The following is a 144179-nucleotide window of genomic DNA, read 5'->3' as shown; positions in this document are numbered from 1 at the left end:
GTATAGAAAGTGAGATGTAATTCTATGCTCATTTCCTAAAATATTTTTCAGTTTTCCCAGCAATTTTTGTCAGATAATGAGTTTTTAATACAGAAACTGGAGTTTGGGGGTTTATATAATATTAGATTACTATAGGCCTTGATTATCATGTCATATATATTTCAATTACTCCATTAATCCATCACCCTATTTCTTAGCCAGTACCATATGGTTTTGATGACTGCTGCTTTATAATAGATTTTATGTTTGTTCCTACTAATCCACCATGCTTTGTATTTTTTCATTAATCCCCTTAATTATTCTCAACCTTCTGATCTTGCAGATCAATTTTGTTATTATTTTTCAGTTCTTTTAAATAATTTTTTGGCAGTTTGATTTGTATGGCACTAAACAAGCAGAGTTGTCATTTTTTATCATATTAGGCCAGCCTACCCATGAGCAATTGATATTTTTCCAATTATTTAAATCTTACTTATTTACATGAAAAGTGCTTTATAATTATGTTCATTTAGTTCTTGAGTTAGTCTTCCTTGGTGGACACCCAAATATTTTATTTTGTTTGTAGTTCTTTCAAATGGATTTTCTCTTTCCAGTTGTTGCTGATGGACTTTGTCGGTAATATATACAGTGTGTGTGGGTTTATTTCATATCCTGGAACTTTGCTAAAGCATTGAATTATTTCCAGCAGGTTTTTGAATGACTTTCTAGAATTCTCTATGTATACCAATATATCATCTGCAAAGAGTGATAGTTTTATTTTTTTCATTGCCTATTCTAGTTCCTTTGATTTCTTTTTCTTTTCTTATTGCTAAAGATAACATTTTGAATAAAATGTTGAAAAATAGTGATGACAATGGGCATACTTGTTTCACCCCTAATCATGGTGAATGCATCCATCCTCTCTCCATTACAAACAATGTTTGCTTTTGGTTTTAGATAGATAATGCTTATTATTTTAAAGAAAGGTTTCTGTATCCCTATGCTCTGTAGTATTTTTCATAGGAATGAGTGCTATATTTTGTCAAAATTTTATTTTCTGGATCTATTGAGATTATTATATGATTTCTGTTTGGTTTTTTATTGATATGGTCAATTATGGTAATAATTTTCCTGATATTGAACAAGCCCTGCATTGCTGGTTAAATCCCACTTCATCCTAGTGTATTATCCTGCTGATAAATTGCTGTAATTTCTTTGCTAATGTTTATTTAAATTTTTTCCATCAATATTTGTTAGAAAGATTGATCTGTATTTTTTTCCCTCTTTTTGGCTCTTCCTGTTTAGGTATCAGTACCATATATTTGTCATAGAAGGAATTTGGCAGGACTCTACACATTTTTCCAAATAGTTTACATAGTATTGGGATTAATTATTCTTTAAATGTCTGGTAGAATTCACTTGTGAATCCATATGGGCCTGGAGAATTTTTTCTTAGAGAGTTCATTAATTATTTGATCAATATTTTGACATTTGACATTTAATAAAATGTGTTTATTTAAGTAATTTATTTCTTCTTTTGTTAATTTGAGCAATTTATGCTTTTGTAAATCTTCATCCATTCCAGTTGGACTATCCGACTTGCTGCCACAAAGTTGACCAAAATATCTTCTAATCATTACATTAATTCCTTTTTGATTGGTGTAAATTCACCCTTTTCATTTTAATTCATTTAATACTTTTTTCTTTCTTTTTTCTAATGAAATTAACCAAAAGTTTACCTGTGGTGTTTTTCTTCTTTAAAATATGAATGGTTCTCTCTGGGAGCAGGTTTCTTGGGAAGGTTTTCTGGAGACAGCTTAGTTTCAGTTAAAAGTAATAATTACCCAAATGCAGCCAGGTGCTAAAAGTTCAGATGTTTTATTGTGTCCTTCAATATAGCCCAGTTAGGTTTCTTAGAGGCCTCTCTCTCCTTAGTTCTAAGAGCTCTTGCAACTTGTCCTTTACCTCTGCTTTCTTCTGCCTCCAGCCAGCACAAAAATGGAATGATTCTGTCTTTGCCTCCAAGAGTGGGCTTGTGGGCTTCTGTATCTCCCAGAGTGCTCCTAGCTCTCAATCTCCCAGAGTGCTCCTCTCCGACTCTTGTTGATGTTTCAAAGTAACTAACTAACCAGAAGCTAAGAGCCTCTTTATATATGATCTCCCAAAGGTTGACTCCTCCCCTCTGAGGGAGGGATTAAGGGAGGTATGAATTCAGATATCTAATACTAAACTCTGAAATCTCCCAAACATGTGAACTCCAATGAGTACTTAAATACTTCTTGTTTATATGAGCTCTCTAAAGGTGTGAACACAAGCATTGTATCAATTCCATTGAGTTATCACTAGGATTCTAATATCTCCCTTAAGTTATCACCTTGTTTCAAGTTGAGTTAACGCTACAATTCCAACATTTACCTTTTGTTTTTTCCCATAAAACCAACTTCTAGTTTTAGTTATTACTTCAATAATTTTCTTAGTTTTAATTTTAATAATCAATCCTTTGAATTTTAGAATTTCTAATTTGGTATTTAATTGGAGGTTTAATTTTTTCTTTGTCTAGATTTTTTAGTTGCATATCCAATTCGTTGATCTCCTCTTTCTCCATTTTATTCATGTAGCTATTTAGAGATAGCTAAAAACTGCTTTGGCTGCATCCCATAGGTTTTGATATGTTGTCTCATTATTGTAGTTTCTTGGATGAAATTATGGATTGTTTCTGTGATTTGTTATTTGACCTACTAATTTTTTTTAGAATTAGATTATTTCATTTCCAATTGACTTTTATTCTATCTTTCTCTGGCCCTTTATGGAATATAATTTTTACTGCATTGTGATCTGAAATGGAAGCATTTGTTATTTCTGTGTTTCTGCATTTGATTGTGAGATTTGTATGTCCTAATACATGGTCATTTTTTGTGTAGGTTCCATATACTTCTGAGAAAAAAAAAAAGTATATTCCTGTCTCTATTCAACTTTCTCCAAAGGTCTATTATATCTAGGTGTTCTAGGATCTTATTACACTCCTTAGTTTCTTTCTTGTTTATTTTGTGGTTAGATTTATCTGAAGGGGGAAAGTTGAGGTACCCTGCTAATATAATTTTGCTGTTCTTTTCCTTATCTAACTGGCTTAATATATTCTCTAGGAATTTGCATCCCCTAACACTTTGTAAAGTACATTTAATATCATTACTACTTCATTTTTATGGTATCCTTTACCAATATGTATTTTCCTTCCTTAGCACTTTTAATTAGATTTATTTTTACTTTTACTTTATCTGAGATCAGAATTATTACCCTTGCTTTTTTTTTAATATCAGCTAAAACATAATAAATTTTGTTCCAGTTTTTTACCTTTACTCTGCATGTGTCTCTCTATATCAAATATGCTTCTTCTAAACAACATATTGTAGGATTCTATTTGTAATCCATCTTGCTATTTGCATCTGTTTTATGGGACAGTTCATCCCATTCATATTCATATTCATATTCACAGTTATGATTACTGGCTCTGTATTCCCTCCATCCTATTTTCTCCTTTCTATATACTTTTGTTCTCTCCTTCTACCTTGTTTTTTGTTAATGTTTTCCCCCATCCCACTCATTATCTTTTCTTCTATCATTCCTCTTCCTTTATCTTACCTTTTTTTCCTAATGTTTCTGCCCTCCCTTCTAATCTGTCCCTGCCTTTTCTTTCCTCTTTCTTCTCATACTTCTTTATAAGATTAGATAAATTTCTATACGCAAATGAATACCTTATTCCCTCTTAGAGTCAAAACTGATGAGGTTAAGTTTTACACAATATTCATCCCCATCCCTTCTTTTCCACAATAAATCTTTTGTGAATTTTCATGTGATCTAATTTGTCCCATTATATAGAACCTTTCCTTTTCCAATAAAGACCTTTTCCCATCTCTTAATGTCTTTTTTTTTATATCCTCGCATCAAAATCCATTCACAACCATATCTTCTATTCCTTTAATGCTCCTTTCTGTCTGCCATAGTAACAGATACATTTCTCAAGAGTTCCAGATATAATTTTCTAGGGATGGAATCCCTAGGGATATAAACAGTTTATATATATATATATATATATATATATATATATATATATATATATATATATATATATATTAATGTTATGGAATATTATTGTTCTGTAAGAAATGGCCAGCAGGATGAATACAGAGAGCCTTAGAGAGACTTACATGAATCGATGCTAAGTGCAATGAGCAGAACCAGGAGATCATTATATACTTCAACAATGATACTGTATGAGGAAGCATTCTGATGGAAGTGATGATATCTTTGACAAAGAGAAGATCTAACTCAGTTCTAATTGGTCAATGATGGACAGAAGCATCTACATCCAGAGAAGGAACACTGGGAAATCAATGTAAACTGTTTGCATTTTTGTTTTTCTTCCCAGATTATTTTTCCCTTCTGAATCCAATTCTCCATGTGCAACAAGAGAACTGTTCGGTTCTGCACACATATATTGTATCTAGGACATACTGTAACATATTTAACATGTATAAGACTGCTTGCCATCTAGGGGAGGGGGTGGAGAGAGGGAAGGGAAAAGTCGGAACAGAAGTGAGTACAAGGGATAATGTTGTAAAAAAAATTACCCAGGCATATGTTTTGTCAATAAAAAGTTATTAAAAAAATAAAATTGCCTTTACTATCATAAAAAAATAAAAATAAAAAATAGCTGCACAAAAAAAAGAAAGAAAAATACTATCCAGGCTCTTTTCTTAGTCATGGTCTTTATGCTGACAAATAATTTTTAAATTGTCTCTTTTGCATTTTTCCAGGTTGGTTATTTTTCTAATGAAGTAGTTCAAATTTTCTTATATTTTTTTCATCCTTTTTAGTTTGTTTGACTGATTATTGATGTCTCATAGATGATTAGCTTCCATTTGCCCAGTTCTTATTATTTTAATATGTGATTTTCTTCAGTTAGCTTTTGTATGTCTTTTCCCATTTGGTTAATTCTACTTTTTAAGGTGTTGTTTTCTTCAATCAATTTATTTTTTTGCACTTGGCCCATTGTATTTTTAAGGAATTCCCTTCCTTTTCCAAGTTGTTGATTCTCTCTTACATTCCTCTCATTTCTTTTCTCATTTTTTTTCTTTTACCTCTCTTATTTGCCTTTTCAAGTCTTTTATGATCATTCTAAGAACCCTCTTTGGGTTTGAGACTATTTGATCTCACTTTTGATATTTCTTCTGTGGACATTCTGTCTTCCTCTCAGTTTGTGTTTTGGTCTGCCCTGTGACTATATCTTTCTATGGTAAAGGTTCTTTTTTGTTGTTGTTGTTTCTTGTTCATTTTCTCTTGTTTTATTTTCTTTTTATTTTTTCTGGTGTAGCTCTGCTCCTGGGGTAAAGGTAGTGCTGTCTTAAGCTTTCTGTGCAACTCTGAGTTTTGGCTTGGAGCACAGGGGCCCCTTGTGTTTGCAGGAAGTAGCTTTGCCTGTTCTTTTCAGTGGTTTCCCAGAGTTTTCATTCTAAACTGGGACTGAAAGCTACCTCCCTGATTTGTTTCTCTACTGAGCCAGGACTGAAGGTCATAGATGTTGATTTGCTGTGACTGAGACTCTCTCACTGACTTTCCCAGAATCTATCTGACTTGGGCTGAACATCTTCTTCACTCCACTGCGACTGACCTTTCTTGAATTTTTTTTTCAGTCTATCTTGAGCTGGAGAGTGGTTTCATTCCATCAGATTCTCTTTAGAGGCTTAGTTTTATGTAGTTTTCTAGGGAAACTGTGAGAACTGGAGCAGTTTCCTGACTTTACTCAGCCATCTTGGCTCCACGCCTTAATAATTCTTATAATTAGTATTAGTCCATGAATTCTGAGCTTCAGTTCTATATCTTGTTTGATAATTCCCTAAGACTGACTGGAAAATTTTCCCTCCTAAGAATCCTTAGTGAAATCCAGTGCATTATGAATGTCACTATTTATGACCATATATTTAAAGGACCATTTCTATATATTTTAAATTAAACTTGGTCACCTGCCAGTATTTCTTTCATGTGTATGTGGGTGTGTGTGTCTGTGTATAATTTCAATTAAAAAATTATTTCTCTCAGCATTCATATCAATGAATTAGATTTCTCTCCCTATTTTGTCTTCATCACAATAATTTTGAGCTAGCAAAAGATTGATTCTTCCAACTAACTACCTGAAATATCTGTAAAATTGTTTTTACCACCTTATGTTAAAATTTCAAATTAATTTTATTTTATTAATTAGGTGTACTTTCAAAGTCTATGCTTGTAGAACATGAGCTCTGGAATATTTTATTAGAGTGAAAAGGCCTCCATTATAGTTTCAAAAACATATTATATTCAAAGAATCTCATCATAAGAATTGTGATTAGGTCATGAAATATTATACATTTTGTATCATTTAAAGACATCTGAGGAAATATGGATTATGTTCTTTATCTATTTTTCCTATCCCCACCCCCTCTCTTTCTTATCTCGCTTCTCACTTCTCCTTTGATTTTTTTTTTTTTTTTACTTTCTGAGAGGCAACTGGGCTTAAATAATTTGTCCAGGTTCACACAGCTAATAAGTGTTAAGTGTCTAAAACTGGGGGGAAGAGCCAAGATGGCCGAGAGTAGACAAGTTTTTATTTGGCTACTCCTGGTGTTCCTTAGTTTACTGTAATTAAGCCTCAGTACTGGTTTTGAAGTGACAGAACCCAAATTTCCAACAGAAAATATTTTGGAAGAACTTCCTTTTCCATCAGGCATGAGAGTAAGTGGCTGAGTGCACAGGTTCAGTGCAGGGAGCCAAGGTGGTGTAGCATCCACAAGTAAGTCTCTTAGACAAAATACAGCAGCACTGGCTGCTTTATCCTAGTTACAAGCCAATGAATCAGCAGATTAGCTATAAGACATGCAATGTAAATACAAAAGGCAAATAATGAGCCTCTGTACCTCAAAATAATGTGGGACCTAACCACTCCCATCCAGGACCAGAAGTCAGTCATCATCAGCCCAGGGTAACTTAAAGCCAATTTTACCTTTAGAGGAAGCTTGGAACAATTTCCACTTTGCATTAAGAGCAGAACTTAACCTTTAAAAAAAATTGAGCAAAAAAAAAAAAAAAAAAAAGCAAAAAATAACTCTGATCATAGATAGCTTTTATGGAGAAAGGCATGAACAGGCCTTGAACCCTGAGGATCCTAAAGGCAAATCATCTCAAGATGGGTGATATGAGTTTGTCCCCACCTCACAAGGTTCTCTTTTTTTTTTTTTTTTTTTTTTTATTTAATAGCCTTTTATTTACAGGTTATATGTATGGGTAACATTAACAATTGCCAAATCTCTTGTTCCAATTTTTCACCTTTTACCCCCCACTCCCTCCCCCAGATGGCAGGATGACCAGTAGATGTTAAATATATTAAAATATAAATTAGATACATAATAAGTATACATGACCAAACCATTATTTTGCTGTACAAAAAAGAATCAGACTCTGAAATATTGTACAATTAGCTTGTGAAGGAAATCAAAAATGCAGGTGGGCATAAATATAGGGATTGGGAATTCAATGTAATGGTTTTTAGTCATCACCCAGAAGTCTTTCTCTGGGCGTAGCTGGTTCAGTTCATTACTGCTCCATTGGAAATGATTTTGTTGATCTCATTGCTGAGGATGGCCAGGTCCATCAGAACTGGTCATCATATAGTATTGTTGTTGAAGTATATAATGATCTCCTGGTCCTGCTCATTTCACTCAGCATCAGTTTGTGTAATTCTCTCCAGGCCTTTCTGAAATTATCCTGTTGGTCATTTCTTACAGAACAATAATATTCCATAATATTCATATACCACAATTTATTCAGCCATTCTCCAACTGATGGGCATCCACTCAGTTTCCAGTTTCTAGCCACTACAAAGAGTGCTGCCACAAACATTCGTGCACATACAGGTCCCTTTCCACAAGGTTCTCTTTGAAGAATTCAAAAAGGATCTTGAAAGAGAGTTAAAAGAAAAATGAGGACAGGAAATGAGAAATTTTTACATAGAGTTTGGAACAGTAATTATCTGAAGAAAACTCCTTAAAAATAGATGTATTGGAAGGGGAAAGTCATATAACTCCTTACAAAATAGATATAATGAAATGGAAAAAGGAAAACAACTCTTTGAAGAACAACATCCTATAAGGGAAAAAAAAACAATCAATCAAACACCTCATTTTAAAATTTCAATTGGCCAAATGCAAAAAGAGATAAAAAAAGCTAACTGAAGAAAATAATTCACTAAAAATTAGAACTGAAAAATTGGAAGTGAATGACTCAAAGAGACTTCAAGGATAAGTAAAAAAAAAAAAAAAAAAAAAAAAAAAGTAAAAAGTAAAACTTATAGAAGAAAATGTAAAATACTTAATTGGAAAAAACTACTGACCTAGAAAAATAAATCTAGGAGAGACAATTTAATAATTAATTAACCACCTGAAAACCATGATGAAAAAGAAAGTCTAGACATCATCTTTCAGTAAATCATCAATGAAAATTGCCCTGAACCTAATGGGTTAAATAGTCATTGAAAAAATTCACCAATCACGTCCTGAAAGAGACTCCAAAATGAAAACTCCAAGGAACATCATAGCTAAATTTCAGTATTATCAGATCAAGCAGAAAATATTGCAAGCAGCCAGAATGAAACAATTAAAATATCAAGGAGCCACAATCAGGATACTGAGAATCTAGAAGTCTCTACTTTAAAGGATTAAAGGACCTAGAATATGATATTCCAAAAGAGAAAAAAATTGGATTACAGCCAAAAATCAATTACCCAGCAAAATTAAGCATCGTTCTTCAGGGGAAAAAAAAAGATGGGCATTCAAAGAAACAGGTGAATTTCATTCATTTCTGATGAAAAACCAGATCTGAACAAAAATTTTGATATCCAAATACAGAACTCAAGAGACACATAAAAAGATAAAAAGGAAAGGAAAAAAATTCTTTTAAAAGTTAAGCCTACTGTATCCCTATGTAGGAATATGTCATGTTTAACTCTTGAAATCTGTATCTCTGTTATGGGTATACTTAGAGGATGTAGGTATGATATAATTTTATGGTGATTATATTAAAAAAAACTAAAGGAGGAAAAGATATGCTACTGGAAGAAGAGAAAATATAGTTAAAATGAGTCAAATTATATCTCATGGAGAGTCAAAAAAAGACCTATTATAATTGAGGGAAAGAAGGAAATGTGATGAGCTTTGTGTGAAACTTACACTCACCAGATTTGCTTCAAAGAGAGAATATCAGACATTCATTTTATTGACCTACCCTATCGGGAATTTGTAATGGGCTGAAACTGAGTTGATGCACTGAGGTCAGAGCACTTAAGGCTAATTACCAATTGGACAATACTCTATTAGCATATGCTTGGAGAAAGAATGGCCCTGCCCACTACTCTGTGCAGGTTTGATTTGTTGGTGTATATACAGATTGAGGAGAATTTAGAGGGTGGAGTAGGACAAGTGAGGTGGGTCAGAGTGGGAGAAGAAAGAAGAGATTCCTGTGTCCAAGAGCTCTTCTCTCCCTCTGATAAAGAATAAAAATAAAGGACTTTCACTTATCCTGACTCCAGCTGATTTTAAAGTTTCCAGGGTGCTAATGCAGTCATACATTTGGTGCCCATCGTAGAACCAAGGACCCTACATTCACTGAAGAAGTCTCTCCTGACCAGGAAATTAGGTGAGTATTTTAATAGACAAACATGGAACTTACTTTGTTAAGGGCTAAAGTAGTAACTTTTTCTGGCTGAAATGGGCAGATGTTAGGAAAAGATTCTTCTCCATCCCCAGTTCCACCCCTAGCCCCACCCCAAAGGGGCACTATATAAAGCATGCTCAACTTGATCAAGGGGCAAAGTTTAATTATAACTTGGGGAACAGATCGCTAGACTCTTGGGTACATTAGAACACACATCCCCTTGGTTCTTAGAGGAAGAACAAATTACACCAGCTAATTGGAAACTGGTGGGACAACAACTATGTAGGTCCTCCTTCAATTTCCATCGAAGCATTTTATGTATACAACATAATACAGTTGGCCTTAAAGAATCCTGTAAGTTATAGAAAAAAGAAAAGTTCTAGGAACAGCCAGGTGAGGAAGTCTAAGGAAAAAGAGGAAGACAATGAAAAAAAAAAGAGACAGTCCAAATTGTCACTGAATTCCTTATCCAAGTACTTTCAATTATGGGTGTGCCACAAGGAATAAAAACACTTTCAATTATGGGTGTGCCACAAGAAATAAAAACAGATAATGGACCTGCATATACTTCTAAACATTTTGCACACTTTTGTGCACAGTATAAGATTTTACATACCACTGGCATACTTTTTAATCCTCAAGCACAGGCAATAGTAGAGATGAGAAACAGAGACACTCCTCCAAAAACAAAAGAAAGGGATAGCCACAGGTAACCCTAGAGAACTTCTAAATCTAGCCTTTTATACTATTAACTTCTTGATTTTTGACAAAGATGCACTGGCTCTGGTAGACAGGTTTTATAATCCACCAGAAGGGCAGTGTCCAGTGTAAGCAGCTCCACTATCTTTAAATAATCTTCAGATGATGTGGAGAGACCCAGAAAGTGGTGAATGGAAGGGACCAGATAGGTTAACTGCTTGGGGGAGAGATTTTGCTTGTATATAGATGGAGAAGGAATCAGATGGGTGGCAATGAGCCATATTTGCCTTGTCCATCGGAGAGAGATGGAGTAGACCCTTGAAATGAAGGAGCAGACCCACAAAATATCAAGTAGTTCTGTTGCTGACTGTGCCCACCACTGAAAGAGCATGAAAGTTATGGCATTTGAATCATGGACATCAAAAATTGTTGTACTTCAAAATCCTCAGGAATCATTGGATTCTCTGAGACATGATAAAACTGTTGAAGGACTTGAAAGCTCTGAGAAATCATTGGATTTTCTGAGAAATGATAAGACTGTTTCAAGACTTCAAAATCTGCTGGAATCATTGAATTCACTAACACATGAAAAGGCTGTTGCAGGACTTCAAAAACTTGTGGGGACCATTGGATTCCCTGACACGTGAAGCATTGGACAATAGATTGGTTTTGGACTATCGCTTGACTGCTGAACAAGCCATATGTGTGACTGTTGTTTATATGCCCTTCTTCTAGGACTTCTGGAAATTCTTTATAATACCATGTTGATTCATATTGTTTGTTATATCACTACTTGCATGTACAATTCATGTCTGTTACACCACCTTGAGCCTGCACTGACTGTGGGGAGAGTCATCACTAATAGACTGTGCATTATTGCTGTGTGCTTGTGTAATATTCCCCATGGATGTGTTTGTGCATACCTATTTCTAATAAGACTCTTCAGCCCAGAAACCCACTAGCAATCCCTGCTTCCCTTTGGTGCTTTTCATCTCCCTTCCTGAGAAGTCGGGGCGGGGGGGGGGGTGATCACCTCTCCTTGGGGGCTCTCACCTGCCTGAGAGGTCAGGGGTGGCATGACCACCTGTGTTCTAAAACAAAAGAAAGCGGGAGATGTAATAGGCTGAAACTGAGTTGATGCATTGAGGTCCAAGCACTTAAGGCCAAGTACCAATTGGACAATACTCTATTAGCATATGCTTGGAGAAAGAATGGGCCTGCCCACTATTCTGTGCAGGTTTGATCTGTTGGCATAAGAGAGATTGAAGAGGATTTAGAGGGTGGAATAAGACAAGTGAGGTGGCTCGGAGCGGGAGAAGAAAGAGAGATTCCTGTGTCCACATGCTCTCTTCTCCCTCTGATAAAGAATAGAAATCAAGGACTTTCACTTATCCTGACTCCAGCTGATTTTAAAGTATCCAGGGTGCTAACATGGTCATCATAGGATGTATGTGAGGAAAGGGGAAAAAAGAGGGAGGGATGTAAAAGGCGAGGACTGTTTGAGGGAGGCAGTAGTCAGAAGCAAAATACTGGGGAGGAGGGAAAGGAAAAAGAAAAATATAACTTGGGGAAAACAAAATAGCAGGAATTACAGAATTAGTATTTTTAACTATAAATGTGAATGGGATAAACTCCCCCATAAAATGGAAGCAGATAGCAGACTGGCTTAAAAGCCAGAATACTACAGTATGTTGTTTACAAGAAACACATTTAGAGCAGTGATATATTCACAGCAAAGGTAAAAAAAATGAACCAAAATCTATTATACTTCATTTAAAGGGGAAAAAAAGCAGGAGTAACAATCCTGATCTCTGATCAAACAAAAGCTAAAATAGATCTAATTAAAAGATACAAGGAAAGAAACTACATCTTGCTAAATGGTACCAGATAATGAAGTATTATCAATACTAAAAATATGTGCACCAAATGGTATAGCATCCAAATTCCTAGAGGAAAAGTTAAGAGTTGCAAAAATTAGACAGCAAAACTACTAATGGGGAATCTCAATTTTGTTCTTTCAACACAAGATAAATTGGACAAAAAATAAACTAGAAAGAAGTACAAGAAATGAATAGAATGTTATAAAAGTAAAGTATGATAGACCTTTGGAGAAAATTGAAGGGAGACAAAAAAAGAATATCCATTTTTTCTTAGCAGTACATGGAACCTATACAAACTCTGATCATGTACTAGGGCACAAAAACTGAAAATCAAATTCAGAATGGCAGAAATAGCAAAGGCATTTTTTTTCAGATCATGATGCAATAAAAATTACATGCATTAAAAGACCAGGGGAAAATGGATAAAAAAATAATTTGAAGGGACACCTAGATGGCACAGTGGATAGAGTCCTGACCCTGGAGTCAGAAGGATGTGAGTTCAAATCCAGCCTCAGACACTTAATACTTCCTACCTGTGTGACCCTAGGCAAGCCACTTCACCTCACTTGCCTCAGAAAAATAATAATAGTAATAATAATTGGAAACTTAATAAACTGATTCTAAAGAATGAGTGGGTAAAACAGCAAATCATTGACACAGTTGATAATTTCATGCAAGAGAATGATAATAATGAGATAACATACCAAAATCTATGGGATGCAGCCAAAGCTATATTAGAGGAAGTTTTATATTTCTAGATGCTTACTTGTATAACATAGAGAAACAGAAGATCCATGAACTGGGCTTACAACTAAAAAAGCTAGAAAAAAACAAATTAAAAACCCTCAAATAAATACCAAATTAAATTCTAAAAAATTAAAGGGGAGATCAATAACATTGAAAGTCAGAAAACTTTTGAATTAATAAATAAAACCAACAAAATGGACAAACATTTAGTTAATTTGATTAGAAAAAGGAAAGAAGAAAATCAAATTGTTAATATCAAAAATGAAAAGGGATAACTTTCTACCAATGAAGTTGGTAGATTAGAGCAATAATTAGGAGCCTGATAAATCTGATAATCTAATCACAAAAACACAAATTGCCCAGATTAATAGAAGAGGAAACTTAAACAAGCTATTAATCAACAACTTGTGAAAAAATCTCTAGGGCCAGATGATTTATATGTGAATTCTACCAAACATTTAAAGAGCAATTAAGTTTAATACTATGCAAACTATTTGCAAAAATAGAGAAAGAAGGAGCCTGTGTCTTTTATGACACAGATATGGCTCTGATATATGGACCAGGTAGGGTCAAAACAGAAAGAAACTTACAAACCAATTTCCCTAATGAATATTGATACAAACATCTTAAATAAAATATTGGTAAAAAAAAATTGCAGCTAGTTACCCCAAAATAATACACCATGACCAATTAGGATTTATATCAGGAATGCAGGACTGGCTCAATATTAAGAAAAGTATTAGAATAACTTACTATTTCAATAAACAACCTAAGAAAACATCATGATTATCTCAATAGATGAAGAAAAGATCATTTGACCAAAAACACTAGAGAGTACAGAAATAAATGGAGTTTTTTTTTTTTAAATCAGTAGCATCTATTTAAAGCTATCAGCAAGCATCATATATAATGGGGAGCCATTCCCAATAAGATCAGGGGTGAAACAAAGTTGTCTACTATCACCATTACTATTCAGTATTGTATTAGAAATGTTAGCTGTGACAATAAGATAAGAATAAGAGATCAATGTTAATAAGGAAACCAATTTTTCACTCTTTGCAGGTGATCCTAGAAAATCAATTTTAAAAACTGCTAGAAACAATTCACAACTTTAGCAAAGTTGCAAGATACAAAATAAATCCACATAAGGCATCACAATTTTTATATATTACCAACAAAGTCCAGCACCAACAGATACAAAGAGAAATTCCATTTAAATAATTGTAAATAATGTAAAATATTTGGGTGTCTACCTGCAAAGGCAATGTCAGGAATTATATGAAAACAATTAAAAAACACTTTCTACACAAATAAAGTCAGATCTAACCAATGGAAAAAATATAAAGTGCTCATGGGAAGGCTGAACGAATATAATAAGAATGACAATACTACCTAAATTTTTCTACTTATTCCATGCCTTAGTAGTCAAACTCCCAAGAAATGACAGATTAGGAAAAATAACAATAAAGTTCATCTGAAATAACAAAGGTCAAGAATTTCAAGGGAATTAATAAAAAATGCCAATGAAGATATCCTTCTTATACCAGACTTAAAACTAAATTACAAAGTAGCAGGCATCAAAAGTATTTGGTACTGGCTAAGAAAAAAAAGAGTTGATTAGTGAAATAAGTTAGGTTTATAGGACAAAATAATCAATGACTATAATAATTTAATGTTTGACAAACCCAAAGACCTCAGCTTCTGAAATTAGAATTCACTATTGGATAAAATCTTCAAGAAAAATTGGAAATTAATATGGCAAAAACTAGGTATTGACCCACACTTAACACCCTATACCAAGATCAGATGAATATAGATTCATGATTCAAACATAAAGAGTGATATTAAAAGCCAATTAAAAGAACAAAGGATAGTTTATCTTTTAGATCTGTGGAGAATAGAGGGACTTATGACCAAAGAAGAACTGGAAATCATATTGAATATTAAGTGGATAATTTTGATTTTATTAAGTTTAAATTTTTTGTAGAAACAAAACTAATGTAAAAAAGATTAGAAGGGAAGCAATAAACTGGGGAAAAATTACATTTAAGGAGTCTGATAAAGGCCTCATTTCTAAAATATATAGAGAAATCACTAAAATTTATAAGAATTCAAGACATTCTCCAACTGATAAATGGTCAAAGAACTTGAACCCACTATTTTCAGATGAAATTAAAACCATTTCTAATCATATGAATAGACATAAAGCTATAAATTCTGCCGATTCACACATAGCTTATGTGAATTTATCTTCAGTCTTTTTATTTCTTTTTCTAGATACAGATAGCATTTTTTGTCCAAAATCTATTGGGATTGCTTTGGATCACTGAACTACTGAGAAGAACTAAGCCTTTCACAGTTGATCATTAGACATTTTTACTGTTATTGAGCACAATGTATTCCTGGTTCATCATCAGTTCATGTAAATCTTTCTAGGTCTTTCTAAAATCAACTTGTTCAGCATTTTTCATGGGACAATAATATTCCATTTCCTTCTTGTACCACAACTTGTTCAGCCATTCCCCAATTGATGGCCATCCATTCCTTTTCCAATTCTTTGGTACCACAAAAAGAGCTTCTAATTTTTTTTTTTTTGCACATTTGAGTTCTTTACTCAATGTTATGATTTCGTTTGGAATATAGAACTAGTAATGGCACTGTTGGGTCAAAACATAGGCACAGTTTTATAGTCCTTTGAACATAGTTTCAGATTGCTCTCCAGAATGGCTGAATCATTTCACAATTCCACTAACAATACATTAGTGTCCAGATTTTCCCACATGCTCTGTAACATTGATCATTTTCTGTTCCAGTCATTATAACCAATCTGAGAGCTGTGAGGTGATACCTTAGAGTTGTTTTAATTTGTATTTCTCTAATTTACAGTGATGTAGAGCATTTTTTTCTTTTTTTATTATTATTATAAATTTTTATTTACAAAACATATGTATGGGTAATTTTTCAGCATTGAACTTTGCAAAAACCTTCTGTTCCAACTTTTCCTTTCATTCCTCCCACCCTCTCCCCCAGACAGCAGGTAGTCCAAAACATGTTAAATATGTTAAAGTATGTGTTAAATCCAATAGATGTATATATATATATATATATACATATATATGTATATATATATATATATACATATATATATATATATTTATATTTATACTGTTATCTTGCTATACAAGAAAAATCGGATCTAGAAAGAAAAAAAAAATCTGAGAAGGAAAACAAGAACATAAGCAAAAAATAATGGAAAGAGTGGAAATGCTATGTTGTGGTTCACACTCATTTCCCATAGTTCTCTCTTTGGGTGTAGCTGATTCTCTTCATTACTGAACAATTGGAAATGGTTTGAATCATCTCATTGTTGGAGAGAAACACATACATCAGAATTGATCATTATATAATCTTCTTGTTGCTGTGTATGATGATCTCCTGCTTCTGCTTATTTCACTTACCATGAGTTCATGTAAGTCTCTCCAAGCCTCTCTGAAATCATCCTGCTGGTCATTTCTTACAGAACAATAATGTCCCATAACACTCATATATCACAATTTATTCAGCCATTCTCCAATTGATGGACATCCATTCAATTCCAGTTTGTAGCCACTACAAAAAGGGCTGCCACAAACATTTTTTGCATACACATTCTTTTTCCTTCTTTAAGATCTCTTTAGGATATAAGTCTAGTAATAACACGACTGGATTAAAGGGTATGTACAGTTTGATAACTTTTTGAGCATAATTCCAAATTGCTCTCCAGAATGGTTGGATTCATTCACAATTCCACCAACAATGTATCAGTGTCCCAGTTTTCCCACATCCCCTTCAACATTTGTCATTATCTTTTCCTGTCATTTTGGCCAATCTGACATGTTTGTAGTGGTATCTCACAGTTGTCTTAATTTGCATTTCTCTGATCAATAATGATTTGAAGCACCTTTTCATATGATTGGAAATATTTTCAGTTTCTTCATATGAAAATTGTCTGACCATTTATCAATTGGAGAATGACTAGATTTCTTATAAATTTGATTGAATTCTCTATATATTTTGCATATGAGGCTTTTATCAGAACTTTTGGCTATAAAAATGTTTTCCCAGTTTATTGCTTCCCTTCTAAATTTATCTGCATTAGTTTTGTTTGTACAAAAACTTTTTAACTTAATATAATCAAAATTTTCTATTTTTTGATCAATAATGATCTCTAGAATTCTTTCTTGGTCACAAATTCCTTCCCCCTCCACAGGTCTGAAAGGTAAACTATCCTATGTTCTTCTAATTTATTCATAATCTCATTTTTTATATCTCACTCCTGATCTTATTGGGAATGGTTCCAGTTTATCCCCATTACATATAATACCGATGGTTTTAAATATATGCTATTGATTATTTTAAGGAAAAGTCCATTTATTCCTATATTCTCTAGTGTTTTTAATAGGTATGGATGTTGGATTTTATCAAATGCTTTTTCTGCATCTATTCAGATGAGCACATGGTTTTTCTTAATTTGGTTATTGATATAGTCAATTATGCTAATAGTTTTCTTAATATTGAACCAGCCTTGCATTCCTAGTATAAATCCTATTTGGCTGTGGCATTATTATCCTGGAGATGATTTTCTGTAATCTCTTTGCTAATATTTTATTTAAGATTTTTACATCAATATTCATTAGGGGGATTGGTTTATAATTTTCTTTCTCTGTTTTTGTCCTACTTAGTTTTGTCCTACTTAGTACCATGTCTGTGTCATAAAAGGAATTTCATAGGATTCCTTCATTTCCTATTTTTTCAAATGGTTTATATAGTATTGGGGTTAATTGTTATTTAAATATTTGGTAGAATTAACATGTAAATCCATTTGGTCCTGGGGATTTATTCTTAATGAGTTGATTAATAGCTTGTTCTATTTCTTTTTCTAAAATGAGACTATTTAAGAAATTTACTTCCTCCTCTGTTAATCTGGGCAACTTATATTTTTGTAGGTATTCATCCATTTCACTTAGATTATCAAATTTATTGGCATAAAATTGGGCAAAACAACTCCTAATTATTACTCTAATTTCCCCCTCATTGGTGGAAAGTTCTCCCTTTTCATTTTAAGCCTAACAATTTGATTTTCCTCTTTCCTTTTTCTAATCTAATTTACCAAAGATTTGTCTATTTTGTTGTTTTTTTCATGAAACCAACTTTTAGTTTTATTTACTAATTCAATAGTTTTTTCTTTCAATTTTATTAATCTCTCCTTTTATTTTTAGAATTTTAAGTTTAGTATTTGATGGCAGGTTTTTCTGCTTCTTTTATAGCTTTTTTTAAGTTGCAAGACTAATTCATCTTCTCTTTCTCTATTTTATGCAAATAAGGCTCTAGAGATATCAGATTTCCTCTTGTTATAGCTTTGGCTACATCCCACAAATTTTTGTATGTTGTCTCATTATTGTCATTCTCTTGCATGAAATTGTTAATTGTGTGTATGATTTGCTGTTTCACCCATTCATTCTTTAAGATGGCATTATTTAGTTTCCAATTACTTTTTGGTCTATTTTCCCCTGGCTTGTTATTGAATGTAGTTTTTATTGCATCATGATCTGAAAAGACTGCATTTACTATTTCTACCTTTCTGCATTTGATTGTGAGGTCTTTATGTCCTAAAATATGGTCAGTTTTTGTATAGGTTCCATGAACTGCCAAGAAGAAAGTGTATTCCTTTCTGTCTCCATTCAGTTTTTTCCAAAGATGTATCGTACCTAACTTTTCCAGCATTTTATTTACTTCTTTAACTTCTTTCTTATTTATTTTGTGATTTGATTTATCTTATTGTGTGTGCAAGATTGAGATTTCCCACTATTTTAATTTTGCTGCTTATTTTGTCTTGGAGATCTCAACTTCTCCATTAGATTTAGATGTTATACCACTTGGATCATATTTGTTTAGTATTGATATTTCTTCATTATCTATGGTACCCATTAGCAAGATGTAGTTTCCTTCCTTATCTCTTTTAATTAATCAATTTTTGCTTTTACTTGACCTGATATTAGGATGGCTACCTCTGCTTTTTTACTTCACCTGAAGCATAATAGATTCTGCTAAAGCCTTTTAATTTTACTCTGTATCACCCTGCTTTAAATATGTTTCCTGTAAACAAATTATAGTAGGATTTTGGCTTTTAATCCAGTCTTCCATCCACCTCTGATTTCATTTTTTTTTCTTTTTTGTTGGGTTTTTTTTGTTTGCTTGTTAATTTTTTTTTATTTTCAAAACATATACATGGATAATTTTTCAACATTGACCCTTGCAAAACCTTCTGTTCCAATTTCTCCCCTCCCCCATCTCACAAATATGTATGCATATATTTGATTCAACATATATTTTACCACTCTTTTCATATAACTATAAATGCCTTTAATTTCATCATCTGAAAATTGTTTGTTCATATCTTTGACCATTTATCAATTAGAGAATGACTTCTATTCTGAAAAAAATTGACACCGTTCTTTATTTATTTTAGAAATGAGACTATCAGAAATACTGGCTGTAAAGATTTTTCCCAGCTTTTTACTTCCCTTTTCATCTTGTTTCTGTTTGTTTTATTTGTGCAAAACCTTTGAAATTTAATGTAATCAAAGTTGTTCATCTTGCCTTTTATAATGTTCTCTAGTTCTTCTTTGGTCATAAATTCCTCCCTTCTCCAAAAATCTGAGAGGTAAATTATCCCTTGTTTTCTGAATTTGTTTATTGTTCCATCCTTTGTGCCTAAATCATGTATCTATTTTGATCTTATTTTTGTATGGGGTGTGAGATGTAGGTCTATGCAGAGTTTCTGACATATTATTTTCCAATTTTCCCTGCCATTTTAGTCCAATAGTGAATTCTTCTTTCAGAAACTGGATTTTGGGGGGTTATCAATACTAGATTGCTATAAGTTGTATTTATTGTGTCATATGTATTTAATTTATTACACTAATCCATCACTCCATTTCTTAGCCAGTACCAAATGGTTTTGGTGACTGCTGCCTTATAATATAGTTTTAGGTTTGATACTGCTGAGCCACAATTCTTTGTTTTTTCCCATTACTTCCCTTGATAGTCTTGACTTTTGGTTCTTCCAAATGAATTTTGTTGTTATTTTTTCTAGTTCTATAAAATATGTTTTGGAAGTTTGATTTATATGGCACTGAAAAAGTGGACTAATTTAGGCAGAATTGTGATTTTTCTTATATTAGCTTAACCCCTGCCATGAACAAATGATATTTTTACAATTGTTAGATGTGATTTTATCTGTGTGAGAAGTATTTAGTAATTGTGTTCACAGTCCTTGGGATGGTCTTGGCAGGTAGATGCCCAAGTATTTTATTTTGTCTGCAGTAATTTTAAATGGAATTTCTCTTTCTGTTTTTTTGTTTCTTGATGAGCTTTGTCAGTAATATATCGAAATGCTGATGATTTGTGTGCAACTTTTTGTGCAACAAATCCGGCAACTTTGCTAAAGCTGTGAATTGTTTCCAGTAGCTTTTTGAATGATTTTCTAGGATTCTCTAAGTATGTCATGATATCATTTGTGTTTAGCTTTATTATCTCATTGTCTATTATAGTTGCTTTAATTTCTTTTTCTTTTCTTATTGCTAAAGCCAACCTTTCTAGTACAATGTTGAATAATAGTGGTGATAATGAGCATCTTTGTTTCACCCTTGATTTTATTTGGAAAACTTCCAACTTCTCTCCATTACAAATAATGCTTGCTGTAGGTTTTAGAGAAATAATGCTTATTATTTTATCCCTATTTTCTCTACTATTTTTAATAGGAGTGAGTGCTGTGTTTTTTTTCAAAAGCTTTTTCTGCATCTATTGAGATTATAGTATGATTTCTGTTGGTTTTATTATTTAAATAGTTAATTTATGGTCATAAATTTCCTATTATTGAACCAGCTCTGCATTCCTAATATAAATCCCATTTGGTCATAGTGTTATCCTGCAGATAAGTTGGTGTAGTAATCTTTAGTAATTAGTAATATTTTATTTAAAATTTTTGCATCAATCTTCATTAAAGAGATTGGTCTGTATTTTTCTTTCTCTGTTTTGGCCTTTCCTGGTTTAGGTAGTAAGTGCCAACATAGAATTGCTTTTGAAATTGTCTACAAATTCTCAAAGTAAAGAACCCCATTCTTATTCACAGGAATGTGAAGGTGACTGTAACTTCTCCAAGATATGTCCTTCCTAAGTCTAAATGGTTTACATAATTGCTCTCATCTGTTGTCTAAGGACAAGTAAGCTAATTGCAATGAGGGTTACCACAAGAAATTTTACTCTAGGTAACAATTCTCATGAATTCAATTTGCCTGAATTAAACACATTAAATATCTAGTACACTACTAGAGGTAGTGAATATTTAAAGATAAAAAAGTCCTTGGAGGTTTTCTAGTCCAACAATCTCCCTCATTTTACAAATAAGGAAATGAGGTCCAAAAGGTTAAGAAATATATAACTACAAAGTAGGAGTAGAATTTGAAACCAGTGTCACTAGCTAAAATTAAAACAGCTTCTCCACTGTATTAATATGACTTTTTGAAACACAGTGATTAAGAAGCACAATATATTAAGGTGTTTGTGCATCGAAATTTTAAGACTATTGTATATATATTTTATGGGGTATCTAGGTAGTACAGTGGATAGAGTGCTAGATGTCATTAAGAAAACCTAAGTTCAAATCCTGCCTCAGGCACTTACTAACTGTAATCCTTGGGAAGTCACTTAACCCTTTCTGTCTCAATTTCCTCATCTATAAAACTAACTGGAGAAGGCAGTGGTAACTCATTTTTGCTAAGAGAACCTCGAATGCAATCATTAAGAAGCATATACCACTGAAATGACTGAACAACAAATATATTTTAGTGGAGGGACAGAGGAGGAATTGCCTGGAGAAATTTAGTGGAGGAATTGCCTGGGTTTACCCAGACAATCAAAATAAAAGCAACTTTTTTTTCTAACATAACTTTTTACTTCAATATGTAAAATATGGGATGACTGTAATCATCAGATATAACAATAGCTAGTGAGTAGTGGTCAGAATTGCAAATCATAAAAATTACTATTAATCCACTCTGAAATATAGCTTTTAACAATGTTACATGCGTGTGAAATCCTAGAAGGCTAGTTCAGTGAATCAGAGAATCTAAAGTGTAGCCAAAAAGGGTGATTTAGGCTATGTTTAACTAAGTCACAATCTACTTTAAGAATAGGAAGGGCAATGTCAGGATATCCTACTAAACAATCATATTCACAATCCAAAAAAGACTACCTAGTAAGATAAGGAAAAATTCTCATGGTACCATACTGCAGTGTAAAGTTTTCAAAAAGCAGATTGTGACCAGTGCAGTATTTCTAACACTATCTTTTATAATGAAACTAATTAAGAATTAATTGGTTTCCTTTTGTCTAATTTCAGTTTATCAGAAATCAAAAGATTGTCTAAAAGTTCTATGATTCTGTTGTATGCTACATAGTATAGGAAGACTGACTGATTTTTCACCTCTTCAGCAGTGCTTTCTCAGAATAAAAAGATCAACTATACATGCATAAATGCATTATATTTACATTTATAGTTATGTATTTTGTGTACATATAATTGTATATTTATATAATTTATATATAACAAAATTATATATTTAGTTATATTTGTTTAATTATGTATTTAGATGAACACATACATGTATATATACTTGAAAGAGATTTGCATTAATATGTAGTAAGGAAATTTAAAAACTTATGGAATTCATTGTTAATTAGGAAGGTAACTAGTTCCATGCATTTTAATTTCAAAGTCTATGTATTTAAAGTGTTCCTTTTTTATTATGTAGCAACTATTTAAAAAGTGTAGATCTTGATAATGTCTTTGGAATTTTCACTAACATTTGTAAACATGCATAGTTAAAGAAAATAGAATCTTCAAAGTATACTTTGTAACCAATTTGGAATCATTCTTCAAAATATATTACTCTGTCTGGAAGTTCAACCATTCTACCATTCCTTGAACAGCAAAAAGCATCTCATACCTCTCAGATTGGTTAAGATGAGAGGAAAAGATAATGATAATATATGTTGGAGGGGTTATAGGAAAACTGGGACATTAATGCATTGTTAGTGGAATTGTGAACTGATCCAACTATTTTGGAGAGCAATTTGTAACTAAGTCCAAAGGTCTATCAAACTGTGCACACCCTTGATTCAGCAGTGCTACTATTGGGTCTTCTAACACAAATAAGTCATAAAAGAAGGAAAAGGACCCACACATGCAAAAATGTTTGTAGAAGTTCTTTTCATGGTGGCAAAAATTGGAAAATGAGTAGATGCTCATCATCTGGTGAATGATTAAATAAATTATATTATATGAAAGTAATGAGATAGTAGTATTCTATTAAAAAAATGAACAGGTTGATTTTAGAAAGGCCTGAAAAGATTTATGTGAACTGATATTGAGCAAAACAAGTAGAACTAGGAAAACATTGTACATAGCAGCAGCAAGATTGTACAATGATTAACTATGGAAGAGTTGGTCTTCTCAGTGGTTCAGTGATCCAAGGCAATCTCACTAAACTTTGGATGGAATACACCATCTACATCCAAATGAATGTATATGAACACATGCTATGTTCACTTTTTTTCCCTTTTCTTTTACTTTTTCCCTCTCTTGTGGTTTTCCCCTTATGTTCTCTTCCAATGTGATTCATAAGGAAATATGTAAAAATAAATGTACATGCATAACCACAAAAATGTTGGGTTTTTTACATTTGAAAGAGAAAAACAAAATTTTTAAAAATAGCAAAAACCATGTGTCTCCTGAGAACATTAGTTTCTGTAGTTATTGAATTTTTTTTGTCACACCTCTTTTAAAGAATGTGAGACAGCTTAAAAGCTTGTGCATAATGCAAAGTAAAGGCAATTAGAGACAAAAACAGATTAGAGGCCCTCCAACAGGACCAGAAGGAAAAAATGTTACCAAATACCCCCAGATGAGCTGCTGATTGCTATAATTGGACACTGACTTTGGCACTAAGTTTTCTGGCAATTAAAACAAAAAGGGAAACGTTTTGGGATACATAGTTTTTATAACCTGTCAAAATAAATCATCCAAATTAGTCTACAGAGACAAACTTTCTTCCTGGAACTAAAATTACATAGGATTTTATTATGGAAGTCATTATGTAGCCTAGAGTCCAAGATCATTGTGATAAATTTAATCTTCCTAAAGCTATTGTGAACCATATCATTACCCTTCATGCAAACATTCAGTAACTCCTCATTACATACTAAATAATGTCAATCCATTTTCACAGCATCTAGTTCTATCTATGATTTTACCCTAACTGAAATTATCCCCAACTACTACAATTCATATAGCTCATAGTAGCAATGATGATTTGTATAGGATGATTATCTGTATTAAGGGAATCTCAAAAGAAAAGAGTCCCATGAGTGAATATGGAAAAGGAAGGATCGATACTTGGTTACAAGGAACAGTATTTTCTTTCTTTCTTTGTATCAAAAAAAAAAAAAAAAAAAAAAAAAACTTATGGGGCAGGTAGGTGATGAAGTGAATAGAGCACCAGCCCTGAAGTCAAGAATTCAAATCTGGCCTAAGACACTTAAAACTTCCTAGCTGTGTGACCCTGGGCAAATCACTTAACCCCAATTAATTCAGCAACAAACCAAAAAAAATGCTCTTTAAGTATCTGTTGAATGAATCTTTTCAAAGACAGTTTTGCAAGAGAAGCAGACATTCTATTTAAAAAGATAGATTTTAAAGGCTGAAGGCAAACATAAAATCATGCCTCACTTAATACCATATATGTATAGGTGTGTTCCTATGCTATAGAAAAATTGGGCTAGAATTCTTGAGGTAGTATAGTGCTGTAAATTACAAAAAAAAAAAAAAAAGGCATGGGTTCAAATCCTGCTTGAATACTTATTGACTCTGGGCAAGTCACTTTCTGGATCTATTTACTCATCTATAAAACAAGATTTCTGGATTCTATGACTTCTAAGGTATTTTTCCAAAAAAAATCTTTTATGCCAAGATTACTTCACAAAGTATAAATAAAAAATCATGAATATTCCATTTTATTTTTGCATGAAGTAACAGTACTTTGACATCACCTCCCTTGTGATATGATCAGGTCATGGAAAGCATGTGTTCAAAATGGGAAAATTATGGCCTTTTTAAAGTAGGAGATGGAAAACCACTACAGTATCTTTGTTAAGAAAACTGCAAATGGGGTGATGAAGAGTTAAACAATACTGAAACAACCACAAAACACCCTTGTGAGCAGGGTTGCATTTGAGGGACATGGAAGTGCTACATATACTCTGCAAATGCCTATCAGTACTGATATAATCCACTCTACCAATTATCTCAAATAAAGAGAATAGGCATCCCTGTCATAACTATGATAGTTATAGATTCCTGCCTTTTAAGATTTTCCCCAGTCATTGACAATAAGACTTTTTCCTCAGCTGTTAGTTTTGAGCAGAAGGATAGACACTCAATTCATCTAATAGATTTACCAATTTGTCCACATAACAATTAAAATGAATGGGAAAAATTGAGATCTGATATAGTTGGATGACATTTAAGACTGGGATTGTATCTGACATGAGATTGTACCCAAAAGTTTTAATTTTAGCAGTAAAATTTTGATGAATCTCCAAAGAAGCATTAACAGCCTTAGATCTATTTCCAGGATGTATAGTTTGGCCCATAAACAGTTCTTGTCTATTGAATAAAAGACTGATGATAGATCAATGAACCCTTTAAAGAGTTATTTTTAACTTCTCAATGATATGGAACAAAGGACAGCGATTGTTGGTAATGGAATAACTTCCTAAACCCTATTTGTTTCTTGTGGCAGATTTAGGGTGAATAGAAGGAAGAACTTTCTAAAATGCAAATTTTCCAGACTGAACATGCATATGATAGAAATATTAAGTCTAAGGGACTGATATTGAAGGAGATGCTACAATACTATAGATATCATTTCTATATGGTCTGGAAGGTGGATGACCTCTTAGGGATGTTAAAAGTCAAAGAATTTTTGCATATTTTGAAAGACCTGATCCTTTAATTTATTGAAGGGGAAGCTGACATAGGAGTACTTAACAAATAAAATTTTCTTTTAAAAAATGGCATGAGAAATTTTAAGGTATATCTTGAGGACACACAAATAGATTGTTGAACCAGATATTGGATTCTAATCCAAATAAATCATCCAACCATAAGATAGTAGTCAAGCCATCCTTCAGTATGTAAGCATTAGATAATCTCAAAATATTTTGTTTTTAAATCTGTGAAGTGGTAAAAAATGTGTCTAAATATATTTTTTTTCTTTTAAAGACCAAGTAACTCGATGACTGATCCTCAGCCATTTACTAAAATCTATATATGTAATTTTCCTACTTACCTATACTATATAAATGCTACTTTTCTTGGTGGTTGGGTAAAAAAGTGTGTAGATAGGGCTATTAACTAGGGGTTGGCAAACTAAAAGGAAACTTCTAGGCTATCTCTATTCACCCCTTTTATTTAACATATGATGAACTTGGACCCAGAAAGATAATTTGCCCAAGATCACATAAGTAAAAATTACCAACAATAAAATCCAAGTACTCTGATTTCATATCTGTCATTCATTTCATTGTGCTCTGGTTCTGTTTTGTTTAAATATTTTAGAATATAGAAGGGCAAAGTCTTCAACTGAGAATGAAATTGGGTCAGGGTTGAGAAATGTAATTACAAAGTAAATTAGAATGACATCTATGTGGCATTAGGCAATTCATTTAACCTCTATGAGCCTGTTTCCATTTCTGTAAAACTGACATCTGAGGTCCATTCTACTAAAAACTGTATGGTAGCATATATTTGATATCAAGCAAGTCAATGGGGCAAATTCCATAGTTTTGACAAATACCTATGGGGGATATGTGTGTGTACTCGTTGGATAATTATGTATAATGATTCAGAAATTTTCATAGAAAAAATATTGTTAGATGGGTTTTGATAAGAAAGTTGGTGTCAAGATAAAGTTTTGGTCAATCTGTTTTAAAAAACAGGATGCTTTTTGCTTGAGTTACTTCATATTGTTTCTTGTATAGTTTTAAAAGATAATTGCTGAGTATAGCTCAAAATTGTCCTATCAACAACCTAAAAAAAGTTTTCATTGAGGCCGAAATATTTTCCTAGAAACTGAAAATATTTAATAAATGTTTGTGTAGATGTCAAAACACAGCTATTGAAACCAAGTAAAGGAAACTTAATTGAGCATCTGGCATCAGATGCTTTTTATATGATATTAAACAGGTTAACCTTTCTCAACACAATTTCCACATCTGTAAAATGATATGATATTTTAAGTGTTTTGCAAACCTTAAAAACTTATGTAAATTGGTGCTACAGTTATTATTAGTACTTGGAATGGAATGGTTTGGTTTCAATAATAAGATATTATGTAAACTGAATTATCTATAGATTTCCTACAGATAAAACTTTGACATCATCTTTGGAAATCCTATCCAAATCCCCAGGAATTTTTATATCAGCTGATGGTGACTTTGAGAATATCATCTTTACCGACCATTTAATTTATTTGAATTTCCAAGACTTTTGTATACAAATCAATAAGTAGCAAGTATATATTAAGACATATGTAACAGATTTGTGTTTTTTGTTATTGTTTCACTATAGGATCATTGATTTAGAGAAATTAAGGATGCTTTAGACAATATAATATAACTCCTTACATTTTATAAACCAGAAGACTTACACTCATGTGCTGATTTATACAAGGTCACACAAGGTAGCAGTCATTTGAGATAGTGTCTGAAGTCAGCTGCCTGAATAAGTGTTCTTTGCTCTGCACTGATATATTCATTTAGAAACTGCAGAATTCTAGATTCTGTATCATCAGTGATATAGAAGTTCTGATCACTTTACACAGGATTTTTTTTTTTTGTTCTCCAGGAGGAATTGGACGTCTGAAACTCCTTACACTTACAGGAAAGAGGAGAGGGGGAGGGAGGAAGAGAGAGAGAGAGAGAGAGAGAGAGATTACACAGAAATCTAATAAACTCATCTGATTTGTCCTTTTTATGGGCCACAAATTAGGTTCCCCCTCCTTTAAAAGATGTTGTGATCTTCCCATATGAGTACTCTTTGAGGACTTCTTCTTTCTGATATTGCTCCATGTTTTTCAATGTATACTATACCAATGTTCTCCTTAAGATCCTTCCTCTAGTACTTTTTAGTATCCTTAAGGTATTGTTCAGTATATCATCACATTCTTTATACATGACTATCGAATATTATGTTTCTTCTTCTATGTTGTTCCCTGTACTATTACTTATATATAATAGTTATCACTGGTATTATCCTACAGCCTGCCTAGTTTCATGTAGCTTTTTATTACCCCTTGGTTCACCTGCAATATTGCTTCTTAACCATTATTAACCATAATTGTTTAGCATCTATTACAAGACGTCTGGAACAATTCTCATACTTAATAATGTAGTAGGCACATCCTCAGATTTCTATTTTTTAATGATATAATTCTTAGGTTTCTGCTCTCTCTGTCTCTTTGTCTCTCTCCATCTTTCTCTTTCTTTTTATCTCTCCCTATCTCTCTTTCTCTTTCATATATGTGTATATGCTTGGATTTAAGTGTGTGGTATGTGTTGAGTTTTTTTTCTGTCATATTTGACTCTTTAAGACTCCTATTGGGATTTTGGTAAAGATACTAGAGTGGTTTGCCATTTCCTTCTCCAGGTCATTTTACAAATGAGGTAATTGATAAAAAGGTTAAGGGGAGGCCTTAATAACTTACTTGTTTCTCTAACCCTGCTTTTTTTTTTGTGCTAGCATATTTGAAAACTGATTCTACTGTCTCTTTGAATGGAAAAAGAAGGAAAGACAGGAAAGAAAAACTTGACTCTTCCCTACCTAGCTTTTGTCAATGGAGGAATATTCTCCATTTATCAGATTTAAAGAGGCAACTTTCTATCATAGACATAAGATCTTTTGTTTTAATCTTATATGATTCCTTTAGAAGGAGATTGATCTGTCTACCTCTGGAGTATCAAACTATTTCTTATTATGAAATGATTTCTTTCTGGCAAAGTGTTTTATATAAATGAGTTTTATTATGTTTAAAGGTAGAACTGTGGAGAAATATCACTGAAGATATGACTGAGTTTGACCAGAAGTATTAGAGAAAATTTCTGGAGTCTTATTTAACCTTATCTTCTGCTTCTCTTTTACCTCTTGGCTGCCAAAAAAAAAAAATAGAAGTCTTCTTGTCTTTCTCTCTTGCCAGTCTGAGGACACTACTTCTACTTTCTTTGTCTTCTTTGTTCACTAATAATAAGAAAATAGCTGTGCCATCCTTCTAGGTAACTAAAAGAGAGAAGACCCTTGAATGTGGATTTTGCCCTCTCCAGTTCATGCAGAAAAAAAAAAAAAAACATCATTTGAGGCCAAATTCCTTCTGAGTAAGAATCTGGTAATTAACTTCCCAAGGTAACAAGTGGGAAAAGCCTAGATTTTTTTTTCTTCCCTAAGGTTATTCATATCGGTGGAATGGGATTGCAGGTTTCCCTAAGGACAGTACTAAAAGAAATTCATAACCTTACTTTATACTACCTTCCACTAGATGCTTAGCATAAATATATTCAAGAATAAATAAAAATCAAATGTAACATAACTTAGAGAGGGATCTGTTATTTTGAGGAGACTTGGCAGAAGCAGCACATAAAATACTACTTAAAATGAATCTTGATTAAAGAGAGGGAAGTGTAAATAAAAGAGGGCAAGCATATTCCAAGAATTGCCGATAAAAAGGCATGGAAAGGGGAGATAAGGCGTCATATACATATATATATATATATATATATATATATATATATATATATGAGCATAATCAGCGTGGCTTAAAAAAAAGAAGAATGAATTGAGAGAGTAATACAAAGTTATACTAAAACAATAGGTACTGAGCTGTTAAAAATTTTTTAAATCTAAAAAAAAAGATTACATTTTACTCTAGAGCCAATAAAGAAGTCAGTGAAATTTAATAAAAAGGGTAGTGACAGGATCAGACTATTTCAATGTAGAACATCTGTGTGTAAGGCTCATCTCCACTCAATGGAGCATTCCTGAAGCATTCATTTATGGAGTGACCCAAGCTGTTATTCATGATTTTCCTGGCACTGGTCTTTGACATATAAAATTTTGCTTGGATTTACTGACCATATGGTTCTGCCATTTCTCATCTTTCCTTCAAGAGCAGCCAGTGGGAATACTTCTATATTACTAAACTATGAGGAAAAAAATGAGTTAACAGCAATAAAAGAATACATATAGTCTGGATTTCTTGTTTACCTGCCAAGCAGAAAATATTCAATAAAATGACAGAGTGGTAAAGGTCTATTTAAGTAGGCTTTGTACTTTTGTGATATATTATTATTTTAGACTAATACCTAGAACTCAAAAGTTAGAATGCTGAAAAACTCCAATTTCTCCAGCAAAGTTAAGTAGGTCACATTGTACCTACAGAGGAGTATATTTTATGGTGGACATTTTAACAACATCATAATATCTATCTATGTCAAGGGATTTAACTGTAGTACCTAGGCTTCAAGGGAAGAGGGAAATTAATTTCCAGCTGCAATTGCATTTGAGCCAGGTAAACTAGCATGAAAGAGGACAAGGAGCAGGTCAAGAATGATTAGGAATTGTTGCATTACAGAATTCTTTAGCTATTTGCCACTTGGTTCTGGTGAAGACTTTATCATTTCCTCCAATCTAATTATATCCATATATTATATCTCAAGGTGAGTAAAGAAGCTCAAAGATTAAGACATTGGATATGGAAATAATTTAAATCTGGGAAGTGTTAAAACAGAAATTGGACACAAGCATAGAAGTAGGGAAAATCATTACATAGGTACAGCAAAATTATGGAATCTTTCACTTTCAATATTTGTGAAAATTTATTGTTTAAATTTGTATCTTAGATTTTTGACACATAATACCTCTATAGTATTTTTGTTTCTTTAATATATAAAAGAATCAAAATTGTGTAATAGATACAAGAAAATCTGAGTTTATTCACACAGTCCATATACTGAATAATACTGATTGCATGACCTTGGACAAGTCACTTACTTTCTCACTGTTTCAAGAAATCTCTAAGAATATAAATTATAGAACAGATGCTGATCTGAATAAGGATAAGGGGTTCTTCCATGGAGTCAATATGAATATAAAATTACAGTTCCTATAACAAAATAGCTAATAGCATTTATATAACACTTTAATATTTTCACACTACTTTACAAGTAATATCTTACTTGCTACAACCTTTCAAAAATAGATGGTGTTATTATTCCCATTTAATAGAAAAAAAAATGAGAAAGGCACAAGTTACTTAGGTTACCTAATATCATAGTCTTAGTGACTTAGGTCTTATTAACTACTAGGACATTGTTTTAATTACTATACTATATAGCTGCCTACAGCAACAACAGTGAAGTTGTTTAATTCTAATCGTAAAAGTATATTATTTTCTTGAAAGAAACTATTTCAATAACCTGAAGATTGCTTTAATCTAATACTTTTCTCCAAAATATACAATTATATCATTAGATTAAAAACTTTAAAAAATGAAAATTGTTATCTCTTTGACATCTTAAAGGTTCTCTAAAATGTCCTGAGGAATTCTCCTGGTAGGCAGTAATAATTCCTTCTAAATTTAGGGAATAAGTATACAATAGCTGTCTTTGTAGTTAGTGTCATGTTTTAATAACTTCATCTTTATCATACCTCCCAATAATCTCAATCTAATCCCACTCACACTAACTTTTCTGTGATGCAAAACTTTATGGCAGAATATAGTTCCTATTTTTCTGTCTAAGTACTGAGTAACAAAGAGGATGCCCTGAATGTAAGGCTCTTGAACTTAGTGACTATGTCTGTGAAGTTCTAGTTTCAATATCTCAAGAAGTTAAAGTTGAAAGTCTAAGAAATACAAAGGTGCAATTTCTCAGTTAGCATCTCAATGAAGATGGTATGTGTTAATGAATCTCCAAGAATCTATTAAGAAACATGTGAAAAGTGATTTTGTTATTGCTCTTGAAAAAAAGGCCTTAATAATCTCTCTTCTTTTAGAAGTTTGATATGTTGGCCCTTTAAAAAATCTTGCTTAACTAGCAATAGGACTAGGAATAAAGTGATTTAATCAGTGGCTAAGTTTGTTGATGTTATTAATGATTTTTAAGGTTGTTTCATTTGCATACATTGACTCTGGTTATATCTGTATTTAAAAAGGAAAGACTATCTAAAGTATAATAATGGGAAGAATGAAAGTATTTTTAATTTATTGATATCTACAATGTTTACTAAATTCCTTAATTTAACCAGAAAATAGAAGAAGTCAGTTTGTTTTGAAGAATAATGTGAAATTTCATGGAATGTAATATTTCCCTCTATCCTGGAAGAAAATTCAGAATTTGTAAAACTATATTTAATGATATAGGAATAAATACATAGAAATTTCTGTTAACATGGAAAAGAAAACAAAACTGAGTAAAATTGGAAAACTGAATAAATAATGAAGCATGTGGTTATTTAATGTAGGTCCAAAACTTAAATCCCTATAAGAAAGACAGGATCATGCAATATAGCAAATTGTTGGTGAATGTTTGTAATGTTCAGTAATTAGTGTAGAGTAGGAAGGAAGGGAAATAAAGATGAATAACATATAAACCCTACCTTCAAATGGCTCACCCTCTAGTTATAAAGAATAAGTAGACACATATATAATTCAACTCAGAACAAAAGTGCCATAAGTAGTAGGTGATCACCTAGCCATTGTCTTCATGATATGAATAAGAGTAGCTCTGAATTATTATTCTCTTAAAATATTCTGGACTGGCTGCTTCTGTTGCTTAGAATATTGCTAAGGGCACCAAGTCCTGAGTTTAAACCTATATGAAGCAATTAGTTTTGCAAAGAGTAAAATTATCCTACAACCACAAATGATACCATTTGCATCACTAAACGCTGCTAAGAAGCTCACAAATCCATGTTGGTAAGGAGGGACACAACCCTTTGCTCTTATTGGAAGAGCAAATAAAAGAAACACACACCATTCATAGTTTATCAGTACTGTCACCTTGATTTGTGAAGTATAGAATATCTGAAAAAGAAGGTAATGTGGAGCATTCTGTGGAGAAGTCTATGAATTCTGGCTAAAAAAGGCATAAGAGGCAATGAACATCAAGGATAGAAAGAACATATTAGAGTCAAGAAGACCTAGGTTCAAGTCAAGTTTCTAATATATATTGGCTATATGACTGTGTACAGGTTTTTTAAACTTGATATCCTAGGTACAGTAGAAGTTACAGTTAAATTATTGTTCTCTGATGGTAGGAATTTCTGCACCAAGAGATCTCTACACAGATGAAAAAAAAGGGAAAAAAAAAGAAGGGAAGGAAAAGGAAGCCAGGTGATTAGAAGACAGGGGAGAAAAGGAGCAGAGGGTATGGAAAGAGATGGAATAGAAGAGGAGATGAGAGAGGAGAGATGATTTTTTTAAAAAGATACAGAAAAAGATGCAAAAAAATTTGCATAGCACTTAGAAACATTACTGAAGATACTTTTGTACTCTCTGATCCAGTAAGTTATTACATCAATTTACCAGTGAGTATAACTAATAAATTCTTTTTTCAACCTAATTTTGCTTTGTTGCATGTAGTTTTACCTAAAACTAAAAATGTTCTTAATCAATCCTTGGGAGTTTTTTTATTATTCTTTATGCCCTTTATCATTATTGTTATTTTAATTTTGATATTTGAAAGGCATGTATAAAAATGCATCCCACAATACTTTGTCCTTTAATTTATTATAGTTATTCACATACTCAGTTCCAAAATACTTAGAAAATGCTTTTAAAAGAAAAACATCAATTGTAAATTTATAAAAACTTCAGTCCATCTATTAAAATATCATTTTATATATTTGTAGGTGGATTTCTGATTCAATTTAATTATCTCATAAGCCAAATTTTCAGAATGAAAACTTCAGGATATTTGTTTATCCTACCATATGACATGTGCCAATTTGGAGGACTAGTCAATTAAATGACAGATGGGGAAGCAAGATGAATCATTGGAGAGTTGATATAAAAAGTATAAGTAGACTTTAGAGAAACATTAAAAATAATCAACAAACAGAATGATACACAAACAATGCACTCCAGTGCAAAGATATTAACAGCTAGACATCAGTCTTTCTCACTATACACATCACCCAGAAGAAACACTAGAGAGCCATCTTTCAAAACTTATAGCAGTGATATAAATATCATTATGTAATATACATGTTATGTAATCTATAGAAATATATATATATATATATATATATATATATATATATATATATATATAGAATTGTTGAGGCAACCACGGACAGATCGTGAGGAGCAGTTTATAGTATATCTGTGGGAGGAAGAGAAGGATAAATATACAGAATGAATGGAAAGAAGAAAAGTACCTAGAAGTTAATATCAGAATAAATAGTGAAGTGCATAGCAGAATATAAATTTTGTTTAATTTGTTTGTATATGGTAAAGCTTTATATTCCATCTAGCCATCTACACAGGCTAATCATCAAAGTGGTCCAGACAACCTGCTCTTTTAGAGCTAGACAAACATTCTCCATGGTTGGTCTGAGCCCTGGGACCTTTCTATAACTGGAATTCCAGAATCTACCCCCAAATTACAGGGAAAGTTAATCTGTTCATCTCTTCATTTCCCACTCTATGGTTCTGGACATTGACCTGATGCTTACTTATATGCAGAATCTGCCTTAGATTAACAATCTATCTAGCCTTCCTTCTATGTACTTTTTTCCAACACCCAGAATAAAATAGCCCTATCTGGTCAGCCATGAGTGTGTAAATGTATGTGCATATATATGCAGAAAGAAAGATATAAATATAGAGATTAGAAATGATAGAGGTAGCAATAAAACATAAAATATAGAAATAGAAATATAGAGATGTAAATATATGTATATATTGTCTTCCTCTATTTTGTAAGATCCTTAATGGTAGGAATCATTTCTTAAAAATAAAAAAAGAATTATTTTACTGGAATTTACCAATGTCTGGCACAAATTTAAAACTATTGATTATATACTGACAAATCAGATGAATGGTAAATTGCCTAATAGATACACAATTCAATCTTAAAATAGAAGTTGTACACATTCTTCCAATGACATACAAAATATATAGAAATGATGAAAACCTATGTGGAAACAGATACATTGTTTTAAAAAAGGAAAAATGAGAATTAAAGGCAAAAAAAAAATCCTTTATTTTTGTTTTAATATTTCATGCTTGAAGAAATGAGTTTCAACAGCAACAGCAGCAAATATTCATTACATAGATAATTTGCATAGTTTAGCTGACATGGGAATGTCAAGGAATTTAGATTTTTTTAAAAAATAATTTAATATGGTTTGTTTTATAGACTATCTGACCAAAATTAATATTTTCATGAGTTTAAATCAGTGGAAATAAAGGAACCCAATTTTTCTAAGTTATACATTAGATAATTTAAATAGACAACAAATAAATAAATAAAAAACAAACAAATATATGGGTTTTTCTATTATATGGTATTTTTATCATTGTATAGTAAAATGAATTACTTTCAATAGACATTTTTTTTACTTCAGAATGTTTCGAATTCTCTGGTTTTAAAGATGAAAAAAAATATAATGAAGTACTTTTCCCAAGCCCAAGGATATACATCTAGTAAGTAAATAGTAGAAATAGGATTTTATTGCATTGGTTTTTCAGCACACAATATGATTTTTTCCCTTACAATGAATGTGTTGTCTTGAGACAACCAGTATTATTCTGGCTATTTCAGTTCTACTGCTTTTAGTACACACAAAATCTTAGCACTGACACAGAAATTAACATCAGTTCATAGTGTGACTTAAAAGAGAAGGGGTACAGGCTCTGAAGTTTTCCTTATCTGAAGAGAATTGAATTTTTTTAGTTTTTCCTAGGTAGACTTAAGGGTAATCATCATAATCAAAATAATAATTTATGTAGCCCTTTAATATTTGAAAATTACTTAAAATGTATTAGCTCTTCATTAGATTTTCACAACAAATATATAAGGTATATTTGCTATTACCCTCATTTTATAGAAGGGAAACAAGTTAAAAATATTAAGTGATTTTTTTCTAGGATAACATACTTAGTGACGAAAAATTATATGAACTGATATAAGCCAACTTAATAAAAAATGACAGATTAATATGCACAATCATTATAATGTCAATGGAAATGACATCAAAAAACAAACACCTGAATACAGGATAAATGCAAAGGCAAAGATTGTGCCTAGATCACAAATAAGTGAGTTTTTATTGTTGTTGTTGTTGTTTTTACTAAGGGCATAGAAAGTCACAGAAACTGCCAGATAGCAACCTTGTTTTACATTTTATTGATTTTTTTTTATTTGTAACATGGAAAAGTTGGAGGGGGGAAGAAAATATCAGGAAATACATGGCAGCAAGGAAGAATACAGCTATGTAAGCTCCGAGTTTTCTCTCAGAATTCATTTCATGACAAGCCTCTGAATTAATGCTTGACTGAAAAAAAAAAAACAAACCCACAAATAGTTAACAAGAGAAGACATCCTTGAGATTCGACAGGAAAGGTCTGTTTTTGCTTGAGGGCAGGGACGGTTTTAGATCTGGCACAGGCTGAGGGCAGGCAGCAGCAGCCAGAGCTCGGCAGGCAGCTCACAGCCAAGCAGACCAAAGAGGATTGGGGCATGATCTCAGCTGTCTCTGCAGGGAGAGTTTTGCTACAGGATTGGATACTTTGCTCTGGCAGCAAGTCAGTAGTCCAGCAAAGAAGCTAAAAACACCGGGGTGAAGAATATAACCCCAAACAGCTGGAGTCTCTCCAGACCTGGCCAACCTTCCCCCACAACGTCTCAGCACACTCTCAGAGTCTCAGAGCTCAGGCACAGCACAGTCCTGCTAGTGCCTCGCTGCTGCCCCCGCAGTCTGGAGAGGAAGCTCAGTAACACCACCCAGCCCCTCCCCCCAATAAAGCAGATTCCATTTGGTTTTTTTTGTTTGTTTGTTTGTTTGTTTTTTCCTATGCTAGTTTGTCTCTGATTCTTCTCTGACAAAATGAGCAAAAAATTGAAAAGGACATTAACGATTGACAGCTTTTATACAGATAGAGAGCAGACTCTAAACCCTGAGGAGACTAAAAACAGACTGTCTCCAGGTGAATCCCCACAGGAAGAGATCATTTGTTCCTCAGCACAGATGAATCTCATAGAAGAAATTAAAAAGGCTCTCACAAGAGAGCTAGAAGAAAAATGGAAAAAGGAGAGGGAGGTTTGGCAAGAGAGTCTGGAGAAGTCATCCCACTCACTTAAACACAGAATGGATAAAGAAATCAAATCCTTGAAAAATAGGATTAGTGAATTGGAAACAAAAAATAGCTTTCTAAAAAATAAAATTGGTGAAATGGAAAAAAATTCCATAGAACAAAACAACTCAATTGTACAATTAGAAAAAGATATAAAAAAAAAGGGAATGAAGAAAATGCTTCATTGAAAATCAGAATCGAACAAATGGAATTGAATGACTCGAGGAGACAACAAGAATCAGTCAAGCAAAACCAAAAAAATCAAACAATGGAGAAAAATGTGAAATACATTCTTGGGAAAACAACAGACCTGGGAAATAGGTCTAGGAGAGACAATCTGAGAATTATTGGACTCCCAGAAAAATATGATGAAAAAAAGAGCCTGGACACTATTTTCCAGGAAATTATCAAAGAGGACTGCCCAGAAGTCATTGAAACAGAGGGTAAAATAGACATTGAAAGAATTCATCGATCACCTACTGAAAGGGATCCTAAAATCAAAACACCAAGAAATATAGTGGCCAAATGCCAGAACCCTCAAATGAAGGAAAAAATACTACAAGCAGCTAGAAAAACCCAATCCAAATATAGAGGAGCCACAATAAGGATTACCCAGGATCTAGCAGCATCCACATTATAAAATCAAAGGACCTGGAATATGATATTCTGAAATGCTAAGGAACTTGGTAGGCAACCAAAAATAACTAACTTACCCAGGCAGAATGAGCATCTTTTTCCAGGGAAGAAGGTGGATATTCAACAACATAAGCGAATTTCCCCTATTTTTGATGAAAAAAACAAGAACTTAACAAAAATTTGATCTACAAATATAGAAGTCAAGAGAAACCTAAAAAGGTAAAAAGAAATCTTGGGAACTATATTTCCACTATAAAGATGTATAAAGAATATATGTATACCTTGTTCTAAAAATTAGAGGGGGAAAGGACATTGTACCTGGAAAAGGGTAAAGTGGGGATACTACATCTCACAAAGAGGCAAAGGAAACTAATTATATCTGAGAGAAAGAATGGAGGAAGATGAATATAATGGGTATCTTACTGCCATCAGAATTGGCTTTAAGAGAAAAATTTTAGACATATTCAATTTATGGTGAAACTTCTCCATCTCATTGAAAACTGGGAAGGGAAAAGTGAAAAGGGAAGAAATAAGCTAAGCGGAAGGGAATATGGAAACTGTGAGGAAAAGGAGTAAGATAGGGGGGGGAATTTTAAGGTGGGGGGAGGGATCTTAAAAAGGGAGGGCTGTGAGAAGCAAATGTTGCTCACAAGTTTAATACTGGGGAGGGGGGTAAGGGGCAAAGAGGGAAGAAAAGCATAAACAGAGTTTAACAAGAAATACAAGTAATACAGAATTGGTAATTTTAACCATAAATGTGAATGGGGTAAACTCCTCCATAAAAAGGAAGCGGTTTGCAGAATGAATTAAAAGCCAGAATCCTACAATATGTTGTTTACAGGAAACACACCTGAAGCAGGGAGATACATGCAGAGCAAAGGGAAAAGGTTGAAGCAGAATCTATTATGCTTCAGGTGAAGTAAAAAAAAAAAAAAAAAAAAAAAAAAAAGCAGGGATAGCCATCCTGATTTCAGATCAAGCAAAAGCAAAAATTGATCTAATTAAAAGAGATAAGGAAGGGCATATATCTTGCTAAAGGGTAGCATAGATAATGAAACAATATCAATATTAAACATATATGCACAAAGTGGTATAGCATCTAAATTCTTAAAAGAGAAATTAAGAGAGCTGCAAGAAGTAATAGACAGCAAAAATATAATAGTAGGAGATCTCAACCTTGCACTCACAATTAATTAGATAAATCAAACACAAAGTAAATAAGAAAGAAGTCAAAGAGGTAAATAGAATACTAGAAAAGTTAGATATGATAGATCTCTGGAGAAAACGAAATGGATACAGAAAGGAGTATACTTTCTTTTCAGCAGTTTATGGAACTTATAAAAAAAATGACCATATATTAGGATATAAAAACCTCACACTCAAATGCAGTTAGGGCAGAAATAGTAAATACATCCTTTTCAGACCACAATGCAATGAAAATTACATTCAACAAAAAGCCAGGGGAAAATAGACCAAAAAATAATTGGAAACTAAATAATCTCCTACTAAAGAATGATTGGGTGAAACAACATATCATAGACATAATTAATATTTTCACCCAAGACAATGACAATAATGAGACATCATTCCAAAATGTGTGGGATGCAGCCAAAGCGGTAATAAGGGGAAATTTCATATTTCTAGAGGCCTACTTGCACAAAATAGAGAAAGAGAAGGTCAATGAATTGGACTTGAAACTAAAAATGCTAGAAAAGGAACAAATTAAAAGCCCCCAGTCAAACACTAAACTTGAAATTCTAAAAATAAAAGGAGAGATCAATAAAATTGAAAGTAAAAAAAAAACTATTGAATTAATTAATAAAACTAAGAGTTGGTTCTATGAAAAAACCAACAAAATAGACAAGCGCTTAGTAAATCTGATTAAAAAAAGGAAAGAGGAAAATCAAATTGTTAGTCTTAAAAATGAAAAGGGAGAACTCGCCATTAGCGAAGAGGAAATTAGAGCAATAATTAGGAATTACTTTGCCCAACTTTATGCCAATAAATTCAACAACTTAAATGAAATAGAAGAATACCTTCAAAAATATAGCTTGCCCAGATTAACAGAGGAAGAAGTAAATATCCTAAACAGTCGTATCTTATAAAAAGAAATAGAACAAGCTATTAACCAACTCCCTAAGAAAAATTTCCAGGACTAGATGGATTTACATGTAAATTCTACCAAATGTTTAAAGAACAATTAACCCCAATGCTATATAAACTATTTGAAAAATAGGGACTAAAGGAGTCTTACCAAACTCCTTTTACGACACAGACATGGTCCTGATATCTAAACCAGGTAAGTTGAAAACAGAGAAAGAAAATTATAGACCAATCTCCCTAATGAATATTGATGCTAAAATCTTAAATACAATATTAGCAAAAAGATTACAGAAAATCATCCCCAGGATAATACACTATGACCAAGTAGGATTTATACCAGGAATGAAGGGCTGGTTCAATATTAGGAAAACTACTAGCATAATTGACTATATCAATAACCAAACTAACAAAAACCATATGATCATCTCAATAGATGCAGAAAAAGCATTTGATAAAATCCAACATCCATTTGATAAATTCCAACATCCACTTGAGAGTATAGGAATAAATGGACTTTTCCTTAAAATAGTCAGGAGCACATATTTAAAACTGTCAGTAAGCATCATATGCAATGGGGAAAAATTGGAATCTTTCCCAGTAAGATCTGGAGTGAAGCAAGGTTACCCACTATTACCATTATTATTCAATATTGTATGAGAAACACTAGCCTCAGCAATAAGAGTTGAGAAAGAGATTAAAGGAATTAGAGTAGGCAATGAGGAAACCAGACCATCACTCTTTACAGATGATATAATGGTATACTTAGAGAACCCAAAAGATTCCACTAAAAAAGCTATTAGAAATCATAACTTTAGCAAAGTTTCAGGATATAAAATAAATCCCCCAAAATCCTCAGCATTTTTATACATCACCAATAAAATCCAATAGCAAGAGATACAAAGAGAAATTCCATTCAAAATAACTGTCGACAGCATAAAATATTTGGGAATCTATATACCAAAGGAAAGTTAGGAATTATATGAGCAAAATTACAAAAAAAAAATTTCCACACAAATAAAGTCAGACTTAAATAATTGGAAAAAAATATTAAGTGCTCTTGGATAGGCCAAGCAAATACAATAAAGATGACTAATACTCCCTAAATTAATGTATTTATTTAGTGCTATAACAATCAGACTTCCAAGAAAGTATTTCAATGATCTAGAAAAAATAACAACAAAATTCATATGGAAGAAAAAAATATCAAGAATCTCAAGGGAATTAATGAAAAAAAAATCAAATGAAGGTGGCCTAGCTGTACCGAATCTAAAACTATATTATAAAGCAACAGTCACCAAAACCATTTGATATTGGCTAAGATATAGATTAGTTGATCAGTGGAATAGGTTAGGTTCACAAGACAAAATAGTCAACTATAGCAATCTAGTGTTTGACAAACCCAAAGATCCTAACTTTTGTGATAAGAATTCTTTATTTGACAAAAACTGCTGGGATAACTGGAAATTAGTATGGCAGAAATTAGGCATGGACCCACACTTAGCACAGTATACCAAGATAAGATCAAAATGGGTCCATGATTTAGGCATGAAGAACAAGATTATAAATAAATTAGAGGAACACAGAATAGTTTATCTCTCAGACTTGTGGAGGAGGAAGAAATTTGTGACCAAAGATGAACTAGAGACCATTACTAATCACAAAATAGAAAATTTTGATTACATCAAATTAAAAAGCCTTTGTACAAAAAAACTAATGCAAACAAGATTAGAAGGGAAGCAACAAAGGAAAAACATTTTCACAGTTAAAAATTCTGGTAAATGCCTCATTTCCAAACTATATAGAGAATTGAGTCTAATTTATAAAAAATCAAGCCATTCTCCAATTGATAAATGGTCAAAGGATATGAACAGGCAATTTTCAGGTGATGAAATTAAAACTATTTCCACTCATATGAAAGAGTGCTCCAAATCACTATTGATCAGAGAAATGCAAATTAAGACAACTCTGAGATACCACTACACACCTGTCAGATTGGCTAAGATGACAGGAAAAATAATGATGAATATTGGAGGGGATGAAAGAAAGCTGGGACACTGATGCATTGTTGGTGGAGTTGTGAATGAATCCCACCATTTTGGAGAGCAATCTAGAATTATGCCCAAAAAGTTATCAAATTGTGCATATTCTTTGATCCAGCAGTGCTACTACTGGGCTTATACCCCAAAGTGATACTAAAGAAGGGAAAGGGACCTGTATGTGCCAAAATGTTAGCAGCAATCCTGTTTGTAGTGACTACAAACTGGAAAATGAATGGATGTCCATCAATTGGAGAATGGTTGGATAAATTGTGGTATATGAATGTTATGGAATATTATTGTTCTGTAAGAAATGAATACAGAGAGGCTTGGAGAGACTTACATGAACTGATGCTAAGTGAAATGAGCAGAACCAGAAGATCATTATATACTTCAACAATGATAATGTATAAGGATGTATTCTGATGGAAGTGGATTTCTTCAACAAAGAGAAGATCTAACTCAGTTTCAATTGATCAATAATGGACAGAAGCAGCTACATCCAAAGAAAGAACACTGGGAAATTAATGTAATCTGTTTGCATTTTTGTTTTTCTTCCTGGGTTATTTCTACCTTCTGAATTCTTCTCCCTGTGCAACAAGAGAACTCTTTGGTTTTGCACATATATATTGTATCTAGGATATACTGTGACATATTTAACATATATAGGACTGCTTGCCATCTGGGGGAGGGGATAGAGGGAGGGAGGGGAAAAATAGGAACAGAAGTGAGTGCAAGGAATAATGTTGTAAAAATTTACCCTGGCATGGGTTCTGTCAATAAAAAGTTATTTAAAAATAAAAAAAGAATTGCAGGAATCATAAACTCCGCATGTAAGAAGATCCACCATACCTGATTCTCAAAGGTAACTAGGGTTCATAAGAGGTAATTAAGGAAGTGTTGTGCAATTTCTGAAAATAATATAAGCAAGATAGCAGAAGATGGGGTCTTTTGTGGAAAACAGTAAAAAATGATCCCTTAATGCAGAATATATAAAATAGCTAAAAATACACCTAAACATTATTATGAATAGAATTTTTCATTATTTTTATTTTATCACAGAAGCATAGCCAATAAAATATTTAGAGCAGGAGAATGACGCAGTCAATTGTTTACTACTAGGATAGCATTTTGTTTATAGATATTGGAAATAAAGACAGGAGAGACTGAAAACAGGATGACCAATTAGGAGGTCACTACAATAGAATATATGAGAGGATATGAGGGCCTGAACTTGAGAGGTGTGTATGTAAGTGAAGAAAAAGAGATAGATGCAAGAGGTGTTATATCACTAAAATTAGCAAAATTATGATTTTTAGTCATATATTTTTTATACTTTACTGTAAATGTAGCATTTCACTTCACAGGGATTACTTAAAATAATTATCAAATGATTAGATATGAAAAATGATGGAAATGATAAACTGAAGGATGACTCCAAGAGTGAAAACTTAGGTGACTAAAAGTACTGTGACATTCTTGGGTAAAAATAAACAGGGCTATTTGGAGGAGAGATTTGTCTAGGGAAAATATAATAAATTCTCATTTGGATCTATTGCGTATGATATGCCTGTAGAGCAATAATATATGACAGTAAATAATAATAAATAATAATACTATATGATAGTAGGAATTAGAGTTCAGGAGAGAAAGAAATGAATAAGAAATATATGAATTGATGAAGATTAACTGCTATATTATTTAGAGCTTCCATTTTTTTTTAAAGCACTACCTGTATAATTTATCATTTCCATTGTGCAAGTTAAGGAGTCATCTCCACAGCACTGATAAATTGACCCCTGGAAGTCAAAGATTAACCAATGGTGAAGGTATATAGAGAGAAGAAAATGAAATTTCGAACTGAGCCTTGATGACCATCCATAATTAGGGAGTAAAGCATGTCTACTCCATGTCATGAAGATGATTTATTTTTTAAGAAACTGAAAAGATGTCAGAAGGTTAAAAAGGAAAAAAAAGAAAAGAGAGGTGTGATAAAAAATCAAAGAAAAGAGAGTATCAGGAAGGAGGGTGGTCAACAGTGTCAAAAACTAAAAACAACTCAGGAAGTATGAAACACGAACAAAATTCATTAAAAGATTTTTTATTGACTTAGAGAAAAAAATTCAATCAGGTTTTTAGTCAAAATCCAAACTGCAAAAAGTAAGTTAATGGCAAATATGCAACTTGAGGTATTGATTGTAGATGACCTTCTCCAAAAATTTTATTTAGAAAGGAATTAAAAATATTAAATGATAACTAGAGGATACGGCAACATCAAATTACATTTTTCTAAGAATGACTAAAATGGACAAGAGAAAAGGAGTAGGTAGCTGAAAAGAGTTTATTCATAAAAGAGGATAAACATTGAAGGGATAAGTTTTGGGAGACAATGGCAATTAAAGACATAAGCAAAATATCCTCAGCACTGAGGAAAGGCAAGCAAAGAGGGAAAAAATAGAAAATTCAGTTGATGGAATGTATAGATTTTTACTTTTTTTTTTTCACAAAGAGATGGCTTGCCATTAATGGTTTATGTTTTCTTGCCTAAATGAAGTAAAAGTCCTCTGCTGAGAGATGTCATGTATATTGAGTTGCTAGAGAAAGAACTGAATAAATAAAGGAATCAATGAAGGAATGAATGGGAAAATCATTTAATAAGCACTAAATATGTAGAATACTAAGTCCTGGAAGTACAAATAAAAAGTCATAGACAATTCCTGACCAAGAGGAGCTTACATTCTAGCACAAATAGAAAAGCAGTAGGCTGTGAAGATTAGTTAGTTTGACACGTTATTGGAGCCATAGTAGAACAGATTGAAATATTCTATTCAGGACTTTAGAATTGTTTTGATTTTACTACCAGAGAAAGAAAGGTAGGACTGGGCCTAGATTATACCACTGAGGCTCTTGTGCGGGAAACATAAATACTATCCAAGACAGTTCTGGGAGTGAAAGTTTAAAGTCCTCTTGGACTTAGTTTCTGGTCCAAGTGACCAGGTCATCACAAAAATGTTCAGCCATTGTAGAAAATAAAATAGAGAAAATCAGAAAGGAATACAAATTTGCATATTTAGAAGGAGGTTCTAGTTTGTACTACCTAACAAATATTTTAGTAAATCTTGATCTAAGACCCAAACTGTTTGACCTTCTCTTGTGGAATTTAGCATTCCTAAAGTGAAGTATCAAAGGTGGATGGTGGAGAGTAATCACGAACTGATTAAATGCTTAAATTGAGATAGGACAAAGGAATACAACATTCACTAGTAGAAATCAATGTCAAGTTGAACTTCCAAAGTGAAAAAAAGTGAGACCCAATGAAATTTAATAAAATTAAAATAAAAAGGAATGGAGTAACTGGTGATGCCACTGATAATAGAGAATATTTTAAAGAGGAATAAGGCAGAGAAAAAATAGAATTAAAAGAAAATTTTACCTAATAGAGTAATATTAGTCTTTTGTCATAGAACCAGAATTATTAGGAGTGATTTTGAGATTAAGCATATGACTAATATGTGTATGTGGCAAAAGTAAAATGATAGCCCAAAGTAGCCACACACAAATTATCTCTCCCTACTTACATGGCTAAAATGCTAATTAAAGCTCTCATCACCTCTTTTTGTCAAAACTACAATGGCCTCTTAATTGGTCTCCCTGCCTTTAAACTCTTCCCTCCAATTCTTGTTTTCCATGTCTGCTCAAATGATTTTTCTAAAATAAAAATTTGTGTATTTAACATATATTTTAACATATTTAACATGTATGGGATTACCTGCAATCTAGAAGAAGGGTGGAGAGAAGGAGGGGAAAAGTTGAAACAGAAGTTTTTGCAGGAGTCAATGTTGAAAAATTACCCATTCATATGTTTGTCAGTAAAAAGCTATAATTTAAAAAAAATAAAGAAAATTTTGACCTTTTCACTACTTTGCTGAATCAAGTCCAGTGGCTCCCTATTACTTCTGGAATAATTTTCAAACTCCCGTGTTTTATATTTAAAGATACTCAGTCTAGCTTCAATTTTTCTAGCTTTATTATATACTATCCTGTCATGTAGTTTTTCCTAGGTGAACTAGGTTTGTTTGTTTGTTTGTTTGTTTTTTGCTATTTCTTGTATATGAAATGCTATTTTCCCATCACCCTCTTTTTGCCTGTGACCAGAAATCCCTCCTCACCTTCATTTCATAGAATACATGATTTCATTCAAAACTTAGTTCAAATACTACTACTACTACTACAACAACTAACCTCTCCCTTCAAAGTTTCCTTGTATTTATTAAATATATTTTGCCTTTGCTTATACATGAAAGCTCCTTAAAAATAGGCACTGTTTCATTTTTTAAAAAGAAATATCCAGTAATCATGGCATGATGCCTGGCACAAAGAAGGCATGTTCCAAGGAATATGCCAGGTAATTTATTATTTTTTTTCTTTTTTTCCTTCACTGGAGATGGATTTATTTACTTTTTAAACACGATAAACTATATCTTAAATACAATATATGTGTACATGTTTATACAGTTCTCATGTTGCACAAGAAAAATCGGATTTAGAAAGGTAAAAATAACCTGAGAAGAAAAACAAAAATGCAAGCAATCCACAATCATTTCCCAGTATTCTTTCTCTGAGTGTAGCTGCTTCTGTTCATCACTGATCAATTGGAACTGAATTGTATCTTCTCATTGCCGAAGATATCCACTTCCATCAGAACTGATCCTCATATAATATTGTTGCTGAAGTGTATAATGATCTTCTGGTTCTGCTCATTTCACTTACCATCAGTTCATGTGTCTCTCTAAGCCTCTCTGTATTCATCTTGCTGGTCATTTCTTAAAGAACAATAATATTCCATAACATTCATATACCACAATTTATCCATCCATTCTCCAATTGATGGGCATCCATTCAATTTCCGATTTCTAACCACTATGAAAAGGGCTGCCACTACCTTTTTTGCACATACAGGTCCCTTTCCCTTCTTTAATATCTCTTTGTCATAGAAGCCCAGTAGTAACACTGCTGGATGAAAGGATATGCACTATTTGATAACTTTTTGAGCATAGTCCCAAATTGCTTTCCAGAATGGTTGGATCAGGTAATTTATTATTTATTAGGACTTGAAAAAATTTGAAAAACTATAAAAGAAATGTCAGAACAATTTAGGAAACTTACTTCTCAGATTTTCCATAAAAATGGACCCTATTTTATTGTCATGCAAGGTCTACACACACAAAAGAGAAGTCACAAGAATAAGAGGAGACTCTTTGCAAAATGATGTGATGAAGCTTGGGTTTATTGCACTTCCTATATTTAGAAAAGTAGCTGCTTTAATATTTTTCGAACTTTTCCCCAAGACTGTAGGAGCAGGAAAGCCTTTAGATGACTACATTAAATCCAATGATCCACAGGGACTATTGCTACAGAAAAAATGTCAGCATGCCCAAAGCAATGCTGGAAATGACTATGATCCTTGGTTTGGCCCCAGGCAGTACCTACAAAACAATTTCAGTGATGTACCTGGTATGGAGGTAATGGTTCCAGACCAAGGCAATGTGACCTTTCAGATACTTTCACTCAGACAAATTGATGGAATTGAAAGAAAGGAGGAAGAAAGAAAGATGCTGCAGGTTAGCAAAAGAATATTGATTTTAGAAAATAGACAAGTTAGAGTTAAGTAGAAAGATATTGACTTTTTTAGACAAACCTTTAACAAATTGATTAAATAAGAAACAATTTTCCTTCTACCTACTAAAACCAGTCTTAGGATATTTGATCCAATACTCATTTTCCTTGCAGAGCTTACATCCAATGTTACCATTAAGTTAAGATTATATTTAAATCCCCACAAGGAGATTGCAGCCAGACAATGTAGGAAAAATCCAAAGTGAAGGTACAATAAACCATAAAATATAAAACATGGCTGTAGAACGACAACAGTCATTTAATATTATTGCTAATTGATTAGGTGCCATATTTCATATCAATTCTCCATCTATTTGTTAATTCAACTTTAAGTTTTGCATTAGATTAAGGTGTTTTATTTATTCAATGGGCCATCTAACCAGTACTATTTTCCATGAGTATACACTGTTTTGCTTAGAATTAAGAGAATTGATCATGATCTTAACCATTTTAATTCCTACATTTGGCACCAAATTGTATTTGTTTCAATGAATGGTTTGTGTAATATAAGCATCACTTCTGATAGAGCAAGAGAAGAAATATCACATACAAAATCTGCATATCCAAATGAGATTTATTGAAGGATATTCTTAAAACCCACCAAAACTTCAGGGTAGCTAGAGATGAGGTTTGTGCTATAAGTCTAAATCTGTGACTTAAGGTGAAGGACAGAAGAAACAAATCAGGCTTTTCCACATTCTCCTTTTTGTAGAGAAAATTTCATCTCTCATACATCAGTGATATTGCAAAACATTTCTCCAACTCTAAGGGGCAAAAAAGCAAAATGTTCTGTTACCACAACTTATAGACAACTTTTAGAGTCTTTGTAATTGGTTATGAACGAGAGGAAGAGAATAGAGACACACACAGAAATGGGGGGAGAGAAAGAGAAACAAAGATATTCTAAAACATATAGTTGCTAACCTTGACTTTTTCTTCTAGAAATAAGGAACATGCTTTCCACCTCTTGCCTTGGCTCTACATTACTAACTTAACCCCATCCCTATGTAGTTGGTTATGGACTTTTCAGGAGTTTATTTCAAAAATAAATAAGAAAGTGTTCAAAGTTTGTTCTTGACTTGAATGTGTGATTTAACTCTTACATTTCTTAATCTATCTCCAAACCCTTAAGCTTAATTTACATATAGAAAACAGGTTAACTTTTACTGAGCAGCAGTTCATAAACTGGGGTGTTTTAATAGTTATGAAGTAGGCTAATTACGGCAAGTATTTACTGACCTGTAGAAGAGTACCTAATATACTTCCTTATGATTAGTGATTTATTTGGAAAATAGGATTGACATGATACAGTATTCCATTTCTTTCTCAATCCAAGTTATAAACTTGGATGCTTGGGTGATGATGATTTGCATGTTCTTTTCTCCCAAGGACCACAGAAATTCATGCTATCTCTATATCCTGATACATGAGTCATCAGGATTCACATAGGAATGCCATGAAAATTTGAATATATTGATGAAGAATCTCGATCACTTGTAAGAGTTTATTCTTTGTGATAGTTTCTCTTGAGCTGAAATCATCTTGCCTCTCTCCCTTCTTACATGACTTTATTGAGAGTCAGTTAGGACTTTGGGGGTAGAACCAAAATGGTGGAGAGCAGACAGGTCTCTTTGCAATCTCCTCTGACCATCTCTCAAACCAACAGCAGATTAAGCCTCTAAACTGGTTTTGATGTCAAAGAACCCATAAATATTTGGAGTACAACATATTTCTAGAAGAAGGTACCTTGGAAGAACTTCAGAACAGGTATGTTTCAATAGGGCAGGGGGACAGTCTGTGAAGCCTAGACCATATCACAGGGAGACAGGGTAAAGGAGCTGGGGTGGCAAGTCAGAGTCAGAGCATTGCAGTTCCACGCACCTGGAAATCTTCTGTGAGCCTCTTAGGGATACTCTGTCCTGATTGCTAGCAGGTGGTTTGGTAGATTTGCCTTTTATAAAAGACATTATAAACCACTGAACCTTGTAAGAACACTGGACCTTGCCACCATTACCAGAAATTAATCAGAACTGCCCCAGGGCAAATTAAAGAAGCTGTGGTTCCTTTGCATTAAACAGACCTCAAGCCTTAAAAAATGAATAAAAAACAAAAAAGAACTCTCACCACAGGCAGCTTTTATGGAGACAAAAAATAACATACTTCAAATACTGAGGTTCCTAAGGGCAAAGTGACTCCAAATGAAACCCCAAAGAGAGACATGAGCTGGTCCACACATTTCACAAGGCTTTCTTCAAAGATTGCATAAAGGATCTTAAAAGAGCATTAAAAGAAACATTAGAAGAAAAATGGGGAAATGAAATGAGATCATTGCAAGAAGGAATGGAAAAAATGGAAAAAGAATGCAATGAACAAAAAAAAAAAATAATTGGCCAATTGCAAAAGGAGCTTAAAAAGGTTACTGAAGAAAATAATACACTAAAAATTAGAATTGAACAAATGGAAGTGAATTACTCAATAAGACTTCAAGAATCAGTCAAACAAAAACAAAAAAAATGAAAAAAGGAAGATAATATGCAATATCTCCTAGGAAAACAACTGACCTAGAAAATAGGTCTAGGAGAGACAATCTAAGGATTATTGGGCTTCCTGAAAGACATGATGAAAAAAAGAACCTAGACATTATCTTACAGGTAATCATAAAAGAAAATTGCCCTGATATTTTAGAATCAGAAGGTGAAATAGACATCAGAAGAATACACTGATCATCTCCTGAAAGAGACCTCAAAATTAGATCCCCAAGGAATAGAGTGACTAAATTTCAGAAATATTGCACCAAAAAAAAAAAAAAAAAACAGCCATAAAGAAACAATTTAAATATCCAGGAGCCACAATTAGATTACCCAGGATCTAGAAACTTCCACCTTTAAGGATTGAAGGATCTGAAATCTGATATTCTGAAAAGTAAAGGAATTGGGATTACAGCCAAGAATAAATTTTCCAGCTAAAATGAGCATTATCTTTCAGGGAAGAACATCGACATCCAATGAGATAGGTGAATTTCACCTATTTCTAATGAAATGACCAGAAGTAATCAAAAAATTTGATCTCCATATACAGAATTCAAGAGAAGCAAAAAAAAATAAAAAGGAAAGAACTCCTGAGAACTATATTTCTATTATGGGTATACTTAGAGAACGCAGGTATAATGTGATTTTATTATGATAATATGAGAAATAAACTAGAGGTGGAAAGGGAATCATACTGGAAGAAGAGGAAAAAGGAGGTAAAATAAGGGAAATTGCATGCTAATAAGAGGCAAAGAAAATCTATTATAATTGAGAGAAAGAAGGGAGGGAGATGAGCATTGTGTGAATCTTACCATCATCAGATTTGGCTTTAAGAGAGAATGTCAGATATATTTGGTATCATAAAGAAATTTGTCTCATCTTATAGGGAAGTAAGAAGGAAAGGGGGGGGGGGAAATGAAAGACTAATGGAAGGGAAAACAGAAGAATTAGGGGAAAGCTGTAAAAAAAAAAAAAAAGGAGTGACTCTAAAGGGGGAGGACAGTTTGAGGGAGGTGCTCACCAAAAGCAAAATACTGGGGAGGAGGAAAGGGAAATAGGAAAGTGAAAAGCATCAGCTAGAATATGTAAGATAACAGGAAATATAGAATTAGTTATTTTAACTGTAAATGTGAATGGAATGAACTCCCCCATAAATGGAAGTGGATAGCAGATTGGACTGAAAGCCAGAATCCTACAATAATTTATATGTTGTTTATAAGAAACACATTTAAAGCATAGTGATATATAAAGAGTGAAGGTAACAGACTGGAACCGAATATACTATGCTTCAGATGAAGAAAAAAAAAGCAGGCTTAGCAATCCTGATCTCAAATAAAGTAAAAACAAAGATCTAACTAAAAGAGGTAAGGAAGGAAACTATTCTTACTAAAGGCTACCATAGATAACAAAGCATTATCAATACTAAGCATATACACACCAAGTGGTATAGCATGGAAATTTCTAGAGAAGTTAAGAGAGATGTAGGAAGAAATAGACAGCAAAATTATACTAGTGGGGGATCTCAACCTTGCTTTCTCAGAACTAGATAACTCGAACCACAAAATAAATAAGAAAGAAATTAAGGAGGTAAATAAAATGTTAGAAAAATTAGGTATGATGGATCTTTGGAGAAAATTAAATGGAGACAGAAATGATTTTCCTTTTTTTCTCAACCAACAAAGTTCTGCAGCAAGAGATACAAAAGACATTCCATTAAAAATAACTGTCAATAGTATAAAATATTTGAGAATTTATCTGCCAAGAGAAAGTCAAAAACTATATAAGCAAAACTACAAAACATTTTCCACACAAATAAAGTCAGATCTAAACAATTGGAAATAAACATCAGGTCAAGCAAATATAATAAAGATGGCAATACTCCCTAAACTAACTTCCAAGAAACTATTTAACTGACCTAGAAAAAATAACAAGAAAATTCATCTGAAATAACAAAAGGTCAAGAATTTCAAGAGAGTTAATAAAAAAAAAAAAAAAAAAAAAAAAAAAAAAAAAAAAAAAAAAAAAAAAAAAAAAAAAAAAAAAAAAAAAAAAAAAAAAAAAAAAAAAAAGGTGGCCTAGCTATACCAGATCTAAAACTGTATTATAAAACAGCAGTCATCAAAACCATTTGGTACTGGTTAAGAAATAGAGAAGTCAAGCAATGGAATAGGACAAAATTATCAATGACTATAGTAATCTAGTATTTGACAAATCCAAAGACCCCAGCTTTTGAGATAAAAACTCACTATCTGACAAAAACTGCTGGGAAAATTGGAAACTAGTATGGCAAAAACTAAACATTGATCCACACCTAAAACTGTATACCAAGATAAGGTCGAAGTGGATTCATGATCTGGACATAAAGAATGATAGGATATTTAGTTAGGATAGGATAGGATATCCTATCCAAGGATAGGATATTCAATTAGAACATAGGATAGTTTATCTCTCAGATTTGTGGAGAAAGAAGGAATTTGTTACCAAAGAAGATCTAGAGACCATATTTGATCACAAAATAGATAATTTTGATTATATTACATTAAAATGTTTTTGTATAAACAAAACTAATGTAGACAAGATTAAAAGGGAATCAATAAATTGGGAAAACATTTTTACATTCAAAGGTGCTGATAAAAGCCCCATTTCTAAAGTATATTCTCTGAATTGACTCCAATTTATAAGAATTCAAGCCATTCTCCAATTGATAAATGATCAAAGGATACGAAAAAATTTCAGATGAAGCAATTGAAATTATTTCTAGTCATATGAAAAGGTGCCCCAAATCAATATTAATCAGAGCATTGCAAATTAAGACAACTCTGAGATACCACTACGCACATGTCAGATTGGCTATGATGACAGGAAAAGATAATGAGGAATGTGGGATGGGATGTGGGCAAACTGGGACACTGATGCATTGTTAGTGGAAATATGAATGGATCCACCTATTATGGAGAGCAATTTGGAACTATGATCAAAAAGTTATCAAATTGTGCATATCCTTTGATCTACCAGTGTTTCTACTGGGCTTATATCCCAAGGAGATCTTAAAGGAAGGAAAGGGACCCACATGTGCAAAAATGTTTGTGGTAGCCCTTTTTGTAGTGACAAGAAATTGGAAACTGAATGTATGCCCATCAATTAGAGAATAGCTAAATGAATTATGATATATGAATGTTATGGAATATTACTGTTCTTTAAAAAATGACCAACAGGTCTGGAGAAACTTATATGAATTGATGCTAAGTGAAATGAGCAGAACCAGGAGATCATTATACATAGCAACAATAAGACTACAAGATTATCAATTCTGATGGACATAGCTCTCTTCAACAAAATGATTCAAATCATTTCCAATTGTTCAGTGATGAAAAAAGCCATATACACCCAGAGAGAGCCCTGTGGGAACTGTGTGTGGAACACAACATAGCATTTGTACACTTTCTGTTGATATTTACTTGCATTTTGTTTTCTTTCTCAGGTTTTTCTTTTCTAGATCCAATTTTTCTTGTGCAGCAAGGTAACTGTATATATATATATATGTTAAATCCTATATATATATATATCCTATATATATATATATAGGATTTAACATATATTTTAACATATTTAGCATATATTGGACTACCTACCAGCTAAGGGAGGGAATGACATGAAGGAGGGAAAAATTTGGAACAGAAAGTTTTGCAAGGATCAATGTTGAAAAATTACCCAATCATATGTTTTATAACTAAAAAGTTTTAATAAAAAATAAATAAAATTTAAAAAAAAGAAAGTCAGTCAACTTCAGTCAACTAATCAGGACCACCACTATAATCATGTTAAACCATTTGCATTGAATTCTGAATTAATATTGATTAAATTAAGAACCAGATATTTACACCTTTTGTAGACCTGATATCACAAGCCTTCTTCACCCAAATAGTTCCCAAGAACCCCTTCTAGACATACATAATGAAATATTTGTGTCATTAGTTTATTCTGAAAGCATAAACTATAATTTTAAGTTATGCCAAAGATAAAAAATGATTTCAAGAAGAGATTTATAAGATTATAGACTACCGAACCTGAAGAAACCATAAATATTATTTGTTCCAAACTTATTTTATTGAAATGGAACCTGAGGCTTAGTGAGGTGAAATGATGTTTCCAATGTCAGAAAGGTAGAACCTATCTATTAGAAATAGTTTGGGAATACAGATGCTCTGACTCCAAATTCAGTTTCTCATGTTTCCTTTTTTCACTTTAATTCAACCTTTATGCTCACTGAAGTAACCTTTTTTAAAATATATATATATTAATTTACTCCTATCACTTCTCTGTTTAAAACTTTCCTATAATCTTCCTATAATCAGTGCTTTCAAGTTTAAAATCCTCTGTGTAGTCATTCAAGGTCTTCCCTAATTTGGTGTCACATTTCCTTTTAGAATTATTTCATGATACTTCATTGTGCAGACATACACACTTAAATACACACACCAGCCAAATTCTACTACTCTACAAAATCTACACTATCACATCTCTTTGATTTTTTTTCCTGTACCTGTACTCATGCATCTTATTCTTGACTTAAAGTCTACCAAAAGTTTGAAACACAGCATAAACACAGTATCATTCTCTGATGCCTTCTTTAGTAATGTCCTTCCCACTTAGATCTCATTCTATTTTATAATTCTAGAATTTAGTTATCATCTAGTATTGTACTATTAGCTAATCATTTCCAATCTGTTTTCTAGGCTGTAAGATATTTGAGGAGAGGGACCTTGGTTTGTCTGAACTTTTTCTATCCCCACAGCCCAGGAAAATGTTCTTGTCACAGTAGCCACTTAATAAATGTTTGATAATTTCTTATTAATGGCACTTTGTTATAACTCCATTACTTTTTTAAATATAATTTTGCTTGCTATGGACATATATTTGTGATGCTTTATCAACTGGCCTATGGGCTTATTTAGGATAGGGAATATGATGTAGCTAAAGTTTCTATCTTCACCTGTGCCAAAGAGTTCTCTGTGAACAGCAACAGATTAATCAAGATTTATGGTGTTATTATTTTCCTTTTTATCTTGTTTTCTATTAAATTTTGTTAAACATTAAAAGCACATTTGACTTTATAAGAAAAGTAGATTCATTTTGTAAAAATCTTTAGTCATTTCTGCTAGCCCAGATTTAGAATCTCCATATCCCAAACTACCTATACTGTTTAATTACTTTTAATATTCAGTTACATTTGTACTGTTTTGCACAAAGGAACTGAACAGAAATTAGGTATCTGAAAGTTTTTGCCCCAACTTTCAATAGTTCTTTTCCCCCTAATTTCTCATTATTGAGAACATTATTATATTCATCATTATCTCTTCTACAGAGAACAGGGGATCTCTAACATGTCATTAAATCAAAGTCATATATTTTTGCTCAAAAACTTCTCTGATTAAGACTACTGTTTCTGTAAAGCATTATGTCCCTTTTTTCAAGCTACCTATTTCCTCTAGGACTGAGTTATTCCCTTATAACTGTTTGCATTATTTTTTAATGTAGTAGAATCCATATGTTGTCTTCTACAATTAAGGGAGTAGGTCCATCCCAGAATAATCAGACTTATCAAATCAAGGAAATATCATCAGTGTATCACATTATGAGTGGGAAAAAATTTTAGAACGAAGAGAAAAATTGCACAATTATTTTCAAAATGTTACAAAATAGCATGATCAATATAGTATCATTTCAAATCTCTTTGCCCATCCCTTCACAAGCTTCCAATTTCTAAAATGATTCTTGTGTATTGATACCTTTCATTTACAAAGTACTTTCATTTTCCAATGCACTTTTACTTTATTATCAAATGAGAACAAAAATATCAAAGTACATATTGAAATTTTATTATGGGCCAAGCCCTATGCTAAGTATTGAGGATTAACAACAAGCAGGTAAGAAAGTTTCTATTTTCAAGGAGCTTACTTTCTAATGAACGACAACAGACAAAAGAGAAGGTCTTAGATTTCTATCTGAAAGGGACTTCAAAGGACTTCTAGCTAATTTTTTGACTATAAAACAAAAGTCAAGAGAGCTATAGTGACTTTCCAAGGTCATGTGGGTAGCATAGAGAGTATAAATTTACACACATGTTTTCTGAATGTAAATTGCACTAGAATAATATAAATCATACAACTATGTATAGTACTACATTTGTTTATTCTTTCAACTTCTAATACTAGTAGGCTGGTTTTCCAGAAGATGATTGCCAATTTTTCTCCTCATGTGTCTTGAAGGTAACTCTGAGTGACTCAGACTTCTAATAGTATCATTGATTAGTTCCTATCTGGTGCATTTTCCAAATCTTAACCAGTTGATGATCCCTTCAATGCAACCACCTAGTTGATATCAATGAATTATATCAAGAAATATACTGAGAAGGTATAACAAAAACTGATAAATAAGCATCCTCCAGGATAGGGTCTATTCTTCATTCTGTAAAGATTTGTTCTCTGGAAAGAGTAGACTCCAATTTGAAGGCCAAAGATACTAAAACATATGTAGAAAGCAATGAGGCTAAAACTTATTCCCTAACCGTATCAAATTTTTTCTTTAACTATAATCCCAAACGACAATGCTTCTGGGTGTAGTATAACTGATGGTAGTAGAGCCAAATAATTCCTATGAGTTCTCCTCCCCCTACCCCGAAAAGAAATTTATGAAAGATGAAGACCATGCCCTCTATTGGAGGAGTGCTTTTTTTATTTCAGCATTTTCTATGCCTTCTTATTATATTTTTATAATATAGTATTTATACTTACATACTTATATAACATAATATATTAAGTATAAGAATACTTAATTCTACAGTCTCATAATGGTATTCATTGACTTAGCTCCTCAACAGAATTCACCAATGTAACTACAACTCCTGTTGTTTGATTACTGATACTCTGACCTCTTAAAGCTTATAAGTTCAAGCCTGACATATTCTAGCTGAAAACACTCATTGAAAAATAATTTAAATAGAGCAAAGATACTCAAAAAAAAATCCCAAACTTTTTATTAGTCATCATTTCCATACAATAAATACGTAATTCTACGAGAAAACAAGAAGCCTTCCTTGATCCATTTTAATGCTAACATCTTACTTTTATTTCAATATATTCTATCCATATCTTGGTTAAAAGTAGTTGTTTGTATATTATCTTCCATGTTAAACTGTGAAATTATTGACAGCAAGGACAATTTTTTTTCTTTTATAGCCTGAGTGTTTAGCCCATTTTCTAGTATATATTGTAAACACTTTATGAATGTTTATTGACTGACAGAAGAACTCATCATTTTTCTTCAATATTTTGAAAGAAAACTACTCCATGATGTTATGGAGGTAGTTACTTCCAACTTTGATGAAAGTTGAATGTCTCCAAATATTAGTAGAAATTTTCATGATGCTACAACAAATGGGGCATTGTGTGTTTAACTGGTTCTCAGGCAACAGACATACAAACTATTGATAGGTAGCAAAATCATAGACTCAGGATTACAAGGATTTCTGATTCCATCTTCCCTAGAACTGAATAGGAAAGAATGTGATTCAACTAAGAAGCAATCATCCAATGGCCCTCCCAAACATTTCTGGTCTTAGGTAGTGTTGTGATATGGGAGCTACCTGCTGTGGCTGCTGGAGGTCTAACTCAGAGTTGTAGAATGGATCTCTTCATATGAGTGGATGATGATGATACAAGGAGACTGAAAGGTAGTTGTGTTCTCTGAGATTTGACCTGGCCCTTAATCTAGGCATGGTCCTTAGCAAGGTGACTCAATACTCCTGGGTCTAATTATACAAGTTTTGGACAATTCTCACTTTTATAAAGCTTCTGCTCATTTTGAATTAAAATGTGCCTTTTTTATAATATCCACATAGTGCTCTTAGCTTTATATTTTGAAGTTGAAGTAAAAACAAGTCCAGTCCTTCTTCAATGTGTCATTATTTCATATATTTGAAAATAACTATATTGTACCTTGGAGGAACAGCTGGATGGCATAATAGAAAAAGTTGCGCACCTGGTAGTAAGAAGATTTATCTTCTGGAGTGTAAATCTGACATGAGACACTAACTCTGTGATACTGGACAAATTACTTAACTATATTTACCTCTATTTCCTTATCTGTAAAATGAGCTGGAGAAGGAAACAGCAAAGGATTATCTTTGCCAAGAAAAGACCAAATTCTGTCACAAAAAAGTTAGACCTGATTGAACAACAAAAACAATAACAACAATAAGACTGTACCTAACTCTCTTCAGCAATTCTCTATTGTCTAAGTTAAATATCCCCAGTTCCTTCTATGGATTATCATAGGGCATAGTTTTCATCCTCTTCATCATCTCAGTAATCGTGTTCTTGATGAACTCAATAAAATCTCGTTGACCTTTCTACTAAGAGGTAGTTGGATTTATACTATTGATTAGAGAAATACAGATTAAAACAACTCTTACATACCACTTCACACCACTCAGATTGGTTAAGATGACAGAAAAGATAATTATAAATGTTGGAGGGGATGTGGGAAAACTTGGACACCAATAAATTGTTGGAGTTGTGAATTGATCCAACCATTCTGTAGAGCAATTTGGAATTATGCCCAAAGGGCTATCAAACTATGCATACTTTTGATCTAGCAGTGTCTCTACTAGGTCTGTACCTCAAAGGGATCATAAAAAAGGGAAAATGGCCCACGTGTGTAAAAATGTTTGTAGCAGCCCTTTTAGTATTGACAAAGAACTGGAAACTGAGTGGAATAGTTGGGGAATTGCTGAATAAGTTATGGTATATCAATGTACTTTATAAGAAATGATCAGCAGGAAGATTTCAGAAAGGCCTGAAGAGACTTGCATGAACTGATGCTAAGTGAAATGAGTAGAACCAAAAGAAAATTGTACACAGCAACAACAAGAATATGCCATAATCAATTGTGATGGACCTGGCTTTTTTCAACAATGATGTGATTCAGGTCACTTCCAAATAGACTTGTAATGAAGATAACTATCTGCACCTAGAAAGAGAACTACAGGGACTGAATATGGATCGCAATACAGCATTTTTACCTTTTTGTTGTCGTTTTCTTGATTTTTTTTTCTTGTTTTTTTTCTTTTTGATCTGATTTTTTTATGTAGTATGTTTAGAAGAATTGCACATGTTTAGCCTATATTGGATTATTTGGGGTCTATAGGAGGTGGGGAAGGGAGGGAGAAAAATTTGGAACACAGGGTTTTGCAAAAAAAAAAATATCTTTGCATGTATTTTGAAAATAAAAAGCTATTATTGTAAACTTTTTTCAAAACATTGTTGGATTTAGAGTGAGGAAATTTAGAGTTCAAATTTTGGCTTTACTGCTCACTTGTGTGACTTTAGACAAGGTATTCAACTTCTTTGGATATATTGAAAGTTGCACCAAAATTATCTCTAACAATTCAAAGAATTCTTAATGCAATAATTGCTTAATGTTATTTCTTGATATCAAAATTGGTTTACCCAAACAAATTTTTAGATGTTATTGACTAGAAATTAACACAGACATTATTGTAAACACTATTCACAATGTTATTAGTGATGTTGTTAGTGCAGCTTGATAGCATATAATAAGCCTGTGAAGCTACCATTTCATACTTGTGAGTATATTAAATTTGTAATCAACTAAAATATCTATGTTTATTTCCATGAACTGATGTCTACATGCGTCTTTTTCTATATGTACAATAGTTTTTTGAATTTGTGTAGTGATTTAAATTGGATGCTCTCTATTAAATTTCACCTCATTGTTCACACCAGTCAAGATCTCTTGCAATTCTAGTCCTGATGACAAGCCAATAAAATGTAAGTTCCCTAAGGAAAAGAACTGTTTTTGCATTTTATTTTTGTATCCCTCGTGCTTGAAACCATTTCTGGAACAGATGAAGCATTTAATCAATGCTTGTTCTTAGGGTTTTGCTTGTTTACTTTCTTGCTTCTGTTTATTGTACAGCCATCAAATATCTGAAACCCTTCTAGCTTGTTAAAAAGTGAGAATCTATGTTTTGTTGGCATGGCCTTTAAGAAACCAGGGTAAGGTCTATACCTAAATAAAGAAACACTTTAACAGAGGACCTCCTTTTAATATTTTTTATGTCATAATAAATAAATACATGTGGAACAAATACATGAATAAAACATATAAATAGTTAAACTATATTAAAAAGAATGATTGCTACAAATTTTTTGATAAAGATAGATATCTTTGGAAAATTCTAATAACATGATGGCTTAGAAACATTTTTCAAATGCAGCAATTATGTGAATTTTCTTTCTGTGGAGAATCAATATAAAAAAGTACTGAGAACAACATGTTGCTGGTAAAGCCATTACATAATAATAGAGAATCGAAATTATTTTAATGGAAGTGATAACTAAGCAGATTGAAAATGATTCTTCTGTCTTTATGACATCATTTATGTGTAATTTGCCCATCAGAATTGCAGTGTCAAGATCATATGAAAAATTCAATCATATGTAATAAACAACTATTCTATTAGAAAGATAGAATCATTTAGAAGGAAAAATCCATAATATTAGCATGTGGAGAATGTAAATTTCTCGTCCTATATCTATCTCTAATTGTGTGATGATAGCCAAGTCACCAAGCTTATTCTTACTTTTTTATATATTTTTTTCTTATTTTTTTTAAAGCTGAGATTCCCTATCTTATTCACATTGCAATTACAGTGGCCATTTATAAGCCTTAGCTCCCTGTGGAGTATTACATGAGCTCTGACTTGCTTAATTTCACACGTGGGATAGTTCCCCCCATATTAGGAAGTATGGTGTTCCCATTCCTCAGTCTTACCCTACTGTGGCTGAAATAATCTCCCATTTTTCTGCCCTCTGCATCATGCTTCCCCTCTTTGAAGGAAGTAAAATCTCCCTTAGAGAGGAGGAAGGAGAAAAGGATAAAGAATAACTATCCTGCCTCCCTATAAGCCATACAAAAACAATCCCATGCATCATGTAGGGAACATCTCCAGACACATAGAAATCCATAAAATGATGCATATAATATAGACAAAATATAGGGATTATAGTCCTTTTCCTCAAGGAATCCTTAAGTAACAAAAATTATATAGCTATAGTCTAGTAAGAAGCCATTTAAAATGTAGCATAGATTAGAGCAAAGCGTATTCAAGTATGGGCCATGACTCCATATGAATTCATAACAAAATGTCAGAGTTGTGAAAAATTTGGTAATAATGATTTCTGAATGCGATAACAAAAAAATAATTCAAAATCAAATGTGTAATGATCTGTTTTTTTTTTTTTTTTTTTTTTTCTGGAAGTGCTCACTTGTATTGCATCATGCAACTTCACTGCAGCCTTGTTTCTGAATGCATGACATACAAACTTTGCCCTATGCATGCACAATTGCTGCTAGAAACACTTCCACTCAAATTCAAGATGAAGGCCCATAAAAATTTATCTGACAAAAAGGGGGTCACAAGCAGAAAAAAATTAAGTCTTGGGCTACAGGTTGAGAGCTGACCTTGAAGCCAGAAGACAAGTTCAAGTCTCTGATATACATTGCTTTTTTGTTTTGGTTTTTGTTTTTGTTTGGATTTTGGCAAGTCCTTTCATCTCTCAATGCTGTAAGAAACTAAGTCTCTAATTTGCAAAGAACCAATCTGAATTAATAAAGGAAGTTTACTCATCCAAGAATTTCCAATATCAATGAAAATGTAGATCTAGTTTCAATTCCTCTATTTTCCCAGAAGTGGTTCATATTTATCTTTCCTCTGTCTTCTCATCTTGAAAATTACCTTTTTGATGAAATAAGACAAAATGAATGAAAAGTTTAATGAAAAAAAAATTAGACAACTAACAATACAAGAAATGAAAGAAGAAATTTTGGAATAGTAAATTTAGATTTGGGAAGACTTTTGAAATCCTCTAGTTAATTTTTTTTCTTAAAAAAAAAAGGAAACTAAGTCCCAGAGAACTTATGTGATTTGCTCATGTGTGTGAGTGGCTCATGGACTCAATAACAGCACTGGAATTGATAATTAATTTAAATATCCACATTGTTATGGAAATATATTCAATATGATTATACATGCATAATCTATATCAAATCATTTGCTGTCCTGGGGAAGAAGGAGGGAAGGGAGAAAAGAAGAAAAGAATTGGAATAAAATCTTGTAAAAGTGAATGGTGAAAAGTAAATAAACAAATAAAAATTCACTTTGTCTCTTGACATCAGGATTAAAAAAAAGCAAAACTATAGTACAGCACAGAAAAAAAAAAGTGATAGTAAAACCCAGTCAATCAAAGCACCTTGTTTATGTCATGTACTGGCATTACAAAACAAAACAATAATACAATCCTTCATCTCAAATAGCATGTATTTATTGTCAAATTTTAGTAATTCTTAGAATATTTTATTTTTTTTATTTAGTTTTTAATAATAATTTTTTATTTACAAGTTATATGTATGGGTAATTTTACAGCATTGACAATTGCCAAACCTTTTGTTTCAATTTTTCCCCTCCTTTCTCCTACCCCTTCCCCTAGATGGCAGGATGACCAGTGGATGTTAAATATATTAAAGTGTAAATTAGATACACCATAAGTATTCATGACCAAGCCATTATTTTGCTGTACAAAAATAGTCAGACTCTGAAATGGTGTACAATTAGCCTGTGAAGGAAATCCAAAATGCAGGCAGGCAAAAATATAGGAATTGGGAATTCAATGTTCTTAGTCATCTCCCAGAGTTATTACACTGGGAATAGCTGGTTCAGTTCATTTCTGCTCCATTGGAACTGATTTGGTTCATCCCATTGCTGAAGATGGCCAGGTCCATCAGAATTGATCATCATATAGTATTGTAATTGAAGTATATAATGATCTCCTGGCCCTGCTCGTTTTACTCAGCATCAGTTCGTGTAAGTCTCTCCAGGCCTTTCTGAAATCATCCTGTTGGTCATTTCTTACAAAGCAATAATATTCCATAATATTCATATACCACAATTTATTCAGTCATTCTCCAATTGATGGGCATCTACTCAGTTTCCAGTTTCTGGCCACTACAAAGAGGGTTGCCACAAACATTCGTGCACATACAGGTCCCTTTCCATTCTTTAAGATCTCTTTGGGATATAAGCCCAGTAGTAACACTGCTGGGTCAAAGGGTATGCACAGTTTGATAACTTTTTGAGCATAGTTCCAAACTGCTCTCCCGAATGTCTTACAATATTTTAAACATTTTTATTATTATTATCTCTGTCTTGATAATCTGTGATCAGTGATCTTTGATGTTACTATTATAATTGTTTTGGAGTGCTATGAACTACACTCATATAAAACAAGAACTTTATCAAATAATATTACATATGCTCTGACTACTCCACTGATGAGCCATTCTCTCATTTCACTTCCTCTCCTCAGGCATCCCTATTCCCTGACACACAGCAATATTGAAGATTATTACATCAACTTAGTTGATAAAAGGAACAGCAGGATTTAAGAGGATTAATTCCAAATCTGAAAGAAGTTCTACTGTGAGTAAAATATTATAAAACAGCAGTGCATACTACAGAGAAATCTTTTGTGAAAGGAAGAATCAATTGATGCAGCATTTCCATGTTGTCTTATTTTAAGAAATTGCTACAAGCTACCCAGCCTTCAACAACCACTGATCAGTCAGTAGCCATCAACTCCTATATATATATTATCTACTGAAGGCTAGACAATGGTTAGGATTTATTTTTTTTATCAACAAAGTTATTTTTTAAGTCAAGTATGTACATTGGTTTTTTAATCTTAATATTATTTCATAGATTGCAGTATAGTGTAAGCATAACTTTCATGCACAAAAGAATTTTTTAATTATGTTATCTGCTTTATTGCAACATTCACTTTCTTGCTATAATTTGGAACCAAACATGCAATATCTCTGAGGTATGCCTCTATAAAAGTTACTTTTTAAGATATTATTTTATCTTATCCTCACAACAGAGCTATGAGTGACAGCATTGAAATGTAATAATAAAAAGAATGTTTGGACTTTAAAACAAGAATATTTGAATTCAAATTTCACCTTCTATTTGCTAGTCTTTTATGAATTTGTTCCCTCAAAAAAAAAAAAAAGGTGGGGGAATGTAAGTAATATCTAACCCACAGGAGTGCTTTGCATCGTAAATGAAGTAATGTGGGGACTGAGTTAACACTCTGGATACTATAGAATCAGCCAGAGTCAGGATAAGCAAAAATGCTTGGTCTTTATTCTTGGTTGAAATGAGAGGAATGGACAAATGAATCTCCTCTTCCTCACTCTGCCAGGAGTCACACTCGCTTGTCTTTCTCCATCCTCTAATCCCTCCTCCCAATCTCTCTATATACCAACAGATCAAGCCAGCACAGAATAGTGGGGCGGGCCATTTTCCAAGTATATGCTAATAGAGTATTCTCCAATTATTAATTAGCCTTAAGTGCTTGGCTGTCCAATGCATTTGCTCAGTTTCATCCCATTACAAAATAACACAACATCAAGGTTATCTCTAGGTTTTCAAAGTTCTGTTGAAGAACATAGGAGGAACAGATACCTGTATGCCAAGAAGGCTCCAAAAAAGAGTGAGAATTTGAGTTGAGACTTGAACAACAATGAATAAGACTTTTTCAAGTAAAAAAATGCAAAGAAGAGTGTATTTCAGGTAAGAAAGGTAGAGGTGATTAATAGTCCCTTTAAGTCTTTTGATGCTTTTTTAATGATTTCTCTGTAATATCTAAGTTTACGGGACTATGAATAAAACAATATGTTTTAATACATAAAGTTCATCTCAGCAAATAGTGATGAAAATACAAGTTGTAATCCTAATCTTTGTTGTTTAGTTGTGTCTGACTCTTTGTGACCATATTTGTGGTTCGTTTGGCTTAATGAATTAATTTGCTATTTTTTTTCTTCAGCTCCTTTTATAGATAAGGAAACTGAGGCAGTTTTAAGTGACTTGTCCAAAATCACATAGTTAATAAATATCTGAGGCTAGAGTTGAATCCAATAAATTAGATTCCAGGCTCATTGGTCTATCAACTATATCACCTGGCTGCCATTCCTAATGATCGACTATCTTGAATTTCAGCTTTAGGAATTTAAAGTTCATCCAAGATAAAACTGGAAGCCATTAGAAGAGTTTGGTAAAGGACTTACATAACAATATTGAACATTGAACACAGGAATAATAAACATTTGTAAGACATTTTTTTTTCAAAACACAGTGCTTTTTGTTTCATGTGATCCTTACAATAACACCATAATATTAGGGTTTCAGGTATTATTTCTCTCTTCTTATGGAGAGAATGATGCCTCAGAGAAGTGATTTTTCTCATGCTTATGTACCTGGTAACTTCCAGAAATGGGATAAAGACAAATGTCTTTTCTGACTATAAATCCAGCTCTCAATTACACCAAATTGCCTCCTATGTGATAAAAATAGTGCTTTTATTTATGCTGGTGGCTGGATTTGAGAATACCAAAGCACTATGGATTAAAAGGAGTAGAGGTTAAAGTCAGGGATACTAGCAAACAAACAGTAATCTAATTTAGGAATGAGATAAAAAGAAGTTGGATTATTCTGGTAGTAATACCTTATTGATTCTACTCCCTCAATATTTCCTACAACTAATCCCTTCTTCCTATTCAGAATAATACCTCTCTATAGATCCTCCTTACCACTGAATTAGAATATTGAAGTAATCTCCCAACTGTCCTTTCTTCCTCAACTTTCTACCCCTCTTCAACACATCATTCACAAATCTACAAGAGTGATATGCCCAAAGTACAAGTCATACCAAGTCGTTTCCATAAATAACAAGCTTCAGTGGTTCCCATATTGCCTTTATGACTGTTTAGCCTTTAAAGACTTATAACCTGATTCCAGTATGACTTAACTTCCCTTCACAATATTTATAGTACAGCCAAACTTCCTTTTAAATAATCCTCATGCATATTGAGAGTTTGAGAAACAAGAGATGTTAAATTGGTCATCAAGACAGTCAATTTTCATGGCCTTTACCAAAACTGTTAATTTGTTTACTTGAGGTAGGTGAGGTTCAGAGATGGAATAATTTGCCCATGGATCCACAGCTAAAGAGAAGGAATTTAAATAAAGTTCTTTCTGACTTACAAGTCCAGAACACTAGCCACACAATCCTTCAATAATATTATAAAAAGAAACATAAAAATTGGGAAGAGAGCTGGTTTTAACAAGAAAATCCATTAATGATTATAACCAGTGGCATCAAACTCAAATAGAAACAGAAGTTACTGTAAGAATCTCTGTTGGCTATATATTGACTCAAAAGAACATACTATTTATGTTCTATTATACTTTATATATTTTGTTATTTTCTGAATACATTTTAATCTGTGTTGCTGGCCCTTTGGGGAATAATAATACATATAAGACCTCACTCACAAGGCTATTGTGAACTTCTCATTAAGATGATGCCCACAGCAATATTTACAAATTTAAAGTTATTATATAAATGCTAGCCATTGTTATTAATTTTAGGCATCAGATGAATTATTCTAATATCAAATTCTGTTTCACCTTTTCACCAAGAATTTTTATTTAATGGCAGAAACTCCAGGTTACTAACAGATTTCCTATACGAGAGATTTTCAAGATGAAGTCACAACCCCAAATTTGAGAAATCCTAATCCAGTGCAACATGAATATATTAAAGAAAAAAAGAAAATACCTTCACCATGTTCTTAAGGTGCTTGCTTGCTAAATGAAAATGAGGCACTTTTACAAGCTCCCTCAAATAATTATTTAAGGCTATGAAAGCAAAATACTTGTTATAAATGCCAGAGAAAAACTACTATTTTGTTCCTTTTGAACAAAAGGAGCAGTTATTTCTGCTTATGTTTTGTGACTGTTGGCTTCCTAGAGTAAATTAGCTTCCAAAAGGGTCTCGACCAGAGTAGTTTTATAATGCTAAAAACAGTTGCTTATTAACCCATTCCTCATTTACTTTTTACAAAAGTATGGTTATCTGATATTAAGGATTGTTAACATCTTGTTTGTTTTTATTTGTTGTTGTTTTTTAATCAGCTTCCAAAAGCACCTAACTTGATGTAAGAAATTTTTGTCCTGTGAGAATCTAGTTCAATGTGTAACTTACTATTGTTGATCTCTAATGCTATCCTGCTGAACATTTGATAATGGAATTTCATCTGAATAATGTCAGGAAACATAAAGAATAACATGAACTACAATTTTCCCTATAGTAAGTTAGTATTTACATCATTAATATTTCTCCTGTGATCCCTTTTTACCTCCTTCAGGAAACTTGATAAAGCCCAGTGCACCTTATTAGCCTTAGAACTATTCTCAGAATTACTGAATTCTTAATTCTACCTGATACCACTCCACCTTTAGATTGCCATTTCTTTGTGACTAGAATGCATTGTCTTAGCTTTGTTTTTACATTACCAGGTACAGGGCCTTACACATAATGGACTTCTAAAAAATTCTTGGCAAATTGATTGAGGAGCAATGAAGTGGTGTAGTAGATAAAGTATTGGGCCTGAAGTCAGCAAGATTCATCTTGATGAGATAAAAATCTGATCTCAGACACTTATCAGATGTGTAAACCTTGGTGTCACTTAACATACCTTACCTCAGTTCTCTCTTGTGTAAAATGACCCAGAGAAGGAAATGGCAAACCACTCCAGTATCTTTACCAAGAAAATTCAAAATGGGGTCACAGTGTTGAACACAACTGAAGAATGACTGAACAGCAACAAAAATTGAGATGAATTATTTCCTGATATGAGGTAGATAAGTTCATTAATGTCTCTATTGATCACCATTTACAACCTGGTGATACATGTAACATGGTTGGGCTTTCCTTCAGGTGTTTTGTTACTAGGAAAGGTAAATCCAATATACAATCTTTCAAGCAGGATATGTTCTCTGTAAGGCTCTACTATGGTTCTGGAAAAGAATGCTGGATTTGAAGTTAAAGGTTATGGAATCAAATTCTGTCTCTCCCAATTACTATTTGAACAGCTTCGGCAAGTCACTACAGTCCCATTTATGTCTCTTTTCTCATCTGTAAAATATGGCAGGAGGAATAGATCTCCTCAAAGACTCCTTACAAATATAAATAAATATTCCTTAGATTCTAAAGCACAATCAAGTTTTTTTGAAGTATCTTCTCTGCAAGTAATATAGAAAGAACATAAAAAGACACAAAGAACAACTATTCTTTCCTAAATTTAATTTATATTTTTCTTTCATGTAATAAAATTTCTGAATAAGAAAACTTCTGTGTGTTTAAAGGTTTTAGGATCTCTTTGTTAAAACTGCCCAAACATTAAATAACAATTCATAAGTAAAATCTAGATTCTCACTGCCTGAATATAAAAAATAGTTCTGATGGTGTATGCTTCTAATTTGCTCCTTACTAATGACAAAGCAGATCATCTCTCTCAAACCAATTATTTTTTCATTTCTAGTTCAAAATTCCTATCAACCTTGGTAGTTCAGGGAATATTAACTCAGTTATGGAAGTTTGATTAGTTAACTCCCCTTTAAAAACTTAATCATCATTCTTTCTGTAGCAACCGTTTTTCATAAGATGAGGGCAGCTAACAATAAGATGAAGACTTGAAGGAGCACTTACAGATAATCTGATCCAGCAATTTTATTTTACATATGAGAAAATTAAGACCAAGGGAAAATGAACTTAAACATCTCATAGTTTAAGGGGCAGAACTTAGACTCAAACCAAGACTGTCTGACTCCAAACCCAGTATTTCCAAAGAAACATGATAGTCTGTAGATGAGAGAAAATGAGGATGAAACTTTAAATGGAATTTCTAAAGGATAGAGATTGTACCTTGTGATTTCTAAACAATTCTAGGTATTCATTTGTGATGAATTTCAAACATTATTAAAATGAATAAATAACTAATTTATTATCTTAATAAAAAGTCAAATCAGACTCAGACCTCACCAAGTAGGTTAATATGACAATACTCTCATATACTCATCATATATTAATCTCCAATTAATATAGATTTTTAAAATAATTTTACTTATTATATATAAACTGTACATAAAGTTTTAACAAAATACCTCACTGACAAGTGGTTTCAGGGGAAAATGCCATAAAACAATTTCCAGGTTGTAGTCTATAATAAACATATTATACTATAGTTCTAAAAGAAAAGGAAAAAATCTGTTGAGATAAAATGGGTCCTACCAAGCTATAATTTTTGTTTGTGGAGATTGTTCACATAATTTCTTGTCCAATGATCTGAAAATAAGTTCTTAGCTATTGTGTTTCATTTAAGCCTTGTTCAAAAATCACATTTCTTGAAGAAATCATAGAATGTTAGGAAGGAACAGTCTTTATGTATTTTCTAGTCCTAACCCTTCATTTTATTGTTAAGGAGAGATAAGTTAAATATGATCTTACCATCTCAGATTTGGTTAATAGTACCCAAGTTTCCTGCTTACCATTCATAGATGCTTGTTCATTTTGCGTCTTCTGGGAGCAAGTAGTGTGAGCTAGAATGCATAATCATATATTTATCTTGAATGGTTTATTTTTAGAAAGGTATCTGCATACATTCCTGACTTTTCTTCATTGCATTTACCAGAATATATGCCCATTGCTGTATCACTATCAAGTAATAATTAAAAAGACATCTTATTCCTGTCATAATAAAGAAATGCTCCCTTTATTATTGCAAGTAATTTCTCAATAGTACTTCATGTAGTCACTAAGCCAATTAGACTTTTTCCATATAATAATGCATATTGAACACTGATTTGGGCTATTCATTAAAACCTGATCATTGAGAACAAAATGTGAACACAATCTACAAGACTGAATTAATTTCAATGTTTTTTTTTAATTAGAAGTTCAAATGAAAACAACTTATTTAATTTGTGGAATTATAGTAGTGGAATAAATAAAATTTATAGTAATAAAATAAAAATGAAATAAATAATAAATAAAATAAAAAGTAATGATGTCTAAGAAAAAATGTCTTATGTAGTGAAAAAAAATAGAACACATATAAGGAAAAGAGACTTTTTCTGCTTATGGGCTCCTGAAGCAAAACAAAAATTAAAAATGAGGAAATTATGAACATAATTTTTTTTGTCAAGATGATTGTTTCAGTTCATGAACAAAAATCAAAAACGAGGAAATTATGACCATAATTTTTTTGTCAAGATGATTGTTTCAGTTTTTGAACTTGTCTCCAAGAAAGGAGGTTTTTTTTTTAATAATCTGTTTTTTATTGTTCAATTCATTCTCAATTCAGTACTGCATGATTTATCTTTTTACATTCTAATTTGCTCCAAATTTCCCTTTCTCTTTTCTTCCCATATAAGAAATAATATTTTTAAATAAGAGGAAAAGAAGAAAAGAGAAAGAGAGGCAAATGAAAGGAAGGAAGGTAAGGGGGAAGAGAAAAGAAAAGAGAAGAGGAGAAATTTCTGATTTTTGTGATAATTATTGACATTTTTTGATGCTTCCTAGTATTGTTCTTTTTGTTGTAGAGAAACAGCTCAGTCAAGAGTACTGAATATTCCTTCGGGCCCTTAACTTGTTCTTTGTTTCTTTAAGAAACATTTTATAGGGACCCACATGTGCAAAAATGTTTGTGGCAGCCCTTTTCATAATAGATAGAAACTAGAAACTGAGTGGATGCCCATCAGTTGGAGAATCACTGAATAAGTTATGGTATATGAATATTATGGATAGGGTGAGACAAGCTTTTCTTTGAAGCTAAATGTTTCTGATATTCTCTCTTTGAGCCAAATCTGATGAAAGTAAAATTCATACAATGTTCATTCTCTTCCCTTCTTTCCCTCAATTGTAACAGGTCTTTTTTGCCTTTCCATGAGATGTAGTTTACCCTATTTTAATTCCATTTCCCTCTTCTAGCAGAATCACTTTTTTCCTCTAGTTTCTTTTTCATATTATCACAACAAAATCAAATTATACCTGAACCCTCTCGGTATAACTATAACAGAGATACAGATCTCAAGAGTTAAATATATCACCTTCCCATTTAGAATATGAGCTTTTTAACCTTTAAAAAAGTGTTATTTTTTTTTCATTCCTTCTTACCTATTTATGCTTCTCTTGACTTCTGTATTTGAAGATCAAATTTTTTATTTGGCTATGGTTTTTAAACCAGAAATTAATGAAATTTATCTGTTTCATTGAATGCCCATCTTTTCCCCCTGAAAGATAATTCTTAATTTTGCTGAACAGTTGATTCTTGAAAGCAATCCAAGTTCCTTTCCCTTTCAGAATATCAGATTCCATGCCCTTCAATCCTTTAAAGTGGAAGCTGCTGGGATGATGGGTAATCCTGATTGTGGTTCCTAGATATTTGAATTATCTTCTTCTGGCTGACTGCAATATTTTCTTTTTTTATTAAAGCTTTTTTTTTTTATTTACAAAGCATATGCATGGGTAATTTTTCCAACATTGACCCTTGCATAACCTTTTGTTCCAAATTTTCCCTAGCTGGCAGGTAGTCCAATACATGTTAAATATTGTTGAAATACACATTAGATCCAATATATGTATACCTATTTATACAGTTATCTTGTTGCACAACAAAAATCAGATCAAGAAGGAAGAAAAAAGAAAAGCTGAGAAAGAAAACAAAATGCAAGCAAATAACAACAGAGGGAGAGAGAATACTATGTTGTGTTCCACACTCTTTCCATGGTTCTCTCTCTGGGTGTAGATCGTTCTTTCCATCACTGCACAAATGGAACTGGTTTGAATCATCTCAATCTTGAAGAGAGCCACGTCCATCAGAATTGCTCATCGTATAGTGTTGTTGTTGCAGTGAATAATGATCTCCTGGTTCTGATCATTTCACTCAGCATCAGTTCATGTAAGTCTCTCCAAGCCACTCTGATATCATCCTGCTGGTCTTTCTTACAGAGCAATAGTATTCTATAGCATTCATATACCATAATTTATTCAGCCATTCTCCAAGTGATGGGCATCCACTCAGTTTCCAGTTTCTTGCCAATACAAAGAGAACTACCACAAACATTTTTTACACATGTGGATCCCTTTCCCTCCTTTAAGATCTCTTTGGGATATAATCCCAGTAGAAACACTGCTGGATCAAAGAATATGCACAGTTTGATAACTTTTTGAGCATAGTTCCAAACTCTCCAAAATGGTTGGATCCATTCACAATTCCACCACCAATGTATCAGTGTCCCAGTTTTCCTACACCCTCTAACATTTGTCATTATCTTTTCCTGTCATCATAGCTAATCTGAGAGGTGTGTAATGGTACTTCAGAGTTGTCTTAATTTTCATTTTTCTGATCAATAGTGATTTGGAGCACCTTTTCATGTGGCTACAAAGTTTCAATTTCTTCATCTGAATATTATCAGTTCATATCATTTGACCATTTATCAACTGGAGAATGACTTGAACTATTATAAATTTGAGTCAATTGACTATATATTTTAGAAATGAGGCTTTTATCAGATCCTTTGGATATAAAAATGTTTTCCCAGTTTATTGCTTTCCTTCAAATCTTGTCTGCATTTGTTTTGTTTGTACAAAAACTTTTTAAACTTAATATAATCAAAATTACTTATTTTATGATCAATAATGGTCTCTAGTTCTTCTTTGGTCACAAAAATTCCTTCCTCCTCCAATCTATCCCATGTTCTTCTAATTTGTTTATAATATCATTCTGTATGTCTAGATCATGAACTCATTTCAGCCTTATCTTGGTATACAGTGTTAGATGTGGGTCTCTGACTACTTTCTGCCATACTAATTTCCAGCTTTCCCAGTAGTTTTGGTCAAATAGTGAATTTTTATCCCAAAATGTGGGGCCTTTGTATTTATCAAATACTAGATTGTTATAGTCATTGGCTATTTTGTTCTATGAACCTAACCTATTCTACTGATCAACTTCTCAATTTCTTATCAGCAGAAGATAATTTTGAAGATTGCCAGAAAAGATCTGTTTCAACTGGAAATGGGAAGGAGGCAGCCAGTGCAAGCAGATGAGTACAAACACCAGCATAGACAGCACAAAGTCCCAGGGCAGTGCAGTCTCCACAGGGCAGTGCAAACTCCATGTGGTGCAGAATATGAGGAGGAAACAGACTAGAAAAGGTCTGTTTCAATCGGAAACAGAAGGGAGGCAGCAAAGCACAAAATGCTGAGTACAGACACCAGGGTAGACAGCACAGAGCCCCAGGTGGTGCAGACTTCATGGCAGATAATCTACAGGGAGGAATCTACATCAGTGTTGGCCACTCTGCCCTGGTTGCAAGTCAGTAGATCAGCAGAGAATTACAAAACATCCAACACAAACACAAAAGATCAATTGTGAACACCAAAATGCCAGAATCTCACAGAACCCACCCAGCACCTGGAGTGAATCAAAGCTGACCCAGTGCAGCTGTAGCCACTTGGAAAACGTCCCCCATGCTAAAGGCAGACCTTAATTTAAAAAAAAAAAGTCTGCAATATTTTCTTCTTGATTTGATAAGTCTGAAATTTAGCTACATGTTCCTTGGAGTTTTCATTTTGGAGTCTCTCAGGAAGTAATTGATAAATTATTTCAATGGCTATTTTCTCCTCTGCTTCTAGGACATCAGGGCAGTTTTCCTTCATCATTTCCTGAAAGATGATGTAGTCCAATAATTCTTAGATTGTCTTTCCTAGCTCTATTTTCCAGATCAGATGTTTTTCCAATGAGGTATTTTACATTTTCTCCTACTTTTTTTTTTTTTTTTTTTTGGTTTTGTTTGACTGATTCTTGAAGTCTCATTGAGTCATTCATTTACATTTGTTCAATTCTAATGTTTAGTGAGTTATTTTCTTCAGTTAGCTTTTTTATTTCCTTTTGTATTTGGCCAATTGAACTTTTAAATGAGTATTTTGTTCATTACATTTTTTTCCATTTCAGAAATTATATTATTCAACAAATTGGTTTCTTTTTCATATATGTTTTGTAAGGAGTTTTATGTTTCCCCTAATTCATCACATCTATTTTTAAGGCACTTTCTTCAGATAATTTCTGGTTTTGTTTTCTAAATTCTCTGGCAAAGTTTTCATTTCCTTTCCTCATTTTTCTTCTAACTCTCTTTTAAGATCCTTTTTGAATTCTTTCAAGAGAGTTTTGTGAAATATGGACCAACTCATATCATCACCCTTTAGTGTTTTATGTGGAGATGATTTTCCTTTAGGATGCTCAGGGTTTCAGGTCTATTCTTCTCTTTCTCCATAAAAGCTATATATGAGGGATTGTTTTGCTTTTTTTGCTCATTTTTCTTAAAGTTTCAGGTCTATTATTAGGGCAATGGGGCCATAGCCACTTTACGTTGTCCTGAAGTGTGTGCTGCTTATTGACTTCTGGTGCTGAGTAGGCATGGCCTGGTCCCATATTTTTCTGGGGATTTAGATGCTCACTATTTGCATGTCTCACAGCTAATTTGCTGATCCATTGGCTTGTTACCAGGACAGAGAAGCCCAAGAACCTCCCGTAGATTTCCTGGTGCAGCAGAAATTGCACCCTGCATCTCTATACTGAGTCTCTGCTCAGCCACTCCCTCTTCCTGATTGAAACATACATTTTCTAAAGTTCTTTCAAAGTATCTTCTGCTGGAAATTTGTTACACTCTAAATATTTGTGGGTTTTGTCACTCCAAAACCATTTCAGAGGTTTGATCTCATATTGATCTGAAAGACGCAAAGAGGAGCTCAAATAGAGAAGTGTCTATTCTCTGGCATCTTGGCTCCACCCCTATTTCTTCTTTTGAGCATTTTTACTTTCAGATTTGACATTTAATTTTTAAGATGCCAAACAACAAAGATGGTCTTTAATCTTCTTTTTATGTATTATGATTTTTAGGCATATATTTTTTTCTTAGTTGACCTTAAATGCATCTCAAAACTTTTCATGTATTACTTCATTAACATTTTCTTTCAAATAATTATTTTTTTCTGATTTGTTCTTTGAATCACTCATTATTTAGGATATCATTTTTGAGTCCTCATGGGAATTTGCATCTTTCTGTTTGTGGCAACTGAATTGATTACATGTTATTGCATTATTGCCTTAAAAAAAACTACTTAATTGCTATTATATTTTATTTTCAATATGACTGTGTCCTAATGCATGATAAATAGTTGACAATGTTCTATTTACCAAATAGCAGGTATATTTTAGCAGTTCCATTAAGGGAATATCACATGTGTATATCTCTTGTTTATCCAAAACTTTGAGAGCTTCCATATTTTTCCTTTTGTTAATCTCCATTTAAGCTTTGTCAGAATTGAGAAATAAATTTTGAAAACTGCTATCATTTTTATTATTGTTATATCATTGTTAACATTTTCTTGTGATTCACTTAATTTTTCCTTTATAAATTTAGATGTGATATACTTAAGGTTTAGATTGACTCAATGTCTGTAGGGCCTATAGCACTACAATTGTTGCAATTTTTATCTTATGAAAGTTAGCTTTTAGTTTTGCTGATACTGGCATTGCTACTCCTACTTTTTCAAATTAAATAGATATATTTTACATCCACTATTTGTATTCCATCAATATCTTGATTTTTGGTTTTATTTTTTTTCAGCAATAATTTTAAGAAATTGTTAATAATCTAACAATTGGGGTTGTTTTTTTTTTATTTATTGGGTTTAATCAATTCACATTTGAAGTCATGAATTAGATTTATACTTTTTTCTATTTGCATCTAACACTTTTTAATTTTCTGAATTAGTGGGTTTTTATTTTTTTCCTCTTGTTTAAATAAAATTTTGTCTCTTAATTTTTTTCTGCTTAATCTACTTTAAAAATATTGTTATTCCAACTGGGCTCTCTTCTTTAGACTCTCACACTATCCCCTCTGATATTTTTACTATTTTGCTTTGGTAGTCTCACTTAAATCATTAGTTCATTTTTACCTTCCTTTTATCCAATTATCTAAGCTTTCCCCTCCTTTGTTCTCAGTTAAATATTTAAATGGAATTCTACAACCAATGGTTGGGTTTTTTTTTTGTTGTTGTTTCATTTTTTTGTTAATGATGTATTACATATTCATAAATTGCCTTCCATTTCTGTTTATTCTCAATTTTAATTCTTTGATTTATGACACTTGTGTTTACTTATTTCCTCTTTAGTTTTTATATTTTTAATGGAAGTAAAACTTCTAAGGTACCTATGTTGAGTTCTCTCTTCTGAAGAGTTGATAGAGATACTTGCTCCTCTGTTCTAATTTCCTTTTTGCTTCAGTTTTAAAAGTATTCATTCTGTGGAAGACAGAACAATAATATTATCCCATTATAGAATATTCCTGCATCCCTTGTTGTTGACTTCATTACTATACCTCTTCTCCCTCATTTAGGCTAACTATGATTATTTCTTTGCCATTTGTAATTAAATCTTTTTGAGTTAATTTTAGATGAATTTTTCTCCAGGAGTTCTGATTCTCCTTATTCTGAAGGTAAATGCTGCCATAAAAGCATAGTACTCTTTCAGAGTTAGCTAATGTTCGGATCTCTAGTACTAAGAAAAAATATTTACTCTTAGGTCACTATACCCTTGCAATATATCTCTTTTTGGCAAAGTAATATTCTTTGGTGTAGCTCCCTCAAGTGAAATGAAATTTCCCTCATTCCCCCACCCCCACTGAATCCATCCCTGTACTATTTCATCCATTTTTTCTGTGTTTGTTTCTTCTTGAAAGATCACAATATATATTTCTCTTCCATTATTTTCCTCTAGCTTCATTTTCCCCCTTTCCCTTTATATGTATTCAGAGATATATAGAAGTCATCCATTGAAACAATAACTCTTTATTTAACATATAGGTTATTCCAAACCTAAACTTGAGCATAGACAGATATATTTTAAATTGCTTAATTAGTGGCAAGATGAAATAATGGATAGAAGCTCAGCCTTAGAGTCAAGAAAACTTGAATTCAAATCCTACCTCTGATACAATGCAAGTTATATGAACATGAGCAAATCACATAACTATTAAGTTCCTCCAGAGAACTCTCTAACAAAGGAGCTTTAAATCCCTAGTTGATGAAATTTTCAAAATATATATATTTTTTATTTTATTTGATATTTTATTTTTTCTAAACATAAGTAGAAAAACAATTTAGCTTCTGGGTTTTGTTTTTCAAATTTTGAGTTCCAAATTCTTTCCCTTCCTCACCCCATTGAAAAGGCAAACATTTTGATATAGGTTATTCACGCATAGTCACACAAAACACATTTCAATGTAAGCCATTCTGTAAAAGAAAATAGAAAAAAAGAAAATTAAAGAAAATAAATGAAAAACAATGTGGTCTGCATTAATGCTCTACCAGTTCTTTCTCTGAAGATGGACAGTACCTTTCATTATAAGTCCTACAGAATTGTCTTGGATAATTGTATTGCTTAGAATAGCTAAGTTATTCATAGTAGATCATCATTCAATATTCCCTTTACTGTGCACAATAATCTACTGGTGTTGTTCATTTCACTTTCCATCAGTTCATGTACATTTTTCCATGATTTTTTTTTCCTTCTGCCATCCTGCTCACCATTTCCTAAAGCAAAAATGTATTTCATCATAATCATATACAACTTGTTCAGCTTTCCCCCATTGATAGATGGGGTTTCCAATTTTTGATACCACTAAAAGAGCTGCTATAAATATTTTTTACACATAGGTTCTTTTCCTTATTTATCTAAGGTTACAGACTCAATATTGGGATTGCATGGTTTTAAACCTCTTTGGGTATTGTTCTCCACAATGGTTGAATCATTATAGTACATTAGTGTTCCAATTTTCTTACATTACTTTCAATATTTGTCATTTTCCTTTTCTGTCATATTGGCCAATCTGAAAAGTTGTGAAACAGTAACTCCAAATTACTTTATTTTACATCTTTCTAATGAAAAGTGTAAAGTAGTAACTCCAAGTTGCTTTAATTTACATTTTCTAACCAATAGTGATTCAAAGCATATGTCTATAAATAAAATATGGATTACCATAAAATTTTCTGTTCATATTATCCAACTATTCATCAATTGAGAAATGGCTTTCATTTCTATAAATTTGACTCAGTTTCTATATGTTTGAGAAATAAAGTCATTATCAGGGAAAATAAATGTCAAAAAATGCACAATAATAATTACAATCCATTCTATTCTATTTCTCCTCTGTTTATCTTACTTTCTTTTTTTACCCTATACATTCTCAAAAGTTTTTAACTTCTGACTTTTACCTGCCACAAAAGGCTCTCATTTTTATCAGCTCCACCCTCCTTTCTGTTATTCTCTTCCATTCCTACTTTCCTGAATGGTAAGATGATTTCTACACCCATCTGAGTGTACATTTAATTCCCTGGTTGAATCAATTCCAATGAAACTAAGATTCATGTACTTCCCTCCCCATTTCCCTTATTTTCCCCTCTTCTGTAAAATTTCAGGCCTTTTTATGTCAGATAATTTATTCCATCCTATTTCTCTCTTTTCCCTTCTCCCAGTGAATTATTCCTTCTCATCTCTTAATTTAATTTTTAGTTAATTATATCATCAAATTCAACTCACAACTCTGCTGTTTATATATATTCCATTTGACTGCCTGGAAAATGAGAAAGTTTTTAGTAGTAATATATGTTATTTTACCTGTAGAAATATAGTTTAACCTTATCAAATCTCTTATGATTTCTCTTTTCTGTTTATCTTTTATGCCTCTCTTGAGTCTTGAATTTAAAAGTCAAATTCAGTATTCACCTCTGATCTTTTCATCAGAAATGCTTAAAATCCTCCATTTCATTGAATATCCATTTCCTCCTCAAAGTATTATATTCAGTTTTGCTGAGTATGTGATTCTTGGTTGTAATCCTAGGTCTTTTGCCCTCCTGAATATCATATTCCAACCCCTCTGATTTTTTTTAATGTAGAAGCTATAAACATGTACTATCCAGACCGTAAGTACATAATATTTGAATTGTTTCTTTTTAGTTGCTTCTATTATTTTCTTTTTTTCTAACAAGTCTGGAATTTGACTATCATTTTCCTGCAAGTTTTCATTGAGGGATTTCTTTCAGGAGATGATTGATGAAATCTTTCCATTTATATTTTTACTTTTGGTTCTAGAATATCAAGACAGTTTTCTTTAATAATTCCTTGAAAGATGATGTCTAGGATTTTTTTTTTTTAATCATGAATTTCAAGTAGTCCAATAATTCTCAAATTCTGTCTCTTGGGTCTATCTACTACAACACCTGGCTACCCTGAAGCATGTTGTCATGGGATATAGACATAGATGGCTTAAATTATTTGGAAATGAATAAAGAATGTAGATGCCAAAGTACCATTGGAAGTACTTAAGAGATGGTTATTATTGATCGGAAATAATTCATTGCACTCATGGAATGTAGTGGGACTTCAACTGTCTGATCAAGTGGATCAGAATTCAGAAGAAAATAGAGAAAATGTTTAAGACATTGGGAACTAGAAACAAAGGCCTTCCCCACTCTTTTTAACACTAAGCACACCTTCTTTTTCGGAGATTATCTCCAACTTTTGTCTTTTTTGAAACCTCAGCATTTGTCATTGTACTTGCCACATAGAGATTAATAAATATTTGTTACTTTGATGATTTAAATAGAGGGGAGAAAATACAGGATATGTTTTAGTTCAGAATTGAGTACATTACAGTCATATAGGGAATAAATGAAGCTATTAAAAAAAGACAATCCTAGATGGTATAAAATCTTGAATTACAAGTAAAGGATTTTGAACTTTACTCAAAATTTGTAGACTATTGAATATTTTTGAGCAGAGGAATATAACACTAGATCTATGAATAAGATATATTTTTCTACAAATGATCTCTTTATCTATGTTAAATATGGGAGTTTGGAGTTCATCATCATATATGGTGTGAGATATTGATATAAATATATTTTCTTTCATACTAGTCCACATTTAACTCAGCAAATTTTGTCAAATAATTTGTCCTTATTTCTGTAGCTGGAGTCTCTGTGTTTATGAAATACATACTAGGGTACTGGATACATTTGCTTCAGTAGATTATATAGTTAATCTGTTCCCTTGATTAATCTTTCAGCTTTTAAACCAAAGCAAAATTAGTCTTATAGTTCTTCAGCTTATTAAATCCCCCCACTTGCATAACTCATTAGATTTCCAACTTGCAAAACTTATTAGATCTTCCACTTGCATAACTTCAGGGATTAGTTCATGATTTGAATGCCAGTTTAACACTATTATACATGCCTCAGAGTCTATAAATAGACTTGGAGTACTTAAATTATATTTTGATACTAATTGTATTGCTGTTGTTTTATTTTATTTTGGGGTTTTTTAATATGAAATTTTTAGAATGCATTATCTCTAATCCATCAAATTAAAATAATAAATAGGGACAATAAATCTTGATGTGGGGGGAGAAAATCTGAACAGCATGTAGACTATTTTCAGGTGAGAGTTTACTCTTTATCCCCTTAAATGCACTCAAGTTTAAGCATATTTTCCCCTGATTTAATTTGCCTGCATTCTGAATGGACTCCAAGCTGTTCACACATATGCTTTCTTACACTTAATCTATTAATCCCCTCTATTGACAGAGAATCTTTTCTACTGCTGAGCCCATTTGCTGAAGCTCATTTTCCAACTCTAAGTTCTGCTTTTCATTGCCTTTTCATTTGCTCCATTGTTAGTATGTGTTTGAGGAGAAAATGCTGACATACAAATTGGAAGTCATTCAACAACTTTCTATACGTACATATTTTCTTTCAAATTGAATCTCTGAAAGGATTATAGGGTGAATATAAACAAATCTGTTGAAAATTGTGGCATGTCCTTATCTTATTCACATCTTATAGATAATCGTCTCTTTACCAGAAAGTAAGTATGAAATTGGATGGCCTGCTTTATTTTTGTGCATATGTCTGAGAAACTGAATGCTCATTTTCTCTGTGCCCTTTGTTTGAAAAGTTTTTTTTTAGCATGCACTTAGAATCATTCAACTCTTCTATTTTTGAGGAGGCAAGGGAGTTTAGGAACATGTTATTTGAAGGTGATTTGCATGTTTGTGAACTTTAGTTCTGTGACATCCTGAGCTAATGTAGCCACACTTCCAAAAGCAGAATGAAATCACTTATAGAAAACATCTTCGAAGGCAATTTAAGCTGTGTATGTGTCAAAGTGAAGTCAAAGGAAATAGCTGGAAGATGAAAACTCTCCATCACATTGGGCACTTGATAATACAGACAAGTCAAAAGCCAATATTTTATTGAATTCACATAGGTCAGTTTGTGGTCTTAGCAGAAAGAGTGATAGACTTCAAGTTAGGAAGACATGAGTTTGAATTTTGATTTAAATATAGCTCTATTTTCCCACACTAATCCCAACCTCTCTAAGCCTCAATTATTTCTTCTACAAAGTAAAGGTCTTCAACTTCATGAACTCTAAGGTCCCTTTGAATCTAATCATATGATCCTATTCTGATTGATTTCCTTGAGGTTAAGCAAGGAGGAAGGAGAGACAATATTTACTTGCTTTTGTAAATAAAAAAGAAAGAACAAAAGGAGAATTACTTTTGAGTCATCTCATTTCATGATCCCTCCACATCCAATCAATGCAGCAAGCAAAGTATCTGAGATCATAATCACTGCCATAATTGTTATTCACTCCCTTATAGTCCATTATTGCCACTGTTGTAATAATCTCTTTTCTTACAATAATCAAGTCCTCAAGTGTCTCCACAATCTAATCTATCCTATCCTACTTTGACACATTAATGTGCATGTATTAGGAAATAAACATGCCACATTCTTGGTCAAAGTCATTTATGTCTACCATTCACCAATCTCCTTATTCTGATGTTAAAAAACTCTCCATAGTCTCCCTTTAACCCACTGCTAAAGCCTGATCTGACACTATCTCCCCATTTACATGCTGTATTTCAGTGAAATTGGATGACATATTTGCTTGAACATATACAACATTATCTAGCCTCACTCAAAATGTCACTTATCAAATCCATTATCACTTTTATACTATTTTAATCTAGTCCTAAAGACATATCACTTATCCTACAAGGCTTAGTTATTGTCCATGCAATGTTCCATGATTTCACCAGATTCAAAAGATTCCTATCTTGTGTAACTTAGAATATTCACAATTATTTAACTTATTTTAATTTATATTATATTCGCCTCCATTGGTTAACCAAACTCATTAAGTTTTTTGTTTTTTTCTTAAACTCATTACGTTTTAACTTCTTGAGGAAAAAAACAAGATACTATTTATATTTGTATAGAATCCAGCACTTATATTGCATTTAGTAGGAACATAATATGAGAAATTAATGACTTTAATATGAAATTACAACCACTTATGAAATATGGAATAATATGAGGGTTTTAGTTTAACTTCTGCTATGCTGCTTTCTAGTTTTCCCTACATTTTTGTCACATACAGATGACTTTGCTAAATAATTTATGCCTTCCAACACTGTTATTAAATCCAATTATTCACAATTGTCCCTTTATCTAGACTGTTCTGTTGATTTTTCTGCTTTTTTAAATAGTAATTGCAGATGGTTTCTTTTTTTTTTAATAGCCTTTTATTTACAGGATATATGCATTACAGCATTAACAATTGCCAAAACTCTTGTTCCAATTTTTCACCTCTTACCCCCCCCCTCCCCCAGATGGCAGGATGACCAGTAGATGTTAAATATATTAAAATACAAATTAGACACACAATAAGTATACATGACCAAACCGTTATTTTGCTGTAAAAAAGAATCAGACTCTGAAATATTGTACAATTAGCTTGTGAAGGAAATCAAAAATGCAGGTGTGCATAAATATAGGGATTGGGAATTCAATGTAATGGTTTTTAGTCATCTCCCAGAGTTCTTTTTCTGGGCATAGCTGGTTCAGTTAATTATTGCTCCTTTGGAAATGATTTGGTTGATCTCGTTGCTGAGGATGGCCTGGTCCATCAGACCTGGTCATCATATAGTATTGTTGTTGAAGTATATAATGATCTCCTGGTCCTGCTCATTTCACTCAGCATCAGTTCGTGTAAGTCTCTCCAGGCCTTTCTGAAATCATCCTGATGGTCATTTCTTACAGAACAGTAATATTCCATAATATTCATATACCATAATTTATTCAGCCATTCTCCAACTGATGGACATCCATTCAGTTTCCAGTTTTTAGCCACTACAAAAAGGGTTGCCACAAACATTCGTGCACGTACAGGTCCCTTTCCCTTCTTTATAATCTCTTTGGGATATAATCCCAGTAGTAACATGCTGGATCAAAGGGTATGCACAGTTTGATAACTTTTTGAGCATAGTTCCAAACTACTCTCCAAAATGGTTGGATTCGTTCACAACTCCACCAACAATGCATCAATGTCCCAGTTTTCCCGCATCCCCTCCAACAATCATCATTATTTTTTTCCTGTCATTTTAGCCAATCTGACAGGTGTGTAGTGGTATCTTAGAGTTGTCTTAATTTGCATTTTCTGATTAACAATGACTTGGAGCATCTTTTTCATATGACTAGAAATAGTTTCAATTTCTTCATCTGAGAATTGTCTGTTCATATCCTTTGACCATTTTTCAATTGGAGAATGGCTTGATTTTTTATAAATTAGAGTTAATTCTCTATATATTTTGGAAATGAGGCCTTTATCAGAACCTTTGACTATAAAAATATTTTCCCAGTTTATTGCTTCTTGTAATCTTGTCTGCATTAGTTTTGTTTATACAAAAACTTTTCAGTTTGGTATAATCAAAATTTTCTATTTTGTGATCAGTAATGATCTCTAGTTCTGCTTTTGGTCATAAAGACCTTCCCCTTCCACAGGTCTGAGAGGTAAACTATCCTGTGTGCCTCTAATTTATTAATAATTTCATTCTTTATGCCTAGGTCATGAACCCATTTTGACCTTATCTTGGTGTACAGTGTTAAGTATGGATCAATGCCTAGTTTCTGCCATATTAGTTTCCAATTTTCCTAGCAATTTTTATCAAACAGTAAGTTCTTATCCCAAAAGCTGGGATCTTTTGGTTTGTCAAAGACTATATTTGTTGACTGTTTTATCCCTTAAACCTAATCTATTCCACTGATCAACTAATCTATTCCTTAGCAATACCAAATAGTTTTGGTAACTGCTGCTCTATAATATAATTTTAGATCTGGTACAGCTAAGCCACCTTCATTTGATTTTTTTTTCATTAATTCCTTGAAATTCTTGACCTTTTGTTTTTCCATATGAACTTTGTTGTTATTTTTTCTAGGTCATTAAAATAGTTTTTTGGGACTCTGATAGGTATAGCGCTAAATAAATAGATTAGGTAATATTGTCATCTTTATTATATTTGCTTGCCCTATCCAAGAGCATTTAATATTTTTCAGTTGGTTAGATCCGACTTAATTTGTGTGAAAAGTGGTCTGTAATTTTGCTCATAAAGTTTCTGATTTTCCCTTGGCAGATAGATTCCTAAATAATTTATATTATCAGTAGTTACTTTAAATGGAATTTCTCTTTGTAACTCTGACTGTTGGATTTTGTTAGTGATATATAAGAATGCTGATGACTTACGTGGGTTTATTTTATAACCAGCAACTTTGCTAAAGTTGTGGATTATTTCTAATAACATTTTAGCAGAATCTCTGGGGTTCTCTAAGTATACCATCATGTCATCGGCAAGAGTGATAATTTGGTTTCCTCATTGCCTATTCTTATTCCTTTAATCTCTTTCTCAGCTCTTATTGCTAAAGCTAGTGTTTCTAATACAATATTAAATAGTAACGGTGATAGTGGGCAACCTTGTTTCACTCCAGATCTTATTGGGAATGGTTGCAGTTTGTCTCCATTACATATGATGCTTACTGATGGTTTTAAATAGATGCTGCTGATTATTTTAAGGAAAAGTCCATTTATTCCTATACTCTCAAGTGCTTTTAATAGGAATGGATGTTGGATTTTATCAAATGCTTTTTCTGCATCTATTGAGATGATCATATGGTTTTTGTTAATTTGGTTATTAACATGGCCAATTGTATTGATAGTTTTCCTAATATTGAACCAGCCCTGCATTCCTGGTATAAATCCTACTTGATCATAGTGTATTATCTTGGAGATGATTTTCTGTAGTCTTTTTGCTAATATCTTATTTAAGATTTTAGCATCAATATTCATTAGGGAGATTGGTCTATATTTTTCTTTCTCTGTTTTCAGCCTACCTGGTTTAGGTATCAGTACCATGTCTGTGTCATAGAAGGAATTTGGTAGGACTCCTTCATTCCCTATTTTATCAAATAATTTATATAGCATTGGAGCCAATTGTTCTTTAAATGTTTGGTAAAATTCACATGTAAATCCATCTGGTCCTGGGGATTTTTTTCTTAGGGAGTTGTTTAATTGCCTGTTCTATTTCTTTTTCTGAAATGGGACTATTCAAGCAATTTACTTCCTCCTCTGTTAGTCTGGGAAGTCTATATTTTTGGAGGTAGTCATCCATTTCACTTAGGTTATCAAATTTATGGGCATAAAGTTGAGCAAAATAACTCCTTATTATTTCTCTAATTTACTCTTCATTGGTGGAAAGTTCTCCCTTTTCATTTTTAAGACTACTAATTTCATTTTCCCCTCTCCTTTTTCTAATCAGATTTACCAAAGGCTTATCTATTTTATTGGCTTTTTCATAGAACCAACTCTTAGTTTTATTAATTAGTTCAATAATTTTTTACTTTCAATATTTTTAATTTCTCCTTTTAATTTTAGAATTTCCAATTTAGTATTTGATTGGGGGTTTTTAATTTGGTCTTTTTTAGTTTTTTAGTTGCAAGCCCAATTCATTAATCTTTTTCTTTCTCTGTTTTATTCAAGTAAGCCTCTGGGATATAAAATTCCCTCTTATTACCGCTTTGGCTGCATCCCACAAATTTTGGTATGATGTCTCATCATTGTCATTATCTTGAGTGAAATTATTAATTGTATCTATAATTTGCTGCTTCACCCAATCATTCTTTAAGATGAGATTGTTTAGTTTCCAATTACTTTTGGTCTATTTCTCTAATTTTTTGTTGAATGTAGTTTTATTGCATCATGATCTGAAAAGAAAGCATTTACTATTTCTGCTTTCTTGCATTTAATTTTGAGGTCTTTATGTCCTAATATATGGTCAATTTTTGAATAGGTTCCATGAACTGCTGAGAAGAAAGTATATTCCTTTCTATCTCCATTCAATTTTCTCCAAAGATCCAACATACCTAATTTTTCTAATATTCTATTTACTTCTTTAATTTCTTTCTGATTTGTTTTGTGGTTTGATTTGTCTAATTCTGAGAGTGCAAGGTTGAGATCTCCTACTATTACAGTTTTGTTGTCTATTTCTTCTTGCAGCTCTCTTAACTTCTCCTTTAGGAAGTTGGATGCCATACCACTTGGTGCATATATGTTTAATATTGATATTGCTTCGTTGTTTATGCTACCCTTTAGCAGGATGTAGTTTCCTTCCTTATCTCTTTTAATTAGATCAATTTTTACTTTTGCTTGATCTGAGATAAGGATGGCTACCCCTGCTTTTTTGACTTCACCTGAAGCATAATAGATTTTGCTCCAGCCTTTTACCTTTACTCTATATGTATCTCCCTGCTTTAAATGTGTTTCTTGTAAACAACATATTGTAGGGTTCTGACTTTTGATCCAGTCTGCTATCTGCCTCCTCTTTATGGGGAAGTTCATCCCATTCACATTTACGGTTAGAATACTAAATCTGTATTTCCTGCCATCCTAATAACCCCAGATTATGCTTTACTTATTCTTGCCTCCCCCAACCCTCTTTCCCCCTTTTAAACTTATAGTTCCCTCTTGTATCACGATGCTTATCATCTTTATAATCCTCCTCCTCCCCCTTTGAGTCTTTCCTCCTTCCTTCCCTTATTACTCTTTTCTTTTTCCCTTTTCCTCTCCCCTTTTTTAATGAGGCAGAGAGAATTTTCTCTAAAACAAATGTCAATTAATTTTTTCTTTGAGCCAACTCTGATGAGAGTAAGATTCACACAATGTTCCTCCCCCTCTCTAAGTTCCCTCAGATATGATAAGTTTCCTTTGCCTCTTTGTGGGATGTGGTTTCCCTCTTTTTATCCCTCCTTCCCACCTTATTCTGCCATCATCCCTTTTCCATATCTACTTCCCTTTATTATGTTATATCAGTACAATCAAATTATACATGTTTTGTTTTTGTATATCCACAACAGAAATACAATTCTCAAGAGTTATTTTTACCTTTTCTGCATCTCTTGAGTTCTATGGTTTGGAGATCAAATTTTTGTTTAGTTCTGGTTTTTCCTTAGAAACAAATGGAATTCATTTGTTTCATTAAATTCCATCTCTTCCCTGGAAGAAAATGCTCAAGCTTAGCTGGGTAGTTTATTCTTGGCTGCATCCCAAGTTCTTGTGCCTTTCAGAATATCATATTCCAGGCCCTTTTTTTCCTTTAATGTAGAGGCAGCCAGATCTTGGGTGATCCTTATTGTGGCACCTCGGTATTTAAATGTTTTTTTTTTTTTTTTTTTTTTTGCTGTTATAAAATTTTTCCTTAATCTGATAGTTCTGAAATTTGGCCACAATATTCCTTGGGGTTTTATTTTAGGGTTTCTTTCAGAAGGTGTTCGATGAATTCTTTCAATGCCATATTTTACCTTCTGATTCTATTACATCTAGGCAGTTCTCTTTGATGATTTCTTGTAAAATAGTATCTAGGCTCTTTTTTTTCATCATAGTTTTCGGAAAGTCCAATAATCCTCAGATTATCTCTCCTAGATCTATTTTCCAAGTCTGTCGTTTTGCAAGTAGATAATTCATGGTTTTTCCAGTTTGTCATTTTTTGTTTTGCTTGACTGATCTTCTGTCTCAATGAATCATTAGTTTCTATTTGTTCAGTTCTAATTTTAAAGAATTATTTTCTTCATTAGCTTTTTTACTTCTTTCTGTATATGTCCAATTGAGTTTTTAAATGTATTGTTTTGGTCTGTGGAATTTTTTTCCATTTCACTATTTTTTTTTTAGTGAATTATTTTCTTTTTCCAATTCAGAGATCCTACTTTCTTGAGTGTTCTTTGTCTTTTCCAATTCACAGATCCTACTTTCTTACGAGTTCTTTGTCTTTTCCAATTCACAAATCCTACTTTCTAGTGAATTCTTTATTTTTCCAATTCACAATTCTTACTTTCCTGAGATTTTTTATTTTTCCAATTCACCAATTTTGTTTCCCTGCACTTCCTGGGAATTTTTTAACTTTTCCAATTCGTATTTCAGGAAGTTGTTGCTCTCTTGTAAGGCTTCTCTTTCCTTTCCCCATTTATCTTCTAACTCTCTTTTGAGACTTTTAATGGTCTCTTCTATGAGAGCATCATGTAAAGGAGGACAGTCTGATGCATTTTTGCTGTTTGAGGTCTCTTCAGGTTTGCTGACCTGCTCTTTTTCTGCATAGAAGCTGTCGATTGTTCTTTTCATCTTTTTATTCATGTTTTAAAGCCTTTAGGGTATGTCTCCTAGGCAAGGGGGTTACCAGCTTCCTCTGCAGAGCAGGGAAAGATGTAAACCGATTTCCGGGAGGTATGGGAGTGCTCTGAGTGAGAGTTTTCCCTTCCCCCAACAGGAAGTGGATTCAGCACTGGCCGAGCTATCTAAGCACCCAGTTGGGCTGAGTGGGTTAGCGATTGCCCTTGGCTAGAGACTAAGGGGTGAAAGTGTCACTGCCCCAGGCCGGAGCCTCTTGTGGGACTGTGAGTATTAGCAGCTGACCGCAGACCACCGCGAACTCTTCCCCAGTGTCTCTGCCTGATGCAAATCACCCCTGGAAAAGCTCTATGGCCCCAAGCCAAGCCCCTCACTGCGCAGATTGGAGGCTAACCCGGGCTGCATCCTCCTGCCGTGCAGGATCACAGCTGCCCCAAAGAAAAGCCCCATACTGCGGGTTGGGGCTGCGGGCTTGTGCTGAGATCTGTGCTTTCACTTTCGGTTTGAGGCTCTCCTCAGAACCTAATTTCTCTCCCAATCTGTGCTGATCTCCCCCCTGGCCCCAGAACCAACCTTTTTTGGCGAGACTGCAGATTTTCTTCTACTGGTGAGTTCTACTTCTTATCTTTACGAATTGTAGCAGTCAAGACTATTTTTGAGGCTGGATATAATATTGATAAAGAGGGTAAGAGAAGAGCTTAGAAAGTCGCGTGTGCCTTCTCCGCAATCTTGGCTCCGCCCCCCTCAATTGCAGATGGTTTCAATGATTTCTGCTTAATAATAGAATTTGAGGTCTGAAAGTGCTTCTTTCCTACCTCTTTTTGTTATTTCTCTTTATATTCTATATCCTCTGTTTTCCAAATTAATTCCTTTATTTTCTCTAGTTCTATAAAATGTCCCTTTGGTAATTTGGTTGTTTTATCATTAAATATATAAATTAACTTGTAATATTGTTATTTTATTATGTTGACATAGCACAATTGTGAGTGTTAAATATTATTCCAGCAGTACAACTCATCCTTTACTTGTTTAAGACTTTTGTTTGTGTGTCTATATGTGTGCAGACACATACACTTTGCTAGCTTTATTCCTAGATAATTGATGAATTTTTTTCATTATTTTGATAGGATTTTTTCTGTTATTACCTCCTATATTTTGTTTTTATTATTATGTTAAAATGTGCTTCATTTTTGAGAATTAATCTTGTGACCTGTAAATTTTATTGTTGTTATCTCAATTAGTATGTACTAATTCCCTAGAAATTTTCAAGTAAAATATTGTATCATCAAAAAAGAGAGAGTTTTATCTACTCTTTATCTCTTCTTATACATTTAATTTCTTCCCCTTTCTTTATTTTTACTGTCAGCATTTCCAGAAGTATATTAAATAATAATAAGAAAAGCAGACATCCTTGCTTTCTTATTAGATTTATTGGGAAAGATTCTATAATATACAGGTTACATAAGAAGCTTAACTTTTGCTTGGGCAAAATTTTTCTGTTATATGAAACAAACTTCCTTTAAAGGTTATGCACAGTTTTGTAACCCTTTAATCATAGTTCCAAATTGTTCTCCAGAATGTTTGGATCATTTCACAACTCTACCAACAATGATGTCCCAGTTTTCTCACATTCCCTAAAACATTTATCATTATTTTTTCTATCATTTTATCCAATTTGGGAGGCGTGAGGTGGTACCTCAGAGTTGTTTTAATTTGCATTTCTCTAATCAATAGTGATTTGGACTATTTTTCCATATGACTATAGATGGTTTAAATTTCATCATCTGAAAATTGTTTGTTCATATCCTTTGACCATTTATCAACTGGGGAATCACATATATTCTCATAAATTCAACATAGTTCTTTATATATTTTTAGAAATGAGGTCTTTATCAGAAACATGGGCTGTAAAGATTTTTTCCTTGCCTTGAACTTCCCTTTGGATCTTGTTTCTGTCAATTTTGTTTGTGCAAAAATATTATAAATTAATGTAATCAAAGTTGTCCATTTTACCTTTCAAAATGCTCTCTAGTTTTTCTTTGGTCACAAATTCTTTTCTTCACCAGAGATCTGATAGGCACATTACTTGCTCTCTTAATTTGCTTATGATATTACCTTTATCCACAAATCATGTACCCATTTTGATCTTATTTTAGTATGGAGTATGAGATGTAGGTCTGTACTAAGTTTCTGACATTTTATTTTCCAGTTGTCCCAGCAATTTTTCAAATTGTCAAATAATAAGTTCTTATTCTAGAAGTTGGAATTTAAGGAATTATCAAATATCAGATTATTACAGCCCTTAATTATTATTTATGTTTATCTAATCTCTTTCAATGATCCACCACTCTATTTCTTAGCCAATATCAAATGGTTTTGATGACTTATGCTTTATAATATAGTTTTATGTTTTGTACTGCCAAGCCACCATACTTTGTATTTTTTCATTAATTCCCTTAATATTCTTTACTTTTTGTTATTATTTTTTCTTGTTCTATATAATAATTTATAAAATGTCTCACATGAAACACTGAATGACAGAGCAAAGAAAAAGTCCGAATGAGAAATTCTTTCAGGTCAAAGTAACATAAGAGATAAGAAAGAAAGATGTGTGGCACAGGGAGAAGACTGGCCTATAGTTCATGAAAATGGATGAAACACCAGTGGTAAAACTAAATGGTGGTAACAAAAGTTACAGCAAATTTGAGAGATTATAAGGCAGAAATAGTAAAAAGAACTTTCTGGGTTCGGGAGGACTTGAATTCAAATCCAACCTCAGACACTTAACACTTCCTAGCTATGTGATCCTGGACAAGTCATTTAATCCCAATTACCACACCAAAAAAGGAAAAGAAAGAAAGAAAGAAAGAAAGAAAGAAAGAAAGAAAGAAAGAAAGAAAGAAAGAAAGAAAACAAAAGAAAAGAGAAGAGAAAAGAAAAGGAGAGAGAGAGAGAGAAAGTAAAATTACTTCTCCCCAGTTCATACTATCTAAGAAGAACTAATTTTTGAAACACTAAAACTAGCTCTGAAATAGCAGTGTCAAAAAATTAGTTTGAAACAAAGCTTTTACCCCACCACACCAGACACTGAGCCAACATTAACATAAAATTAAAAGTCAATAAGTAAAGTAGAAAAATGAAGAAACAATGAAAAAATAAAACATAACCACAAAATGTTACTATGATGGCAAAAGGTCAAGACTCAAACTCAGAAGACAATGAAGTCAAAATAGCAATAAATAAAGCCTCAATGGGGGAAAAAAGTGTGAATTGAACACAAGCTGAACAAGAATTCCTGGAAGAAATGAAAAAAAAAATGTGCAAAATCAAGTAGTAGTAATAGAAGAAAAATTAAGTAAAACAATGAAAGCAAAGGAAGAAAATTCTGAAAAGATAATTAACAGCTTGGGGGTGGGAGGAAAGCACAAATCTATTGAAGGAAATCTTTTAAAAAATGATTATATAATAAAATGCAAAAATTCACTGATCAAAATAGTCTTTCAAAACCAAAGTTGGTCAAATGAAAAACTAGCTACAAAAATTCACTGAAGAAAATAATTCAGTTAAAATTAGAATTGGCAAAGTGAAAGCTAATTATTATATGAGATAATAAGAAACAATAAAACAAAATCAACATAATAAAAATAAGAAATAGCTGATTTGAAAAAAAGCAACTGATGTGAAAAAACATATTGAAGAAAGATAATTTAAGAATTACATGATTATCTGAAACCATGATCAAAGAAAGAGTCTAGATTTCATATTTACACTAATTATCAAGGGCTGATATTCTCAAATCAAAGGTTAAAATAGAATGAAAATATTCATCACTACCTGAGAGTGAGAGTGAGTTGGAATATTATTTTAAAAAATCAATAGGTGAGAAAGAAAGATGCCCTAGGGAAAAAAAAAGAATGGGGAAAAGAAAAGAAAGGGAAAAGGAAGGATAGGAAGAGTAGAAAAAATTATCTCCTAAAAGAGATATACAAGGAAGAGCTTTTTTTTTAAAGGGGGAAGCTTTTAAAGCTTATTAAAAAGGGAAATGAGGGGCATGCAATATTTGATCTTTGCTCATGTCTTAATTCGTTCAAATAGGAAAGTATGCACACACATGTTATACACACACACATATACACACACTCCATTGTAATAGAAATGTAAAGGGATAAAAAGAAAAGATGTGACAAAAGGGAGAACAGACAAAAGAAGTCAGTTGTCAGAAGCAAAGCAAAGTTTGGAAGATAAACAGGATAAAAAGAGAGGATAAAGTAGAAACAGAAGAACATAGGAAGAAGGAAGAGTTAATAATCAAAATAGCAAGTTGCTGTTGGATATTCTCAACACTAGGAATAGGAGAGTTGGCTGTAGACTGGAATTTTGTTGCAAGTCTGTTAGGCTTGTGCAAACTTGAAGATTATAATGTCATGAACTGTGGGAAGGAGAATGGGAAAGGAGTGTGTAAAGAATTAGGGATTTTTACACTTTTCAGTTGTTCATCAGCTTTTTACCTTATTCAGACAGGTAGAGACTCCAAAGGAAAAAAATAAGTTTTTTCTAGTACTATGGAGACTCAGAGATTATTCTATATGAATGAATCTAAAGAGATTTATATCCCCAGAAACCAAGTTGATTTGGTTTCCTACAAAGTGTCAGAACTTGAGCATTTTTTCCTTCATTCACTTTTAATCATAAAGAGTTTAGAACATCTGCTGTATAAGATGGTGTGACATAGTTATAGAGAATTTGTTAAACATCTATTATGTACCAGATATGGTAATAATGGTTGGGAATACAAATCCAATTAGAAAGAAAATCTCTATGTTCAGAGAAGTTATACTCTAATAGGGGAATACAATATATTAAAAAAGATATGAGAAAGACTTGGTAATGAGGTATAAAAGTCTAGAGAATCAGAAGTGGAGCAAGGAGAAGAATTGGAAGAAATGTGAATTCCACTAATATAAGTGGGGAGGAAGGAGTATGCAAAGACAGAGTCATCTTTAACGTGAGAAGAAAACTGCAAAGATAAAAAAGTCTCAAAAGAAAGAAATGGAGTAGTAAGAGAAATGTGATAAAATGAAAAGAACTGTCAACTAATAGTTATACATAAAAGAATTTAATCCTAGTTCTATCACTTCCTCATTTTGTGACCTTGGGCAAGTCATGAATCTGTTGGGGTTTTAATTTCCCCAATGTCAAAATGAAGAAGTACTACATGGCTCTCCCTTCCACTTTCATCCTTAATGATAACTTTCTATATTATAAATGAATAACATTGGTCATAAGATAGACTAGGGAAAGGGATGTGAATAGATCACTACAAATTCCTTACCACTACCAGAATAACAATTTAGATTATGAGTTCTATCTACTATGGGTGAATAAGCATCATTTTCCCATATAAAGGACAGAACATCTTCATAAATTATTATATTTTTCTGCCTTGATGAATCTTATACATCACTTTGATATTAATGAAATGTGTATACAAGCAGAAAATAAACTCTACTCTTTGGATGCCTTCCAAAAATGTTATCTTTTGGAGATTTTCTCTTAAGCTCTTCCCTATGCAAAGAAATTTGAAATATGCAGATGCATATGTGGGAATTATGAATGAACCAAAAATTGAGATAAATGAGTGCCTTTTTAAGCAATTGGGTTAATTACATCTGTTCATCAATTGTAGACACAGAGCATTAAACTCTAAAGCTTTAGTGAAGTCAGAAGTTGCTTTATCATAATTCATAAATTCAAAAATGGACCAATGCTTTAGCAAAACCTCTTCTATTCACCTCACATAACTCAGTGATTTGATTTACTACAAATATTTTACAGTTGAAATATTTGTAACCACGTTTAAGTAATGAATTTTAAGTTTTGTTGTTAAATTAAAATTTTTAAAAAATTAATAATATAAACAATTGTATCTAAAAAGTTGTTTCAACTAGCAGCCTAAAAGAGCTTATGAATATTTTTATACAGATCTCATCTAGCAGCTTGCTAGAAAGCCTTATAAATGCACAAATGAAAAGGTCATAACAATGAAAAGGCCTTTCTTAAAATTTATCTTATGGACAAGAATAAGATCAAAGATACATTTATGCAGATGTGTATACATACATATATACTTATATATGTATATAGGCATGAGTTGATTGTATTACACCTATGTATATCTCTGTCTCTCTATATATGTATGAACTTATGTATATATATATATATCTATATATATATATATACATATATATATGTGGTTAAATATTACCATGCTTATATTTAAATAGACATGTATGTAATAATGCAAGTCCATATATAGTTATATAAATATATATATATATATATATTATAAATAAATATTAAAAGAATACTCTTATTTAGCATATATTTAAATGCTTATATTGTATATAAGAATATATATATCCTAAATATAGTATATATTTAATATATAAAGAATAGCTATATGTGCATATTGTACACAAATTTATCTATTATTTTAGTACATATACTGAAATATTCTTTGAATGCTCATATAAATATAATGCATATACATACATACACAAAATTTATATATATATATATATGCATGTATATGTGTGGGTATACACACATATTTGCATTGATGCAATCCAGTAAATTATGGGCACACATTAAGAAAACATAGATAGAAATTTACAAATAAAAATAAGACATAGAAACATATATACACATGTTTAAGTATGTATGTGTGCATTTATAATATACATATATTATATTCCTGTTATATTTATATTTTGCATATATGTATGTAAATACATGACTATAACAAAAACTCCATTAAGATTTTAAATATGTTGCCCTTATTTTAAAGCCTTTTCTCATTTCCTCAGATACTTGTTTTGTTCTTCTCTAAACAACCTCAGATCTTTTTTGTATATATTTTTGAATTGAATCAAAAAGTACTTCATTCTTCTTGTATATTGTTCCCCTCCAATGAGTTCTTTTCTGCTCTCTGAGCTTGACAATCTGCTTTCAAACTTCAAGAATTTTTATTGTCTAATCACCATCCCACAAATGGTCTCTCTTCTTGTTTCTGACTCTTGGTTTCCCTGGCTCCTTTGAAGTTATTGCTAAACAAACACTTGCCACAAGAAACCTTTCCTGGATTATCTCAATGTTAGTATTTTCTCTTTGAGATTATATCCAGTTTACTCTTGTTTATATTATGTTTGTTCACATTTGTTTTCACATTGTCTCCTCCATTAGACTGGAAAATTCAAGAGAAGAGAATCTGATTTGGCTTGTTTTTCTTTTATCAGAGTATAAAACAGTGTCAAACACATAGTAGTCACTTCATAAATACTTCTTTAGTTGATGAGAACTGAAATGTTTCTTTACTATTTTTCTGTTACCATCACTCAACATGGTACCTAAAACCTACTAAGTAATTCATAAATCATTTTAATTGGTTGATTGGAAAAGACAAACAATTAGCTCCATCTGTTTTGCATAGTAGCAACTACTCTTGGGTCCTTTATTCTGAGAGTGCCTTTGGATAATCTTGGAAAACTCAAATGCACTAGTTTTCTCAGAAGAACTTTGAAATTTAGATTGTAGCATATAGTTTGGAAAGGAAATGGGAGAGATTTTAATCTCTCCACTAAATTAGTATATACACTGCACAGACTTTTTTTTTTATTTAGAGAAATAGAATAACTATGATTTTAATATTATATTAATCAACTTCATATATTCACAACAAGCTTCAGGCTGGTTCCATCTGTACAATACAGACTACTTAAGAAAAGCTGAATGTTTTCAATTGCCAACTTGTGTCAAAAATACAAAGAACTTCACTACATCTTATATCCCTCATTTCAATGAGTTTCCTTGACTTCAGCAATTTCAAGAAAAACATATGGCTCTGAAGTAGGAAACAACATAAGTCAATACCAATTTATAGAAGGATATTGTCTTTGACTGAAAAGTCAGTGTTCACCATCTTTAGAAACTCAAAGGAGGAAATAAGCTTCATTACCATAAAGGAAATGACACTTCTTTATATCAGAATCTCCATTTGAATATCTGTCCTACTGTTGGCATGGCTGTGGTTAATAGCTTCTGCCCTCATCAAGTCATTGTTCTTCCCTCACAGATCCAAAGGGCATCAACATTTCTTTTTCACTGTATATGTCATCACTCATTTCCTGTGAGGAATTTGTCCTTATTAATTCATATCAACACAATCTATAGTCTTAGAAAGTTGTTGGGGATAAAGCCAATCACAAGGATGGCTCGCATCAGATGCAGGACTTTAATTCAAGTCTTCCAACTTGAAAACTCTCTCTCTATTAACTATACCATGATGGCTCTCATTCTGGTAATGAGTTGGTTAAAATGAAGCAAAGTATTTGAAGTTGCCTTAGTTGAAAATGAACTTTTTTTATTTCATTTTTATTTTTATTTTTTTTCTACACAACAGCCTACATGACACATTCTACCTCCAATATGACTTGTTCACTATTCTAAGTTGATAAAATTATATAGATAGATAGATAGATAGATAGATATATTATTCAGATTGAAAATATACCCAAAAAGTGCTTGAATTTCAAACGTGTGATTTTTTGCTGTTTTTAATTTAAATCTATCATTAAAAATAGTCAGTAGCATCTATTTAAATCCATCAGTAAGCATCATATGTAATGGGGACAAACTGGAACCATTTCCAATAAGATCAGGGGTGAAACAAGGTTGCTCACTATCACCATTACTATTCACATATATATTGTCTTAGAAATGCCATCTTTGGAAATAAGAGAGCAAAAAAAGATTAAAGGAATTAGAATAGGTAATGAGGAAACCAAATTATCATTCTTTGCAGATGATATGATGGTATGCTTAGAGAACCCCAAAGAATCAACTAAAAAGCTATTAGAAATAGTTCATAACTTTTGCAAAATTTCAGGATACAAAATAAATCCACATAAATATTTCAGAATTTTTATATATCAGTAACAAAATCAAATAGCAAGAGATACAAAGAGAAATTCCATTTAAAATAACTGTTGACAGTATAAAATATTTGGGAATCTTATCTATATCAAATGCTTTTGGATAGATTGAGCAAATATAATAAAGATGACAACTAATCTATTAATTTAATGCTATACCAATCAAACACCCAAGAAATTATTTTACTGACCTAGAAAAAAATAACAACAAAATTCATCTGGAAGAACAAAAGGTTAAGAATTTCAGAGGAATTAATGAAGTGAAATGCAAATGAAATGCTATACCAAATCTAAAACTATACTATAAAGCAGTGGTCATCAAAACTATTTGGTACTGGCTAAGAAATAGAGAAGCTGATTAGTGGAATAGGTTAGGTTCACAGAACAATACAGTCATTGACTATAACAATATAATGTTTGACACACCCAAAGGTCCTAGCTTTTGGGATAAGAATTCACTATTTGCCAAAAACTTCTGGGAAAATTGGAAACTACTATGGCAGAAACTGGGCATAAGACCCACGTCTAATACCATATACCAAGATAAGTTTGAAATGGGTTCATGATCTAAACATAAAGAATATTATTATAAACAAATTAGAAGAACATAGGATAGTGTTTGTGCAGATTTGTAAAGGAGGAAGGAATTTGTAACCAAAGAAGAACTAGAGATTATTATTGATCACAAAATAGCAAAATAGATTATTTTGATTATATTAGGTTTAAAAGGTTTTGTACAAACAAAACTAATGCAGACAAAATTAGAAGGGAAGCAATAAACTGGGAAAATATTTTTTACCTTCAAAGGTTCTGATAAAGGCCTCATTTCTAAAATATTAGAGAATTGACTCAAATTTATAAGAAATAAAGCCATTCTCCAATTAATAAATGATGAAAGGATATGAAAAGACAATTTTTAGGTGAAGAAATTGAAACTATTTCTAGCCATATGAAAAGATGCTCCAAGTCACTATTGATCAGAGAAATGCAAATTAAGAAAACTCTGAGATACTACTACATACCTGTCAGATTGGATAAGATGACAGGAAAAGATGTGAAGAATGTGAAGAGGCTATGGAAAACTTGGACACTGATATATTGTTTGTGGAACTCTGAATGGATCCAACCATTCTGGAGAGCAGTTTGGAACTATAACCAAAAAGTTATCAAATTGTGCATACCCTTTGATCCAGCAGTATTTCTACTGGGATTATCTTAAAAGAAGGAAAGGGACCCACATATCAAAAATGTTTGTGGCAGCCCTTTTTGTAGTGGCAAGAAACTGGAAACTGAATGGATGCCCATCAATTGGAGAATGGTTGAATAAATTATGGTATATGAATGCTACAGAATACTGTTTTTCTGTAAGAAACAACCAGCAGATTGATTTCAGAGAGGTTTAGAGAGACCTGCATGAACTGATGCTAAGTGAAATGAGCAGAACCAGGAGATTATTATACACAGCAACAACAAGACTATACAATGATCAATTGTGATGGATATGGCTCTCTTCAACATTGACATGATTCAAACCAGTTCCACTTGTTGAGTAATGAAGAGAGCCATCTACACCCACAGAGACAACCATGGGAGCAGAGTGTGGAACACAACATAGTATTTTCGCTCTCTCTGTTGTTATTTGATTGCATTTTGTTTTCTTTTTTAGTTTTTCTTTTTCTTCCTTCTTGATCTGATTTTTCTTGTGCAACAAGATAACTGCATAAATATGTATACATATATTGGATTTTACATGTGTTTCAACATATTTAACATGTATTAGACTACTTGCCAGTTAGAGGAGGGGAGAGGAGAGAGGAGGGGAAAAATTGGAAGAAAAGGTTTTGCAAGGGTCATTGTTGAAAAAATTACCCATGCATATGCTTTGTAAATAAAAAGCTTTAATTTAAAAAAATCTATCATTAGCTTTTTGAGTATACAGAAGAGTCATGATTGGATAGGTCACTTAAAATTATATTTAAAACAATTATCTGCTTACATAGAAAATGAAGAGAAAGGAATGACTGCTAACTATATTAGAAAGATACTATGTGACACCAGGCAAGTATCTTAACCCCAGTCTCCTCTGGGGAAAAATAGGGAAAAAATCTGAATTGCATTCAGATAAAATCTGAAACAAAAAAATCACTATCTACAATGATTAATTAAAGGAGGTCAGGGTAATCACTAATACAAAAATCACTGTTCCATGAGTGAGCAATGATGGGCTCAATTAAGGAAAAAATTGTGTAGAACTGAAGCACCACTCTGCTAAGGTGGTACAAATAAGTAAAAATAATTTTAAGATCTTTGCTTTGATATAGAATCAGTGACTAAAAATGTAGCAAAGTATGGTAAATAGAACTTTAGTGTAATGTAAAATGAGGACACAAAACAATAGTAGATTATAGGAAAAATATATTCAGGGCAGCTAGGTGGCACAGTGGATAGTACCACCCCTGAAGTCAAGGGGACCTGAGTTCAAATCTGGCCATAGACACTTAACACTTCCTAGCTTTGTGACCCTAGGCAAGTCATTTATCCCCAATTGCCTCAGGAAAAAAAAAGAAAGAAAAATGGTATTCATTTATATAAGTAATAATCTATTCATTTTGTGTTTTCTTTCCCTCCTCATCTCTACTTCCTGGTTTCACTGGCTTCCTTAAAATTTTCCCCCTTTAAACTAGTTCCAATGAGATTGAGTTCAAATGATGTTGCCTACTTAAAATTATTTTCCTCTCCATTTAAAAAGATTCCTCATTGTGTACCTCTTTTATATGAAATAAATTTTCCCTATTCTTTCTCTCCTTTCCCCCTTCTCTCAGTGATTCCCTCTTTCTCATACTTTTACTATTCTGAGATCACACCAGCATAATAGATACCCACCCCTGCCTTCTGTTCATGTAGATTTGTTTTAACTGTCCTAATAATAGTAGTTATTGTAAGTAACATGAATCATTTCCCCATATAGGAATGGGAACAATTTAATTTTATTAAATTCCTTATTATTTCTCACTCATGTTTAACGTTTAATGCTTCTCTTGAGTCTTCTTTTTAATGTCAGAGTTTCTACTCATATATGATATTTTCATCAGAAATTCTTGAAAGCCTTCTATCTCATTACATTTCCATTTTTCCCCTGTTGGATTATATTCAGCTTTGCTGAATGAATTATTCTTGATTTTAATTCTAGCTTCTTTGCCTTCTGGCACATCTAATTCAAAACCTTCACTTCTTTATCATAACATATACTAAATCTTGAATGATACTAACTGTGGTTCTGTGACATTTGAATACTATGTTTTTTATTTTATTTTGTTTCGTTTTCGGGAGACAAAGTATTTTCTCCTTGATGTGTGAGCTCTGGAATTTGGCTATAATATTCCTCTGAGTTTTCATTTGGAAACTCAAGAGGTAATTGGTAGATTCTTTCAATTTCCAATTTGTCCTCTAATTTCATATCTGAATTTTCCTTTATAATTTTCTAAACTTTGATATAAAGGCTTTAAAAATCATGAATTTAAGATCATCCAAATAATTACTATATTATCACTCCTTAATCTATTTTAGGTCAGTTGTTTTTCTAGTAAGACATTTCATATTTTCTTCTGTCAATCTTTTAACTTTGTTTGATTGTTCCTTGAGGGATATATAGAATGTTCAGGCAGAAGTAACACCTTTGGTATGACAATGTGCTGTACCCTTCTCAGGATTGCTATTCTGTCTTTGATGTCTGCACCCAAGTCTTACCTGAGGCTTCAAGTTGTAGCAAGCACAGCGACCATACCCATTTTGGCAGATAGGTTAAACTAGATTGAGGGTAACAAACAAGCTTTAAACTATAGGTAAATTAGGGAGATGACTACCCCAAACATGGAAAGGTTTTCCCTAGCAGAATGGATAGATGAGAACAATTTATTCCAGTGACTGAATAAGGCAACTAAAGCAGAGTCTGTAGAGCACTTAGCATTTTGTCAGATGTCAGAGACATCAATGTCATCCACTGCATCCTGGGTCATCATCAGTTATATTGATTGTTTCTGCAAGTAGATGACACCAAAAAAGTGAGGCTTACAGTTTTGTACAACTCTGTGTCACTTAAATTCAATTCACTCAGAAGTTAAGACATCACCTGTGATATCACTGATTGTCTGAAAATTAAAAACAAAAAATACCATTATTTCTTGATGCCTCATGGAGTTGTTAGCTTCTACCTGATCAAGTCTGCTTTTTAAGACATTCACTTCAGTTGAAATACATTTTTTTCTCAAAAAAAAGCAGGAATTTTAGTTGAAAAAGTTGCTTTGATACACACACACACACACACACACACACACACACACAAACCATATATGTAAAGTTTACAACCACAGAATTTGATCATTGAAAAGGACCTTAGGATAAGCTCAAGTTTAGGGATGATGGGGTAAAATGGAAATAAACAAGGAAACAAACAAAAAGTAATGAAGCAACCAAAAAAAATCACTAATCATTTATTATACCCAGTACTTTGTTATGTAATATAGTAGTAAGAAAGAGTACCATATTTGGTGTCCAAGTACTTGAATTAAAATCTCAGCTCTTCTTACTTCCTGTATAATCTTGAGAATAATATTCCTTATTCTATGGAATTCAGCTTCCTTAAATTAGGAGAAAGGGCAGGAATTATACTAGATAACACATAATCACTTCCAGTGTCACTCTTCTCAGCTGATACACATGGCTGTAGTTGTGTCATTCATAAGACAATAAAATTAATTATTAAAACCTGAAGTAGCAAAATACAAACATACTATTTGATGATCCTAGAGAAAATTATGAAGTTGACAAAGTTCTTCTTGACTGCCCCAATCACTTCTTTTTTTCCACATGTCAATTTGTGTAGGTGTGAGATTAATTGACCTCTACTCTGGATAGCTACATGTTAGGCTTGCTCCCCTAGCTCAATGAGTAAAATTGTCTTTAATTATAGCTCCAATGTGCAGTGTTTGTTGAATAGATTTTTTTGTTTGTATAATTTATGGCTATCATACATTTTAAACTGTTCAAGGGTATAAGCAATCTCTTTTTAACTTAGCCTATGCATTACCAAAAATAGTAATTTTTGGTTATGCATAAATCAAACCTCTAGGTTAACCTCTAGGACTATATGTTCCAAAAACTAAATGAATAAATATTCACACATTGGATAGAAAATGAGAGTTGGAATCAGTAAGACCTGAATTCAAATTTGACCTCAGATAGTATTAACTATGGGACCATAGGCAAGTCACTTAACCTCTATCTTTCTTATTTTCTTCATCTTTAGAATGTGGATAAAAATAGTATCTATATCCCAGGGTTTTGTGATTAAATAGAATAATATTTGTTTAAGCCCTTTCTAAACATTGACCTTAAATGATGATTCTTTTTAGCCATAGTATCCTTATAAACTATCAAGAAAGTATTAATATTTAGAGTGATATGGGGGAAGGAAGCACCAATATTAGTTAAATCACAGGTCTTCAAAGATGTGAAATATCTGTAAGTGGGCAGCACTGAAGAAATAGTACTTGGAATTCTTTAATCAGAAAATAGTACACAAAGAATTCAATTCTGAGGAAACATTGATCACTTGGTGATTATCTACTTAAGAAAAACTGCTTATTATCACTTATTCTGGTAAAATCATTAGAAATTACTAATCTGGGAGGAGTACTGACTAAATTATAAACTGCAATGATAGATTAAGGGGGAAAAGCAACTTCAAAATGCATTTTTAAAAATATGCTTCAATGACACAGTTGAATATAGGTAAAAACATGCTTTGTCCAAAAGGGAACAATTATACACATAGTATCTAAATAGATACTTTTTACTTTGGGTCAAGCAACAAAACATATTTATTTAAATTACTGACTTTAGTAGGTAATTTAATGCAATCAGTCATGAAGCATTTATTCAGCACTTACTCTCTGCCAGATCTGTGCTAAGTACTGAGGATAGAAAGACAAATGCTAAAAATAATAATAATCTCAGCTCTCAAAGAATTAGGGGAGATGATATAAAAACTAGTATGTGAAAAACTAACTATATATATGTATAATTTATAGTATGATAAATTGTAAATAATAGAGTGAAGACACTAAGATTAAGAGTATTTGGGAAGTTTTGTTTTGTTTTGTTTTAATTGAAGATAGAATTGTGGCTGGAACTTGAAGGAAGAGTCCAAGAAACAGAGATAAGGAAGGAAAGAATTCCAAGAAGAAAGGACAGTCACTGAAAATACACAGAGGATGGAAATGAACTAAGTGCCTTGTTAAAGGAACAATATCTGATCCTGCAGATAAAAGGGAGTCTCTGGAATTTATTGAATAGGGAAGTAATATGATCAGGCCTAAGACTTAAGTAAATCCATTTTATATCTGAGGCCTGGAGTTAGGATACCAACCAACAGACTTTTTTTTTTGCAATTTATCACTTCAGAGTTCTGGTCTCTGTTTCTCTTGCTATATGATCTAGGCCAAAATCTTTGAGTGATTCTGGATTTCACATAAGAAGTACTGTGGTGTTCTGAAACTTGATTCAATCATCATAGTAATCTTTGTATAAAGGAGTATTTAGGTAATTCTGTCTGTTAGAAATCATTCTTAAACAGGGATTTCTGTCACATGCCTTCCAAAAGAGTAGCAAATAGGTTTGTTGAAGATACATCAATTTTTAATGCTTCACATGGTAGTAATAATGTTTTAATAATCTTTCTATTATACTTTTCAAGGAATCCTATATGATTTTGTCATATACTGAGAGGTACCTCATTACAAGAGGGACTTTGAGGCAGCATTTTCCTCAAACAAATCAAATGTATGGATTATAATCAATAACATGCATGATATATTCTGTATACCACTTTAAGTCATGTGACTATGAACATGCACTGTGCTATACTTGTTTGTGAAATCTTATCCATTTTCTTTTTATATCTTAATCAAGAACACTTGATGTGTATGTAGCTTATCCTTATAGAAAATTTGATGGAAATTACCTAACAAACATACAGATTTATAATGATTCTTATGTTCTATGTCACTTGTTTTTGGTAATAAAAAGCCTTGTGGTTTCCCCTCTAAAAATTCATTAACTCCTCATTTACACAGAGTTTACATTCTAATAGGGGAGTCAATAAGATAATATTTAAGAATGTATAGAAGTAATCATTAAAATAATAAATAAACTGTACATATGACTTCTTGTTTTTATGCTTGCATCTAAGTTATCATTGATTGCATATTTTAACAAGTTATGTGGCTGATAAAATATGCCAAAATTAATAACATAATATATTTTATTCTTTATAATATTTGTCACTACCATGTTTAGCATATCCCAGTTTCATTTTTGAAGAAAGTGTTCATGTTCTCATAAGAATACTGTATAATTAATAGGGCTTTACCCTTTCTGTTTCTCATGCTTGAACTATATTTTATTTTTTTATTAAAGCTTTTTTATTTTTAAAACATGCATAGATAATTTCAACATTCACCCTTTCAAAACCTTATGTTACAAATTATTTTTTCCTCTTTTCCCCTCACCCCATACATTAGATGACAAGTAATCCAATATATCTTAAACATGTACTATTCTTTTATACATATTTCTATAATTATCATGATGCAGAAGAAAATTCAGATCAAAAAGAAAAAAAAATGAGAAAGAAAACAAAATGCAGGCAAACAACAACAAAATGAGTGAAATTACTATGTTGTGATCCACATTCAGTCCCCACAGTTATCTCTAGGTGCAGATGGCTTTCTTCCTCACAAGACCATAGGAACTGGCCTGAATCATCTCAATATTGAAAGAGCCATCTCCATAAGAATGATCGTCATATAATTTTGCTGTTGCCATTTACAATAATCTTCTGGTTCTACCCAATTCATTTAGCATCAGTTCATGTAAGTCTTTCCAGGCCTCTCTGAAATCATCCTTCTGATGGTTTCTTACAGAACAATAATATTCCCTCATTCAGCCATTCTTCAACTGATGGGCATCATTCACTTTCCAGTTTCTTGCCACTACAAAAAGGGCTGTCACAAACATTTTTGCACATGTAGGTCCCTTTCTCTCCTTTATGGTCTCTTTGGGAATATGGGTCTAGTAGAAACATTACTAGATCAAAGGATATGCACAGTTTGATAGCCTTTGGGCATATAAACTATATTTTCTAATATAACATTTTCTTTGTCCTATAACCACTTCTACATAGAAATCACTGAGTATTAAAGTAAATATTTATTTAATTTGGTGGGTCTTAAAATATTTTTATATAATTCCTTTTTCCCCATACTTTAGAGCACATGCTGGCATATAATCTGCATTTTTCCTGATCATCTTTTTTATAGCAATATATTTTTTTTATTTTTCAAAATACATACAGAGATAGTTTTAAACATTCACTCTTGCAAAACCTTGTGCTGCAAATTTTTTCACTCCCTCCTCACATTGCGCCTCCCCTAGACAGCAAGTAACCCAGCATAGTTAAACATGTGCAATTCTGTTAAACATATTTCCACATTTATCATGTGCACAATAAAAATCAAATTAAAAGGTAAAAATAAGAAAGAAAAACACAAGCAAGCAAACAACAACAATAAGGTGAAAATACTATATTGACATCCACATTCAGTCCCCAGAGTCCTCTCTCTGGATTCAGAAAGCTCTCTCTATCACCTGTCTTTTAGAGTTTGCCTGAATTACCTCATTGTTGAAAAGACCCAAGTCCATCACAGTTGATAATCACATAATCTTGTTGTTGCTGTGTTCTTGGTTCTACTCACTTCACTTAGCATCAGTTCATGTAAGTCTCTCCAGATCTTTCTAAAATCGATGTGTTGATGGTTTCCAATAGAAGAATAATATTCCATTACATTCATGTCATAATTTATTCAGCCATTCCCCAACTGACAGGTATCCACTCAGTTTCTAATTCCTTGACACTACAAAAAGGACTACTATAAACATTTTTGTACATGTGAGTCCTTTTCTCTTTTTATGATCTCTTTGGGATATAGACCTAGTAGAGACACTGCTGGGTCAAAGGGTATGCACAGTTTTATAGTCCTTTGACCATAGTTCCAAGTTGTTTTCCAGAATGGTGGGATCCGTTCACAACTCCAACAACAATGTATGTGTCCCAGTTTTCCTATATCCCCTCCAATATTTACCATTATCTTTTCTTTTCATCTTAGCCAATCTGAGAAGTACAAATTGATATCTCAGAGTTGTTTTGATTTACATTTCTCTAATCAATAGTGATTTAGAGCATTTTATATGACTAAAAATGGCTTTTAATTTCTTTTTTTAATTGTCTGTTCATATCCTTTGACAATTTACCTTATGTTCTTTTACAAAATATTATTATGAGCATAACAGTACAAAATGAGTACATTCACCATGAAATTATGCCTTTTTTGTCCTTAGAATATAAAATAAACTAATTCTGCAAATACCTTTACTTATTTCTCCAAGAAGAATTGTGAGTTAGCATGCCCTTTAAAACTTCCCTTTTGTTATATGACTTTATTCATGGGTCAAGAATGGTTTGATTCAATTACTCCAAGAATATGTCTTCTCATTGGTCTCTACACAAAGATATCACATTTAGAGATTAATAGCTGTTAATATCTTTTAAAAATCAAAATTTGCCTGCTTCTTGGAATCAACTGCTCCTGTTTTCACCACTCTGCTATTGTCACAGCAGAAGCAGCAAAAGAAAATACAGATTCCTAAAGACAAAGAATTGTTCACTAAGTGGCCACTCTACCAGTTATAAGCTTCTCCTACCAAACTAGGTTGGTTGTCATAAAACAGAGATAGTTGTGAAGACTTCACTCAGAGACTTTCCAGTAGAATAGAATATTTCAGAGTTTAACTCAGCTAGCCTAGCTTTCAACAGCCAGTGATCATATCCATATCAATGTCAGACATTAAAAATTTTACTCAATGGAATAGGTTTTGTGGAAGATCTCCCTCTAATCTATGGGAAATATACTTATCTTTTAATCATCCAAGTTGTATTTCTATCGCAATCATATTAAGCTATTTCTATAAGGGAGCATATTGAAATGCTTGAAATATGGACAAAGAATATAACCTTTTTCTAACAGCATGTGAGTGGGTTGAGATTATACGCTACTTTAAAATGAAAAATAGGTTGTCTCGTTTTTTTCTGTGCAGACACATAATTTCTGAAAACCATTTGCCTTTGCACGTGACTTATAAAACCCACATAACTTGTATTAATGTGCATATCATGTTGCCAAGAAAATTTTTATCCTAGTGTTATTCAAGCATCAAAAATGTAGGTCACAAACAAAAAAACCAGTCTAATTTTTATTAGGATTCTCTAGCATAATATGTGCCAAAATTTGCAGAATTGGGATAGTTGTAATATAGTAAGACATGGTACCTACAGCAGTCTTTTTGCCATTAAATGAAGTTCTTAGGCATTAAAGAATTAAATGTCATACCAAAAAGGTCTGCCAATTGACTGTATACACATGTATCTAGACAAAGGATAAATAAGAGAAATGAGATCTTGACTTGACTTACAACCTTTATAATAGAACAAATAGAATCTAGCAGATTGGCCAATGAGCAATGCTCTTTTTTTTTCCTTTTGTTAAGCAACAGTTTTCAATAAAAATGTAGCAATTGATTCTCAATGTTTGCATTTAAATTATTTTTTTCCATTTAAGAGGTGATTATTATTTTTCTGGTGCTTAGCACAAAGTCATGAAGTGAGTCTTTTAAAATCTAAAAATTTAATAAAATAACTTGGGTATCTCTTTTAATTTATTTCTATTTCTGAAGCAACTTATGGAGTATTTTTCTCTTTATATGTATTATTGTTTTCAAAATTACTTTGAATTTGTACAGCAGATATTTCTTCCAGTAAACTCTAAGTACCATCCCAAACTTATTTTTGATGTTCTTCAAAATAACATAAACTTGTTAAATTTTGGGAACATAACAGGTATTTAAGAAATATTGTTTAATGAGGGAACATACCTAATATGCATATAATACTTTAAGGCTCATAAATATTTTATATACATTGTCTCATTGAATCATCACAAAAATTCCTTGATGTAGAGACATCTATTGGTTATAAAGGGAGATCAGGAAATTTTGACCTTTAGTTTTTCATGTTCCTAAATAATAATTAGTATAAGTAGTATGAGATGGTGGTGGTGTTGATGATATTGCTGTTGTTGTTTTTTCTGCTCAATCCAGAAAAAAGTTCCAAAGTCTTTGTTTTCTCATCTATAGAACAAATTTTATTGAATAATGTTGGAATCCTAGTGTCAACTCAACTTGAAACAAGGTGAAAACTTAAGGGAGATGTCAGAATCCTAGTGTTAACTCAATGGAATTGATACAGTGTTTATTGTTTCACACCTTAGAGTGAATCCTTACAAGGTGATAAGTTTCGAATACTGATAGACAATAATGCTTGTGTTCACACCTTTAGAGAGCTCTTATAAGCAAGAAGTATTTAAGTACTCATTGGAGTTCACATGTTTGGGAGATTTCAGGGTTTAGTATAAGATATCTGAATTCACACCTCCCTTGAAGTTCTTAGGGCCAGAGAGCATTCTGGGAGATAACCCATAATCCCATTCTCTCAGAGGAGGAGTTAACCTTTGGGAGATCATATATAGAGAGGAAGCTCTTAGAGTTTGGAGAGTCTTACTTCGGAACATTGACTGGAGTCAGAGAGGAGCACTCTGGGAGGAAGCCCACAAAGCCCTTTCTCCGAGGCAAGAGAGATTCATTTTCATCTTCCACCTTGGTGCTGGCTGGAGACTGAAGAAAGCAGAGGCAGAAGCAAAGGACAAAGCTGCAAGAGCTCTTAGAACCAAGCAGAGAGAAAGGCCTCAACTAACTGGGCTATTTTGGAAGGAGAAAATAAACATTTGCATTTTTACCAGCTGGCTGCATTTTGGGTGATTACTTACTTTCAACTGAAACTAAGCTGCCTCCAGAAAACCTCCCCGAGAAACCTTCTCCCAGAGAGAATTATTATTATTATAAAGAAGAAAAATGCCACAGAATAATAATTCACAAATGGTGTCAAGTACTCAATCACTTCCCTAAAGATAACAATGGTAGATTCCAATAGCTTCTGGGATAAAATATAAAGTTCTTTATTTAGCTTTACATGCCTTTACAACTTAGTCCCTATCTATCTTTGTAGACCTACTGAACATCCTCTTCTTCACTCTGTCATTCAGCCAAACTGATCTTCAATTTACTTCTTACAAAGGATAATATCCAAGCCTAGTTCCTTGGCTTTGGCTGTCCCCTATATCTAAAATGATTTACATTCTTAGTTCTTCTTTAAAATTCTTCTCTTTCTTTAAGATGCAGCTCAGGCACAATCTAATTAAAACTTTAAGTAATTCTCCCATAGGTTAATATAATTTTCCAGACTACCTTGTAAATAATCACTTTATATATATTTGTGTTAACTTTATAGTGATATCATATATATTTCATATATACTTGTCACCCCTGCAGTGATTAACAAAGTATCTTCATATAGTAGGCACTTGATAAATTGACTGATTCAGATTTTTGAATACAAACCTGTCTTCAGCTTTTCTTTTTCTTTTTTTTTTTTTTTTTTTTTTTTTTTTTTTTTTTTTTTTTTTTTTTCTGAGGCAATTGGGATTAAATGATTTTCCCAGGGTCACACAGTTAGGAAGTGTTAATTGTCTGAGGCCAGATTTGAACTTAGGCCCTCCTAACTTCATTCACTATACTAACTAGCTTCCCCAGACTAACTAGCTATCCCCTTCATCTTTGATTTTTTTATTTTTTTTTCTTTTATTATATTTAATAGCCTTTTATTTGCAGGTTATATGTATGGGTAACTTTACAGCATTGACAATTGCCAAACCTCTTGTTCCAATTTTTCCCCTCTTTCCCACCATCCCCTCCCCCAGATGGCAGGATGACCAGTAGATGTTAAATATATTAAAATATAAATTAGATACACAATAAGTATACATGACCAAACCGTTATTTTGCTGTACAAAAAGAATTGGACTCTGAAATATTGTAGAATTAGCCCGTGAAGGAAATCTAAAATTCAGGTGGGCAAAAATATAGGGATTGGGAATTCAATGTAATGGTTTTTAGTCATCTCCCAGAGTTCTTTCACTGGGCATAACTGGTTCAGTTCATTACTGCTCCATTGGAAATGGTTTGGTTGATCTCATTGCTGAGGATGGCCAAGTCCAACAGAACTGGTCATCATATAGTATTGTTGTTGAAGTAAATAATGATCTCTTGGCCCTGCTTATTTCACTCAGCATCAGTTGGTGTAAGTCTCTCCAAGCCTTTCTGAAATCATCCTGTTGGTCATTTCTTACAGAACAATAATATTCCATAATATTCATATGCCACAATTTATTCAGCCATACTCCAATTGATGGGCATCCACTCAGTTTCCAGTTTCTAGCCACTACAAAGAGGGCTGCCACAAACATTTGTGCACATACAGGTCCCTTTCCTTTCTTTATGATCTCTTTGGGATATAAGCCCAGTAGGAACACTGCTGGATCAAAGAGTATGCATAGTTTGATAACTTTTTGAGCATAGTTCCAAATTGCTCTCCTGAATGGTTGGATATGTTCACAATCCCACCTACAATGTATCAGTGTCCCTGTTTTCCCACACCCCTTCCAACATCCCACATTATCTTTCCCTGTCATTCTAGCCAGTCTGACAGATATGTAGTGGTAATTCAGAGTTGTCTTCATTTGCATTTCTCTGATTAATAATGAATTGGAGCACTTTTCATATGTATAGAAATAGTTTCAATTTCTTCATCTAAGAATTGTCTGTTCATATCCTTTGACCATTTACCAATTGGAGAATGGCTTCATTTTTTATAAATTAGAGTCAATTCTCTATATATTTTGGAAATGAGGCCTTTATCAGGACCTTTGACTGTAAAAATATTTTCCCAATTTATTGCTTCCCTTCTAATCTTGTCTGCATTAGTTTTGTTTATACAAAAATTTTGGTATAGTCGAAATTTTCTATTTTGTGATCAGTAATGATCTCTAGTTCTTCTTTGGTCATAAATACCTTCCTCTTTCACAGGTCTGAGAGGTAAACTATCCTGTGTTCCTCTAATTTATTTATAGTCTCATTCTTTATGCCTAGGTCATGCCTAGGTCATGAACCCATTTTGACCTTATCTTGGTGTACGGTGTTAAGTATGGATCAATGCCTAGTTTCTCCCATATTAGTTTCCAATTTTCCCAGCAATTTGTGTCAAACAGTAGGTTCTTATCCCAAAAGCTGGGGTCTTGGGGTTTGTCAAAGACTAGGTTGCTCTAGTTGTTGACTGTTTTGTCCCTTGAACCTAACCTGTTCCACTGATCAACTAATCTATTCCTTAGCCAATACCAAATGCTTTTGGTAACTGTTGCTCTATAATATAATTTTAGATCTGGTACAGCTAAGCCACTTTCATTTGATTTTTTTTTTCATTAATTCCCTTGAAATTCTTCATCTTTTTTTCCATATGAATTTTGCTGTTATTTTTTTTAGATCAGTAAAATAGTTTTTTGGGAGTCTGATTGGTATAGCGCTAAACAAATAGATTAGTTTAGGTTGTATTGTCATCTTTATTATATTTGTTCACCCTATCCTAGAGCATTTAATATTTTTCCAATTGGTTAGATCAGACTTAATTTGTGTGAAAAGTGGTTTGTAATTTTGCTCATAAAGTTTCTGATTTTTCCTTGGCAGATAGATTACTAAGTATTTTATGCTATCAGTAGTTACTTTAAATGGAATTTCTCTTTGTAACTGACTGTTGGATTTTGTTGTGATATATAAGAATGCTGATGATTTATGTAGGTTTATTTTGTATCCTGCAACTTTGCTAAAGTTGTGGATTATTTCTAATAACTTTTTAGTAGAATCTCTGGGATTCTCTAAGTATACCATCATATCATCAGCAAAGAGTGATAATTTGGTTTCCTCATTGCCTACTCTAATTCCTGTAATCTCTTTGTCAACTCTTACTGCCAAAGCTAGCATTTCTAATACAATATTGAATAGTAACGGTGATAGTGGGCAACCTTGTTTCACTCCTGATCTTATTGGGAATGGTTGCAGTTTGTCTCCATTACATGTGATGCTTACTAATGGTTTTAAATAGATGCTGCTGATTATTTTAAGGAAAAGTCCATTTATTCCTATAATCTCAAGTGCTTTTAATAGGAATGGATGTTGGATTTTATCAAATGCTTTTTCTGCATCTATTGAGATGATCGATCATATGGTTTTTGTTAAGTTGGTTATTAATATGGCCAATTATAGTGATAGTTTTCCTAATATTGAACCAGCCCTGCATTCCTGGTACACATCCTACTTGATCATAGTGTATTATCCTGGGGATGATTTTCTGTAGTCTTTTTGCTAATATCTTATTTAAGATTTTAGCATCAATATTCATTAGGGAGATTGGTCTATAATTTTCTTTCTCTGTTTTCAGCCTACCTGGTTTAGGTATCAGTACCATGTCTGTGTCATAGAAGGAATTTGGTAGGACTCCTTCATTCCCTATTTTATCAAATAATTTATATAGCATTTGGGCCAATTGTTCTTTAAATGTTTGGTAGAATTCACATGTAAATCCATCTGGTCCTGGGGATTTTTTCTTCGGGAGTTGATTAATAGCCTGTTCTATTTCTTTTTCTGAAATGGGACTATTCAAGCAATTTACTTCCTCCTCTGTTAGTCTGGGAAGTCTATATTTTTGGATAGTCATCCATTTCACTTAGGTTATCAAATTTATTGGCATAAAGTTGAGCAAAATAACTCCTTATTATTTCTCTAATTTACTCTTCATTGGTGGAAAGTTCTCCCTTTTCATTTTTAAGGCTACTAATTTCATTTTCCTCCCTCCTTTTTCTAATCAAGGCTTATCTATTTTATTAGCTTTTTCATAGAACCAACTCTTAATTTCATTAATTAGTTCAATAGTTTTTTTTTTTGCTTTCAATATTATTAATTTCTCCTTTTAATTTTAGAATTTCAAATTTAGTATTTGATTGGGGGTTTTTAATTTGGTCATTTTTTAGTTTTTTTTAGTTGCAAGTCCAATTAATTAATCTTCTCTTTCTCTGTTTTATTCAAGTAAGCCTCTAAAGATATAAAATTTCCTCTTATTACTGCTTTGACTGCATCCCACAAATTTTGGTATGATGTCTCATCATTGTCATTATCTTGAGTGAAATTATTAACTGTATCTCTAATTTGCTGTTTCACCCAATCATTCTTTAAGATGAGATTGTTTAGTTTTCAATTACTTTTTAGTCTATTTTCCCCTAACTTTTTGTTGAATGTAGGTTTTATTGCATCGTGATCTGAAAAGAAAGCATTTATTATTTCTGTCTTCTTACATCTAATTTTGAGGTCTTTATGTCCTAATACATGGTCAATTTTTGAATAGGTTCCATGAACTGCTAAGAAGAAAGTATATGCCTTACTCCATTCAATTTTCTCCAAAGATATAACATACCTAATTTTTCTAATATTCTATTTACTTCTTTAATTTCTTTCTTATTTGTTTTGTGGTTTGATCTGTCTAATTCTGAAAGTGAAAGGTTGAGATCTCCCACTATTACAGTTTTGTTGTCTATTTCTTCTTGCAGCTCTCTTAACTTTTCTGTTAGGAAGTTGGATGCTATACCACTTGGTGCATATATGTTTAGTATTGATATTGCTTCATTGTTTATGCTACCCTTTAGCAAGATATAGTTTCCTTCCTTATCTCTTTTAATTAGACCAATTTTTGCTTGATCTGAGATAAGGATGGCTACCCCTGCTTTTTTGACTTCACCTGAAGCATAATAGATTTTGCTCCAGCCTTTTACCTTTACTCTGTATTTATCTCCCTGCTTTAAATGTGTTTCTTGTAAACAACATATTGTAGGGTTCTGACTTTTGATCCAGTTTGCTATCTGCCTCCTCTTTATGGGAGAGTTCATCCCATTCACATTTAAAGTTAGAATTACTAATTCTGTATTTCCTGCTATCCTAATATCCCCAGATTATGCTTTACTTTTTCTTGCCCCCCAACCCTCTATTCCCTTTTTAAACTTATGTGCCTGACTTCTATCACGACGCTCACCCTCTTTAAAATCCCTCCCTCCCCCCCCTTTGAATCTTTTCCCCTTTCTTCCCTTATTACTCTTTTTCTTTTCCCTTTTCGTCTCCCCCTTTTTAATTAAGTGAGAGAGAATTTTCTCTAAAACAAATATGTCAATTATTCTCTCCTTGAGCCAACTCTGATGACAGTAAGATTCACACAATGTTCCTCCCCTTCTCTAAATTCCCTCAGATATGATGTTTCCTTTGCCTCTTCATGGAATGTGGTTTCCCTCTTTTTATCCCCCCTTCCCACCTTTTCTGCCATCATCCCTTTTCCATATCTACTTCCCTTTTTTATGTTATATCAGTAAAATCAAATTATACATATATTCTTTTTTGTATATCCACAACAGAAATACAATTCTCAAGAGCTCTTTTTACCTTTTCTGCATCTCTTGAGTCCTATAGTTGGAGATTAATTTTTTTTGTTTAGTTCTGGTTTTTTCCTTAGAAACAAATGGAATTCATTTGTTTCATTAAATATCCATCTTCTTCCCTGGAAGAAAATGCTCAGCTTAGCTGGGTAATTTATTCTTGGCTGTATTCCAAGTTCTTTTGCCTTTAGGATATCAGATTCCAGGCCCTTCAGTCCTTTAATGTGGAGGCAGCCAGATCTTGGGTGGTCCTTATTGTGGCACCTCGGTATTTAAATTGTTTTTTTTCTGGCTGCTTGTAATTTTTTTTTTCCTTAATCTGATAGTTCTGCAATTTGGCCACAATATTCCTTGGGGTTTTTATTTTAGGGTTTTTTCAAGAAGGTGTTCAATGAATTCTTTCAATGCCTATTTTGCCTTCTGATTCTATTACATCTGGGTAGTTCTCTTTGATGATCTCTTGTAAAATAGTATCTAGGCTCTTTTTTTCATCATAATTTTTGGAAAGTACAATAATCCTCAGATTATCTCTCCTAGATCTATTTTCCAAGTCTGTCATTTTTGCAAGTAGATAATTCATGGTTTTTTCAGTTTGTCATTTTTTTGGTTTTGCTTGACTATTTCTTGCTGTCTCAATGAATCATTGGTTTCTATTTGTTCAGTTCTAATTTTTAAAGAATTATTTTCTTCATTAGCTTTTTTTATTTCTTTCTGTATATATCCAATTGAGTTTTTAAATGAATTGTTTTGCTCTATGGAATTTTTTTTCCATTTCACTAATTTTTTTTTAGTGAATTATTTTCTTTTTTCCAATTCACAGATCCTACTTTCTTGCAAGTTCTTTGTCTTTTCCAATTCACAAATCCTACTTTCTAGTGAATTCTTTATTTTTTCCAATTCACAAATCTTACTTTCTTGAGATTTTTTTTTTTACTTTTCCCAATTCATAAATTTTATTTCCCTGCACTTCCTGGGAATTTTTTATCTTTTCCAATTCATATTTCAGGAAGTTGTTGCTCTCTTGTAAAGCTTCTCTTTCCTTTCCCCATTTTTCTTCTAACTCTTTTTTGAGACTTTTAATGGTCTCTTCTATGAGAGCATTATGTAAAAGGGGACAGGTAACATTCCCCTTTGGGGTATTTTCTGGTGCCTGTTTGCTATTAGTCTCTTCAGGTTTGTAGACCTGCTCTTTTTCTTTATAGAAGCTGTTGATCATTCTTTTCATTTTTTAAAGCTTTTAGGGTATGCCTTCTAGGCAAGGGGGTTACCAGCTTTCTCTGCAGAGCAGGGAGAGATGTAAACCGGCTTCCAGCTCCGAAGTATACGAGTGCTCTGAGTGAGAGTTTTCCCTTCATCCAACCAGAGGTGGATTTAGCACTGGCCTAGCTATGAATTGCCCAGTTGAGCTGTGTTGTTGCTCTAAGGCTAGAGACTAGGCAGTGAAAGTGTCACTGCCCCAGGTCAGAGCCCCTTGTGGGGCTGTGGGTATTAGCAGCTGACCAGCAGATAGCCCGGCTCTACCAGAAGTCTGCCCAGATGTCTCTGCCCTATGCAAATAGCCTTGCAAAAGATCTATTGCCCCAAGCTGAGCCCCCCCACTGCGTAGATTAGAGGCTAACCTGGGCTGTGCCCTCCTGCCGTGCAAGTTCGCAACTGCCCCAAGGAAAAGCCTGATACTGGGTTGGGGCAGCGAGCTTGAGCTGCGATCTGTGCTCTCACTTCCGGTTTGGGACTCTGCTCCGAGCCTTAGTTCTCTCCCTGTTTGTGCTGATCTCCCTGCTTCCCCCCCCCCCCCCCCCCCCCCCCGGCTCCAGGACAAACTTTTTTTGGTGAGACTACAGATTTTCTTGGGCTGCGTAGTTGTTATAATCTTTATGAATTGTAGCAGTCAAGACTATTTTTGAGGGTCGATATAATATTGATAAAGAGAGTAAGAGAAGAGCTTAGAAAGTCTTGTGTGCCTTCTCCACCATCTTGGCTCTGCCCCCTTCATCTTTTCTTAATACATTTTCTAATTCATTTCAACAAAAATTGTCAGGAATGTATATTCCAGACAATGGACTAGCCACTGGAGTTGGGAGGACAAGAAGGATAGTCCCTGCTCTAAAGATCAAATTCAACACAGTTTGTTCAAAATCTAAATTGTTACAATCAGTCTAGGATATTTGCTCATCTTTTTTCAGGAAGAAAACTACTGGAAGATTAGAAATGCTAGATACATGCTCTCAAAATAATTTTGTTTGACCAACATTATATTGACTTTAATGAAGACTTATTGAATGAATGCATCATAAGAACATCATGTCTATCAAATAAAAGGCATGCCTAACAGAAGTACAGCCAAAAGTTATAGATAGTTCTAAGAATATAAATTTTATAATTAATGGTCAGGGAAATAATTATGCTTTTACTTTCATCCTAAATCTGTAGGAGTTCAGAAAAATAACCTTAAAGAGATGATGATATAAGAGAAAAATAAAATGAAGCAGTCATTCCCAAATAATTTTTAAAAGAAGTAAGGAAGAGCAAAATTAACTGTGACTGCTCCTCTACTGTTCACAAAATTCTTCTTAGTTTCATATATCCAAAATCTTTTGTTAGCTCAATAATTTGCTTCCCTTTTCAGTAGTGAATATATAATCCATACTTCCTCTCAGTTTTTTTCTATTATGCCTCAGAAATAAGAATAATATTAATCATGTTTATAATGCATGTAATGCAATAATAGGGTTTCTGATTTCCACAATCATATGAACCAAAGTGTAAGAAGAGCAGTACCATTTTTAAACACTTCTTCATAAAATTTTGATCATTTCATTATGGCTCCAGTACCAGAAACATAGATATATTGTATATATGTGTGTGTATGCATATATACATATATGCTTATATAATTGTGTACATATACACACATGTGTATGTTCACCAAGAATTTTTCTTTCCTCCTTCATTTTTCTTTCCTTCTGTTTTTCTTTATTTTTCCCTATCTTTCTTTTTCTCATTTTCTTCCTCCTTTCTTTCTTTCTTTTTTCTTTTATTTTCTTTCCTCCTTTTTCATTCTTCCCTTCTTGTTTCCTAACTTCCTTCTTTTTATTTATTTTCTTTTTTTTTTCCCTTTTTTCATTTTTTTATGCTGTCTTTCCTTTTTTCTTTCATTCTCCTTTCTGAGATAGGTGTGCATTCTGAAAGCAGGTAGTCCAGGTAAACAGTATCTTTATATATGGGCTTTGCTTTAATAGCAACATTTGAAAGATTGGGTTTTTTCCCCAAGTTTATATCACGATGAGGAGTTATATTTTCAAGAAAGGTCTTCTCACATAAAAAGAAACATGGCCAAGAAAAGAGGATTTGGATATAGAAAATAAAGGATCTAGAAAACTGAATTGTCTTTTAGAGAATAAATTTAATATTATGGATTTTATAAAGAATATGTTGCCTAATACTTTGAACCAATACAGTGGAATATATTGCACATGACCCTCTTTTCCCCAGGTTTCTACAAAAATCAATTATCTGAGAGGCAGTCATTAAATAAAGGTCAAACAAATTTTACTAAAAATCTTATGAGACTTGAAAGCTGTTCTCAAAAAAAAAATCCTGGAAATAGTAGTTGCAGTTTATAGTATGTGTAAAATGAGTTAAGTGTTCTACATTCCCTAAATGTATCACCAGATGAAGTAAATTATCCTCATTTTTGTATCTTGTTTACCTTCCCATTTCTGGTTCATTTTTTCATTTTCTATTACTGTCATGGTATGAACTTTCTTCTTGACCAGCTAATTATTTCTTCTAATTTTTTACTTTAAAAAACCTACAGTTTTAACTAAATAGGAAAAGGCAAAACTTTAGTCAACATAGACAAAATTCTGTTGATTCATTTTTATGTAATTTATAATTAGACTATTATGATTGTTGAACCTTTATTTATATCTTAAAAGATTAAAGGCAATCAAATTATGTTTTGGCATTCAGACTTAGTTGGAATTAATCAGCTTTGCAACCATAATGGGGTCAGAGAAATATTTTGGTTCTCAAAATACAATAATGTACTATAGAATGGCACATTTTCTGAAGCAAAGATTCTACTGTTTCATTTTAATGAACTAAAAAGTTAAGTATATACACACCTTCCTAATCATACTACTAATTACATAATTCACAACATAACAAATAAATAGGATTTATAATAACTAATGCACTATAAATTTATACAATAACTTTTAGACAATAGCTACAAGTCATTTTGAATGTGTTTGTTTTTGTAAAAGAAAAAGATAAACATATGAGAAACAAAGTGGTATTAGAATTCCTTGTTTAAAGTGTCATTGTCAAATATTTTGGTTGTAAAATTGAGCAAATTTAAGAATGAATGAAACGATTTAAGAGGAAGAAAGGGGAGGTTGCTCTTTGACTGGGGTCATAAATCTCTAAGTGAAACATGTACTGTGTTTCCTATGTGCCAGGCTCTGGGCTAACCACTGAGAATACAAGGAAAGGAAAAAGGCTGTTCTTTCCCCCAGGAACTCATTTCTAATGAGGGGGACAACATGTAAATAGATAGCACTAGTGGTTGTATCTGGGGTCTTCTTTCCCTGATTATATGTTCTCTCATTCTCTTACAGATGCAAAATATGCTTTGATTTGAGTCACCAGCCTCAGATCAAAGCCAAAGGAAGTATAAAAGTCAAAGAGCTTTCTATCTCCAACTCATTGTATAGTCGATGATCATACATGGCATTACTGTGTCCAACTTCATCATCATTATTATTAATGAAGTGGAACATAGCTAATAAGTAATTAATAATGATAATGATATTATATTTTTATATTATAAAGTTTAAATTTGCAAATTGCTTTGTTTACAATAATTACAATAAGGCAATTTAAGTTCAAAGGATGTCAGCTGAAGGATTTGAACTCACGTCTTCAGGCTGTTAGTTTAGATTTGTATCTACTAAACCATGATAAGGAATTTTAACATCATTACCATTAGTCCCTTAATTAGCACAGGTCACTAATCATTACATTACTCCTTGCAGTTTTAAGCATCTTTAGGTCTTTAGATATTATTCATTAAATGCTGCTTAATTAATTCTTTATTCTATCAAATACTTACTGCTTTAGCTCTTTGTTCTTGTTATCTTATTTTTTCTTTCATTTCTATTACCCATGCCAAAACAGCCCTCTTTTATATCTGAAAGAGAATGATACAAAATACAATCTAATAAAGAATTTCCAAATATGACCACTACTGCAACTACTACTACAGGTTGTCTTCCTCATTAGAAATGAGCTCCTGAAAGAAATAACTGCCTTTTTTCTTTCTTTATAAGGCAGAGATGTCAAATTCATTTTCAGTCACCAAACAAACTCATGAGTGTTTCCAGAACAAGATTAAAATTTAATTGGGAAATATTTAGAAAAATAAATAAAAATACAATGTAACTTACATAATGTTAATTTGTGTTTTTCCAAGTCAATATGTGGCCCACAAAACTTTTTTTACTTGAGTTTGACATAACTAGTTTAAGGGACCAGCCTAGTTCTTAGCTCATTCCAAAAATAATGAAGGTTTCTTTCATTTAGGTCCCAAATCCCTATATGCATTCTGAAATGGACTGCCACCACTTCATTTACAAATCCAGATAGACTTTTGTGACTTGACCAATAGAAGAAATAGCTTATGAGAATCAAAATTCATTTCAGATTAAAGTTCCCCTCCAAGAGAATAATTAGGCTTGCACAAAAAAATAGTTCAGAGAGTTCTGAGAAAAGGATAGTTTTAAAATGGTTACTACTATATAATCTTGACATATACATGAATATATATATTTTTTCAAAAGTTATTACGAACTTGTGTTTATATGAGGAATGGTCTCAGAAGAACACAAATTACAGAACATTTTAGATCAGTAGTATTAGTTTCTTGGGGTACCTTGAGTTAATCCCTGCTCCCTGCCAAACCATCAACCAGGACTGTTGTAAACTGATAGTGTGAATCAGAGTTGAAGTGGTTTAAATTAACTTTGCCACTCTATGACAAAGTCAGCTGTGGGCCTTTTGGGCAGAAAATATATAAAAAGCAGTCTATAAACAATGCAAGATTATAAAAACCCACAAAGTCTACTTGTAGGCTGCTCTTTATTAATTCCTTGTAGGCTTATCCTACCTGAAAACTAGTGAGTAGGTTTTCATAAAGTCCCTGTTTCTTTGAACCCCCCAGGCTTCAAAAGTTCCACTAGGCAACCTGTGAAACCTATCTCATCCCCTATCATAGTATATCATCTTTATAACTTCAAGTTTTATAGAGGAAATGGAAGAAAACCCATATAGGCTTAACAATGTAATTGTTCTATAAGAAAAATATTAAGTTAAATGAAGATATGTGTATACTTCAGACAATAAGAATGGGAACAAGATTGACACAAATGGAAATCTCAAGTTACTAGAATCTTATTTTAGAAAAGGCATGCCTTTTGACTAGAACAAATTGATGCATTTACTATCACAGCAGAACTTATAAAAAGGATTCCATTAATATTGTCTTTCCACCAATAACATTCTTTTGTCATGAAAACAAAGCAAGGATGTTTGGTACTATTTCTAAATAAGTCTTCATGATTCAGGAGACTCACCTTACCCTTAGTGACTTATTCCACTATTAAATAACAGAGTTGAATAAATATTTCCAAGGCCCTGTTTGAAAGCAATAATTCTGTTGTTGCCTCCTTAACCCCTACACACACACACACACACACACACACACACACACACACATCCCCAATAGAAAAGCTAATCACTTTAGATTCCAGATTTCTATGATTTTCCAAGTATTAGGAGTCAGATGAAGAAATAATTGTTGAGCTAAAGGGAGGGAAATCAACAAAAGTAACCCTATCTTCATCTTTATTGGGCTAGAAATATAGGAGCTATTCAAAATTATAGTTCCACTGTGTTTCAAGAAAAAAGACTGACCTAATCTGTCTTCTTAGTACAAGAACTAGAAAACCTTTAGCCAACTATAGCTCACAACTTCTGAGTTTAATAGATCCATCAACCTCAGCTTCCTACCTATCCAGGATTAGAAGTTAATACTACCAATCTGAGCTCCTCTCTGCATGTATTAAAAATAAAATAAAATATCATCTTGGATAAGCTTTAAAAATAAAATACAGGATTCCAGTTTTAATAAATTCCTTCTTTACCCTGCCTCCCCCCAAAAATCTTACCTAATATTTATTCTCATCACTAATTTTTGTTAAATAAGTGGGTTGAACTAGATTAATTGAAGTTCCTTCCAGTTAGAAATCTATAAGCCTATTGGATAATACAAAGCTTTAAATCAGACTGACACCAACTTATTTATTTTTTGTAAGCACGATTTCCAAATGGAAATTTTGCCTCAACTGTAGAGTCTGATCCAAAATATCTTTTGTCATGTTGTAACATTAGTATCCCTGTTTCTCTTTCTTCCCATTTAATCTTTCTTCCAGTAATCTTTCTTTGCAGTTAATTGCACTGTTTCTTAGGTTGTTCCTCATTCGATCACACTCTCCAAAGCCAATAGCCATAATCAGTCTCTGCTTCTACCTAACTTTTAGGAGTCCCCCTTTTCTTTACATGGAGAAGCACATGAGTTCTGCCGCTACAGTAATGAGGATGCTGTGGTTCATCTTACTTCAGATAAGTACTAAACCTTGTAAAAGATAAGGCAAATAATTTCTATATGTATGTAACATTACAATTGTGAAACTATATCATCTTCCAAAACAAAAACAACAACAACAACAACAAAAAATGACTGGATATATATTGACTGATGATGACAGTGTTCTTAGTCATGTTTCACAATATCTAAATCTATTCCCTGAAATATAACTGTTGATGGGGGAATACGTGGAAAGATCTTGACCTGCTGACCTTTTTGTCTGGCTTTACCTTTGTCTGTCTGCAAGAGAACTTTATTTCAGAAAAGTCTATGTAAGGTTATAGGTGCCTTCCACTTCCCACTCCACTCTCCCACATTCCCATTTAGCTATCAGGCAACATAACTTTCCTAGAAGCAAGAACTAATGGAACACTCTAACTTGAACTACATCACAGTATAAACCTTATGTTAATCTATCCCATATGAGTTTTTTTTCCTACCCAATAATGATGTAGGTTTGTGATAAAGCTAAATTAATATACCTTAATAACTGTTCAACACCTACAAATTTCTGCATCGACCACTTATATATCTGTTACTTATTTAATAGTTTTTAAATAGGTTATTATTTAAAGACCTAACAAACTGACAAAAGAGTCAGAGGTTTGAAATATGCAGTCATAATACCAAATTTTCATTTATAGACAATCTAGATTGGTAAGACAGGTTCTTCATGGGTTACATTTCTAGGCACTGTTTATTCAACTGAAGAAAATAATTATCTGGTTAAATCCAAGTAACATGACAACTTAATATTATTATATGAAAACAGTGGAAATAGTGATGGAGAATTTCATAACATACATACAGAGAGAGAGAGATAAAATAAAACCAACAAATCAAAAGTATTAACTATTTAATAACTAATTTTCTCATTTCTTTCTTTCTCTGTCTCTCTCTGTGTGTCTCTCTCTTTCATTTGTTTGTATGTATATATGTATGTTTGCTTCCTCACACACAGAAAATTCATATGAGAAACATTTATATATACATTAATGTCATATTTTTAGAGTATCAATAGGACAAAAGCATTCTTTTTGTATGTAATATGCAAAAGTAGAATATATCTTTACAAATGACTGAAAGTTTTAACAAATGAAAGATCCTACTATTCTTATGGGTTGTTGTTTGTTTATTTGTTTTACAGTTATTGGTAAAGCAAAGCATTGGCTTGAAGACTCTCTTTTAACAATGTTTCCTCCATCTATATAGCTAAAGTATTGAACATTCCATAGAAGATATAGTATAAAAATAACCTTATCCAAAGACTACTAATTATCAAAATCAAACTGACATAAAGGGGGGTAGGGGGACATGCCCATAAAAAACATCTACTATTGTCAAGGAGGAGATCTAAAAGTGACTTCAAGTCAAAAAAGGTATTCCTTCTGGATAATGAAGTCCTTTAGATGCTTCTCTTTGCAGGTGAATTATGCTTATCGCATTGTTTCTGAAAATATCTGTTACTTATTTAGAGAGATAAATAACCACTCAAAAGTATTGCTTGCAACAATACATACTAGTAAAAACTAAGGAGATATAGAATGTCTACTGAACACATAATGAAATGTAATTAAATAAAGTATAAAACTGATCATTTTGACTAGCTACAATTTTAATCTTGTCCATGAGTTAAAACAGTGCATCAAAGAAAGTTATTTGTATGAAAAATAATCTTTGAATCTAATATTTCATTTAAAAATCACATAAAAATACAAGGAATAGTGAGAATGAATACATATAAAACCAAGAGTCTTTTCTCCTTAAAAAAAAGATTATCAAAGGATAAAAATAAGCAGTTCTCTATAAACGTACAATCAACTTGTATATGAAAGCTGGATCCAAAGCTTTAAGAATAGGAAAAACACAAATTAATGAAACTCTGAAGGTTCACCTTAAACCCAGAAAATTGGAAAAATTGTAAACTGTCAATATTGTAGGAATTTCAAGAAGTCAAGTAAACAAATACCCTCCTCAAATACTGCAACTCCATGGGGAAGCCCTCTTCCTTTCACTGTGGGACTATTGCAAAAGCCTGCTGATTGGTCTCTGCTTAAAATCTCTCTCCATCTAACCCTTTCTCCACCAAAGATCAAATTGATCTTCATCAGATAGATGACCATCTGAACTCTTCTTTGATAAAGTCAAGAGATACTGTATTACCTCCAGAATTCCTTGCAAGATCTTCTATGTTGACTTTTAAAACCCTTCAGAGCCTTAGCATCTTTCTACTTTTCTCATAACTTTAGACCTCCTTATGGTGATCTGGTGGTGGTGGTGATGGTGGTGGTGGTCATAAATTGACAACACTTAAAGGTTTCCAAAATCTTGTTATATTACTCCATTTGATGTTCTCAGCAATCCAGAGAGGTAGTGCTATTATTATTCCTAATTTATAGCTAAGGAAACAGAAACAAAAAGAAATTAAAAGACTTTCTGAGAGCCACATATTCAATGTGTCTGAGGTCCTATTTGAACTCAAGACATTCTGACTATAGATCTAATATTCTATCCTCTGTACTATTAATTTCCAATGTATAGAATGTGCTGATTCAAATTTATATGAACATGAGCTTTTCATCAAGTGAGAAATAGTCCAAGGATATAACAGACAATCTGCACACACACACACACGCACACACACATATTTCCCAATCACTACTAGATAAAGGTAAATCAAAACAATTATCATACCTTATATCTTATATGCAGCATGATAAAGATGACCAAAAAAAGGAAATAGATTTTGGAGAAGTTGCAGAAAAATAGGCACTTCATTTTATTCTTGGTGGATATAATGGATACAACTATTCTGTAAAGCAAATTGGAATCATATAAAAACTATGCCCTTTCACCTAGCTATACCACTGATATTAAAATGGATCAAAGAAAGAGAAAAATATGCTTTTCAAAAAAAAACAAAAAAGAAACCCAACCCTTATAATATTTCTTTTCATAAACTAAAGTAATATACATAAATTAAGGAGTGCTAAATAAATTATGGTATATAAATGTAAAAAAGCACATTTTCATGTCTTTTGAAATTTTCTCTTCTTTTACCATAATGCTTTTTAACATCAGAAGAAGTCTATACATTTACCAGATGTATATTGTATAGGTCTTTCCAGATTTTTCTGAAATATTTTTTATTGTTTCTAATTTCTAAATGTTCAATAATTTTCCATTAAATACATATATCATTTAAAAAGAGCATAATATATATTCATGTACCATGATATCAATATTATAAAATCAACAATTTTGAGTGCACTTAAAAGTTGATGAATAATTAAATAAGTAGGATTAAGAGAATAATTTCTATAATAAAAGAAATCATATAAAAATAAAAACATTGAAAATAGAATGAACTATGTCCCAGAAGTGACCATCCATGATTCCAGAAAATAAATGACAAAACATACAGATTAAAGAGAAGTGATAGATTTAGGACACAGAATGAGACATACATTTATATATATATAACATATATATGTTATATATGTGTATATATATATATATATATATATATATGACATGTGTGTATTTAAATATATATGTATATGTACATATATATATATATATATACCATATGCTGTCACTGAGAAAATTTGTTTTATATGCATATTTATTATGAAAAAAAAAGAAAGAAAAAGATGTTTCTTCTTTTCCCCCCAAATGTGGCCATAGATGAAGGGGGAGAAAATTTTAAACTGTATTTGGTTGTTTATAATGGAATGGAAATATTACAGATGTGAAATGTTGCTTGCAGTGTCAGATGAGGTCATGATATTATTAATCTTAATTAAATGTTTTACTTTGTTATAAAAACTCTCATAAAGGGAGAAAAATTTGTAAATTTTTATAACAGAACAAAATAGGTCAATACAACCTTTGAAAAAAAGGAAATGAGACTTTTATCAGAGAAATTTTCTGCAAAGATTTTCCCTAGTTAACAGTTTCAATTTTAATTTTAACTTTATTGGTTTTGCTTGCATAAAACTTTTTTTTTAATTTTATGTAATTGAAATTGTCCATTTTATATTATATCCTTTCTATTCTTTCTTTGGCCATGAACTCTTCTTCTACCCATAGATCTAAAAGATAATTTATTCCTGTCTCCTCTAATTTTATGACAAGCCATTTTATATCTATCTGATATCTGTCTTTTATATAACCTTAGAGCTCTTCTTAGTATGTGGTGTAAGGTACTGGTTTATACTTAATGTATTTCAAGTTACTTTAAAACATTAATGAATAGCTTTTAGTTACATGCAGTTGTCTCTTATAATCAAATGTATGGCCCCAAACTCCATTTTTATGAGATTTTGCCCTCATTGATTGAGAACAATGTCCTGAGTATGCAAATTGAGAGGCAAGTTGAAGTCAGTGAAAATGGAAGAAGAGACATGAAAGGCTCTTCTAGCTCCCAGCTTCAAGAGAAAATGATCATTTCAAACTCTCTTCAGATAGATAAAGCCAGAGAAAACCTTTGAAAAGAAAGGGACATAAGAGGAGTTGGAATCCTTGGCTTGCTGTACCAAAAATTTCAATGTATTTTCACCTTTCATGAGATCTCATATATTTTCTTCTTAATTGAGCTGAGATATTATATTCCCAATGAAGGAGTTTGTACAATTATATTATCTTGAGAAATATAGAAATACAGCACATGCATATAGATATATCTATACATAAGTATATAGATATACCCTTTCTCTGATTTCTGTTTTGTTATAATTTAAATAAATATGTTGCATCTTTGTATTTTCATGAGAAATGCTTAGATATATCCCTTGGGATCCTCTTTCCACATTAATGAATTATGAAAATTGGCTTGAACATTACAGTTACTTCTAGACTAACAGTATTTAAGGGAGCAGATAGATAAAATTCTAGCCTAGTACTCCCTCTCTTGGAGAACAAAGTGGTCAATTTCTAGGTCTAGCCCATATTTTCTCTATTGGAAAGAATAAAGTGTCCCTTAGAGAAACATTGAGGAAAGAACTAGAGATGTGCATTCTTTCCTCCCTGTGAACAACATGGAAACAGTCATATTACATATGGAAATCCATTCCTATGGCAATAACTATAATTTCTGATCACTTATTTTTGCAAGAAATTATAGAGTGGAAGGTTGCTAATTTTGTTTTATTTTTCTGAGAGCCTTGGATTTTTTTTTTTCTGTCTTTCTGCAGGTCTTCAGTATTTTGACTTGAGTAGCCCATTATTTTCTCATTACACAAGAAAAACACAATCAAACCACCAAGGAAAGAAACCCCACCTGAAAACACCCTGAATGTTCAGCACTTTTTCAAAAAAAAAAAGAGGAGGAGGATGAAGAGAAGGAAGAAGAAGAGGAGGAGGAGGAAAAAGGGAGGGGGAAGGGGAAGAGGGAGGGGGGAAGGGAAAAGAGAGAAAAGGAGAAGGAATGAAAAGGAAGAACAGGGAGGAGGAAGGAAAACAAGGATGGAGAAGAGAGAAGATGAGGGGGAAGAAAGAGGGGGAGGATGTAGAGGGTAAAATTTGTTAACTCATCTCTATTCCAGGTCAGGTTGGTCATTTTATTTATGCAGCATTATGCTTTATTATAATGTTCTTTCATTTTCATTATTGCAACAAAATAAAAGGGATCAAGGTTGTTCAGTAGAGAGAGCACTGGGCCTGGAGTCAGGAAAATCTGATATCAAATCTTGTCTCAGATACTTGATTAGCTTTGTGACCCCAGGTAAGACATTTAATCTTTTTTTTTTTTTTTTTTTTTGCCTTAATTCACTGGAAAAGGAAATGGCAAACCACTCCATTTTCTTTGAAAACACTCACTTTCTCTCTCTTTCTCTCTCTCTCTCTCTCTCTCTCTCTCTCTCTCTCTCTCTCTCTGAAAATTCAAAGAAGACAGGAAATGGAGAGGAAGAAAGAATCCCAGGGACACCTCTGGCAGAAATTCATGTAGTGCAAAAGTAGATTATTTTGTATAGGGAAAGACAAGAAGACTAGTGTCATTTTGGTGTTTAGAGTAAGTCAAAGGATATGACCAGGCAGTTTCAAAGAAACTATTCCAACCTAGCAATATCCATATTTTAAAAATTGCTCCAAATCACTGATAAAGAAATGCAAATAAAAAGTCATGTGGTTTTGCCTCAAATATAACAAATTAGCAAAAGTAACAAAAATGGAAAAAGAGAAATGCTGGAAACAGTTTGTGATATCAGATTTCTTAATATGGAGATGTCAATTGATCCAGATATTCAGGAATGCAATTTGAACTTATGCATACACACACACACACACACACGCACGCACGCACACACACACAAATCAACACTATAGTGGGCATTTCTTTTTATAAGCTACACCACTACCAGAATAATGCCTCCAAAAGAAATCAAAAAATATCAAAATAGTCCATATGTATAAAATATGTATGGCATCTTTTTTTTTACAGAGGTAAAGAACTAAAAATTAAAGTCTCCATCAATATGGAAATAGCTGAACAATTTATGGTATTTAATGGAACATTACCATATTTTAAGAAATATTAAAATGATGTCAGAGAAACCTAGGTAAGATTTATATAATGTATCTGGCATATGCAGAGTTCCTTACATGGCATTCATTCACATGGAAGATGACATTGATCATAAAATCAGGAGGATTATAATAAAATGCAATATAATTGCCTGAGATATATTGGCTGTATGCAAATCATGTATGAAATTATGTAACTACTTCTTTATGTCTATGACCCAACGAAGAAGAAGCTTTTTGCTTACAAAGTGATTCAAAATGGCCTGACAGGCTCAGTGATTTGGTATTTGGCTTCACACTTAGTAGGTATATGGAATTCTATGACATGGTATCTAATAAGAAATCGTGTAGAAGAGAAGAAATCTTGAAACTTCTGAGATGTTCTGAGGCTAACATGGTGTTCCAGGAAAATTAGTCCAATCTTTTTTTACTCCGTGTTTGTTCTTTCATCTTAGGTAAAGGACATTAATCCGTAGATTTTAAACCTTGTGAGTTTCCAAATGTCAGAAGAATAAGCCACCTTAATCCTAGGAATATAGAAACTAGAGTCAGATCTAATTTTTTTTTTATCTAGTACAACACCAATACCTCCAGAATCAAGGAGATCCTTGGTAGGGAACTAGAATAGCAGGACCTGAGATGAAGTTAGGTCATAGTCTTGATAGGATCAGTGTATGAAATAAGCTAAATTGTGAGGCTCCTCCCACCAGAGACCAAGGGTTATATAAAGATGAACATTGTCCTCGTGGTTAGAAGAAATCTTTCTATATTTTTCTCTTGCTATATCTTTGAATTAAACATCCCTTTGTAAAATTGAATTGATATTAAATGATTAAATAGAATTTAGACTTTAATGAATAGAACCTAACAACTGGGTATGTGATTGTTGAGGAATGTAGCTAATGCCAGTAGAGGAGAGATGCCTGAGAATACTATAGAATTCTGAGGAGAGGACAAAACCTATATGGCACTGTGAAAGTGAAACAAAGTACATAGTACAATTACATGAAATGACACAGTGAAGTAAGGAGAACCTGGAAAACTGTCCAATAGCAACAAATACAAAAAGATCTTTGAGAAACTTTAAGAACTCTGATCAGTGTTAAGATCATCCATGATCTTATGATATCAATAACAAAGCATACTAGTCATCTCCTGATAGAGAAGCAATTGACTCAAGATGAAACATACATTGTACAACTCACATGTCAAATTATGTACAGCTCAAATGTACATGATAAGATATTTATCATTGGATATGAACAACACTGGATTATTTTTGATTGTACATACTTGTCAAAAGTGTTTTGCTTTTTGTCTCATTATAGGAGTAGAAGATAGTGAAAGGCAGGGAGATGCTAAGGATAAAATTCCTCACAAATAAGAACAGAAAGAAAGAAAGCCATAAATAATCACAGATAAGCAAGACAGCATTGAAAGCTAAATAATGAATTTATTATATATTTTAAAAAGAAAAAGAAACTACATTAAAGCTACATTTTATGTAAAAATCATTCCATTTTGTTCTGTACTGATAAATAAAATGGTCATTTTATTGTGGTATTTATGAAATTCATAATAAAATAATGTTAATGATTCAATATCACCTTGGAAGAAGGTCTGTGGGACAATGATGCAGAGAATTTTTCTGAATCATGCAATTGAAAACATATTTTCAGTGACTGATAAAAGTCATACATGAAATTCTTATCAAATTGTTAAGTTGACACAAAATGAATAGTGACAAAGAAATCAAAAAGTTACCATAAACGTTATATATAATAGGTTGCCTCAAGAAGTAGAGGCTCTTCATTTGATATGTTCAAGAACATTATAGATGAGTACTTGTTAGTAATATGATATGGTAGAAGGAATTTTAATCAAGTTTGGGTTGAATAAATCTGGGTTGGAATCTTTCCAAATTGTATATTCTAAATGGGTTTTTCATATGACACATATTTCCAATTTCTTAATTAACTTCATGAAATCTAAAGAATTAATAGTACTTCATGAATACCATGTTTTTTTAATAGCTTCTGCATTGTCTACACTTATCCCCACAAAAACAGAAAACTGGTAAACCTGCTTCTTTCAGTTAAATGAAGTTTACCAGAAAACCAGAAGTCCTAGCAAAGTTATCAAGGCACCACTATAATCTTATTCTAATTCAATGGTCATAGATTTAGAATCAGAAAGGTTCACAAAGATTATCTACCTCATTTTATATGTGAGGAAACAGATCTACTATATTTTACTAAAAGTACTCTAAAAAAAGTTGAGTCATTTGCTAAATATTGTGAAAATGAAGTGCTCAGCCTCCATTATCCCCAAGGGAAATCATAGTCTGTGTTAGGCAACTTCCAATAATTAAAGACGTAATTTGAAAAAAAAAAAAAAAAGTTTATTGTTGCTATTGGTGGTGGTGGGAAGTTTTTTTTTTTTTCAAGTAAGCTGTTCATTTTTGGATAGCTAATTGTTCTTATGAACATCTAGATAGCTGCTTAAGTAAAACATTCCATTATATGTGAAACAAAATGCTATAGCATCTTAACTATGTCCTTCTATATGTGCTTCAGAAAAGTCAGTCTTTTTTTAATGAAAATATTGGCTGTACTATCTGGTAGCTGATATGTCTATGCCTGTGTAGAAGTGGGCTAGCCTTCTATTTGGGCATGTATAGCTGTAGAGCTTTTAAACTTTCATGACAGAATCACAACTCTCCTCTTGCAATTTGATATCTAAAACATATGGCTCTCATTTTAACTACCAACATAGAATATCTGAACCATAGGTATTTAAAGAGTTCAAGTATGAATTAGCTATAATGCAGCACCTGTCAAACTTTCTACCTTTTTTTCTATTCAAGAGAGGTAAATTCATGGACATATTAATTATCCATGCTTATTTACAAACTCTACTTTGGAACTAAATTAGATCACCAGAAATAGAATTATGCATACCCTTTGACACCACAATATTACTGCTAAGTCTGTATCTAAAAGATATTGGGAAAAAAGGGGGGAATATAATGGGCTGAAGCTCGAGTTGATGCACTAAGGTCCCATGCACGTGGAGCTAAATAGTAATTGGACCATACTCTATTAATATATATGCTTGGAGAAAGAATGGCCCCTGACCACTCTTTGTGCAAGTCCTGATGTGTTGTATAGGAAATGATGCAGGGACAATTTTGGTGGGTGGAGGCAGAGGGGCGGGAAGAGATGTGGAGAGGACGGCTGGCAGGTTCATGTCATGGCTGCTCACATTGCTATCACCATCCCCCTTCACCTCCACAAAGTATAAAGATCGAAGATTTTCCCTTAATCTGAATTCCTGACTCTGGCTGATTTGAAAATATGTGGTCATCACAATTGACACCCAAGTGTGGGAACCAAGGACCCTACTTTCACTGAAGAAGTCTCTGGTGACCAGGAACTTAGGTGAGTATTGTAATAGACAAACAGGGAACTTATTTTCTTAAAGACTAAACTAATAACTTTTTTTGGTTGAAATGGGACAGATGCTAGCTAAAGATTCTCCATCCCCACCCCCACACCCCCACCCTTTCCCCAGAGTGGCGCTATAGAAAGCATGCTTAAGCTGATAGAAGGACAAGGGCTACTTATAACATGGGAACAGACAGCTACACTTCTGGGTACATTAAAACACACCTCCCCTTGGTTCTTAGAAGAAGAAGAGCAAATCTCTCCAGATAATTGGACATTAATTGGGCACCACCTCTCCGAATATTACAACAAAAAAAGGCCCTCATTCAATTTCCATCAAGGCATTCTATGTATACAATATAATACAGTTGGCCTTAAAAAATCCTATGATTTATACAAAAAAAGAAAAAAATCTCTAGAATAGCCAAATGGGGAAGCCTGCGATAAAGGAAGAAGACAATGAAGAGATTAATGACCATATCCCCACAGGACATGGAGATTTAAGTGAGTCTCAAGGATGTGGTGAATCTCCATCCCACGGCAGCTTCAGCCCCACCTAAGGAGCAGGTAATTGACTCTCCTCCATCAACTCCACCCTCCGGGATGGAGGGAAGAGGGATAGTGGGGGGGAAGGGGGGGAGTGATAACACCAGCACCTCCCACCCAGCATCCAACCACTCCTATGACTAGATTGCAAAAGGGACTAATTAAAGCCAAGGCAGAAGGGAGAGATGTAACAGCTCCAAACTCACATTTTTCCTGTGATTCAACAGTTTAACTCTTCAGGTCAAGAAAGTAGAAAATATGCTCCTTTTGATATAGAAATCCTCAGAGATCTGAAAAAGGCTTGTACTCTTTATGGGGCTACATCAGCTTATGTTAAGATGTTATTACAGAATTTGGCTTTTGTTATCTTAACCCTAATGACTGGAAATCTATAGCAAAGGTATGCCTAGAACCTGGACAAAACTACTTGTGATTTTCTGAATATAGTGAGCTCTGTAGGATACAAGCCCAGCAAAATAGTCAAAGTGGAGTTCATACTGCAATCACCTGTGACCTACTAACAGGTGTAGGTTCCTATGCAGACATCTCAGTACAGATTAATTATTGCATAGCAGCATATGAGCAAATTGCTGCTAATGCTATCAAAGCGTGGGCTTCTCTCTACAATAAAGATGACAAGAGTGAGGCCTTCACAAAAATAACACAAAGGCCATATGAACCCTTTGTTGACTTTGTGGGATGTTTGCAGACAGCTATCACAAGAACTAATGGTGAAAATGCAGTAACAGACATTTTGATAAGGCAACTTGCTAAGGAAAATGCTAATGAGATTTGCCGAAGAATTATACTAGGACTGTGGAAGGATGCTCCTTTAGAGGAGCTCATAAGACGCTGTGCCACAGTGGGCACAAATGCCTTTTATTGCCAGGCTATGATGCAGACTTCCCAAGATCCCAACATGTGAAGACAGGATCCCTTCTGGCAAGGGACTTCCAGAGAGACTCGTCAATGCTTTCAGTGTGGTAAAGTAGGGCATCTGAAAGCTCAATGTTGATATAGAGACAGAATGAGAAAATAGGGTGGGAGAAATAGACCCAATACCCCATGTCCAAAATGCAACAGAGGCTTCCATTGGGCCTCAGAATGTAGACAGGTTCAGTGAAACAGGATGAGGGGTCCAGCCCCAGGGCCCCAGGCAAAAAACACTTGGGGCGTGATGGCAGCCAATGGTGCACCCAGAGAGTGCCTAGACAGCCAATACCCCAATATGACCAATCAGCCAGGAAGCCATATGATGGGAGAAAGGAATTATACAATCAACCAGCCAGGAAGCAACCTGAAGGGAGAAAGGGATTACAATTGGGGAAAACAGAGTTGTATGTAGCTGGGACAACTGAGATACCCCCTGGAGAGATAAATCTGTTCCTTTCCAGCCTATGGATCCCTTGCCTCCAGGCACAGTAGGCTTGACCATTTCACCTCCTTTTTGTACGTACAAAACAGTGTCCATCCACACTGATGTGGGAAACTGGGGAATGTGTAGATAATATCCCAGCCACTAATACAAGTAGACAATGTGTGACTGATCACCCAGGAGAAGTAGTAGCATCAGGTTTACTCATACAGAATCCTAATAAGCAACCTGGTGATAATCACCCAGATTCTGACTCTAGGCCACAAAATTCAGAAATATACTGGACAGCAGCTGTAACAGCTGACTAACCTATGCTCACGATCTATATAAATGGCCTACCATTAGAAGGATTGGTAGACACAGGTGCAGATCGTACTGCCATTAGAGGTACCAGTTGGCCCAGTCACTGGCCAAAGATTAAAGCAGACACCTACATGATTGGCATAGGAGGATCAATAGCAGCTGAAGTTAGTGCCGTCCTTATGAGATGGACTTTTGAAGGCAAAACAGGAGTTTTTACTCCTTTTATAGTTGAAAAACCCCATCAATCTGTGGGGAAGTGACGTTTTACACCAATTAGGGTTAAAAATGGGTACTTCAGATTTTTTTAGGCAGGGCTGCTGTTGAAGGCCTGCTAATACTTTCACCTGTTCCTATCCAATGGAAAACTGAAATACCAGTGTGGATAGAACAGTGGCCCTTAGGTAGCAATAAAATTCAGGCCTTATTAGACATAATACAGGAGCAACTTGACCAAGGACACTTACAAACTTCTCTAAGTCCTTGGAATTCCCCAATATTTGTTGTAAAAAAAGAAATCTGGAAAATGGAGGATGTTGACTGATGTAAGAAAGGTGAATGAACAGATGGAAACTATGGGAACTCTTCAGCCTGGACTTCCATTTCCTACTCAATTGCCTAGAGAATGGCCTCCTTGGGTAATAGATATTAAGGATTGTTTCTATTCTATCCCTCTGGATAAGGAGGATATGAAAAAAATTGCCTTTTCAGTGCCCAGCATTAACTTAGCTGAGCCTTATAAAAGAATGAATGGACAGTTTTGCCACAGGGAATGAAAAACAGCCCTATTATGTGTCAAATGTATGTTGCTGCTGCTCTTGCTGCAGTATTAGCCTCATATATTTAGCGTCTGTGTAACCCTAGACAAGTCACCTTACCCTAAGTGCCTCAAAAAACAATAACAACAACAATAAAGCATTTCCAAAAGTTATGCTATTACATTATATGGATAATATATTGGAATGTGCATCTGAGGAACAAATGTTAGAAGCATGTCTACAAAAGACCATAGAAACACTAAGGAATTACAAATTGTACATAGCTCCAGAAAAAAACTCAAAGGCATGCTCCTTTTCAATATTTAGGATATGAAATATATCCTAAGGTGCTTACAGTACAAAAACTGTCCTTAAGAATAGAGAAGCTAAACACTTTAAATGACTTTCAGAAATTGATAGGAGATAACCAGACTATTACATAATTGGCAATGGATTCTTGAAGAAAAAGTTTCTAAAGTTCCTCTTAAAGGACCAACTATTTTTACAGATGCATATATATATATATATATATGTATGTATGTATGTATGTATTTTTTGTAGATCTTTTTGTGTTGACAAATTAAAAAATGACGGGATGCCCATCAGTTAATTAATGATTAAAGAAGTTGTGGCACATGGTTGATGGTTGTAATAGAATACTATTGGGCTATAAAAAAATGATGAGCAGCATGGTTTCAAAAATATCTTATTAGACATGAACTGATGCAAAGTGAGGTGAGCAGAACCACAAGTACATTGTATATAATAAGAGCAACATGGTTATCATATTGTATAGTTATCAGCTGTGAGTGACTTAGCTATTCCGATCAGCACAATGACCTAAGACAATTTTGAACTTAATGATGAAAAATGCTATCCACCTCCAGAGAGAATACTGATGAAATCTGAGTGCATAGTGAAGCATTTTTTTTCATTTTCTTCATTTTTCTTGCTTTTTTGCAACATGGCCAATATCAAAATATGTTTCGCATGATTTCAGATGTAAATTTGATATCAAATTTCTTGCCTTCTCAGTGGGTAGAGGAGGGACCAGAGGGGGGACTTTGGAACTCAAAACAAAAATTTAAATAAATGTTAAAAATAAGTAAATAACAAATTTATTTCCAGAAAAAAAAAGAATGGAAAATACTTGGACCACATTGTCAACCTCCTGTAGAAAAGCTTTCAGTGAAGTCTAATTTGACGCTATGCCTTCAGATTCTATAGAGAGATGCTCTGAAAAATATCTATTTGTATCACATTGTTTTCTTTTTCACAAAATCTTTATCTGCAAAACTTTCTTGAGTTGAGTTCCAGGAAAATAAATTTACAGACTTAAAAAAAAAAAAAGATAGTGCCACTTTGCTTGTGTTTCCTTTTTTTTTTTTTTCCTTACCTAATACTAACTTCAACCAAAATGTGGTGCCTAATTAAGATAACCATCTCATTTCAGGTGTCTGGTAACACTTATTCTTTCCTGTTATGGGCTAGAACTTGAAACTAGGTGATAGATCAATGGAATTGATAGAAACAATGCTTGTGTTTACACCTTTGAGAGTTCACACATTAGCTCACACATTAAAGTTCACAAGTTGGGAGATTTCAGCATTCAGTATGAGATTCATGAGTTTACACTTCCCATAATCCCACTCTCAGAGGAGGAGTCAACCTTTGAGTTTACACTTTTAAAAGAGCATAAAAAGGAGCTGAGTCAATAGAGTCAGTCAGTTTGGAAGATTGACAGAGTGAGGGGTCAGTTGGAAATTCAGAAGCCAGGAGTCAGAATTGAGTTAGAGGCAGAAGCTGGAAGAGCTAAAAGACAAGCTGCAAGAACTCTTGAAACCAAGGAAGAAGATAGGCCTCTAAGAAAATTAACTGGGCTCTTTTGGAAGAGACAATAAAAGATTGGATTTTAACTCCTGCCTGTATTTGAGGTAACTATTACTTGGAACTCAAACTAAGCTGCCTCCAGAAACCTCCCCAAGAAACCTGCTCCCAGAGAATGATTATATCTTAGAGAAAAAAAAAAAAACACCACACTTTCCTATTCTTTTTTAGATAATATCTGTACAGTTTATGCCAATTATTCTACATTATATTGAATTTTATAAGCTACATCAAATCCTTTTGGAAGGAGAAACTGAATTTTAAATATTTTCTAAGATAGCTGAATTTCATTAGCAAACAAGTCTGAGAATCCTTGTTTCCATCAAATATAATGTATAACAGTATCAGAATGGAGCAGCTGCATGGCACAATGGATGGAACACCTCCCTGGAGTCAGGAAAACCTCAGTTCAAATTTAGCCTCATATATTTAGCGTCTGTGTAACCCTAGACAAGTCACCTTACCCTAAGTGCCTCAAAAAACAATAACAACAACAATAAAAAAAAAGCCAAAAAAAAATCAGAGCAAATTCCATGATAAGAAGAAAACTGAGGTGACATTTTGCTTTATTGTTTGTATTCTTTCTCCCTGTCTCCATCTCTTTTCTCTTCAATGTCTTTTCTTTAATCCTATACCAGTCCAAGTTGCTCAAAACTCTAGCCCTAAGAGTCAGAAGTCCTTAACTATCACTCTATGCTTTTTCTATCAAATTTTTTTCAGGGCACGCACTGAACTGAGTGCTAAAAATAATTTGCTTGAGATTTTTTCTAACTAACTTTGTGACTCTAGGAAAGTCCTTTGTTCCTTAATTCTATCAGTAATAAAGGAGTGATTAGGTCAGTGTTTCACATTGAAAAACACTAACTATTCCTTGATGAAGATCAGGTTTTAAGACAAAAAAGAGCTATATCTGATAGTTGGTTGTTTATAAGTTTTAATAGATAATGATCTTAAGTAAGAAAAATTCTGGTAAAAAATAAAAGTGCATCATGGACCAAAACCAATCCATTGATTGGACAAGAGTAATTATGATTCTAAAATGCAACAATGCTATGATTGCTTAAGAAGCGATGACAAAACAAAGAAGTAATTCTTAATGGATCTATATTTCAGCTCTATATCTATATCTCAGCTTATCACCACCATACATACACACACACACACACACACACACACACACATCACCAAAATGTTAGCTACAAATCTTAAAGGGAAAAAAAAAGGGGGGGGGAGACATTTTCCCCATGTTAGATAATACTACTACATTAACTGTGACTCTCTTAGATATTCTGCTCATGTCTTTAATCTAGAAGATTGATACTAATGATGCAAATTATTATGTAATTTATGACAACTATATCAAAACCCCAAATCTAACTACCATTTAGAGCTGGTTCTGAGTATTGTTTCCAGTCACTGAATTCTGGGAAATTTAATTGTGTTCCTCACTACCATTGTAGATCTTTGGCATTTTCCCAGGATATCATATGACAAATTTCTGACTTCAGAAAGTATAGTTTTATTTTATTTTATTTTTTAATAGCCTTTTATTTATAGGTTATATGTATGGGTAACTTTACAGCATTAACAATTGCCAAACCTCTTGTTCCAATTTTTCACCTCTTACCCCCCACCCCCTTCCCAGATGGCAGGATGACCAGTAGATGTTAAATATATTAAAATATAAATTAGATACACAATAAATATACATGACCAAACCATTATTTTGCTGTACAAAAAGAATCAGACTCTGAAATATTGTACAATTACTGAAGAAAATCAAAATGCAGGTGGGCATAAATATAGGATTGGAATTCAATGTAATGGTTTTTAGTCATCTCCCAGAGTTCTTTCTCTGGGCATAGATGGTTCAGTTCATTACTGCTCCATTGGAAATGATTTGGTTGATCTCATTGCTGAGCATGGCCAAGTCCATCAGAACTGGTCATCATATATATTGTTGTTGAAGTATATAATGATCTCCTGGTCCTGCTCATTTCCTCAGCATCAGTTCTTGTAAGTCTCTCAGGCCTTTCTGCAATCATCCTGTTGGTCATTTCTTACGAAAATAATATTCCATAATATTCATATACCACAATTTATTCAGCCATTCTCCAACGTGGGCATTCACTCAGTTTCCAGTTTCTAGCCACTACAAGGGGTCTCCACAAACATTTGTGCACATACAGGTCCTTTCCCTTTTTATGATCTCTTTGGGATATAAGCCTAGTAGTAACACTGCTGGATCAAAGGGTATGCACAGTTTGATAACTTTTGAGCATAGTTCCAAACTACTCTCAGAATGGTTGGATTTGTTCATAACTCCACCAACAATGCATCAATATCCAGTTTTCCGCACCCTCCAACAATCATCATTATTTTTTCCTGTCATCTGCCAATCACCAGGTGTGTAGTGTATCTTAGAGTTGTCTTAATTTGCATTTCTCATTAATAATGACTTGGAGCATCTTTTCATATGACTAAAATAGTTTCAATTTCTTCATCTGAATTGTCTGTTCTATCCTTGACCATTTTCAATTGGAGAATGGCTTGATTTTTAAAATTGAGTTAATTCTCTATATATTTTGGAATGAGGCCTTTATCAGAATCTTTGACTGTAAAAATATTGCCCAGTTTATTGCTTCCCTTCTAATCTTGTCTGCATTGGTTTTGTTTGTACAAAACTTTCAGTTTGGTATAGTCAAATTTTCTATTTTGTGATCAGTTGATCTCTAGTTCTTCTTTGGTCATAAATTCCTTCTCCTTCCACAGGTCTGAGAGGTAAACTATCCTTGTTTCTCCAATTTATTAATAATTTCATTCTTTATGCCTGGTCATGAACCCATTTTGACCTTATCTTGGTGTACGGTGTTAAGTGTGGATCAATGCCTAGTTTCTGCCATATTAGTTTCCAATTTTCCCAGCAATTTTTGTCAAACAGTAAGTTTTTATCCCAAAAGCTTGGTTGCTATAGTTGTTGACTATTTTGTCCCTTGAACCTAACCTATTCCACTGATCAACTAATCTATTCCTTAGCCAATACCAAATGGTTTTGGTAACTGCTGCTCTATAATAATTTTAGATCTGGTACAACTAAACCTTCATTTGATTTTTTTTCATTAATTCCTTGAAATTTTGACCTTTTGTTTTCCATATAATTTTGTTTTATTTTTCTAGGTCATTAAAATGGTTTTAGATCTGATTGGTATAGCGCTAAATAAATAGATTAGTTTAGGTAATATTGTCATCTTTTATATTTGCTTGCCCTATCCTAGAGCATTAATATTTTTCAATTGGTTAGATCAGACTTAATTGTGTGAAAGTCTGTAATTTTGCTTCATAAAGTTTCTGATTTTCCCTTGGCGATAGATTCCTAAATATTTTATAATTATCAGATTACTTTAAATGGAATTTCTGTTTGTAACTCTGACTGTTGGATTTGTTAGTATATATAAGACTGCTGATGACTTTGTGGGTTTATTTTTTATAACCAGCACTTTGTAAAGTCATTATTATTTCCTAATAACTTTTTAGTAGAATCTGGGTTCTCTAAGTATACCATCATATCGTAAAAGGTGATAATTTGGTTTCCTCATTGCCTATTCTTTCTTAATCTCTTTCTCAAAGCTTTATTGAAATAGCATTTCTAATACATATTAAATAGTAACGGTGATAGTGGCAACCTTGTTTCCTCCTGATCTATTGGGAATGGTTGCAGTTTGTCTCATTACATATGATGCTTACTGATGGTTTTAAAATAGATGATGCTGAATTATTTTAAGGAAAAGTCCATTTATTCCTATAATCTCAAGTGTTTTTAATAGGAATGGATGTTGGATTTTTCAAATGCTTTTTCTGCATCTATTGAGGATGATCGATCCTTGGTTTTTGTTAAGTTGGTTATTAATATGGCCAATTATAGTGAAGTTTTCTAATATTGAACAGCTCTGCATTCCTGGTATAAATCCTTGATCATAGTGTATTATCCTGGGGATGATTTTCTGTAGTCTTTTGCTAATATCTTATTTAAGATTTTAGCATCAATATTCATTGGGAGATTGGTCTTATAATTTTCTTCTCTGTTTTCAACCTACTGGTTTAGGGTATCAATTACCATGTCTATGTCATGAAGGAATTTTGTAGGACTCCTTCATTCCCTATTTTATCAAATAATTTATTAGCATTGGAATTGTTCTTTTAAATGTTTGGTAGAATTCCATGTAAATCCATCTGGTCCTGGGTTTTTTCTTAGGGAGTTGTTGAATTGCCTGTTCTATTTCTTTTTCTGAAATGGGACTATTCAAACCAATTTACTTCCTCCTCTTTAGTCTGGAAGCCTATATTTTGGAGGTAGTCATCCATTTCCTTAGGTTATCAAATTTATTGGCATAAGTTGGGCAAAATAGCTCCTTATTATTTCTCTAATTTCCTCTTCATTGGTGCAAAGTTCTCCTTTTCATTTTTAAGGTACTTTTATTTCCTCCTTTTTTCTAATCAGATTTACCAAGACTATCATTTTATTGGCTTTCATAGAACCAACTCTTAGTTTTATTAATTAGTTCAATAGTTTTTTTTTACTTTCAATATTTTAATTTCTCCTTTAATTTTAAATTTCAAATTTAGTATTTGATTGGGGGGTTTTAATTTGGTCTTGTTTTAATTTTTTAGTTGCAACCCCAATTCATTAATCTTTTCTTTCTCTGTTTTATTCAAGTAAGCCTCTAAGGATATAAAATTCCTTCTTATTACCGCTTTGGCTGCATCCCACAAATTTTGGTATGATGTCTCATCATTGTCATTATCTTGAGTGAAATTATTAATTGTATCTATAATTTGCTGCTTCACCCAATCATTCTTTAAGTTTTATTTTATTTTGGGTTTTTTTTTCAGTCCAGTTAAAACATAAGACTGTTATAGTAAAATCTTAATTAATACTCTCTGCGATTGTAGAATGAGGTATAGGAAGTTTCTTGTGGAAACTAAATGGGTCAGTTATCTGTCTGTTGTCTGGCAGTGATCAGACTGAAATAGTAGGGAATTGAATTATATAGCATGGTGGGGTTCAGTAACTAAATGAAAGAAAATACTGTCTGAGTTTATTTTGAGTCTTTTAAACAAACTGTAGCCCCAAACACTTAGGCTTGTTTGGTTCTCCCAGAGATAAAACATAAATTATGGAAGAGAAAAAAGAGCTGAACTTCTGTTATCTCAATCAAAAAAGTTTGTTCTCTACCAAAATTATATCTCCTAATGTGTATTTTTTTTGTATTTCATTTTTAAATTAGAACCATGATATTAGGAAGGAGAGGTCATGGCTTACAAAGGAATTGGATTTAAGTGAGGGAGGCTGTACAAAGTCACCAGTTTCACTCTCTCCTTCTGAGTCATCTGGTTCCAGTGGCAAGATATAGATCAGGACAACTGTAGAGGGTTGAGAATGAAGTGGAGAGATTTTGGCCTTTGTGAGCTGAGCTCTTTAGGGTTCTTGGTTTGTCTAAGGCAATGCCCACCAAATGATTACTGCTAAGTAAAAATAAGGCAAAAAATGATTTCTTTTAACTAGTTAAAAAAAATCAATGTAAGAGGCAAACTCTCAGGTTTTCTGGCCAAATAAATATAAATAACTATAAATTAAATAACTATAAATAAATAATTTAGAAAAACTAATATATAACGGCACTACAAATCTCACAGTTTTTAATAAGATAAATCATGATGTATGTGAAATCAATCTACAAATTGTAAACAAGCATATAAACATTAGCTAATTTTTTCCTCTCTTCATTACCTCTGGCTATACTCCTCTGGCCTTATCATCCCACTTCTAGAAAGAGTCTCTTCAACCTAGAAAATCATTTCAGCATTGTAATTCCCACTTCATGAATCCCGCAGCCCTTGGGGTC

This window comes from Sarcophilus harrisii, chromosome 4 (genome assembly GCF_902635505.1).
Source record: "Sarcophilus harrisii chromosome 4, mSarHar1.11, whole genome shotgun sequence".
In the NCBI taxonomy this organism is placed as follows: Eukaryota; Metazoa; Chordata; class Mammalia; order Dasyuromorphia; family Dasyuridae; genus Sarcophilus; species Sarcophilus harrisii.
This window is presented reverse-complemented; position numbering follows the sequence as displayed.